The following is a 138,937-nucleotide window of genomic DNA, read 5'->3' on the forward strand; positions in this document are numbered from 1 at the left end:
TTTAATAACTCTTTCTTAAATAAAATTATGCATGCTAAGCAGAAATAAGAAATTACAGTGAGAATATTTTTAAAATAAAAATTGAAAATCATACTTTATCAGTTTCTTAATATATTAATATTTATTGGCATTACAAAACATATCTATTCAGTCAAGAATAGATAGTGAGTCAGAAAATTATATTCATGAGTTAGCGAACTATTATTAAATCAGAAACTGATAAGTTTTATGACGTCAATCAATTAATATATTAACATATTTATATAATTAAAAAATTTGTAAAATGAACCCTCTCATTCATTTAATGGTTCAACTCTAGCTACCGTTCTTAAAGAAAATCAATAAGAAATTAATCAAAAAATTGAAAAATAAAATAAAATACTCTCATTTTACGAAAATAGTTATATTTTTCATTTTAATCACCAAAATTAGTTCGTTTTTCAGCCTTTATTTTGGCTCTTTCATAATTTAATAATTATGTTGAAATTGATATTGTTCACATATGAAACTACTATAAAATATTTTTATGAAAAAGGTAGTGTATTTACGTTTTAGGGAAAATGTTTAGTTGCACAACAGCTATATATCCTTTGGGCTTGTTGACGGTGTTATGACTCATGTTTTAATCTTTTTTTTATTACTATTATTGGCGAGACAGGGAGTTCAATCATTACGGTGAGATGTTTTTTCCATTTACAATTAGCATAATCACTTTTTATAAGTTAGTACTAAAATAAGCATTGCATCCTCATAAATATATACCTCAAGTGTGTGTACATATACACATTACTAAAGAGTACTATTTTTCATAGACACATACTATGTTATTAGCTTTAGAAGATCTTACAAACAGAAAGTTACCATTATTATAAATGATTAATAAATATATACTCCATTTTTCATATTCTATACCTACTTACAATTTTTTTGTTTAATTAATTCAAAATTCGATTATATACTTAAATTTAAACTTCTGTAAAAAAAAATTCCACATATAATATACTGAATCCAAGTTATTCTAATGATCTCGATTTGATGAATCAAACTAGAAAGGAATTTCTTTTCCCTTTTCAGAATCCATAGAGAGGAAGAGAAAAAGGCGAAAACAAACGTGGAAAAGTTCAATGATTCGAAAGCAAGAAACAGAAGCTACATTCTAATAAATGCTTATTTCCTAAAGAGCATCTATGATCGAGGAATTGCAAAATATGGCTACAAAGGAGGTAACTGCTGAACTTAGTTTTACAACCTAACAAGAAAAAGAGAGAACCTAAAATATATAGATGAGACAAAGATTTGTTTTCAGCTTCTGTCTCATGAAATACAAATCTCTTAACCAACACAAAAGGCTACCACAAGCCTTACCGGTTAACGTTTGTTTCCTTGCAATAGCTGGCCCGTCAAAGTGTCCCCAGGCGAAGGCTTGATAAAAATATTCAATGCCTTCATCCTCTGCATCTCGTTGCCTGCAACAAATAGAATGTGCAGAGAGAGCCAATAAGTATCTGTAGACAACCCAAGAACTATTCACGAATCTTCAAAACGTAATAAACTAGAAAGCTAACAATGTGGGCAACACCAATAATGCATCCCAATTTCCGCGAGGGGGACTAAAAAGCAGATATATTTAGAGAGAGATTTGTCCATTAAAAATCATTCGAGCACCAATTCATAAAAATTCATTATCAGATGTAAGCCAATGTAGAGTATTTAGTATACCTTTGACTCGAGTACCAAAGTATATCGCCATCGGATATCATAATAAATTACAAAGTGACTACTTAGAGTAGCCCATAACAAGTGTATCAAGGTTATGAACTTATTTAAATGCCACTGCACAACATATTCTTGGACAAATACACCATATAGCTCGTGTTTCCATGTAAGCAACCAAAAAACACTCAAATAATTGTCTACCTTCCTCAATTGTCAACTGGATCGCTCGTTTCTCCAACTCCACAGCATGCTTACTCAACTCTGAAGGGGGCAGATGCATGAGCGCTGGGGGAAGTCACGCCAAACAAACAGTGTTTGTCAGATAATATAGCGCATAGATTAAACATCCACCAAACACACGGAAGACAAAGACTCACTCTGAGTGTAGTCTCTGTGTCTAGCTTCGTCACATTGTTTCAGAAACTTCTGCAGATGGATGAAGCGCTCAGTTTCAATTCTTAAGAGATCATTTGTGGTCTTGAGATCAATGGTATGAGGAAGCTCTTGAGAAACCTTAGCAACTGGAGTGCTATTGCGATGCTTCCCCAAAGAATTAGGCACCGATGGGCCACTACTTGAAAAGGCCATGATTGCTTTCAGGTTATTTGGTGTAACTACTGGACCTTGATGGAGATTACCATTCTTCATTGGCTTATGAGTAACATCGTGCCGCAACTGACCTGCTGCGTTTTTCGCTTCTGAATAACTTGTGATCTTTTTCTCGACACTGTTATGAAGTCTTCCAACTCCAAGTTCTAGCTCAAATCTCCTACGTGCGTTCATGACATTTTCATTTGTACCACTATAGGCTGAGTATGGGAGACCTTGGGAACTTGAGGGGCGCTCAGTTGTAAGCCTTTTATTTCCACAAACCTTAACTCTGTCACCACACGATTTCCCACCTCCAGGAAGTAAATTTTCTTGCTGCTTATGAATTGATCCCACATTTTCATTCTGCAAATCTCTGAGGGCCGTCTTTTTCACAGAACCAGGGAGCTGCTTATCGTGAGCAGGAGTGGGAATCCCACTACCAGCCTTTACATTTGCATTACGTTCGCTGTTGATCATCACAGAAGTCAATAGAAGAAAACCTGCTCCAAAGTAGTTCCCACAAAATACCCCGACCAAAGCAATGATCTGCACCAAAATGAAGTTATACCACATCAGCAAAAGCAACGATCTAATTCATATATTCGTATATTTCAATCCCCAAGTCCTCACATATAGTGATTCTACAAAACTCTCAAATGCTATTCATTTAGTGACTACGAAAACCAGAAACACTGGACGTACCACCATTACCAGTACCAGATTACAGGAATGAAACACGAATTAGAGAATTAGTACATCTATTTCGACCCAACAACTTAAAGAAATTCTCCCAACATCCCACCCCAAAAAAGCACTCACTCAACAATAATTAGATAACCTTCATACTTCCACTCTGTATTATAGAGATCGGAAATGCACAAAAAAATGCTAAATTGATAATCTAATGATTCCATTCCCCTTCAAAACCTAAAAAACTTACAACTTGACTCTGACTGCCCAATTAACTAATATGTGCTCAGATAAGAAAGCCACTTAAAGCTTTCTAAATTCTACAATTTATTTCGAAAATTTGCCCCCAAAAACATAGAATTAAAAACTTCAATACAAAATCAAAACATCCAAAATAGAATAGGCAAAGACAATGCGTAAAACATAACATCCTAGTAATTCAAAAGCTGAACCTCATCCAACTATGTTAAACCGCAATTGTCGCGGAGAAAATGAATACCCCCCCAAAATCCTACATGAATTGCAAAATTGAAATAATACATAAAGGAAAAGAGAAATATAATAATTTGAATTCTGGAGTTTTGTGGGTGAGCTAGAAAGAAAAACAGATGAAGGAAAAAGGCGGCGGTAGTGATAGTAGGGAACCGGAGGGAGACTCACCGGAGGTGTGGGTTTGCAGATCGGGAATTGCGGATGTAGGTGAGTGGGGGAGACGGCGCGAGAGGAGAGGAGGTTTTCAAAAAAGAGGGCGCTCACCTCATTTATATCACGTGTTTAATAATTTCTTATTTTTTCTATAGTTTAATTTACTTACTTATAAATTAAAATTGGAAGAAAATTTGAGATAGGCTAGTCGATTGTATTGTGAAACTCACACATCCATTGTTAATAAGTTCCTTTTTTTAATTTTTTCAAAATAAATAAAAGGGTTAGTTATGTAAGGTTTACTAATTATCAAGATTTTTTTTGTGCTAGTAATTATGAGATTTAAAAGACTCAACTATCGCGCACAAACAGAGACCTTTAGATACATATTTTTATCAAAAGTATCAAATGAGAACCATCTAAAACCAAAATCAAACCGAATCTTAGATCATAGATTTGGCAACGAACCAATAACCTTACCATGACACCACTCGAACCACAAAGGAACACAACAAGACTCATTCGATCTATCAAGATAAGAACTCAAAGAAGTTTAGATCACGGCCAATTTGCATGATTCAGGCAACCCAGAAGTTTAGATCGTGAACCAAAGATGATTGAAAAAGACAATTATAGGGAGAGTGTAAGAATGAAAAAGGCGTACTAAATGGTAATTAATGATCAGATACAAATGAGAGAGTTGGTGAAAGGGCAAGTATCCAGCTAATATGAAGGCTACTGTTTTTCTCAAAAGATGAAAATTGATGTTACAGAAAGTTGAGAGATAATCTGCTTGCCCCGTAACGAAATTTGATATTTTTCTTGATTTTTTGGATTTTTTATTCCATTACATTCTTCGAGGGTAGGGTGATTCATTATGCTACTATTGTTTGGATGTAAATATTTCAATCAAGGAATGTGATTGCTGCTTGTATATTGATTCATTGTTTTATTAATAATTAATGACTAATTTAGCTTAGTTGTTACTATTATCAAAACAAGATAAATATATTCATATTTTTTACAACAGAAAATGTCATTTTATATCTCATTTATCTAGTAAGATTATCTAAATTACTAAATTATTTTTACATTGTTTTTATTTTATCTACTCCATTTAACAACAAACATAAAAACCTAATACTATGATTTTAATCTTGATTCATAGTATTTCAATATGTCGTACCTTATACTGTCACACATATCAAAGCTGGCCTAAAACAACTTGCTTTAGAATTAGGAGACTTAAATCGCGCTTCACGTTCAAATTATGTTGCGCTTATGAGATAAAAATCTTATTTTACTCATAACAAAAGTCTTTCTTGAACAACTATTCATTGAAGATAAGAAAAAGTTAAAATGGACAAAGAGGGAAGAAAGTCGAACTCATCTCCCCCAGCCTTTTTATTTACGTGTATATATAAGACCATGTTTATCGGTAATTTATGGTCGACCTCCATGTCATCAAGCAATTAAAAAAAGAAAATTATATAAAAAAGTCTCTCTCTCTCTCCTTGGCCATGGTTGCACTCCAAGCAACCACAGACCGGTGGTCGCTCCATCTCATTTCACAATTCGTACAATCTCATTTGTTACTAAATATATTTTTTAAAATTTGTATATCTATAATATATTATATTAAAAAATTATAAAAATTATATCAAAATTCATAATTTTTAATTCTCTATAAATAGAGAGCACATTTGATATAGTTTTTCATACAAGAAAATCTCATCTTTTCTCCTTGTATAATTATTTTTAATGTCTAATTTTCCTCTTTGTTGGTTCACCAATTAGGTATTACAATTTTTATACTTTATATTTTGTATTTTTTTATTTTTATAATGTTTAGTTTTTTATTGTGTTTTTTATTAATAAATTTTACTCTGCAATGATAAATATTTCATCTAATAATAGTATTATTTAAAAATAATATAAAAATAAATATTATAATGGTATGGTTGAGTGGTCATTGATAAACCATGACAAAATGTATGGTTGGGTTGAATGAATATTGATGATATGGAAGAGATAGAAATGAATTAAATATTGAAAAAGTGGATGGTTGGGTTGGGTTTGATGATTGCTGATAATCATAGTCTAAAACCTTCTCCATATTGATATGCCATGTGCTCTATAAAATCCAAGTTAACAGAAAATTATGAATATTGGTCAAATGTTAGATTCGTCATGAAACTTAAAAATAGCCGAGAAAATCATGAATCACAGTAACTTTGTTTAGATTTTTTGCTGACAAAATTTTGTTATTTCCTATTTATTTTATGTTGTTGACGCATGTTTCAAATTATTGATGTCGTAATTGAGTTATTAGAAAAATGATAAAAAAAAAAATTATAGGCGCTCTTGTTCCCATAGAATTGTTAATGTCACAATAGAATAATTTCACCCAAAAGTAGATCTTATTAAAAAATTACGGTAATTTTTAAAGTTAAAAGATTCATGATTTCTTTTTTTTTTGCAATTTACCCTTCTCTAAAATAAACGATCCTGTTTTTTTACTATTACACGATCATATACTTTTTTACGGTTTTACTTTGCAATCCACTGGCCACATAGTTGAAAAAAAGCAATATGTAAAAATTTGAGTTGATTGCAATTTATCATCGTTCAATGATTATTAATTTAAATATTATATGGTAAGAAAAAAACTCATCCTAAAATCATGGATTCATGTATGCGTAATGTGTAAAATCTATTCTACACCCTCTTTCCAAAAATAAATCATGTTTAAATTTTAATTACTTTTATCATGTAATTGCATAATTAAGGTCAGATGGTCTAAGGTTGATGATGTGTCGAAATAATCTTGTTACTTGTTACTACATTCTACTTCAACTTGTAATTTTAATACTTAAGTAATTAATTAATTGAAAATAAATACAACTACTATTAAATAATTTGAATCACACATGACCTTAACAATTGCAAATTAAATAACTAAAAAAATCAATATCCAAATATTTGATGAACCATTTCATATACTCCACTTTACTATATAATCAAATACATTTCCATATGTAGAGAATTTAATTTAAATTTTCTATCCATATTTAGCATCAAAGAACTACAATTACAAGAAATAACCAGAAAGGAAAGTGGATTGAACAATCACAATGTAAGTAAGATAATTATTGTTTGACTGCGGAATTATTATTAGAAGAGTTGAAAATATAATAGGAAAATAAGGCAACTTGAGTAGAAAAAAAGAAAATTATTTTTGAATGCCATAATTTTGGGTTGGTTGCAATTAACCGTTTGCCCAAACAGGGAACAATTTCATCGTACAACCAATTTCGTTCACTAGCCGTTGTTTTCAAATAAATCTAGAGAGAGGAATCAGACACGCACCGCTGTTTACGTTCTCTTCAAAAACCCTTCTCGAATTTCGTCGAAACAACATTCAAGAAAGCAAAGATTCTCTCTTTTTGTCAGAGAAGGGAGATTTAAGTGTAATGCTCCATTGATTGATTTCTTTCGCTGGGATTTCTTGTGTTGAATGTTTGTTCTTGGATTTTCTTGAATTCGAAGGCTTCTTTTTTCTTCTGATTTTGTGATGTGGGGTTTCGCACTTGAGTTTGATTGGCTTTCATCACTCCCAATTTGTTGATTCATTTTGAGGTTTGATTCTTTTTTCGTCAGAATTTTAGTTGGCTGCGTTTGAAGAAGACAGAAGATGGAGGGCCAAAGTGAGAATTTCCGTGGCGTGATCAGACAATCAAACAACCATGGTAATTTTGAAATTCGAAAAGGGTTTTGATTCTTTCTTGGTTTTCTCTCGATTAGAACCCTCTAGCATTTCTTGATTATCGATTCAATGTATTATTGTTCAAAGGGGGGATGAAGGTTACTGCTCAGGCTGGGAATAGAAGGAAGGCGTTGAGCACAATCGACAGCAATGTGATTGGAATTAACAAAAGGGGCGTCTTGAAAGAGTATAGAATCATAAAGCCTCAACTTTTTCTTTACTTTCTTGTTGATATGTGAAGCCCCATTTGCTTATTTCTTCACATTTCTTGATCTTGTTTAGGAAAAATGGTATCTTTCAGAAGAATCCGGTGGCTCCGCTTCATCGTCCAGTGACTAGGTTTGCATACCATCTCTAGCTTTATTGTATTTCTCTGAAAAATCTTAATATTTATGTTGGTTTCTTGGTGCATTTTAGGAAGTTTGCTGCACAATTAGCTGTCAAAGAGAAGCAGGTATATGTCTTATAGGAGAAGATGCCACGTGTTCGACATAGTTTAGCGTTTATTTTGCCTAAGAAGTGGTTATCATGGTGCAGCAAGTGAAGCCGTCCATTCAACATGCTGCTGAGCATAAATCATCAGATTGCATTATCATCGATACAGAAACCTCCGAGGACAATGATATGCTGATGTATGTGCAACATACGGAAGCTATGCTGGTGGAAATTGATCGAATGGTATTCATTTCGTGTTGTTTTGCTATTTTCCTAAAGGGTTGCATAAATCTGTCTGTTGAGTGTGAATTTGTGCTTCTTAGGATGCTGAAGTTGAGATGGAAGACCTCGACTTGGATGAGCCGATTGTGGATATAGACGATTGTGATAAGAAGAATCCACTTGCAGTTACCGAGTATATTGATGACATATATGCATATTATAAAAAGACAGAGGTTAAAACCTTTCTTTACTTGTGTTGCTAATCTTGCTTCATGGGTTCAGTGTGAAAGAGGGCCTGATTCACCACGAGAGTCGATTTCTTCGTGTTCATATCAGTTTGTTTGAGCTTTATGTTTTGTTGCAGAGCTCAAGCTGTCTCCCATCAAACTACATGGCTCAACAGTTTGATATCAACGATAGAATGAGGGGAATTCTCATTGACTGGCTGATCGAGGTAAACTGAACGAATCCACCAGAATATCCAAAAACCTAGCAGCTGCTGACATTGTATATGTTATGCAGGTGCATTACAAGTTTGGGCTGATGGATGAGACGTTGTATCTAACTGTCAATCTCATTGATAGATTCTTGGCAATCCAGTCAGTGGAGAGGAAAAGATTGCAGCTTGTTGGAATAACCGCTTTGCTCCTAGCCTGCAAGTACGAGGAAGTCTCTGTTCCTGTTGTGGAAGACCTTGTTTTGATATCCGACAACGCTTACTCGAGAAAAGAAGTGCTCAACATGGTAATCCTTGAATTGTGTTTCTAATCCGCACGAGACAATGTGACAGTTCCTGATTTCAACTGTTTCTTTCCTCTGCAGGAGAAGTCGATAGTCAATACCTTACAGTTCAATATGTCGCTTCCAACTCCATACGTGTTCATGAGGCGCTTCCTCAAAGCTGCTCAGTCCGACAGGAAGGTTTGTCGATTATGCATTTTTAAGCAAACAGAACACACAAATGAAGGTAGTAGAATTGATGTTATTTGACTGAAGATGAGATTGTTTGTTTGCTTCCCTTAGTTGGAGCTTGTGTCCTTCTACATACTCGAGCTCTCCCTCGTTCAGTATGAGATGCTGCGTTTCCCACCATCCCTCCTCGCGTCTGCTGCGATTTTCACGGCCCAATGCACCCTTACTCAATGTGAAACGTGGAGCAGGACGTGTGGGAAGCATACTAGCTACAGCAAAGATGAACTCATGTTAGTAGGCAGTCGAAACTGAGCACATATGACGAGAGAGTCATTCATCAAACACATTGTTGATTAATCCAACTGTTTTTTTTTTTGCAGGGAATGTGCAAGATTGATGGTGACTCTCCATCAGAATGCAGGAAACGGGAAGCTTACCGGTGTCTACAAGAAGTACTCGACTTCCAAATACGGCTATGCTGCTAAAATCAAGGCTGCTGTTTTCCTCAAAGAAGCAAAATGATGATACAGAAAGGGAATATACACACAATAAGTTGGTTGAGTGATAAATCTGCTTGGCCTTCTACAAGATTTGCTATTTTTCTTGATTTTTATTTGCTATTTTTTCTTCCATCATGTTCTTTGTGATGGTGGGCTTTTCATTCATGATCCATTTGTGTTCTTTGTAATGTCTGAATTTATATAATATTTCATTGAAGGAATGTGATTGTTTGCTTATATATTGCTTCGTTGTGTCTTATGTTCATAAATCCCTCCAAAGTGAGTAACATTTTTATCTTAATATGAAATCACCAAATTTCACATCATGATATTTTGTGTATTTACAATTTTTGGTGATTCCAGTCACAAATTAGTTAAATTTTGTAGATATAATTGTGTAGTTTGATTTTGATATTATGAGACAGCACACTTCAATCTGATGTGGCGGATTGTGATGTCCAAATATAATCTTAACTACATAACAAACCAATCAAAATCACCAATTTTGTTTGATTCAAAGAGAAAGAAATCACCAAATGTTGTTGAATTACTCATTTTTTCTTCTATAATAATGTCACCTTTTATTGTTATGTAGTAGTATTCCTAATTATATTGTTCATAAATACACCTACAGACATATATTTGGTTTGCGTTTTTTATTTTATATTTTGTATTTTATACTATTATTTTTCTATAGGAATTCGCTCGGCTGATTTTGAAAAACAAAAATAACTTCAAAATCGATGAATAGTCACCTATAGTTCCCAAAAATAATTCGTAAAAGTAGTACTCCTACTAATTAATAGATTTAATTTATTTTGTTTCAGTTAATACTATTATAATATCGAATAAAACAAAAAAAATAGGATTGCTTTGTTTGGCGAAATGCCACGTATCATTTGTGCTTGCTTCCAGGATTCCAATTCCACATTTCTCCACGAAATTTTAATGGATATTACAGCATTACATCATCCTCCGAAAATATCCAATTCCATCTTAACGGATTTTTCTCTGCCAGCCTCTGCTATCCTTCATCAAGAAATTTCTTACACACAAAGTTGGATTCGGTGGTTGTTTTATTTGGAAAATCTTGAGTAGATGAGGTGCTCCCTCACTGAAAGAGACGTTGTTTTTAGGATTTGATTCCAGGTACCTGTAAAAAATCTTCTTTTTTTCCATTTGAATTATGTATCTAATATATCATGAGGTGTTTGTTTATCTCGAGAGAATCTTGCTAGATATTGTCGGTTTTCTTGCTACAGGGACGGATGGGAGCTTTATTAATTTTATCAAGTTTGGATTTTTAGATATTTTTTCGGTGTAATGAACATGTGGCCATTGTACTGTAGAATTTTTACAACTTGGTGGTGAATGGATATTTGCAATTTCTGAGGTGGGGTTTCAATATTTTGGCTTATCCCAAATTGTGACAAGGATTTGTTGTTATTTGAGGATTTTCAAGGCTGATTTTTCTTTTGGGATGATAGTGATTGTGGTTTATTGTGTGATGTTTTCAGCTACTTTTGCCAACTATTTAAATTCTAGTTCCCCTTATTCAATCTCCAAATAAACATCTATCAAAACCTGCTATTTGTGCATTTGGTGTGTGGTTCTTGAACTGTTAGCAGCTCGTGAGAAGGTACTTGCTGTGCTTTATTATATGTCGGTTCTTGTGATAGGTTCTATGCCAGTTGTTGACATATTGGTAAACAGCCAAAGGGTTTTCGAAACCTTAAAGGAAATGGCATAATGTGGTATAATTTACCGTTTATCAATGCTGAGATGCTAGCTAGTTTCTTGCCCTGTTTGGGAATTTTGTTCTCTTTTATTTCCTTCCTACCTGGGATCAAATTAATACTTGGATATTTAGATGGTTTTTGGCTCGGATAAGGCGTGGCTGCGAGTTTTATGTAACAGTGAATATGAAGGAATCATTGTGCTCAAGGCTTCCCTTTTTTCAATTGACATTGGCTTGGATTTTCAAGATTAGTTGGATCGGATCATTGATAAGTTTTACATGTCTATTTAAGTATGTGAATTCTTTCTAGTATGTCATTTCTTGGTGTATGTGATACTTTATTAAGTAAAAATTTGATAAATTTGCTAATCCATCTTGTAGAACTAGTACTTGAATAGAATCCTTTACTTGATGCATTTCGACGTGATTGATTTGCAGAGAAAACACAGAGTGAATTATGGAGAAGCAGAAGAAGTTCCTTACTGTAGCACCGTTTGAGTGTGCTTGGAATGACAACTTCAGGTTTAGAGAAGCCGGTAGAGGCTGTGTTGCTTTTGATGCCTTCGCGCACAATGATGTCACAGTCGTCTTCCGAGAAAAAACAGGCAGTCAGCATTACCATTACAAAAGGGATAATAGCCCACATTACACGGTGATTATAGGAAGCCACAGAAACAAAAGGTTGAACATCGAGGTTGATGGGAAGACGGTTGTGGATGTCGCTGGCGTCGATCTTTACTGTTCATCGGCATTTCAGAGTTACTGGATCAGTATTTATGATGGCCTCATAAGCATTGGGAAGGGCAGGTACCCTTTCCAAAATCTCGTCTTTCAGTGGCTGGACTCGAACCCCAATTGCAGCGTTCAGTATGTTGGGCTTAGCAGTTGGGACAGACACGTGGGGTACCGGAATATTAATGTTTTGCCTCTAAAGCAGAACCATATATCCTTATGGAAGCACGTGGATTGTGGCGAATATGATGGCATGGAAGATGCCGATGAGGAGTCGGAAGAGGAGATTGGCGATTATGAGAATTGGGGCCTTGAAAAATTTCTGGAGAGCTGGGAACTATCCGATGTTTTCTTCATAGTCGGGCAAGAGGAAAAGGCAGTTCCAGCTCATAAGGTCATATTGGCTGCATCTGGGAGTTTCGGTTTGAGTGCGACGGGAGAAGATATTATCCATCTTGAAGATGTTTGCTATCCTACACTCCGTGCACTTCTCGAGTACATCTACACGGGCAACACTGAAGTGAGTTGCATTTTTATAAGATATTCATTGTATGTTGTCATTAAATCTTTCAGAAAAAAATGAATAATAACATATTTTTGTCCTGATGTAGGTTCCGGAATCACGTCTCAGTTCTTTGAGAACTCTGAGCCTACGGTTTGAAGTAAGTGCATTGGCAAAGCAGTGCGATGAATTGATGGAGCGGTTCAAACTTAACAAGAAACTTTTTGACTCTGGAAAAAGTGTAGAGATATCGTACCCGAGCTCTCGGCTCAGTTGCCCCGCGGTGTTCCTGAACAAAATACCCATTGATATTAAACGTCTCAATAGCTTTCTTTCAACCAGTGAGTACAGCGATGTGGAAATCCATGTCGAAGGTCATGGTCTAGTCGCACGGTCGCATCGAATCATCCTAGGCTTGTGGAGTGCTCCTTTTACAAAGGTAGGACAATATCTGGATCCTGGAATGAGACGCAACACTTGTATTAATATTCATTTTATTGCACATGCAGATGTTCACAAATGGAATGAACGAGAGTGTTTCGTCGAAGATTTGCTTGAAGGACGTCTACTTTGATGCATTCATGACTCTGCTCCAATTCATGTACAGTGGAGAAATCAACGGGTATGACGCCATGGACACTGATGTGTTGCTACTACAGCTTCTTTTGTTAGCAGATCAGTTTGGGGTTTCTCTTCTTCACCAGGAATGTTGCAAAAGACTTCTAGAGCATCTTTCCGAGGTATAACAATTACCGTTGCCTTATTATGTTCTGCCTATCGTGTATTAATTTCTCACTGAAGTAAAGCCTGTTAATCGGGTGAGCAGATCTGAGAAAATGGCGGAGTATTGGGATTGTGAACACGAAAGCTGAGATGATGTGTCTCATCTATATATTACATGCAGGCATGGAATTCTAGTTGAAGAAGATCATTCTACGAGTTTTTGTATTATGCCAAGTTTAATGGATGAGGAAGCGGACAATTTTGGCATTGTTGTTTGTGTGGCTGACTTTCGAACTTTGTTGCAGGACTCAGTGTGCCATGTTCTGCTTGTCGTTTCATCTGTTCCTTCATGTAAAGTAATTGAAGAAACATGTCAGAGGACATTCGCGACGCATTTTGATTATTGTACTACCGCCAGCACCGACTTTGTCATGTTAGACGAAGCAACGTTTGGGAACATTCTTCAGGTGAATGTTATCTCGATTGCATCTATGATCATTGATGAATGATAATTTTTAATTCAGTATGGCATTTTAGTTAAATAATTTTTAATATTTGTGACACTATCTCATATCAAAGATTTTTTCTTGCAGCATCCGGATTTGACTGTAACTTCCGAAGAACGAGTGCTCAATGCAGTCTTGCTTTGGTGTTGCGAAGCAGAGGAGTTGTTCGGATGGGAGAGCGTAGAGGAGATGATGCTGAACTTATCACCTGAGCTTGTTTTTGGTGAAAGGCTCAACTTCCTACAAGAGTTTCTAGATTTCGTGCGGTTCCCTTTGCTTCCGTACTCGATCCTTCAAAAGGCACGTGCTAGATCTATATGTTTTTCGGAGTTATGGCAAACTTTACCAGAACAACTGGTTTCTAATTGGCAATTGGCAAACTTTTCGTTGATTTCAGCTGGAGAGAAGCAACATTAGTGAGCGAATTCCTAGATTCGGCGAATTGGTATGTTCCAATAGTCTCTCGTCTGAGTTTATTTTCGAGTAGCTGCTTTTATCTAACTCGGATCTTTCACAGGTGAAAGAAGCCATTACATTTTTGGAGTGTGGATCCACCGGGCACGACCAGATGTAAGTTCCCTTTCTCGTTTTCTGTGGTTCAATCTGTTTGGATAAACGATTTGTTTTTTTTGTCGCCGTTTAAGTCATAGTTTAGAAGCTATAAACCGATGCTGTCGCTGTTCCACATTTTACAGTAAATTTCAGCACAGGAGATCGAGTTTTAAGGAGCTACAATACATATGCAATGGCGATAGCAATGGGGTGCTGTATTTTTCTGGCACGTCGTATGGGGAGCATCGGTGGGTGAATCCCGTTTTATCAAAGGTGAAACACGTCATAGCCTTCTGCATTTTCTCCTTCTGAGAGGCATGTGTATTCATTACGGTGCAACTTTTATGCGACGCAGAGAGTAACTATCACCGCGAGCAGTCCACTCTCGAGATTCACCGATCCAAAGGTCTTGGTTTCGAGGAGTTACCAGGTGAGTGGATATTTTGTAGTCGTGGACCCTTGTGTTAGACAGTCTCGTGGATCGAGCTGTAACACAGTACCTATACCTGGATGGATACCGAGTATAGGTATTGTGTTACAGACTTGACTTGTGAGACGGTCTAACACAATCTTATGTGTTTCTTGGTTTAGAACCAAAGTTAAACGATCTTGACTCACGATAGGGAACATCGTTCGCTGGCCCCCGGATGGAGGACGGGAGAAACACTGCCTGGTGGATGGTCGACCTTGGTAACGGTCATCAGGTACGATTGCTATAGTCCACACGCACAATGTTGATTCTCACTCAACGGTCATCAGGGGGGCGGGAGGTTTGTGTTTACGTATAGTGAGAGTTTAGATTGACACATAATTCACTCATTTCCTCGGTTGATTTAAAACCATTACTCATGTTTGGTTTGATGGATTCGATAAAGATTGAGGCTCATGAATATTGCTCGATTGGGTAGATATGACCCAGAAATTCTCGGGACAATGCCACATAGGATTAGACTTGGCTTATGTGTCTTGGCCTTCCCCCGTGACAAAATTAACCTCGGAAAATCTTATAGTAATAGGTTAATCTTGAGCAAGTGAACACCCTTATGCATGATTTTCGTATTTGAATAAATACATGATCAAAAGTGGATTAGTCCATATTATTTATACGAGTCGAAGCTATCGCAAAAGTAATCGCATAATTCGCTCGTATCCTCAGTTGATGTGCAACCATTACACAATGAGGCAGGATGGTTCAAGGGCTTTCATCAGGAACTGGAGTTTTCAGGTACGGATTTCTTCGCGTAAACTGATTGATTGGGGTTGATCTTGCGCGACGAGACTTAAATGGAGATGAACGACGCGTTGCAGGGTTCCATGGACGGGAGTAGTTGGACGAACTTGCGAGTGCACGAGAAAGATGAAACCATATGCAAGCCCGGTCAGTTTGCATCGTGGCCCGTTGCCGGGCCGAATGCTCTTCTTCCCTTCCAGTACTTCCGAGTGGTGTTGACGGCTCCGACCACCGACGCGGCCAACCCTTGGATCCTCTGCATTTGCTTCTTGGAGCTTTACGGTTACTTCCGCTAAACTACTGTGTATAAAGGAATTTTGATAGGGCTTGTTTGGCTCTCTGCACTATGAAGCATATACTGGCAGACATTTTGAGTAATTTTTTTCTTGCGTCGTTGCACTTTTTCCCTTTTTCCTGAATTTTTTTTACTTTTTTTATATTGTTTTATCAGAATAAATAAACTTTTAACAATAATTATTGAGTATAAAAATATCACATTTTGCCATTTAAGTGTGTCTGTGATTTAAAGTTCTAATTTTTTCTATTTTCACATCTTCACTAATCATTTACTCATATTTCATCATTTAGGTAACGAAAATGCATGGAAGTAAAATGAAAAAGAAAGCAATGAATAAAAATACTTGGGAGTGAACGAAAAGGAAATGAAAAAAAAAGCAATAAACAAAAAACGAAAAACACAATCTATGAATTGTTTTAAGAATTGATACTGTTATATCATGTATGGAAAAGAATTGACAAAGAAAACTCGAATGGAGGCTGTAACTCAGACAAGATCCTTGATAGCCCTGGCCCTGGCCCTGGCCCTGGCCGTGAGCGCATACTTTTGTGTCTTCCCGGTCGAAGTCTTTGGCAGATCCTCGAAAACCACTGTCCGTGGAACCTTGTAGTGAGGCAACATCTCGCAGCAGTAGGTCATGATCTCCTCCTCGGTTGCAGCATGACCCTCCTTGAGTTTCAAAAACGCCCAAATCCTCATCCGGCCTTCCCACAACAGCAGCCTCATCAAACACGGCTGGATGGCTAAAGATTACCGCCTCCACCTCTATTGAGCTTTTATTCTCCCCTCCCGACACGATTATATCAATGGACCGATCTTTCACCTCTATGTACCCATCGGGATACATAACGCCCCAGTCTCCCGTACGAAACCTCTCGTGTGTCTGCTTCCAAGTGAAGTTGATATCTCCATAAACAAGAGAAATCCTGTCTTTGTAAACAATGGCTGATCTCTCCAAGAAACTAAGTGGAACATAATTTGCTGAACACTTCATTGTATAGAGTTATCGGCCCTCAATTCTCAAACAATAAACAGATTTCTCCAAGTGTTAGATATCAAATTTTACCAATCTATTTATATTTGTCATCTACGAGGGAAAATTCAACCTCACGATTCGATTTGAATTGCCTTGGTCATGAAATGAAATGGATTTTTGACTTAATATCTTTATACCGTAATACTCTTATTTTTTTCCATAAAATAGTTGTGACATCCCTAACCCGAAACATGCATTATTTTGCATATTATCATATTATATTGTCATTTCATATTAAATTGTAATTTTTAGTATAGGGATACTAAGTGTGTCATAGATGATATATTTTTTTTTGTTAAGATGACAGTTTAGGTGGTATCAGAGTGAAAATATGATCTTTTTAGATAGTCTCCATATACACATATTATATAGACATGTTGGTCATAATTTGCATTTGCCTTTAACATATGAAAAAAATGAATATTTCAGAGTATGTGCTACGGAGGACATATATGCGAGTGTTTATAGTTTAGTAATTTTATGAAAATCTAATGGGAACACGTAAATGGAAACTCGACAGATGCATCTCCCATATATTTTGATTTTTGTATAACTTTGGATGTAGCAATTTGTAGTAAATTGTAATATTTTTGGGTTTATTTACAAGTTGATACAACATTTAGAAAACAATTAAAAAAAAGGATAAAAATATAATTAAAATAAAAGTAATGCATAGTGTAATTATGTACACGTGTTGACCATTTAGCCATACCACTAATCTCATGCAAATTATTTTTGGGTACGTAATCACTAATATATATTACTATATTATTTGATATCATTTAGGGGAGAAAGTTTTAAAATTAATATTGTGGTAGCCGACTCAAAATTATGGATATATATGACTAGAGTTAGGAAGGGATTTTTTTAGAGGAAGTCTACGAGAAAGTGGTAGACTAAAAGCCTCAGCTCCTAATTACAGAATTGAAGAAACAATGTTCAGATAATGTTTTGAAAAGGCAGTTTAGCATACTAAATCAAGCCAATTTGGCGAAGAAGATGATACACAGTCCTAAGTAGAATCAAAGGCCCAATTAGAATATCTACAATAATCAGGTGTGTATAAATCACACTTTTAATTTTACATGTTTTATTTGCTTCCTTGTTAGGTGTTAAACAAAATGAATGATTTGATTATATGATGTGATCCAATATGATTATGTATTATTTGATATAATTTGATGGAATATGATATGGATATGTTATTGGTGCAAATGATATGTTTATGATACCAATTATGTGAATCATTGGATTAAAGAGGGTCTGTGACGGTTTTGCCCTGGATCTGAAATCACAGTGGGACCTTCGGGTCAATCATATTGGGACCTTCGGGTCAAATCACAGTGGGACCTTCGGGTCAATCATATTGGGACCTTTGGGTCAAACATATTGGGACCTTCGGGTCAAATCACAGTGGGACCTTCGGGTCAAATCATAATGGGACCTACGGGTCAATCATATTGGAAATCCCGGGCAGATTCCAGGCTTGACTGTTACAGAATAATAAACTGAATAGAGTGGCATATGCTTATGAATATGAAATGGTTTGTGTTTAACTTATGTTATATATTATTTCTGATTATATGTATTGACAAAGAATATGCTTGATGTTTGTATCATGTGAGATTAAAGGTGGAAATTTATATATACTGAGTTGTGGCTCATATAAACCACTAAATTTTTCAGGAATAAGATAGCAGTAAGGTTTTGACTAACGTGCGTCATAGGAACTCCACGTGTTATCAGGTTCGGCGGCTGACGCATATTAGCAACCTTCTCCTCCTCATCATTTTGCATGTAGATAAATGTATAGTATATAGAGTGGTGAGAGGGTTCCACTACTGTGTAAAATATTTTGAAATATGTACTTGATAAATATATAATTTTAAAATTATATAATATGTGTGTTCTATGAATTAGACACGTGTATTGATTGCTTTTATGATAAGGGATTTATTTATAGTAAGTGCATACGTCAGAGGGGTTGAGGTGTGACAATTATAGTATTAATCCCAACAACTATAAAGGTTTCCAGACATAATGTTTGTATGCCATAATATTATTTTTTACCCAAAGTTATATTCCAGTAGCTATTTTTGATAGAGATAAATCACTTACTACTATTGTTTACCAAGCATTTTCATTTATTGCTTTTATTCTCTTTTACTGCCACATGCATTGTTAAGGGTGTTCTCCCTTAACAAGATTTCAACGTCGACGAGAGATCGACGACTGAAGGATAAAGGTGGACGTCACGAGCTTTCCCCGGGATCAGCTCCAAAACTAGGGTTGCGAGAAAATAAAGAAGACTATAAAAAAAGGAAAATTATGATATTTCTTGATTGAATGAAATGAATAACAATGTCCACTATTTATAATAGTGGATACCTTAACTTAAGGAACAAGAAAATAATCCTAATAAATACGAAAATATATGGTAAATCAATAACTAACTAATTAATAAAGATATGGGGATATTATTGAAGATATGCTCGCATCAACTCCCCCACGGTTAAAATCCACCTTGTCCTCAAGGTGGGAACCATGAAGCAACGATGCGCGTCGAGGAATCCTCCTGGGTCAAACATACACCGAATAGTTGAGCGTCTCCCTGCATCATCTCTATCAAAAATCACAAAGGGATGACCCTTATGGACATGATAATTCAGTTCTAAAATCTTGTGAATGTGTCCATGAATGCTCAAGCATAAAGTGTCATTTTGCGGAAGAATCAACCGCGCATCGGCATCAAGTGATGTTAATCGATGATTCATATTTGCAACATTCTTAACAAGTGATGAATCACTCAATAATTCCATTGACGCGTTGTACCTCATGGAACTACCCAAATCAACCTTAGCTTGAAGAACCTTGATTGGAAAAGCATTTAGTTGCATCGAGCACTCAAACTGCCCTTGAACTTGTTCCTCCCCGCGCTTGTGATTGATACAGAGAAACCTGTATCAATGATAATTGACGAGAATTCGCCGGATATTGAAGGTCCGTTCGCGGAGGAGTCTCCGTCGAGCAACCGATGAACAAAGACGGAAAAGTAAATTGTAGAAAAATAAAAGACGGAACGATAAAGATGATTATATTTCTTTCATGATTCATTCAAAAGATAACAAAGACTCATATTTATAATACTCCATAATAACCTAACTCAGTGATCAAGAAATAGGAAAGATATGGAAATCAATAATATATGGAATAATAGAGATATGATGATATTCTGTAGATATACTCGTATTAACTCCCCCACGGTTAAAATTCACCTTGTCCTCAAGGTGGAAACCATGAAGCCACAACGAGAGTTAAAATCCGAAGCTTTGGCGAGGTATCTCCTCCCGGATCAAATGCACATCGAACAGTAGAGCATCTCCCTTCATCACCTCCATCGAAAATCATCGAAGGATGACTATTGTGGTTGCCAAAATTCATCGTTAAAATGGGAAGCTCGTCCACGCGTCCCAGAATGCTCAAACATGACGTGTCCTTGCGCAGAGGAATCCACCGTTTATCACCGTCAAGCGATGTTGGTCGATGATGCATTCTTGCAACATCACCATCAATTGGATTCACGCCATCATTAAAACCTATATCATCCAAATTGTGAAATTTCTCTGTAACTCTACTCTTGCCGAGAGAAGAACTAAAGCAGTCGCATTTCACACCCTCTGAAATCCCCAATTTTATAGAACCGGGGAAAACAACAAGTACAAAATGAGGGACCGATGTTGGAATGGTATTGGAGTCGCCCGACTGAGAGATCACGGCTAGTGGGAGTGGGTCATCGTCTAACAATTCACCCTCATCTCCATTGATATCGGGGCTGCACAGAGGAGCTGGCGGGGGCAGATTCATGGACGAGACAGCAGTTGTAGCGGCCAGTGGGGCGGCTGTGCGAAGATGGCTAGTCCTCATTGCGGCGTGTGGATCATCCAGGCAGCGTTTGTTTGCATCCATCTGAGACGCCAATTGCTTGACAGTTGCGGTTAAGTGCTCAAGTTGTGAAACCAAGGCAGCCAACTGTAGGTTCGATTCCAAATTCAGCGTCACCGGATCACGTGTCATGCCGAGAGGCTCCATAAGGCCTACACCGTTGTAAGGCGGCTGATATGGAGACAACGGCGGCTGGAAGAGCTGATAAGGCGGTTGTGCAGGGGTGTACAGCAGGTTCCCATCAGGAGGGTCAGGTTCGGGGCACGGATAGAACACCGAAGAGGGCCTTGGCGCGCTAAAGGATAGCGCTGGAATCGGGCACACCGGATCTGGATAAGGGTATCCAAATTGCACGTCTTGTCTCTGGGGGTACCAACACGATGTGAGGCTCGGCATGGACAGTGGCAAGGAGAACTGTCTGTCGAATTGGTGATGGACGTAGTCAGTGTAGGTGTATGACATGATGGCGGAAATACGGAGGATGAGATCACAATGAAAGCACCAGATGATACGGAGAAACCCGTATCAATGATAATTGGCGAGAATTCGCCGGATATTGAAGGTCCGTTCGCGGAGGAGTCTCCGTCGAGCAACCGATGAACAAAGACGGAAAAGTAAATTGCAGAAAAATAAAAGACGGGGCGATAAAGATGATTATATTTCTTTCATGATTTCTTCAAAAGATAACAAAGACTCATATTTATAATACTCCATAATAACCTAACTTAGTGATCAAGAAATAGGAAAGATATGGAAATCAATAATATATGGAATAATAGAGATATGAGGATATTCTGTAGATATACTCGTATTAGTGATCCTGACTGGGTTTCGTCTCATTCTCAGCCTTTTCAACTCCACAAAAACCAGCATAAGAATCAAGAATCTTCTCGGTGGAATAATCAAATCCATCCTCAATGGAGCCATCCTCCTCGTCTATCACTTCTGCTAGCAACACTGCTAACAAATTTGCTACAAGCGCTATAGCTAACAGAGTTAGTGCTCGAAATCTGCTAGCAAAACTAACTGTTGCGAGCACTTTAATATAGTTTTGCTAGCATCATTGTGCTCGCAAACGGCCGCTTTTTTTGTAGTGTTAATTACATATACTCCTATTCATTAAATTTAATTTTACTACTACATGTGCACAATTTTACAATATTAGAGCCCACGAACTCGAATTTTACGATATTAGAGCTAACAAAAGTGTTTTTCATGAACTAATGAACGAAAATTTTGATAAATAAGGCGAAACTCAAACAATGTTGGAGTAAGTAATAAAAGCATTTTTCATCAATTAATTGTGTTTCTTTTTTCTTATGAAAAAAATCATGTAGAGTACTGGTCTAGGCAATAGTTATTACAAATAAAAAAAATAAAGATATCAGAAGATAAAAGATAAATAGGCAAAAAAAGAGAGAAAAAACTGTAATTTAAATTACAAAATTTGGTTGCTTTTGATTAATCATATAATTTTCTAACTCTGACAAATTAAATTATACTCATTCCGTGCTAAATTGGTTGAGCTGTATTCTATTATGGTAAAATATAAAACATCTAATAATCTTTACTATATTGCCGGAGGGAGTAACTATAACATTCGCAATTGTATGATATGATTTATTTTACAACGATTATGTGGCACATTTAACTGGCTTGACATTGATTTATTTCAGATGCATTAAGTATTCATAGTTGCTGGTAATTGCATTGTCATTTTTCGCTTAGATTTATACAATGATGCTTCAGAATCTACAGTCGTCCCAATAAATTGGCGCAAAATAATTTATACGCCCTCGTCTTATTATATGTGAAACATTTTTTTAGGTATAGATTTTTAGATAGTGATATTTAGTGGTTAAATGAAAAGAGATAAATTAAGAGAGAGGTAGAGATAAGGAATACGCCTAACTTGAGGGAGTATGAGATAAGTGAAAATATTATAAAATACTATAGTTTAACTTGCCAAATTTAAAAATTACTATTAGATTAATTAAAAGTTAACAAAAATAATTTTAATAACAATCTCATCATTCATCAAATATATACAGTACTACTATATAAAAATATCTACACCAGAAGTTGTTAGATCTCGACATTTGTCAACATTTTATTGGATATGTGATTGGAATATTGATAAACACAGTTTTATCTTGTATGCGATCATTTATTAAGTTTCTAAGAAACTCATGATATTAACTATTTCCCTCCGTCTTTGACATATTTTTCCGCTTGGGATATCTTATCTTAAATGATACATTTTTTAAAATAAAAAGATATTAACTATTTCCCTCCGTCTTTGACATATTTTTCCGCTTGGGATATCTTATCTTAAATGATACATTTTTTAAAATAAAAATATCACATTCTATTTCATACTCTTACTTTATCTTTTTTCTTCACTAAACTTATAAAACAACAACATATAAAATCTCGTGCCAAAAAAGAAATGTTTCACTTATGATGAAACGGAGGGAGTAGTATATTAACCATAAGTTATTAAATTAGCAATAGTTCGATTTAATTTATATAAATTCTGTTAGCATTTTGTAACAATGATACTAATACTTTTATAAGTACTCCCTCCATTCCAACTAAGTTGAGTCATATTCTTTTTGGGATGTCCCAACTAAGTTGAGTCATTTCATTTTTAGATAAAAAAAAATGAAACATCCAATCACTTACCACTTTATTAATCACCTATTTTAATCTCTCTTTATCTTTCCTACTCTATTCATTTCTCCTACTTTTTCAACACAATTTCTTAATCTTCATGTTCAAAAGTTTTGACTTAACTTAGCTGCAACGAAGGGAGTAACATAGAGTTTTTGTAATTTGAGTTTTTACCAATTCAATCACTTACATAATTGTAAAAATGTTATATTATAAGTACGTTAGTAATTAATTAATCACCAACTAGGGCAATTTGAGCTTAGCCCAATTAAAAACAGTTATTCAATGATCATGTACTATTACTTACAAGTAAACTATTACTACCAATTTAATAAAATAAAATAATCTCGAAATGGTTTAACAATAAAAAAACTGAAAAAATGAGTTGGAATTTATGTGGAGTGACGAAGATAGTGATGTAAGCATACACAAACCTCCAAAATTGCCCAATCACGACGATTTGTGAGTAATTCTTTCCATTTTTAATCACGACAAAAGCCACGCGTCGGAATCTTAGTGGGGTCACTTAGCTGCGGGTCACGTGAGCTTGATTTTTCGCACGTGATCCGAAGACATAAATATCAAAATTAGAATATTTGAGAAATGAATTTGAGAAGCAATGGCCAAAGCTACACTGAAATGTTCAGCAAATTATGTTCCACTTTCTCCCATTAGTTTCTTGGAGAGATCAGCCATTGTTTACAGAGACAGAACTTCTATTGTTCATGGAGATATCAACTTCACTTGGAAGCAGACCCACGAGAGGTGTCGCCGCCTCGCCTCCGCCCTTTGCCGCCGCGGAATATCCCGCGGCGATGTTGTGAGTTTGATTCCCCACTTCAATTCAATTTTTGTTTATTTTGATTCCCAATTTAGATGAGTTTTATTAAGCTCTGGTTGTTATTATTTGATTTTGATTGTGGTTAGTCTTTCGGGATGAGTTATCTTGTTTGTCGATACGTGTTGGTTGACGTGCCATTTCAGCGCCGGAATCTTGATTGGTTGTAAAAATAGAATTACGGTGATTTACATGTAAAAAATCAGAATTTGACTAAAGTTCAACCGGAAATACCCCATGATTAATTATAGCTAATTTTTGGAGATTTTGTTACATATCCGTTGCCTTATATCTTGCTTCAAGTGGTAAACATTTATGTGTTGAACCTTGACTTATAACGACGTCGTTTTGGCTCACGTCTGCTAGTGCTACTTCAGAATCTTGATTGGTTGCAAAACTAGAACAAATCATGATTTGATAATTTACATGTAAACCTGGAATTTGACGAAAGTTCAATAGTTCAACAACTTTTTCTGTCTCTTATTTTACTAATTTTGCATTAAAGCTAGTGTAGTCAAAGGTTATTTTTTGTTGAATTTTCAACTGTGTTAATTTCTGGAGATTTTGTTAGCCTTTTTAGTTTGCTTGAAACTATATTGAATTTTCAACTATGTGTTAATTTCTGGAGATTTTCTTAGCCTTTTATTTTTCTTGAAGCTATATTGAATTTTCAACTATGTGTTAATTTCTGGAGATTTTGTTAGCCTTTTATTTTGCTTGAAGCTATATTGAATTTTTAATTATAACACATAGTATATGGTGTGGTAGGTTGCTTCCTTGGCTCCAAACATTCCAGAAACTTATGAGCTACATTTTGCTGTTCCAATGGCTGGAGCAATCCTCTCCACACTCAACATACGCCACGATTCCGCCATGGTGGCCGTGTTGCTCTCGCATTCACAAGCCAAGATCATATTCGTCGACTACCAGTTTCTCGACATTGCCAATGGCGCTCTCAAGGTCTTGTCCGAGAAGGGCTCCCCGTTGCCTTCTCTCATCTTGATTCCCGACCCTCATGATTCAGTTTCCCGGCCTAAGCTTGGGACGGAAATCACAGAATACGAGTTTTTACTGGCGGAGGGAGAGGCCGAGTTTGCAGTAGTAAGGCCGGATGATGAGTGTGACCCTATCTCCCTCAACTACACCTCTGGCACAACGTCGAGCCCCAAAGGCGTTGTTTATAGCCACAGAGGCGCGTATCTCAACTCCATGGCTGCGATTCTGCTTAACGAGATGCAGTCTATGCCCATGTATTTATGGACCGTGCCTATGTTCCATTGCAATGGATGGTGCCTGACTTGGGCTGTGGCGGCCCAAGGTGGCACCAACGTATGCATAAGGAATGTCACGGCGAAGGGGATATTCGATAGCATAGCCAAACATCGTGTCACACATATGGGAGGCGCTCCGACTGTCTTGAACATGATCATCAACGCGCTTCCTAGTGAGAGGAGGCCTCTCCCCGGGAGGGTGACCGTGATGACAGGTGCTGCACCACCGCCTCCTCGGGTGCTCTTTGAGATGGAGGAGCAAGGATTTAACATCACCCACGCATATGGTCTCACAGAAACGTATGGCCCGGGGACTATCTGCACTTGGCAGCCGGAGTGGGATTCCCTACCTCTTGAGGCTCGGGCGAAACTCAAGGCGCGCCAGGGAGTTCCGCATCTCGGGATGGAAGAGCTCGATATCAAGGACCCTGTTACTATGCAGAGTGTGGCTCGGGATGGGAACACGGTGGGTGAAGTCATGTTTAGAGGTAACACGGTGATGAATGGTTACTTGAACGACGCTAAGGCGACTGAAGAAGCGTTTCAAGGGGGGTGGTTTCATACTGGGGACTTGGGGGTGATTCATCCGGATGGATACATCGAGCTGAAGGATCGGTCGAAGGATATAATCATCTCCGGAGGGGAGAATATAAGCACGATAGAGGTGGAATCAGTGATCTTCAGCCATCCGGCCGTGCTTGAGGCTGCTGTCGTGGGGAGGCCGGATGAGCACTGGGGAGAGACGCCTTGCGCATTTTTGAAGCTCAAGGAGGGTCATGCTGCTACCGCGCAGGAGATCATCAGCTACTGCCGTGAGAGGCTGCCTCATTACATGGCTCCACGGACAGTGGTGTTCGAGGAATTGCCAAAGACTTCGACCGGGAAGACGCAGAAGTTTGTGCTCAGGGCCAAGGCCAAAGCTATGGGCAGCCTCTCTAAACAGAGCAAGCTGTAGTTATTTATCAATCATTGTTGTCTGGGATTTTAACCCTTTTGTTAATTGTCTGTAAACTTTGTTTTCCTTCTTCAAGAATGAATAACGAATGCCTAATGGCTTATTTACACATTTAAAAATAGGGTGTTTTCAAGAGGATATGGTGCAACAGCTTAATTCCTTTGCAATGGCTTGGACGAAGTTCACTGGCAAGCCTGCCTCGAGCCGCCTACGAGCTTCCAACTCCAAACACTTGTAGATTTTGTTCTTGATCCAGAGACCAGTAGCACACACAGCGAGAGTCGGGTTTTGGAGGATTATGCTGGATGCTACTTCGACAGCAAGCCTAGTCTTCAAGTCGTCGATTTTTTGCCCGCGACACAGTTGGAAATTTCTATACTGTTGTTTGTAATGTTAGGACTTCTTTGTTTCCTAATGCAGAGGAGAGCAAGAAGAAATCAAAAACAGATATGCATGCATCTCTGCCCAGAAGAGCAGCTGTTGTCTGAAATATTATTTTCTAATTTCTGTTTTTTTGTAACTTATTTTATATTTGCAGAGATTGGCAGATTGTAAAAAATATCTTATAGTAATTAATTTTCAAAATTTTTTACTGTACTACTTTTCTTTTGGATTTTGTAATAAAGTTTTACTTCAGATTTTATTTGAAATGTGTTGTGTTTTCTATTCGAAAGTTGTAATTATCTTAAAATCATTGGTCAACAAGATAAACGATGACAATATTTTTTTAATATACGACAGAAACAGATCGCTATCAGTGGCTGAGCCACAAATAGTGACACCTCATTTTTTTTAAATATACACTAAATATCTATATTAGTATTAATGTATGAAATTATTTAGCTCTTCTCCCATTTATTTTCACTTTTGTACTGTATATTCTAGAAGTTTGACAATTGGATTCATCACAACTCTATTGCCTTTGAATTTTGATCTGTATCGATTCTGTCTTTCATTAATCTTTTCATTTTTTTCGTGTTCAGTTCTGAAGTGAATTCCTTTCAAACTTTGATGAATAGCGACTTATGTTTCGGTTGAGATGAAATTGATGAATAGCGACTTATGTTTCGATTTCCATTCTGATAATAATTGGATAACTACTTCCATTTAACGAAAATACAAAATTAAATGGTCAGAATTAATTAAGCGTTCCACATGGTTATATTAATTTTGAAACATGATATGACATGAACATTGGGTGACACCACATTACAATATTCCATTAAATTTTGTATTAGATTCTAACCACTCTAAAAATGCTCTAAGAAAGCGACCCCACCAATCCCGTAACTATTTTGCAATTAGAAAAAATGCATTGGTGTCACGTAAAGATTGGATTATGCTGTTGACGTCCAATTTTGTGATATTTAATTATTTATTCGACAAATCTTGATAAAGAGTGATTTTGTTTTTGTTTTGTTTTGTTTTTTTCATTTAATTGCGGGTCAAACTTTAGTTTTTATTGCACAAAGCACCATGTTTACTGAATAGTGATTAGTTGGATAAATTTTTTATGATATAAATATTTTTGTTTCTGAAAATGTAGATATATTTTTACCATATTATATTAAAATAAGGAGGCAGAGTGCCGACTTATGAGTTGGGGTGGCCTACTAGCTTTTATTACTATCAATTTGCCAAGTTTCCACATGCCATCGAATTTCCTCCGTCCACTGTTCCAGCAAGATCTGCCCTTCCGTTGCCAACTATGCTACGCCCATGCTGGCTAAAAAATTATTATTAAAATTAATTATTATTAAAAAATTAATAACTACAATTAAATAATAGTAGTTATTAAGGACTTAGATTATTAGCTCTGAAATGTTAATACGATCAATAAAAAACGTCAATAAGGATATTAAGATCAATTTACAACAAATTAGTTGTAACTAACTTTTGAGAAATATTTCATAACTTTAAAACGCATATAACTTTCTTGATTTAAATTATTTTTTAGCACAACATATATCAAATTAAAGATAATTTCATAAGGATTCTAACGAGATCTCACTTGCATATGTTTCGATGTCAAAATTAGAAATTTTTTTCAAAAATTTCTAATTTTTTCGTACAGCAATAAATGTCAACATGATATATAAAATATGTCAATATAATACATGAACAATGTCAATATAAGCATATGTTAACATTATAAGTATATGTTAACATTCTCAAAGCAATTGTGTTGATATTCTCATCAAAAACCCTAATTTGGTAGTTTTTTTTATCTTTTTCAATTTAATTAATAAAAATAAAAATTACACGTGGCAAATTGTAGACCACAAGTTTTCTAAAATTCTATGATCTTAAATTAGCTGCAGTTGGCAATTAAATGATGAGTTATCAATTAATCACTCCCCTACTACGAAGTAACAACGTGTTTTTTTTCTTATCAAATTACGAAAATGGCATTGAATTCAACCTATATCTACATATACCTGATTACTAATTACATTATGTTATATTTTTAGCTTTCTTGATAGCTCTTCTTGATTCTCAATTAAAATTTGTGATAAGATAATTAGAATATTGTGGTTCTACACTCTTATAAAAAACAAATTAGTCAGATATATCATACAAGTGACTCCATCTATATAGGTGTATTATATCATGTATGAAATTAATTAGTGAAGTGATATATTTATGCCACGTTAAAATCAAATGAACCCTACCACAAGTGCAGGGATCGGACGTTGTATTTGCATCTACATCACATATTAACTTTTAGAAAAGATAAGATCTATATATGTTCTTATTCTTTTGAATCATTTCTACTGTTTAATATATTTGATTTGTGTCAAAGATAGCCAATTTGAAAACGATGTCGTTTGGTTGAAAAACATCATCAATAAACTACACAATGGACGGCCAAAAAATTTCACAATAAAATAATTGCGAATAAATCTAAAATTTATAATTTTCCCTCTAACTGGGACGAATCTTCACGATTTTTTTGGATAATTTGAAACTTTTATTGTTTATAAGCTTTTAGGGTGATTGGCTAAATAATTTTGAAGGAGATGATACACCATGTTTGTTTGTCATTTATTACAAATGATTATGTTTTAGAAGAAATGATTATGTTTTTGTTTGTCTTTTGTCAAACACGGTCTTCCGCATATCACTACAAGTCTACGACAAAATTATCTAATCTTAACTCTTTAAACAGCAATAAAAATTCATCGTTTTTTTTTTTATCTTTTTCATATATATAAATTTTTCAGACGTTCCACTCAAAGAAGGATTTTCTAAAAAAAAAACTATTTTCTCATAGTGAAGTAGTCAGCCCAAAAGAAAAGGGGCAAAGTTTTTTACGCAAGTAAATTTTATTGTTACACAGCAGTATTATGATTGCAAGTTCTTATATAACAAATTTAGATACAAACAATATGATGATTCAATCTTTCAGATGATCAATAAGAGTCGAAGATAATTTCTAACAATTTCGATAAAATTGTTAGTAATTACCAAAACAAAAGGTTCGACTCTCTTTCATGTGTGTAGAATTGTTTACCATGTGTATACTATTTAATGAATTATATATTAAAAAAATATACAGAATGTTCCAAAAATAGATCTCCCAGCGTAAATTAGATCCACTGAATATAGCACTATTGAGGTATGTTTATATCCTACAAACCTCTATTGCCATTAAATTAACACATTCTAAAAGATGCCCAACTTTTCTCTTTACTTTGACATGTTAAGATTAATTAACTAACTTAAATTGAATCCCATTAGGCATTAGCCTACTTTCCTCAATTTCATTAAATTATAGCCACCAATCTTAAATTTAGACCACTTCCCTCCAATTAGAGCCTAATCCCCCTAGAACCTAGACTATCACTTTTGGTTCATGAGCTGTGTAAGAAAATGAATTGTATGAAAAATGAATGAAAAATTAAAGGCTAAGATTCATGAGTTGTGTAAGAAAATGGAGGATGAGTTCAAGTTGTGACTTGTGAATGTTGTTTTGTAAGTAAAAGATGAAGTAAAAAATAAAGTAATAATAGAACCAACTAAAAGACAAATAATGGATGATACATTGTGAATGATATATTTGATAAATCGTTGATCATTATTAGAAACAACCAATAATACTCATCTTTGGAAGTTTGAATCCAAAATTATAGTTAACTTTCTCTCATTTAATTAAACAAATTAACGCATTGGTAGTTTATATGTTTATGTTCCCCGTTGGTACCCTTATTTTATGGCAGTCACATATTTAAATATAATACGATGTACATGAACAATAATTTACAATTGTTTGTTAATAATGACTCATCCCTCTCACCTTTAATATATCGCCACGTTGCTTATAAACTAACCACCAATTCGATTAAATTACTAATCCCTATAATGATTAAGTCAATGAAGGATCTGATGAAAAATGAAATATGGAAGTGAATTTTAATTTCAAAGGGGATTAGGGATGGAGCTTAAGCACCATGGGGTCAACACATACTCTAAAATTAATTTAATAAAATTTTTTCCAAACCTTTAGATGTTCGATCCCAATTTCACTTGAATTCGTTTAGACCATCACCATCATATACCAAATCTCATTTTTACTGTGAAAAACTTCTTCAATTATATTGCAAATCTAAATCCATTTTTGTGTTTTTCTACAAAACAACACCAACTATTGAGCCACTACAAATCTTTTTGTCAGATACATGCTAAAAAATGATGTATAATTTGAGTTTAGTATAAATGGTTGAAATAAAATTATTTATTAGGTTGACATATATTTAAAAATAGGTTTGATGTAAAATTTGAGTTTAGTATAAATGGTTGAAATAAAATTATTTATTAGGTTGACATATATTTAAAAATAGGTTTGAGTTTAATGTAAATAATTGAAGATGATGATCAACCCATGTCCTCTTAAAAAATTTGAGTAAAAATTTTCGGCTTACCGACATGGTCGACCCCGATTCCATCTGAATTCCCCGATAAAGAAAGTCAACCCTGGTCCCCTTAAAATCATAATCCAAGGGAAGATAAAACAAATATCTTGTCGGTGGGTCAGTTGCTAGGAATGCCTATGGCTACAAAGAGATTATGAGATCTTGAATTTCATGATATGCTTATAGCTTCTTAATGATAATGAGAAATCATTTTCTATAAAAAAATCTGAATAGTCGAAATAAAGCTAGTGAAGACGGTGGTCAGGATAAAGGTAGTAAGCACTTGTAAATTTGAATTATGTTGAAATGCTTGTTAGATAGATAATGAATTTTTATTTTAAATAACGACATAGGTATGTACTATTAAAATGAGACATTGTCGTTAGATATTAGTAGTAGATTTTTATTTAAAATTAATGAAATATTAAAATAAGAGTATATGCAATTACGGTTGATATAAACAGTGGAGGGAGAGTTCTGGAAGAAGACTACAAATACAGCGGCAGTTGACATCAATCCTCTCACCATTTTTTCTTCTGCATCGTTTTCAATCCATTTCCAAATTAGTATGAAGCTACAGAAAATGCGAAGCCACCGCCAGCAGCAGCAGGTAACCAACGCATTATCCTTTCTCTTCCTCAACAATTTTCCGTTTTTTTCTCCATCGTTTTGCTCGTTGTTTGTCTACGTTTGATACTGCACCGAGCAGCTAGATTCTACGTTATTTTCGCGCACACATGCGGTGCGTGTGTGGAAATGGACGATAAATAGCGAAATCCGCGCGGCGCGGTGTAGATCACTCGATTTTTTTGGTGATGTTGATTTTGCAGATATGAAACGTGTTTGGGGTTTTTTCAGGTGTCGTGGCGGCGCACGGTACTGCGCAAGTGGCTCAATAGATCGACCAGCAACTCCGATTACTCCGCTGACAGTGACTTCAGCTCAGACTCCGATTCTGATCAAGGTCATTTTCGTCATTTTGGATCATCCTGCTTTCATTTACAGTCCACTTCGTGCTTTTTTATCCACTTTTTTTCATGTTTTTTCTTCAGAATATTGTGAGAGACCAAAGGAATCCAGGTTCAAGCACGAAAAACATGATAATGTGAAGTTTGATACTAATACTAAAGGTGTATAATCTTTTCATACTGAATTTCAGTGAAATTTAAGTCAATTTTTAAAGTCAATGTCTGTTTTGATGAAATTTTCGTCAAGGATATTTATCTTTGTTTTTGGATTTTTCATTTTTTCCCTTCTCTCCATAGAATGTTGTGATGGGCCCAAAGAGTCCAGGTTCAAGAATGAAATAGCTAAAGAACAGAAGATTGATGCTAATGGTATGGCATTTTTTTCAAATTCTAAAAAATATGTATTTCCGAGTTAATGTTTGGAAGATGTCTGATGAAATTCGAGAATGAAAAAGCTGATTAACTGACTCTCTTCTGATGTTGGAATAAAATGTGTATTTGGATGAAATTTGGGGTAATTTTCTTGAAGCATAAGCATACTACTTTTTCTATTTATCAGCATATTTGTGTATCACATTGCACTTATATAAGCATAATAGGAAAATAAGCTTTATGGCATCCCAGTGAATGGGTATGTATACGTGTCTTGTTTCAAAATATCTGGCATCAAAGATTCAGCTGTTTATGCTACTATAGTGTGATCTAGTTTTTAGTGTGTTATGATATTATGTTTCCAAAACAAATATTTGAATTCATGATTTTGTATCTTTGTATGTGTCTGCTGCCAAACTCAGAGGCTCTTCCAAGGTTAAGACGGCGAAATTCAGAGACATTCAGAGCTCAGTACATTAAGCCCAAGGAAATCAGGTAAATTTTTCTTGGTAAAGTTAAGCACTAGGTTGGCTTAGAGATTAATGAGATCTTCATTTTGATGATATTGTCTTTGTTTTACAAGGATATGTGCAGCCACTTGGAATGTTGGAGGACTTACTCCTGATGATGACCTCGATCTTGATGGTTGGTTGGATATTGCTGAGCCTGCTGATATTTATGTGATCGGGTAAATTTAGTAACATTACTCGATCGAATGTTTGTTGTTTATAGTCTTATTATGCATATGTAAACAGATGTATATTAGATCCTTTCTCTTATTTGTAGCTGTCAAGTCAAGTATTGTGATTTTAGATTGTTACCGAATTTTTTTTAAAGAAAACTTGTGTCAACTTAAATCATTTTGATGTTTGAGTTCTGCATACGTCTACAGGTTTCAGGAGATCATACCATTGAATGCCGGTAACATATTTGGAGCTGAAGATACCCGTCCTGTCCAAAAATGGAAAAACATCATTCGTGAAACTCTCAACCGAGTTTCACCAATGACTAGGTTCAAGAGCTATAGTGATATTCCTTCTCCATCTAGATTTCAGCCAACCGAGGATGCCTTAGTTATAGATGAAGAAGTTGCGCTTGAATCAGACAGTGATATTGAGGAGGCAATCTACACCGTGAATGAGCATACATCTGGTTTTGATGATGGAGGAACTGATTTTGATTGTGATGATGCCTCTTTCCCCGAGGACCCTGTTCACTTTGACAGGGCAATGGAAAAGGAGTCTCTGCAGTCGTCTTCCTCCAAAAGATTGGACAGATTGCACTGCTTAAAGGTCAATGATTCTGAGGAAAATGTTGAAGAGTCTAATGCTCAGTACACTAAGATATTATCCAAGACACTTAGTGGTACAGAAAAGATAGGCTTAAGCTGGCCAGAGCCACCACTTCATCTTCTAGGTCAGCATATTTTGGAGAAGTCTAATTCCTTCGGTTCTTCTAAATCCTTCAAGACTCTCAAATCTTTCCGGACACACAGCTCTTTCAAATCTAGTACGATAAATGAAAGGTCAATGGAGTCTGAATTGAAAGCACTGGCGGAAATCGACCTTGACTCCCTAATAAGCCGGAAAAGGAGGCCCGCCTATGTTAGAATAGTGAGCAAGCAAATGGTAGGAGTTTTTATTACAGTATGGGTGCGGAGGAGCTTGCGAAGATATATACAAAACGTTAACGTGTCTGCTGTTGGTGTTGGTGTCATGGGCTATATTGGCAACAAGGTTCTATTTCTCTTCCAAACTTTTGAGTTTGATAAATTTTTTGTATTAAACTTCTTATCATTTAGGCTATGCTTGGATTCTTATGATACGAAGCTTATTTTGACTCTCCATCTATCTTTTAGGGAGCGGTATCAGTTAGTATGTCGGTGCATCAGACAGTCTTCTGTTTCGTTTGTACTCATCTAACAGCAGGAGAAAAAGAAGCAGATGCGGTCAAGAGAAATGCTGATGTGCATGAGATTCATAGACGAAGCCGCTTCAACTTTTGCTCTGCTATGGGACTTCCTAATAGGATATATGACCATGAGTAAGCATATGCTCCGACTCATCATGTTTTATTCTCGTCTTCACTAGTTTACACGGTGTGGTAATTTATACAGCTATCTAGTACAACATGAATTGCTTGGAGTTTCTTGTGTTTGTGTTTGTGTTTGTGTGTGTGCTTTCAAGCATGAAGACAACCGTCGTTACGTTGTTGCAGGAGAATTATTTGGCTTGGTGACCTTAACTATCGAATCAACTTACCTTATGAACGAACGAGAGAGCTAATATCCAAGAAGGACTGGTCCAAGTTACTTGAGCAGGATCAGGTCAGTAAACATTGAAATTTCATTAGAAATAAACCACGTGAAACGTCGTTTGGTTTTCTTTGCTCATCTAAGTTAGGCAAACATATTATAGCAACATTGAACAGGATTCAAGTTCATACATTGAGTTCTGCTGATACAACAAGTAAGCTGACTTATTCGTGTGCAGCTAGCGAGAGAGCTCAAGAAAGGCCGAGCATTTGATGGATGGTCGGAAGGTTCTCTGAGCTTCGCTCCAACTTACAAATACGAGTTAAATTCCGATACTTACATCGGTGAGGACCCAAAAGCTGCTAGAAGAACACCTGCCTGGTACACCTTTTTTTCTTTTTATTGTCTAACTGTTTTTCTATAAGCATGTATCATCTCATGAAATCTACAGAAGCTATAACAGTGTGAACTGTGCAGGTGTGACCGCGTCCTCTCCTTTGGGACGGGAATGAGGCTGGTGAACTACAGGAGATCCGAGATCAAACTGTCCGACCACCGCCCAGTGACTGCCTCGTACATGGTGGAAGTGGAAGTATTTTCTCAGAAGAAGTTGCAAAGAGCACTCACTTTCACTAACGCAGAAGTTGAAGAAGAGGATATTGTCATGGATGTGGGAGTTAACACTGGATTACATCTGCCAATACTAGAAGAGGTGAGTGGTTGGTTACTCGAGTAAAGTTCGGTCTATAATCTTGTATATTCAATTATTCATGTCGGGTTATATATGCAGGACGCGTCGTATTGGGAGCGTTGAAGCCATGATCGAAGAGGCAGCAAGTGATCCCTTGAACGGGCGATGTTCGTTTCTTGTTCCGATTTTTTGGAGGTTAGGATGCGGAGATGGCCACTGTATATTTATGGCTCAAGTCCCTTGTCATATGTTGTGTAGCAAAAAATGTACTAGTATCATTGCCTATGTATATCTTCTTTCTTTATTTATTGTTTTTCATTTTTAAGAAATCTACTATTTGTATATCTAAATAACGTGTTATAGTTGTCTAAATGATGGTAAAAAAAGAGTGAAGGTTTTGTTGCCAGCATATTACTAAAAATGGTATATACGTGAAGAGACTCCACTTTTTTTATGTAGTGGTGATAGATAGCAGTAGTACTAATTATTTACTCAGGGAAGGAGGTTTCGTGCCAGCATTTTACTAAAAATGTTATATACGAGAAGAGACTCCACTTTTATTTGTAGTGGTGATAAATAGCACTAATAATTATACTACTTAGGGACAAAAGGTGATTCGCTCACCCCAGGCGCCCCCATAACCCGGCCCGACATCGCTATGGAGGGGTTCAAACACGGTACCTCAGCGGCCCATTAGGTGGGAGGAACTTACACTGGTAACCAGCACACAAGGAGCCACCACAGTGGTGAAACTCCCACACTGCGGCTGCCAGCATTCGATCCTATCTGCTTAGGGACAATCTACCACTCAGGAACCAACTGAGTTAAGCCCGTGCGGGCACTAATAATTATACTACTCTTATAGAAGGAGGAGGTTTTGTTGCCAGCATTTTTAGGTATTTTTTTTATAAATTAAGATGTTATTAATTTTAATAGACGCATTGAAATGAGAATTGTTCTGTCACGACTTAAATGATATGGTCTATTAAAAACAAATTATAATCAAATAATGGAATCCAAATTTCATGATTAAAGATGAGTCTCTAAATGCTCCCTCTTTAGGAGTAAAAATTCCATGATCCTTTCATACTAAGTTGGCACAATAACTTGGTGTATCTCTCCAATAAGTCCTTGACAAATGGTAATAAAAAAAAAACTCACATGCCACATCAATTAAACACAAATTCAATAAAACTAATTGCACAAAACAGACATCCATTAATCATGGAAAGTGGCATTATATTACTACAATTAAATATGGAATACATTCATATAATAGGCTTGCAATATATATACTACTCTACTATTAAATATGGAATACATTCATATAATAGGCGTGCAACTTTCCAATCTAGTTAATATAATAGCCAACAACTTTCCATTTACTTATTCTAATTATCAAAACCATAGAAAACCTAACTTTACAGAATTAATTTCAAGCATGTATATGAATTAAAATATATACTCCTAATTCAATAATATATTATGTTTGATTATATATCACGAGAATAAATTTCATATATTTCCTTAAATTTCATATACTCCATTTCCTATATTGAAAATATCATAATAAGTAGTACTACTATTTATTACTAACTCATATGGTGCATGACCAACTCTCATAAACAGAAACACCTCTCTCTCTATCTCTCTCTCACTCACTCAACTACGGTGAAATACAGATTTTCATCAATCATATCTTCTGGAGCGGAGGTGAGCTAGTTGTCTTGAATTTCTGCTATTTATACGAACTAATTAGTACTACGTACACGTGATTGTTCATAATTGTTTGTGAAATTGATTTTTTCTCTGTATTTTTGGAATTTGTTGTTGAATTTGGTTTCAAACGGCTCTGCTTAGGGTTTAAAGCAAATATTTTAGTTCGCAGTGAGGAAGTGATCACTGATTGGGGTTTTGCAGGGATTTTGTTAATCGGAAGTACAACTTAAGTAATCTGATGGGGCGGAAGAAAATTAGTGTCGTGGTGAGGAGAGTGGTGAATCAAAGAAGAAGTGGTTAGTGGTTGTTAATGATGATGGATACATGGAGTTATATGAGAAAACCGTTAATCCGAAAGAGAAGGGGAAGAAAGCTGGGGGTTCAGGTTTTTGGGTTGCTAGAAAAAGATGATGAAGAAGAAGAATTAGGCTTGCCTGAAATTTCTTTTTCTGGGAAGAAGAAGCCTTCTAAAGAGTAAAAAGAGTGGCGGTAATTTCTCTTGTGTGTTTGAATTGCTTGACGGAGAGGAAGATGAGAGTTCCAAAGAGGAACAGGACGATGTTGGTGATACACCACCTGATATTGTTGAACAGGATCAACATGGTGGTGATTCTAGAGATAAAAAGCCAAACAGTGAAGATTTAGCTTCGAAAAACAAAAAGAAGAAAAAGAAAGGTAAGAGAAATCAGCAAGAGGAAGAAGAGGACCTGGACAAGATCCTGGCTGAGCTTGGTCTTGGACCTTCTGCTGCAGCCCCTCCAGAGGAGAAGTTACGGAACCAACCTGCCGAACAAGAGGATGCTGAAGAGGAGGGGCCTGTGGAGATTGTAACGACTAAGAAGAAGAAAAAGAAGAAGGGCAAAGAGAAAGAGAGAGCATCTTCTGCTCCTGCAATAGAAGAAAAACCAGAAGAAACAATAACCGAGACGACAAATCGTAGTAAGAGAGTGCCAAAGCATGTCAGGGAGATACAGGAGAGACTTGCTCAACTAAAGGAGGCTGAAGAGAGGAAAAAACGTGAAGAAGAAATGTTTAGAAAAGAAGAAGAGGAAAGGCTTAAACAAGAACTGGAAAGGTTGGCTGAAGAGAAAAAGGCGATTAAAGAGGGAGAGGAAGAAGGAGAAGCTCCTCCAGAAAAAAACAAGAAGGAAAGCTTCTTACGTGGAAGCAGAAAGAAGAGGCTAGAAGGATGGAGGCAATGAGGAAGCAATTACTAGCTAATGCAAAACTAGATCTACCCACTGGTGCACCTGCCAAGAGACCTCTGTACCAGAAGAAAAAATCGAAGCCCCAAAACCAATCTAATGGAGCAGCCATTTCAGAAAATGGGGAGATCACAGATGCATAAGTGATCCAACAAGATGTTGTTGAAGACAATGGAGCTGATGGTGATGATGAAGAGTGGGATGCCAAAAGTTGGGATGAAGTTGACTTGAAATTGCCAGGAGAAAGTGGATTTGCTGATGGAGAAGTTGATTCAGAACCCGAATCAATTTGGTTGGACGAGAAAGTAACTTCACTGATGCCATCAAAATTGGAGAATGTGGATGCTCAAAAGAACTCTGTGGCAGAAAAGAACAACAAAAAGAATTCTTCTACTCAAGACAAGAAGAACAAAAAAGAAGTTGCTGATGATCAGCCTGTTCAAAATGGACCAAATCTTCGGTCTCCTATATGTTGTATTATGGGTCATGTTGATGCTGGAAAAACAAAGTTGCTTGATTGTATCAGAGGTACACGCATCCAAGAAGGTGAGGCGGGTGGGATTACACAGCAAATTGGAGCAACCTATTTCCCTGCTTAGAATATACGTGAGAGAACAAAGGAGCTGAAAGCCGATGCAAAGCTCAGTATCCTGGTTTGTTAGTGATCGATACCCCTGGACACAAATCTTTCAACAATTTACGTTTTAGAGGATCCAGCTTATGTGATATTGCAGTTTTGGTTGTTGATATTATACATGGGTTGGAACCACAGACAATTGAGTCACTCAATCTTTTGAAAAAGGGAAATACAGACTTTGTAATTGCCTTGAACAAAGTAAGTCACCTTGTATCTTGGCGTTGTTGAGTTCTTCAAACCCACGGTGTTCAACTGTTTTCATTTGGTATTTTCTATAGGTGGACAGACTTTATGGGTGGAAGACTTGCCATAATGCACCAATAGGAAAGGCAATCAGGCAACAATCAAAAGATGTCATGCTCAAATTTAACATGAGGCTAACTCGGGTCATATTTATCTCTTACCTTATGTATTAGGCCTGATCACTGTCTCAGCACAAATTTTGGTCGTATCTAATGCGGATTTTCTGTTGCAGATTATCACTCAGTTTAAGGAGCAGGGTCTCAATACTGAGTTGTATTATAAGAACAAAGATATGGGGGATACGTATAACATTGTACCAACAAGTGCCATAAGGTTTTTCTAATAAGGGCTTTGTTAATTTGTGTTCTATCTGGTTTATGCAATTTCTGACTTGTTGGTGATTGGAAAACAGTGGCGAGGGCATCCCAGATTTACTGTTACTGCTGGTCCAATGGGCTCCGAAGAAAATGATTGAAAGGCTTACATACAGCCATAAACTGCAGGCTTGTTACCAGAGTTCCCTCATCTGGTGCTGCTTTAGAACGAGAAAGATACTGATACTCCAATGAAAATTCTCATCATTTGAACTCAAACTTTGCCACAGTGTACTCTTTTGGAGGTTAAAGTGATTGAAGGACATGGGACCACGATTGATGTGGTATTAGTAAATGGCACGCTTCATGAAGGAGATCAAATAGTTGTCTGTGGTATGCAGGTTCTATGATTCATTTCCATTTGGTTCTTTGGGTTCTTTGGGATAAGTTACTGACGAGCATTCAGTTGGATTATTTGGTGCAGGGACCAATTGTTACCTCAATTAGAGCATTGCTAACACCCCACCCCACGAGGGAGCTCAGAGTCAAGGTGAAACTTCTTACCCTGTATCCTCAAGATCATTCCGAAATGTGTTTTCCACACACAAGATCCAATTGTCTTGGGGGTTGATGTCGTTCAAGGCATTGCAAGGGTAATAGTATAATTTAAAATGTGTGTCAACAATATTTGAGCTTGGTTTTGGCAAACTCATATTTCTGCTTTCTTCCATCTTACAGATTGGAACACCTATATGTGTCCCCTCAAGAAAATTTGTCGAAATTGGTCGGATATCATCTATTGAAAATAATCATAAGCAGCATGTTGATTATGCAGAGAGCGATGAAAAGGTGATCATTACGGTATGGTATATTGAACTTGATAGCTTTTTGTCTTCTTTTTAGAGAAACCTTTGTTATTAATAGTGTCATTTTTTTCCTGGTCTTGTAATGAATGTATTAAGCAAGGTGATTCTTTGCAGATAATTGGTAGCAATGCCGGGGAGCGACAGAAAATGTTGGGGTGGCGGACGAGCTTGTAAGCAAGATCTCAGGAAACTCACTTTATACACTAAGAAAACACTACTTGGTTTGTACATCTCATCTCATCTCATCTCATCTCATATTATCGCACTCTCTCTGCTGCCTATATATATGAAGCACCCATCAACACTACTAATCCTCACTCCTTTCCACTGAATTGCAGGGCGTTATGTCTGCTGAAAAGAGATTACTTCTCAGATTGAGGAAACTGTTCAATATACAGTGATTTTAATCTAGTGTAATTCGATGACCAGACGCGAAAAGTGCACACTATTCCCAGCCCGAATCTTTTGAGAAAATCACGGTAGCTGATCACTCACTCTGTAAGCTTTGGATGCCGATAGCAAATACAGTTGGGGGAGAGTTTTTGTGACCAGTTTTCTGATGTTTTTGTGCACATGTTTTGGAAAGGATTCTAATGTTGAAATGAGTTCCATTGATTTCAACACACCATTGTTCTTTTAAATTATATACTCCATCATAAAGGATTTTCTCAAAAAAAATGTTACTAGTGAAGTTTCATATAGTATCTTATATTCAACCGTGATGAATTAAAAACATTTACTTGAAATGAAAGAAATCGATCGAAAAAAAGCATAAAATATGAAATGGCTTAATTTTTTGGAGAAAATAGAAATACTTCAATTCTGTTGTCCAAGTACTAATATTTCTTCAAATTAATTATAATCAATATCAACTTCAAAATATTACTGATTATTCACAATTTAACGATTTTTGAAATAATAATTATATATATAGATCTCCTATGGTCATAATTCACTGAATCCATAAGCAGGTGAAAAACTAAATCCATTAAACAAAACGAACCAAACCACAACAAATCCTCAAATCTCAACAACCCCATAATTCCTTGACCCCTCTCTATAAACACACTCCCCAATCCTAAATTCAGCACAAACTAACTCATCAGCATTCATGGCTAGACAACACATAACCTTCAGAAACCAGCAATTCAGCAATTCATACCTGGGATTTGGAGTTGGTAGTCTCATTCTGTGTGCATTGGCTCTGTTCATGTGTGCCAGCCACTCTCGTAGGCGATGGAGGCACTGGAAATCTTGCTACGGCTACGGGAAACAAGACCCCATCATCCAACTCAACCACGAAGAGATCATGGATTACCAGTTAGGAGATGTCGAGCCAAGCAGTGAAGGAACCCTGTGGAAGAAGAATATAATGATGGGAGGAAAGTGCCAGCTTCCCGACTTCTCCGGTGTCATTATATACGACTCCACAGGGACCGTTGTCACCCCTGCCACGAACCACAGAGCTCTTCCTGCACTTACATGGAAATGATGGAGATTCGTACTTCTTTTACTGCTGCTCTTTTCCAGAGGATTGAGACAAGCCGAGAGATTACTAGAAGCTTAAGCCTTGGTTCTTGTAAATCAAGATTTTTTTCCTGCAATTCTGTAAAATCTAATGTATATTGTGCACCACTGATATTTATATTGCCTTTCCACAGCAATTGAAAGCATAATGTTTGAGTGGAAATAGACCTAACACTCTAATTTTAGTAAGTTAAAAGAAAGCTTATAATACATAAAAAAAAAGGTACCATACTGCCTTTGATAAACCTCAATTTGATATCAAGCAGTTTTGACACTGTTCCGGCCCCTGAATCCAACAACGTTTAACTTTGAAGTAGATCCAGCGCCACCTTTGTTTCTTCCACCTGGATGGTTTCTCCCACCAGATGACGTACTTCTTGAGTTGCTAGATCCTGATGAATTTGAAGTTCTGACAACCTTAACCACCTTCTTCTTTGGCTTGGAAAAGACAGAAGCTTTTGTAGATTCAGAAAAAGAGCTTTTCTTGGAAAATGCTGTTTTGCCACGAGCTTCAGTTGGCTTTGTCGAGGCAGCTTGACCCTTTCTTTTCAAACTGGAGGTCATTTCCCTTTTCTCATTTTGTCCCTTCTGCTGACTTAGGTGTGTCCTGGCAAGATCCCTTTTAAGTCTATCAACAGAGAGGGATTCCAAGCTCTCGTTTTTCAATATTGCTTCCTCAATGCGGGTGGCCAAAATCATATTCTTTCTAGCGATCAAACTTGTCACCTTCCCTATCATCACAAGGATACCATTAAGGGTCCAGTTGAAGTTGCACGTAAAGGAATGCAAAAAAGAAGGCCAATTTTCATAAGGCTGAGTTTCAGAAGTGAGAAGAAGAATTCTATCACCGAATTGAAACAAGAGCTTTAGCACAGGAAAATTTTCAAAGTTTGTATACTGTAAAGCCTTAAAAAGTACCTTTTGCCCCCATACGAGCAGTTCTTCCAGTACGATGGAGATAATCGATCTAAAAGGTTAAAAAACAAGAAGAATCAGATGGGAAAGCAGTGCATGGAGGAGCGGCAGTAAGAGACTTTTGGCTTACAGAATTCGAGGGAAAGTCAAACATAATAACATGATCGACATCCAAGTCCAAACCCCTTGCTGCCAGATCTGTGCAGACTAAAGTGGGGCAATCTCCATCGTTGCTCTTAAACTTATCCAGATTCTCAATCCTGCATCAATTGCATACAATAACACAATCTTAGACAGTAGATAATGCGAAATCTAACAAAAAAGGGTTTCAATTTAAGTATTTAATATTCCAAAGGGAGAATCTGTAAATTTCCACATAAGCTTTGCATCTGTCAGTGTGATCATGAGCTGCCTAGACAGCTACAAAATAAGAATGATAATCACATCTCGTCTTACCTCTGTTCAGCTGGAACCTCTCCGTGGTAATTGACCGTAGAGATTTGGTTTTCAGATAAGAAGTGATCCACAGCTCGACTGGAATTCAATGTGTTGCAGAAGACCATTACTCTGTTTCCTTTTGCTAAACTTGGCTCAAGAACCTGTGATCCCATAACCACATTAACTAAGTTGAAATAGTTAAGAATTGTTGGTTATATCATCTTATTAAACTTTATCTACACCTGTAATAAGGCTTCCAGCTTATTTTCGGAACCTGAGAGTTTGACGAAATCATGACGAGCAGAAGCAATCTTCTTATGGAGTGAAGAAGTACGTAGATGAGCAATTCCTTGAAATTCCTCGTCAACCAGCTTTTGCACTGCCTTCATTAATGAAATGTTTTGTTAATTGTCCACGAGCACTGAAAAAGCTTCATGGGAAGTACAAGAAACAGCCGAAGGGCATGAAACATCTTTGATGCTATGGGAACACATGGTTTAAATTCTCTTTTTTTAAACAAACTAAAATTCTTTTAGAAGTGATAGTCTGCAGAATCATCAAAAAATGTCAAGGATGCTAAAAGATGTGGTGCAATAAAGGAAATCTACCAGTTCAATCACATTCAGAAGAAAGGCCAAAAATAAAAGAACTTTGAAAATTTGAAGAATTAAAGTTCAAATCTAAATTAGGTTATGCATATATGTGATCACGAGCCTAGTAAGCATACCGCTGTCATAGTTGCAGTTACCAATACTGTTTGAAATCCTAGACCATCAGGTTTAGACGCACGACTCCTCAGCGGAGCAAGAAATTTTCTGATGTCAGGCCCAAATCCATGATCAAACATGGTGTCAGCTTCATCCAACACCTATCAAGGGACTAAAACTTTCAACAGGGAAAGGAATAAAAAGATTTGGTAATACAAGTTGTTTATACGAAAACGAAAGCGAGAGAGGAGGTTGATTACCAAATATTTTATGTCCCCATAAACCAAATTGCCTTCTTCAATATGTTGCAGAACCCGGCCAGGGGTCCCCACAACCATGTCAATCGGGTTGTTTAAGGAATCTTCTTGAGGCTTTAAACGCCCGCCGCCACTTACCATGGTTGGTCTGAATCGTGCATGGTGGCTAATGGACTTGGAAACACGGAACACCTACACATGCACTTGAACTTCATTGATTGAATCAAGTGGTCAACTGGTCATATCTTTAAGCAAAAACAAGAGAAACATAAAAACTAACCTGCTCACACAGCTCCCTTGTTGGGCACAGTACAACAGCCCGCGGGCGCCTGGGCTTCATCAGCATACCGTGCAAATTCTCGTCCCGTCTCAGCAACTAGAATTCAACATGAAAACAATGTGTTTTAAGACTTTCAGCACTAAAATTCCAGAGTTTCACTAAGTGTATGATAAGAGCATTCTCATCAGTATACTTCAATCTCTCCACCCCGATGCCAAAGGCACCCCAAGAACTAGGCAAGAACATTGTTCGGCACTATTAACACATCCATCATGCACACAAAAACATCAGCATAACTAATCAAATGCTACCGTTTTCTTCAAAGAAAACATTTGGTACATAGTGATAGATTCATTTATCCCATTTCCATCAAATGCTAGTGGTAAAAGGTAAAAACAGAAAAAATGAGCAATTAGGATTTCTTAATCAGAATCATGATTCAGAAAAATGAGCAACAGATCGAATCAAATCAGATTACACAAGAAACAAGACCAACATTATGAATTCAAAAATCCCACGATGATTCAACCTGAACAAGGGGCAAAAGGTAAGCGAGAGTCTTGCCAGAGACAGTGTGGGACCCCAAAACCACGCTTTTCTCGTCAAGAACCGCCGGAATCCCAATACACTGAATCTCAGTCGGCTCCGTAATCCCCATTTCCTCCAACGCCCCCATCACTTCCTCGCTCAAGCCCAGCTCCCCAAAGCTCGACGCCATTTCCACCGCAGGGCCCTTCTTCCTCCTCGAGCCCTCGCTGTCATGTCTCACTTTCTGCTGCGGCGCCGGAGCTGTGGGCTTTGGAGGGTGGGGAGAGTCCTTGAGGTGGCGCTGCCTCAGTCTTTCGAGGAGAATCGAATGCTTCGCGGGCTGCAGCAATTCCGCCTCTTCAACAGCGGCGGTGCAAAGGGGGCGGAGGAGCCGGCGAGGAGGGAGGGAGAAGCAAATGGGGCGGTGGAAATGGAGGTATTTGGGGAGAGAGAGGAGAGAGGAGAGAGGTGGAGAGAGCTTTTGCTGTTGTGCCCATTTCTGGTTTGGGCGAATTCGATAGTAAAGGTCGGATCTTTTTGTAGAATGAGTTTCCTAGGAAGAAGATGAAGATGATAACTGCAGAAATTGATTTCTTTTTCTTTATTTTTAAGAAAATCCATATTAGTATTTCCTTTAAAATAAACAATATTAGACGTAAATAACATCTTTGGAAGTCCCAAAGCAAGTCTACATTAGATAAAAATTTCTATGACTTTAATTAATGTCAATTAAATAAGTTTCTATGATTAAAAAGGATGAAAAAGAATTAGATTGCGGTACTATATGATTTAAGGTTTGATTTCTACTGTAATCCCAAATTGAGGAGAATTGTTATGTGACAAAATATTGATCTAATTTGTTCTGAAAAGCGGGTTACTAGTGCCCTAATAGTGAAAATAAAAGGAATTACAACAATAACTTTTCAAATTTTTTGTTGCTTGATTTATATAGAGTTAATAAAAATAATTAATCATAGATGATCTAATCCTTCAAATATTTATATCTATAATTCTAGCATACAAAGTATACTCCTACATCTTAATTTATCGGCACCGTGACAATCTAATTAATAAAAATAGCTGGAATCAATAAAATCATATAGTACTAAAAAACATTTAAACTTGAGACTCTATTCAACAATACTGAGAAAAAGAAACAAAATTAATGTTGGTTTTTTTTACTGCATCGAGTTCCTGAAAGATATCCGAGCAATCAACTGTTGCAAAGCTTCTTCAAGCATTTGACTGAAAGCGCTTACACACTGCTGCACAGTGAAAATGATGTCTCACTTGTACATCTCTGGCTTTAAGACACCAACATATGGCAAGTTCCGGTACTGCTCGGCGAAGTCGAGTCCATAGCCCACAACAAACTCATCTGGGCACTGCCAATACATGAAAACATATGTTTAGTAAATCATGATTCCAGACAAGTTACTCCGTATGAGATTAGTAGCAACTGATTTGAGTTATCGAACACAAACCAATCCAATGCTGGTAAATGCATCACCCTTGCAAGAGTTAATACCTCAAACTGGATTGGGTGAACTTAATCATGAAGAGCTTATTTGAATATGAATTGCAGCAAATGAAGGCAGGGTGGTAGGCTAGCTTAACTGAGTCCTTGACTAATAAATTGCGATGTTTTGCTAAGTTGGATTGTAGCATGCTGCGAAATAAAAGACGTAGTAGCAAATGGCATCATAAACTACGAAACTACAAAGTCTGTTTGGCATTAGCTCCTATAGACCAAAAATAAGATCATGCATTTGTACATAATCACTGGTGTGGTATTGAGGGAGGAAGATAAGAGAGGGAGAGAGATCACCTCAAAGCCACGGTAAAACTTCCCTTCACCGACAACTTGAAAGTGAACCTTTCGCCTTGCTGGTTTATCAAGAAGAGTGCAAACAGACACGGAAGAGGCACCATTCGTTTTCATGTAATCGATGAGACATGACAACGTGTTCCCCGTATCCACAATATCCTCAACCTAAGCAGCACAGGAAACAATCGGAATAGACTTCCAAGTAAGCAGAGCATAAACCATACATACATCACAGAAGATTTACAAAACATCTCAGAAAGCAACAAACAGAGACAATGCTGCTAATCACCACCATTGGAGGAACCAGAATCCTACAAAATCTTAATCCGACACATACAATGATACAAACTCCGAATTCAGATGCAAGTAAAGCATTCAACGAAAATTGCACCATACATCATCAAAACCTCTTCAATTATAAACCATACAACGTGGAGGATTTATCTCAGAAACATTGAACAGAGATAATGCTGCTCATCACCACAATTGGAGGAACCAGAAATCCTACAAAATCATAAACCAACGCATACAAACTCCGAATCCAGATGATAGTAGCGAATTGAAAATTGGCCCAAACATCATCAAAACCTCCTCAAAAGCAAATCACGGAATGAACCAGAGCATATGAATTCAACGATAGCAGATACACATAAAACAGGCGTGCCTATACTCAGTCAGTAAAATCGTCGAACAGAATCGAGGCAACAAACAAAAAGCAGGGAAAACTTCACCACCGCGTACCAGAATAACGTGCTTCCCTCGAACATCGAGTTTCAAGCCGAATGAAACGGCGGGGTGGCCATTGGAGACGGTGCCGGAGCCGTACGATTCGGCGCGGATGAAATCGACGGTGATAGGGAGATGAATCTTCCGCACAAGGTCAGCCACGAAGAGAAAAGCTCCGGTGGCGACAGCGACAACCGCCGGAGCAGCGCCGCTGGCATTGAAATCGGCGGTGATTGTGGATGCCAGTTCGGAAATCCTATGCGAGATTTGCTGCTCCGTGAAGAGAATTTTCTGAATGTGGTCGTTCATTTCCACTCACCTAATGATTGCAATCAATCAATCAAAACTCGACGCAAGAACAATTGCTTATTATCAATATTTTAATAGCTGTCGCTGTAACTCACTGACTAACAAAGAAGAAGATAATTGAATGCTTAGGGTGTCCACTATAAGGTGGACACGCCCAATAGCCTCGCCCCAGTTTTTTGTCCATAGCCCCAGTTTTTTGTCCATAGCCCCAAAATTCTATTTCTGCCACTATAGTGGACACCTCCAATAGCCCCCAAATTCCAAATACAAAATGCTATTTTTCCATAGCCGCGTCCTCGCCCCGAACGCGGCTATCCCGTGTCCGCCGCCCCCATCGCCCCAAAAAGTTGTCCGCCCACCTTTCCCACTATAGCCGCCCGCCCACCGCCGCCCACCCGCCCCAGACGCGGCTATAGCCGCGTCCACCCCCATAGTGGACGCTCTTAAAGACTGAAAATGCTGATTTATAGAATTATACTAGTTGACTCTATAATGATGATTTATTTATTTTTTACATAAATGAATTTGTTATATCACTGACTAAATAGGATAGTTAGATACAGTTTGTTTTGAATTGCCTTGAATTTTAAAAATTGTGAAGGAATACAGATGTAAAAAGTTTATGGAAAATAGGTCATGTTTATGAGCGGAATATGAGCGGAATATGTGACTTACTAAATATAGTAAAAGCTAGAATATGTAATGACATACATACTAATTAAAGTCTCAAATTGTATAATTAGAAACTAATTAGATATATTACGTACATAAAATTAAAAAAATGAGAAACGCACACACAAACAAATTTTTAAAACAGTTTAAAAATCGGTAGGGTTAAAACCGTTTGAAAATTGACGGAATTGTTAGCGTAAGACCAATTGTGGTCCGAGTTGAAATGTTCAGGATGCAAAAATTCAAAAGTTCAAAAGATAAAGTATATGACCAAAATCGTAAAATTGACATATGTTAGGACCAGTTTTGGCTTTTACTCCACAAAATAAATAAGAGAAAAGATATAAAATGAAAAAACAACAATAAGAAAGACCCACAAAAAACAAAGTCGGGAATTAAAATGCCAACTCTCTGCTTGCCAGAAGCCCATCTCCCAAGGCCTTACACTTGTGTCTGAGAGGTGTTGCAACTACACGACAGTAGTGGGATTTGATCCTTGGCCAATCATACAAATCTGCCCCTCCGAAACCAACTGCGCTCTGCCCCTACGGACAACACTGTTACTATTAATTGTTCTTTGCAATTTACGGACAGCACTGTTACTATTAATTGTTCTTTGCAATTTGTAGGTTTTCCTGGGTTAACTTTCCTTTTAATAAAGAGGTGTTCTTTTTAGTTGTAAATTTTACTAAACAGAAGAGGGATAAAAACATATGAAATTTATTTATCACATTTTAGCAGACCTTTTTTTTATCTCATAGTAGTATATTTTGAAGGTGGCAAACATGAAAAATGAGATCATATTCTCTTTAAAATAAGTTACTATTTAAATATATTTTCCATAAGATAGTACTACTGTTATGCATGAATTAAAAAGCAGTAACAAAAATAGGTGAAACCACTAGAAATCTTGAATACTATTACTAAACTGAATATCACTGAATAAACATTTTGTACATATCAATCAAACAGTTATATTTAAAGCCACTACTTCCATTTTACAACCATGCACAAGTTTAAACATTTACATACAAAAACAGTCTCATCTTCCACTTTGCTCTAAACTCATCCTCAGTTGATCCATTCCCAGCATTTTCATGAGAAATGTACCCTCACTAGGAGGCTCATTATACCACAGACGACACCTGCACGCAGGTGTCGGACCGAGGAACACCCAACAAAAGTTCCTCATAGCTGCTAGTGGCAGGGAAGCCAGAGTAATCTTAGCTCACTCTCCGGTAGCGCCCTTCTCTCATGCTCGATACTCTCCTGTATTCAATCTCTGCATCGGAATTTGATGCGCCAAACTGATACTTGCGTCCGATTCTGGGAGCACCCATCTTAGAGAATATGCTGTTTCCGTGGCTTGAAGTGTGGTTACTGTGGAAGCTTCGTGCAGTATCTCCTAGTCGCCTCTGTGGAACTTCATCTGAGACATGAGCAAAGCAAAGCCATTTTCAGGGAAAGAGATACGAGGAAGATGGAGATGACAAGAATCTGTGAGCAGATTCAATCATTTGCAGAACTTTTAACAAGTTTAAATCACGGTAAGAAGTTTATGTAAATGAGAAACTCTAATTCACCTTCAACATGATTATACGAGCCTCCAGTATGCACGCTGCTAGAACGATTTAGTCGTACTTTACTGAGCTGTGGGCAAGGAAAATGTTCTTCCCTCTTCTTGGTTTCAAATACCTCTTTCCTGGGAGGAGTTGTAATACGTTCCTCCTCAGTAGGCTGATTGAAAGCAAAAGGTGTTATGCTAAAGGAGTCTTCTGACACATCAGAGATCTCAGCATAATTAGTTGTGGTGATGATTTCATCTGCACTGAACCCAAAAGATGCTCTATAAGCTTCGAGTTCCTCAGCATCTGGTTTGCAAATTTTGTTCTGACGGTTCTGGTATCCATTTCCACCATTTGAACAGGTATCAGATTCCTTGGAAATACTTAGCCTACCACCAGAATTAGAAAAGGATGAATGGTCAAGGTAGAACTGTGCAAACGTCTCGGGGCAGAAGAAATTGGAATCTTGACGTGACTTGGAGGCTCTAGGTGCCTGGGCACCAACAAACATGCCTGAGTCGGACTTTGCATACGGAGACCCTTCTGAAGGAATAGAGGGTTCCCACCGAGGAGGGAACTCCCTTTCATTAAAGGATGATGATAAGCAATCACCAGAGGCTCTTGAAACAGGGGATCTCAGCGTACTTGCAGGACTTCCTGGATAGAGTAAATATGTTGATTGAAGATCATTCGCAGTAGGGTAGCCGTTCTTATCAGTGGTTCTGAATTTCGCAGATGATGAAAGGAAATGCGCGTAAGGCACATCTGGTGAAGATGGAGTTGTCAAATGTGCCAGCTCTGGTGGAGGAGTTAAAGGAGCTGTTGATGGTTCAGTTGTAAAAGTCGAGAATACAGGAGGAGATACCAGTCGAGTGTCGTGAGCATATGGACCAGTGACGAACATATTAGATGAAGGAGCTCTGGGTGAATTAGCAGACAAGAAGCAGTTGGGCGACTGAGCTGTTGATGGGAGTCCAGAATTCGAGAATGAAGCCGGTGAGGATGGTGGAGCTAAAAGAGACAAAGCAACACCAGTAGCCTGATTGGCCAATCCACCACCTTGATGCCCATTCGGCTGATTTGATATAGAACTGGCATCAGGGATGCGTGATGCAGGAACAATACGCTTTCCACCTTTTTGTGTGCGGAAACAAGACAGTCCAACCAAACAACCTGCCCATCTTTTCCGCTGCCAATATAATAAATCAGTAACATCAAACGTCCATTCAAACAAGTGTTGTTGATGGACAATACATAAATCAGCTGAATATACTTCAAGAATAGCTGAGATTTATATAAAATAGAACTATTGTTTCACATAATCAACATACCCGAGGTGAGGGAGATTGTTGTGGATGCAGAAACCTGTTCTGCACTGATGCCATAACAAGCTATTCACTAGAGGACTGCACACCAAAATCTGTGTACTCTTCTTATCCAATGACAAGTCTGGCCCACTCGCAATTCAATCGAAGATTATAACTAACTAGCCACCTCTTAGTTGAACGAAAATTTCATTTGTAAGAACAAGTTCAAGAAACCAGATTTAGTGGAATTGATTATGTGCCAAGACACCTCAGACATTATAACAAGCATACCCAGAGAATCAGGGTTGAAGTGCCTATAATTCAGGTAAATCAGCTGCGATAAATGCCTTATGACAGGCTTAAGAAATTCTGTGAAATTACAAGCATCTTAAAAAACCTTCAAGCAAGGACCAGTTAAAAGAAGATAATTTTGCTTCCTTAATCCTATTCAATTGCATGCACTGGAAAAATCCATATACAATAGATAAGCATAATTAGGTATCATGTTCAAAATTGATTTTTTTTTCCACACAGGTCAAGCTTTTTTCTAGTTTGACAATTTTTCACACAAGTCATTGAGTTCTCTTCATCAAGATAATAATAATATTCCAATCCAGCTGATATTAAAAACAAAATCCTGTTGCTAACAAACAAGAAAACGACCCTAAAAAAAGAAAGGAAAGTGCTGACTGAAGCTACTGTGCTCTTATTCAACAACCCTTGGAAAACAAACATATCAAAACGCGGAGAATGAAACAAGGAGATTTAACAACATTAGCAAATCAACCAGCTCCACGCACACGAAATAATCTTAGAATACATAATAAACTACGAATTGCAATATTGCGAAAACCTAGCAAGCAAAACAGCTACAAAATTACAAATAACAGCAAAGGAAGAGGCAACACACGGCTTAAAAAGCAACTGCAAAAATGGCGTGCGTTTGTTACCTGAGAGAAGCAGCAGCCGCAGCTCTCTGAGTTCGGGTGCTAGGAGGGAAGAAAGAGCGCGAGGATCCACAGAAGTTAGTGATAAAGAAGAGAGAGATGGAGCAGAGGCCTAGATCTGATCACTTCTGTTTGGATCATTGATTGTTTATAGCATCCACGTGACATCCCCGCAGATATCTCAAAAACACTTCATGTTATGTCATAAGAACTTTCTATTGCACTACCACGTCATAAGGACATTATACTGGCAGACGTCCCAAGCACATCCGATAGACTTTCCACAACAATAAAAATTCACAAATTCACCAAATTAAACAATTTACGGAATTAAAATTTCGCAACAAATACGGAGAAAATGCAACAACTTTATTTTTAAAAAATAATAAAATAATCGGGACGTCCGCGCGGACGTCCGTGGAGTCAACGCAATGGCGGACGTCCGCAAGGACGTCGCGACGGAAGTCCCGGGAACACCGCAGAATTTCGGTGTCCGCAGCGGTCAGCGGCCGTCCATATCCGCATTACCGCTACACAATGGCGGACGTCCCGCGCGGAACTCCGGTATGCCGGCCTGACGTCGCCGGGACTGGCACCATTATGGATGCTCTTAAAGTGTTAATTTTTTTTAATAATTTTTTTTTATTATTTTCCTGTCACTGCCGAATTCGGAAACGGAACGGTGTCTCAATCTTATTTTTGTTCCATTTTATAGTAATTTTATAAAACAAAATATTAATTATTCTATTTTGTTCTCTCTACGTCATTATATAATTATCAAACAAAATTTAAAAAAAAAAGAATTATGCCAAATAAGAAATATGTCGTGTATTATTATTAATCATGAAAGAGATCGTTCATTTGTCCTACCAAAGGCCTCGTATTAAAATCAGATGGATTTTGATTGAAAGATTTTATGATGAATACTTATCAGATCCATAGATGCATTTATTACATGCATACACATTATCAAACGGAATCATTTAATTCAACTAGTGTATATGAATATATAGTTTTAATTATTCATATTTACACCTAAATGGAGATGTATTTCGTTAAGGCGTGACCTTAAAAATATGAATTACGATAATTTTACTATTGTCATATTTATGACTATCAGAATTGGGATCGTGAATTTTGATTCCTGATTAGAGTATTCCGTTGTAGAGGTTTTTATTCTATCATATAGTACTAGAAATAATTTTAGAGGGTGGAAAATAGTAGAATTAATATCACCTCATAATGAATAGTACATGTTCGATAACTCTGCCAATTGATTAATTTGATAACTACTCTCTGCGAATAAGAGTCCCGGTTCATAATACTTTAAATGGTAAAGAGACCCTACATTCTACTAACTCGCCCCACTCATATATTATTTAAAACTAATATATACAGGTAGGGATGTCAATCTGGCCGGCCCACCGGGTTTCGGGCCAACCCTACTCGGGTTGTGGGCCAATCGGGTGCGGGCTAATCGGGTTGAGATTTTTTCGGGTTATAAAAGTTCAACCCTAACCCTAAACGCTCGGGTTTCGGGCTGGCCAAGCGGGTTAATCGGGTTGCTACCGATAAAATTAACATGCGATTAATCCAATAAATAATGACGAAAATTAGTTATATTTATAAAATATAAATATTTAGTTATGATAAGTTTGAGATTTATACTTAAACTCAAACACAAACATGATCAAATACTAATATTTGAGATTTGTGTAAAATAAAACATAAATTTAAATATTTTAAAGCATGTTTTAAAACATGTTTATACATTTAAATATTTATTAATGAATAAGAAGTTTCTAATTTATTTATTTATTATTATATTAATAAAAATTTAATATATAATTTATATGTTTAATATAAAATTGAATGTTATTTTTTTAGTTATCTATATTATAAAAATAATCAATGAAATTGTCCAATTCGGAGTCAAACAAATAGAACAATATAAATTTTATCGGGTTTTCGGGCCAGCCCATCGGGTTTTCGGGTCTGACCCTAACGAGTTACGGGTTAATCGGGTGCGGGCTAATCGGGTTGTAATTTTATAGGGCTAGAAATTTTCAACCCTAACCCTATAAATTTGGCGGGTTATTCGGGTCAGCCCACGGGTTGCGGGCTGCATTGACATCCCTATATACAGGTAGGACCTATATTCCACTAACTTTCTTCCACTCACTTTTTTAATATTTCTTAAAACTCGTGCCGGATAGGAATGTGACTCCTATTAGCGAATGGAGAGAGTATTAAAGCTCAATACAGCACAACCACTGTTTGTTTCAAGACGAGATGAACTAAACAAAAACATGAGTATCGATAACACACTTTTTCAATGTATGTCTGAGAAAATTCCTGACATACTATATTATTAAACAAAGGCTGGACTTGTTATGTCTGTTCCTCTTCAATCAGACAGCAGAAAAATATCTCCCACATAGGAGATTGCCGAAGAGAGAATAATGCAAAAACGATAGGTGCGAATTTCAGTCTAGAGGAAGTTTCTGATGTCTAGTGACTTCACTTCGGGCATTTCTTCGTCCTTGAACTCTTCCCTGCAATAAGTTGGAAGGGAGAGAGATTTGCTCGAATTCAATTTCTCAACAGAAATATCATGTTGCATATGAGGAAAAGGCGTACCGTTTCTTCTGAGTTTCCATTGCTTCAAGAGCATCTTTCTTCAGCTCTTCAAGTTGGGCTTTCGCTAGTTTAAGTTCTAACTGCTCCTCAAGTTTGGGCAGATCTTCTTTGCGAATGCCAAGCCTACATGATCACAAGTTAATAAGTAAAACACCACCAGGAAAAGCCCGGAACTGATACTTGCAGCATCTATCATGCATTTGCAGGTTTCTTCATGAATGCTAATTTTATTCGGGGAGCTTACTTTTGGTTGACCTTGTCAAACTCTGCCTTCAGCAGGCCCATCCCCTTTTTGTCATTTCTCAGGAGAGGTTTCTTCAGTTCCTTCTCAACGTTGTTCAGTGCATCCATCATCATAGTCTCCGCGCCTAGATCATCAATAAGGCCTCTCCTGCCAAAAGTAACTTGAGAAAATGAGCAACCAGAGAGAGCAGCTGAGTTGAATGCTAAACAATTAACAATACATTCACACGACATTTTCCTTTAACAAAAATTAATATTGTAAGAAAAGCAAATCCTGATAAAACAATTCCATGATTCAACAAGATATATTATAGTTAATGAGCCCGTAATAGTCAAGGTTAAAAAAATCGAAGAAGTAAAAATCATATATAGCATGTATCGGGAGTAAGTTTCATATAAACAGCAACGCGGGGAGAAAATGAAACATAAAAGAATTGTAGACAAAATCATCCACAAACTCAGAAGAAAAGATAAATAATTGAAAGGATACATAGGCAGAAAATTAGCGTGTAAACGTACTTCACCCTTATATCCTTCACGGCTAGCAAGTAGGATCGAACATCAGAAATGTCTTGTGTTCGTGAATCAATTGTGTGCTTGATCCTCTGTGACTCAGAAAAAAGATCAGCCCTGCAGGTAGTATGCACATCAATAAACAAAAGTACAAAATCATATGATCAGAGAGAAATAGACACAAGATGTTTTACATTCTAAATGATTTTAGGAAACTTTAATGAAAAAAGTAAATGGAATAGGAAAAGAAAGGGAGGGCATGTGAAGTCTGTTATGCAATATAGTGTTGCAATTATATGGTGATTGGTGAAATATTAAATTATACTCCATAAGCTCCATATTTCTCTTTGATTCAAAATATATTTTCGATGCCTGGCTAGCTCAAACAATGGTTAGTAGAATTCCTAATATATATTCTTCAGTTTGTGCGAACAAAACATTCCAACCAAAAAGGGCTAATTACGAGGGATCACCACTAGAGACTAGCTACCAATTAAAACTTAAAAATTAAGAGTGAGATAAAAAAAAAAATACTACTCTTATAAAAAACACTGGGACTTCATCACAATCACATGGATTCCATGGTAAATGAATTATGAAAGTTATGTCCCACTTTAGGAAAAGCAATAATATATAGGGTAAAAAAATGCAAGGGCATTAAAGTAATTTGAGATTGGCCAAGAAAGCAAAGAGTCACTGTAAGAAGATCTCACTTTTCTCTTATAGTCTGCATGACTTTGGCATACTGGGCCACAGCAGCAGGATCTTCAGGAGCAATGGTGATCTTCTCTTTCCTTAAGATCCCTATGGCTGTCTCAAATTTCTTCTTAACGTCAAAAAATATACCCTTCAACATCTCTTTGCAGAAAAATACGCAACAGTCAGAAACTCATATATATGAGAGACAACAAGTATCCAGTAACCTGAGTCCTGACAACTATAAATATCATATGCACCTAAAAGTACATGCATAGAGAAAAGATAGTACTGCCTATCAACATTTAGTGACTAAAGTCTAAAACACAATAAAATAGGCAATCCGTCATCTTCCAGCAAACAAATAAATTTGTAGAAGCAAAATTGAAGAATCCCACAAGACAATAATTTGTAAAGTATATCTAAAAGTTCAGGATACTATGTTGAATCGAGAACTAAGAAATCCTAGAAAACTGGCACAAATAAAGTAAATTTGATAGCTAGAAATTTTCATTTGAAATATGTTTGGTAAATGGTAAAGAGATATAATCACAGATGATATACTATGTACAGTCATAATTCGAAACTGGAAACGCTGCCAGATGAATCTACAGTGAGATAGGAAACCTTTTGAAAATGTACTAATATCATAGATGTAACATGTGAGTATAAACATGAGACATTAAAATCTGTAAGGAAATCTGAGGTCATGAGACTATTCGAAGTTGCAATTTTTTATAAAGATAACCAAAAGAAGACAATATTTTGCTACAATGCACACAACTAGTAAGTGTATCAAAATTCATAACACACGATGAATTGGATGTTCCACAAAACAATTGATAAGCCCAACACAAGAACACCCATTTAATGGTCTCTTGGTCTGTCTACCTGGCGTCCCCAACAGTGATTTACTAAATATATTTTCATGCACCTTTGGATAGTAATGTTATCCAAAAAAATCAGCCCCATTTACTTTAATGAGGTCTCTTGGTGGCTTTCTGAGCCACAAGAACACCCATTTAACATCGCTATACGTCCCTTTGCAGAAACAAATTCGTCAAATTCAAATTAATAAAACCCCCGGATAGTTTGGTACCCTATTCCGAAACCCCATCCAGCAACGCTAACCACTAAAAATACGTGTTTTCCCATTTATCCTCTTGGCTGATCACCCCAATCATTTCAGAGTGTGATACATTTCTCTATCCCATCGTACTCTACCTCAATATCAGGAGACTTTTATCCATCATCAGCACCGAATCCACTAATTGACCCCCAAAATTAGAATAAAATAGCCAGCAATAGCGCGAGAGAGTGAAAGACACAAATTAGAAACCCACCATCGCCCTTCAATGAGGCAGGAGCGCCGCCAGCTCCTTTGGCAAAGGAACGGGACGGAATAGCATACTCCGATCGGAGAACACTTTGCCCCGCATACAACTACAGAAAACCAAAAACAAATTCAGCAAAAATAAATAAATAAAAGGACATCGAAAATCAATCATCCTATTTCACAGGAGGTGAAATCATTGATCATAACACCACAAAAAAAAATCAACGATTGGAGCTGCGATTGTACTCAAATGAGCTTGCACACAGATCCGGTCAATAGAACGAAATGTAGAGTGTATCAGAGAGGGATTACCTGGCGAGTGGATCTCGAGAGGGAACGAGCGGCGAGAGCCATTTTGGGATTGGAAGAAGCAGTTCACAACGGAGATGAGTTTGTTCGATTTTCGGAATCGGAGAGAGCTTAGCTTGGAAATTGACCTAGTTTATTCTGGTAGAGGGGCAGAAATGGAAATCTCGGAAGAAAGACAGTGATGAGAGGAAACGGTGTCGTTTAAGTTGCCTCTCCTGATCTGGGCTTCTCTTATGGGCCCGAATCTTCGTGGGCTATATCTAAAATTTAGGCCTATTTAAAAAATACACCTTGATGAAGATTGGGGTGAGTTGTATCAAAAATTTAATATCATTTCATAAATTACGTGCATTATATGAGAATGGCGCTCACAATTGAAGCTCAAGTAACTCATAGGGCATGTAACATATATATCATTTTTCCTATTATATCCCTGAACTAATACTGCATAATGTGTGAACTAATATTGAACACTGGGAAATCAACACCCTTTATATTGTGACCAAATGATTGAAAATGGTTCTTAGCTCTCAAATTAAGGGCTGATCTTAGAGGATCAAGATCCTATATATTACATGTATTTCTCCAAAAAAAATTGTAGTAGTGTACAACACAACACTAAATTGATCAAAATAAACCATCAACCATACTCCATATATATGCATATTGCACATTACTGAATGTGAAAAATACATGACACAAATGCAAGAAAAGCATTGCCCACATCATGTTTTATAGCATACTGAAAAATTGAAGAAGCAAATCACAAGCCTCTCAAAATCTCAAATGAGGATCAAACCAAAAGATTACAACATCCAGAATAAATAGTAGTAATGGAAAGGGACACTTCCCAAACTCAATCTTGTTAAACATAGTATACAGTGTTTGCAAAAGCAAGGCCACAAAGAACAGCCTCAAAGAAAAAGAATCACTAGGAACAGAGTCAACCCGTATCCGGTGCAAAGTTCCGATCAGCAAGCACAGCCACCTTGTTGATCAGCTTCTGGGAGAGTCTCCTGTATGCCTTGGAAGTATCTGAGGTACAAATTTCAAGAAAATTAGGAAAAACGAGATGCAGCGGGTTAAGGAACCCATCCAAATGAAACTGACAATAAGACGCCAGAAGTGTGAGGACGGGGAAGTTCAACCAGTTTTGAGCTATGCTGCATCATTAGTCTTTCGATTCAAAATAGCTTCTAGTGATCAACTATGACAAAGATAAAGCACTAAGACTTACAAGAAAGCATAGCTAAGATGTTCTAAATCCCATTCAAGCCTTTCAAATAATGGAAATGTAATCTGATTACGCTATTCCTATATCAATTAACATTTGTATTATGTAAATCCACACACGAACAAATTCAGGACTCTAGCCACTGAGATTGTAGAGTTGCCTAGCCAGTATTGAGTTCACAAGTTATGTTTTCTTGATCTATAAATTCCTATTTGGTTCTCGTTGGCGGGAATTATCCAGTATATAACACAAGTGAGTTGATCCAAATTCTGAAGTCATATATAGACAAATATGTAGCTCGTGCATATTTGTGCCTGACAATGCAATTGGAGAGACGGGATAACGTTGATCCTACAAGTAATAAATTGTGTCAATGATACTATTTAAATCCCACTTACATGTCCTGGTCATGCTCATTGGCTAAGGCAGCCTTTGCAATACAAAAGAATGCTGCATCGACATTGTAATCCTCTTTGGCTGATGTCTCAAAGTAAGGGATGTTCCCTTTTGATGCACACCATTCCCTTGCCTTTTTCTCAGAAACCTGACATCAACTCAATCAGAACAAAGTACGAAAAAGAAACTAGTATAATATTACCAGTTCGACTTATCAACTTACCACTCTGCTATTGCCACCGTCTATATCAATCTTGTTTCCTAGTAATATAAATGGGAATGACTTTGGATCAGGTGGATTTGCCTGCATCACAACCAAATACCAACAATTTCCAGTAAACAAATAGGGATACGTAAATGGGCCCATTGAATAAGCATAAGAGCTGTAGACTAATGATAATAATTCAGCCAGTGATAGCAACACATACTATCATTTGCATAAGCCTCGTTTAGTCCAGCAATCTACAGTTACTAGAATGTATTGTAGTATATATTTCATGCAGGATCCAACTGAAGTTAAACTTATCGCACACACTGAATCAGTTATTCCCCCCACCCCAATAACTGAAAAACGTGAGTATGGAAGGAACGACAATATTGCCCTATCTAACTACATCAATATTACCTTTTAGACATAACAGGCAAACATGTAACTTTTTTTATATATCCAAACATAGAAAGATATCTGAGGTGAGAATTGTAACCAAACATAAATTGCGCCCATTCCAAAAATCCTTATTCTCTTATTTTCAACTAAAATATGAGCCCTACATGACAATTGACAGATAATATGCAAAAAAATGTTCAGCAATTGATGAGCAAATCTTAAAGTAATAACCCGGGTCGAATACAGTAAAATATCACGAACAACAAAAAATTTCAAAGAAAAAATCATGTATATGGAAAATCCATGCCATTAAGACTCCACCCTCAATGCCATCATTAAAACAAGAAAGACTCATGTAAGCAATCATTTAATTTCCATTTCTCCTGAAACCACCATAGCCAGCAACCTTTGTTTCTGCAACTAACTAGCATAAGATATAAATTTGTAGCTTAATACTTCCATTATTAGATACTCAACATCCATTGCTCGTAGAAGTTTAGAAACTACCAACAAATGAAAAACAAGAAACCCCTCAAGCAACAAAACATGAAAAACAATACAGGGAAATACAAAATCAAGACAATTGAGCATATCAATAATCTGTGATTCTGTATAAACAGAAGACACAAACCTGCTTGAGAAACTCTTCATGCCAATTGTCAAGAGTATCGAAAGACCTCATTACGTTAACATCGTAGACCAAAACACAGCAATCCGCGCCTCTATAAAATGCAACTCCAAGACTTTGAAATCTCTCTTGGCCAGCAGTGTCCCAAATCTACCAAACACAAATACAAGTTCAAAAAGAGAAACAAAATCTAGAGAAAAAAGCAACTGAATACCCACTTGAAGAGTAACAAGACGATCATCTATTTGAAGCTCCTTCGTTACGAAATCCGCCCCAATAGTAGCTTTATACTGCTGACTGAATTTCTTATGCACATATCTATTCACTAGTTAAAGAAGCCTCACACATTGTAATCAAACAATCATCAAGCTTCACTAAAACTAAATAATTATACGAAAAAAAGGATACTGATTCATCAACGACGTTTTACCAACCCTGACAAAAAAAATCATAAAAATCAACAACGTCACACACGTCAATTCAAATAGTGTAACCCTAAACTCGACAACAATAAATCAAATCGCACAAAAAAACTGAGAAAAATGAAATAGTATCATCAGCATCAGAATACCCGCTGTCGCCGAGGACGATCACTTTGAGTAATGTTCGCCTACGCAATGACATTGGAAACTGATTTGAAATCCAAAATCAACAAAAATTTCCTTTTTTCAACAATCTCTATTCACCAATTTCAGAGGAAAGGCAGAATTTTGTGTGTGAGATGAACACGGACAGGAGAAAGGGGCGCCAATTTCGATCTGAATCACAAACACTATTGACTTTTTTGTTTGGTAATACGAATTTAGGCGGTACAAACATTCCAACAAAAACATTATATATATAATCAATCATATAAACTGGATATATATAATCGAATCATATAATACGTGTTTGCATATGATTTTAGCAACTTTCTTATTATTGCTAATTATTATACCGACCAAATACATTAATCTATATCCAGTTATTGTTGTCTTTCTATTTTTCTTTTTTGAATTTTATTTTATGTATATTCTTCATTCACATAATTTAATTCATACTCATTTAGTCATTTTAATTGTGTTTGATTTCACGAATGCTATTTTTAAGAATCGGATAGTTAATTTGAGTGATTAAATTAAAAAGATCTTTTGTTAGTATTTATTTTAGTCTTGATCATCTTATGCTAGGACTCTATCACGTTAGCTATTTTGTTGTAGTATTATCAAAATGAAATAGACTTTGTCTATTTTCACCATTTCTACATCATGGAATAAAGAATCAATAATTTTTCCCAACAATTTTATCGTAACGGTATAAAGAATCTAACTTTTTTTTGCTTTTGTTGTCTTCATAGAATCTTAATTTAAAAATTTGGAACACTTTTACTAAACAAAAAAACATGTTATTGCAAAATTCTAATATCTATGTACATTACTTCATCCCCTTTTTCAGGCACAGCAAGTAATCCAAGAAGAAACAGTAATTGGACCTTTTGATTTCAATAATAATATAATATGTATGTGTAACTATTAAATTTGGTGTATCATACAATGACAACATAATGAAACAGAGGATGCTCAACATAAGTTGAACCCTCTAACAAAATCCAAAAAAGGTAGTAAAATGTAGCAAACACCAAGAAAGAAGTAGAAAAACAATTATGAATGTGCAGCTACTTACTTAGTTCGTAGAAGCGGCAGAAATCAAATCTTATAGAAACCTTAAATACAGAAATCTATACAAACATATCTTACGGAAATATATACAAACCTTAAATACAGAAATCTATACAAATCCTATAAATGATAGGACAATGGAGGGTTGGAAGATTTTGTGAAGAGACAATCAAAGTCCAGAGTTTGTAATTTTTTATAGTACTACCATTTTTAATTTTTTATACTAGCAGATTTGGTCAGTAAATTATCATTAGAGTTGAGTAAATTTAATTAGTAGTAGTATATTTTATTAATTTAATGGAGTAGTCATTAACAACCGTTAAAATTTAGAGTGTGCAAAAACTAAAAAGCATTGGCTCCAAAATTCAAATGGGCATCAATGGCGTATGTGGAATCGATCTTGCAGAAATGCACCTCCTTCCCTCGAATCCGGCAACTCCACGCCCACCTCCTCGTCACCGGCCTCTTCCACCTCCCCTACTCCCGCTCCAAGCTCATCGACTTCTGCGCCACCACCTCCCTCACCTACGCCGCCGCAATCTTCCGCTCCCTCCCCGCCCCCTTCACCAATGACTGGAACGCCCTCATCCGCGGCCACGCGCAGAGCCACCACCCCATCAACGCCGCCGCGTGCTACCTCCTCATGTCGCGCGCTCCCTGCCGCCCCGACGCCCTCACCTGCTCCTTCTTCCTCAAGGCCTGCGCCCGCGCTTTGGCCCGAATCGAGTCTCTCCAGATCCACGCGCAGCTAGTGAAATCCGGCTTCGACGCCGATGTTCTCCTGCAGACGACGCTGCTCGACGCCTACGCGAAATGTGGGGATTTGGATGGTGCGCGGAAGGTGTTTGATAAAATGTCGAAAGAGATATTGCTTGCTGGAACGCTTTAATCTCTGGTTTGGCGCAGGGGAACCAGCCGTATGAGGCGCTGAAGCTGTTTGGTGAAATGATGGAATCGAGCATGATGCCGAATGAGGTCACTGTTCTCGGCGCGCTGGCTGCGTGCGCGCAGCTTGGCGCGATCGGAGAGGGTGAGAGAGTGATTGATTACATACGGAGTAACCGATTTGATGAGAATGTGATTGTGTGCAATGCTGTTATCGACATGTATGCGAAATGCGGGATGGTGGAGAAGGCGTTGATCGCGTTCAATGGGATGAGGTGCCGTAGGAGCATAATCACATGGAACACGATGATCATGGCGATTGCAATGGACGGAAACGGAGAGAAGGCAATGGAGCTCTTCGGTCATATGTGCAGAGACGGGACGACCCCAGACGACGTCACTTTCTTGGCAGCGCTTTGCGCCTGCAATCACGCGGGGATGGTGGATGAAGGTGTGCACCTCTTCGAATCCATGGAGAAGCATAACGTGAGGAGAAACATGAAGCATTACGGGAGCGTGGTGGATTTGCTGGGACGAGCGGGAAAATTAAACAAGGCGTTTGAGATCACAGAGTCCATGCCCATGCCACCGGACGCCGTGCTATGGCAAACTCTCTTAGGCGCCTCAAAGACACACGGGGACGTGGAGATGGCGGAGAGAGCATCAAGGAAGCTCGTGGAGATGGGGTCGAGTGCCTGTGGGGACTTCGTGCTGCTGTCGAACGTGTATGCCACACACGAGAGGTGGGGCGACGTGGGGAGGGTGAGGGACGCGATGAAGCAGAAGGACGTCAAGAAGGTGCCCGGGTTTAGCTACACGGAGATGAATGGGGCAATATTCCAGTTCTACAACGGCGACAAGAGCCATCCGAGATGGAGAGATATGTATAAGAAAATCGAGGAGATTACGTTTAGGATCAGAGAATTCGGGTACGAGGCAGAGACGAACTATGTGTTGCATGATATAGGGGATGAAGAGAAGGAGAATGCATTGTGTTATCACAGTGAGAAATTGGCTTTGGCTTTTGGGTTGATTAGTACAAAGGAGGGGAGTCCCATTAACATTAATAAGAATCTTAGGATATGTGGGGATTGCCATGTGGTGATGAAGCTTGTTTCCAAATTGTATGATAGAGTGATTATTGTGAGGGATCGCACAAGATTCCATAGATTCAAGGAGGGATCTTGTTCTTGTAAAGATTTTTGGTGAAATCATACATTTTTTCGGTGTTCGATGACTCTGATTCTCGTAATTTTTGGTTGACATCTGGTGAATTTTGTAACTTTCTAACCCTGTGAGTTAGGTTATAACTTTACTACAAGCTCACAATTGCCCTGTGATGCCAGTTCTTTAAAATTTAATCATCCAAGTATAAGTGAAACGATGTCATTTTCACCATTTTAATGAAGTTCATTAGTGTTGATATTACATGTGAATGGTATCACAATCTTTCTCAAGCCAGTGATGAAGGAAATGTGGCAAATAAATAAACATGGTGAAATAATAAAGAAAATAATAAGCTACAGTTTTTTCACTCACTTTGACATACAGAGCCTCCTACTGAAGATGTGGCACAACAACTAGTCTTTTTTCAGCCTCGCCTCGTAGCCCCCTTCGGGCCGCTTCACCAGTGTATATGCCGCGTACGTCCCAAGCAGTTTGTCCCACAAGGGGAAGAATGGTTGCGAATAGTTGAATTTCGTACCTTGGAGCTGATGGTGAATGTCGTGGTAAGCAGTGTTGTTCTGGAAAAGCAGATGGAAGATATTGCCAGGCAGCCGGAGCCCACAATGATCGTCGACGGTCTTGATCACGGCAAAACAGAAGAAGAAAACAGCAGTGCGTGCGGTCATTCCAGAAACGAGGAAGGATATGGCACCACCGAACGTGTCCAGCAGAAGGCCTTCCAGCGGATGGTTGTACAGTGCCCCAATAGCGTAGGGGACTACTAGTTTATGATGCTGAGAGTGGACGTGGCGGTAGAGGAACTTGTTTAGGTGCATATAACGATGCACAAAGTATTGCCATGTGTCCATCACCAGCATAGCAATCACAAATTGTACCGCTTGGACGGTAAGAGAGGGTTGGACAACTTCCCCGGAAGAACTTGTATTTGAAGTTACCTGCAACACTAAGCATAGAACGTTAAGTTTTATATGGCAGAAGAAGCACAGATAACATAACAAGCAAGGAAACAGAGTCGAATAACATCAACGTGCGTTTCGATCTCAATCACATTCATAACTTCGGCGTTTCCTCAATTAGTAAACATTCATTAAAACTGATCATTAACACAAAAGGGTCACTTACTATTCAAGATTGGCAATATGCAAAGATTTCTACATTCCTATGTCTTTCGACCAGATATAAACCAAACAAGTTATCTCAACTCGTAGAAACAATCAAGTGCTTTAGGAGATCAAAATTACCTAATCCATCTCAGTAAACAATCGATTGACGTATAGTCGTATACTATCTTTATCCATATACTACTACTACTAAGACCAGCAAGCTAGGTGAAGTAATTTAGAAGTCATGGATTTACCAAGAAGAGCAATTCAGCAACAACAGCCTGGACAAACTGCTGAAGAAGAACCCCCTTGATCACAGACCCTAACGGCACCAAATTCTTCTCGTTTTCTTCTGTTCTCGTGTGCAACCTATACTTATCTAATGGAGGGAGGAGCTGATAGAACCCGGCATACAGCCAGTACACCACAAGAGGAGCAAACGTCCCCATCGTTTCATCGCTTGCGTATCCTTCCCAAAACACCATTTTCGAATTGAAAACTTATCACCTCTAGCACCTATTCAACAGAAACATAGTACTATAAAACACATGCACCCTGAAAAAAAGGAACACAAACAAACATCAACACAAAATCCCATCAATATAAGTTCAATATGCAGTAAAGAACCTGAGCTAATTAGCCTAATTTACACACATGATTCAAGAATCATAACCAATCAAATCACATTATAAAGAAGAGTTGGGTATTCAATTTTTTTTTATTTGGTAACTGCTCCTAATGAACTAGACCCAATTTGCATAAACTGAGATTAAGCATAAATGCTGATTAAAAGCAAAACCTTCAACAGAAATCAAAATGGCAGAATCAAAAATGCCCAATTTGCATTAACTGAGATTAAGTTAAAGCTGCTACATTTGGCCATTGAAAAATTTACAAAGAAAGATTAAATTTTGAGATTTGTAGTGAACTCGAGAAGATGAAGTTGGGCGAGATACCTACAGAGAGGGATGGGGCGGATTACAGATCCAGTGGTGCAGAAAGAATTTACAAATGAATTCAAATGCGATTTGAAAGCAGAGTTTTGAGGGCAGTGAGAGCTGTCAGAGATTCTTTTGATAATATTAGCACGAGATTCGTTGGGGGAAAGGCAAACAGATGATCTAGATTTAATTTTTTATTATTGTTCACATTAATATACTTGTAAACGAAAATTATCAAGAAAATATTATACACGTATCGTAATTTACTACCTTATTTAAATGAGTAATTATGCCTAAATTTTATTATTATTATTATTATTATTATTGACTACGACGCATACTTTTTTTGTATTTATGATTACGAGTTAAAATAAAATTGAAAAAGTGCTATAAATTTAGATTGAAATTGAAAAAAAGTACTAGTACTAGCAATAATAACGATTAATTTTGCAAAAATAACTAATAATAAAATTATTTATTCTAATTTATTTATGGACATAAATGAAGGAGTATCTTTTTATTTAGGAAAAGGAAAAGTTTTTCATTTTTTTATGGAATTTCAATTGGAAATATTCTCTTTGTGAATAGCGTAAATATGTAAACAAAAAAAAATTAATATTTGTAATTTTGAATTTTCAAAAATTAATGAAAATAACAAAATCACACCTAAATTTATATCTCAAAAGTAAAATCAATTAAATGAAAAATATACGTACTTGTTTATAAATTATCAAAAAAGATTTGTTAGTTCAATATTCTAGACTCAGATTTTCTAGTTCGATTATTTCGTTTGAATAATTAGGAGATTTTGAGATCAGTTAAACACTTAAACCCTAAACCTCACCACCACTACGCATTTTGTCGAACACTTACTGTACAAAAATTGTTGCTGTCGATCGACATGGATTTGGACGATCTCGACGATGGCCCGAAGCAGGCCTCGACCCGGGTTTCTCGCTTCGCGCCTAAGGGCGCGAAATTCCAAGCCGAAAGCGGAACCTCCATCATCATCGGCATCTTTGTCACTGCCGCCGCCCAAGAAGGAAGAAGTCGACATCAAGCCCGATACCAAGCCCTATATAAAGCCCGAACACGATGAGTTATATGCAGCAAAAATGGAGGTGGCTGATGAACCAGAGGATACTGAATTCAGAGATGGAGATGAAGATGAAGTTGTTCGAGAAATCGATGTCTATATTTCTCCTTCGATTGATATCGAGACACAGCCATGATTGTTCTTCTTTTTGAGTGAATTTGATTACGAACTTTGCATTGACGATTGAATTCTAATGATTGTGCATTATCGATTTTTATTCCTTAGTTATATCTGCTTCAATATCCACTTAGGCAGCCATGGAGACCGTATGAATTGGATCTGGATGGTAGATGCCAAGAGGTTTGCACAACTTTCTATATGACTGTTTGAGAGATAAATGACTGAATTGGTAATGTTTGTAATATTGCCTAAATTTGTGAAAAATTTTAGGTGAGAGTGAAGCAAGCAAGCAGAGAAGTTGAAATTGATTTAGCCATTGATGTTGACTCCACGAATTATGATAATGATGCTGATTCCCAAATCCAGATGAAGAAACAGGTTTTCTAATTTTATGATATAAAAGTTTGTCATTGTTATTGCTTTCTTGAGGAAGTTACTGTTTACATCATATCCTTATATTTTCCTCTCTTGCTAGACTATTGCAACATCATGGATTCCACATAAAACTCAAACAAATGGATACACAATTGCTGATCTTACTGGAAATAAGGCACGCCCCGTTGATTTAATGTTTGTTAATCTGAGCTCCTTGGATGCTGGAGGAGTTGCTCATTTGGATTTTTCTTTGTGCAGTTACACTTATATCGTATTCATGCAGCTGTACAGCTTCGACCATCGATGCATTATATTAGTGTGGCAGAATCTAAGAAGAAGACTGCCGCGTCCAAGAATGTTGAGGATGTGGTGAAGTTAGAAAAACAGCAGGAAGCAAAACCTTATGGGACGTCAAGGAAACCGGTTACGTTTCTTTCTCTGATATGTACATAGTTTATAGATATTACTCATCTTTATCTGCATCTCTTCGTTTTGTCTCTTTTAAGTCATATGATTACAGCAATTGATGATAGGTTTTATACTCATCTTATATTCGGGTTCTTGTTAACATGACAAAATATAGTTGTATACTTGTATTGGTCCAAGCGGAGATCCTTGTTAGAACCTTCTCGTTTGTCTATTATTTGTATTCCTAGATTGCTTCTGTTACATGAACTTTTATTGATTTTAGTTACCCACTGAATTGCAGAAAGCTCCGGAGCAGACCAATGGCAGTGTAGAACAGGTATGCAATTGTTCACCTCCATTCTCTATAATGATATAAAGCCACCATCCTTACAGAAGGGTCTGAACATCTGTCCTCTTCCATTGATGCATTAATTCTATAGTTTGTGGCAAGGGCATGCTGAGGAAGTCAAATGGTTTGGAACTGTTTATGCCTACTTTAATAATTGTTCTTTGTTTCCTTGTCAGAGCTGGATTCGGCTCAAGTACCACAACACGATGAGTGACATAACAGCAGGATATCTTCGGAAAATGATGGAATGAAAAGGCTCAGAGATTTCATTATCCATGAGTTTGTATGTTTATGTACCCATTTTTGTTAATGTTTAGGTTAATATATTCACAATTTCACGGCTTCTGATTTCTTATCGTTGTTTGAAGGGATAATTATATGAATAGCCATTGCCCTGGCATTTCTGGTGGCGGTTTGAGTTCCAGAGTTCCTCAAAGAAGGTAACATGATTGTTTGAGGATTTTGTTTCTGTAATTCTTGTTCTCATTTATAAACAAGGTGGAAGCTATAATTTCCTAATGTTTAGCTATTGCCCTGACTCTTCTTCTTTTCAGCTATATTTTTGAACTCGATAGATTCCACTTTCATTGTAGAGCTTTTGTCGTCAAAAAATCTTTTTCTATCTATGGTCTTCTTACATCGACTTATTTCGCTTGATGAAGAGCTGTTTGTTTTGTTTGTCTCTCGCAATATATAAATAAGCTTCTGAGATTAAGTACGGATTTGAGATTAAATATTCTGATGAAGCCAATCTTAATTTGTTTATATCCTCTCTTTTGCTGCCTTGGATGACAGATGATCAATTATTGAACTTGTGAGAATGGAAGCTTAAACCATTTCATTGCTTCTCCTCATTACTTATTCATCGTGTTCTTGTCAAACACTCCTCCGACTACAACCTCATGGCAATATTCAATCTAGTGTTTCCGTATTTGGTGTTTCTATTGCTGACATACACTTGATCCAAGTTGTTAGCATGCAAGTCACATAAAATCAGCTTTATTTCACGTTGCTGAGTTGATTTAGTGAACATGCATACGTTATGCTCGTGTTCGTCTTACATTGTGACATTGTTGCAGGTCCTTGCTGGCTAAACCACTCAAAGAACGGTTTAAAACTTGGTTTCTTGAGGTCAGTGACCTCTTCTTCCGTTCCATCCATGCCTTCTTGGAAAACTAGTTTATCTTGGCATCAATTGATTTTGTGATGATTCTTGAACAGAACCCCCATCAGCTTCATAGATTCGACACTCTGAGGTACCTAGCTGCGGATGAGCCCATCGAAGAAGTGTTAGCAGTCTTGCAGGAAGTCGCTTTACTAGTCCAAGGACTTTGGATCATTAGAACCTCGTTGTGTACGGAGATAGGTAACAGTGACGTTAGGAAATACGTTCTTTTTCTATTTAGCAAGGACGTGATCGTTAGGTATGATCGAATATCGAAAGCAGTGGAACAATTCCTGCCTAACTTGGCAAGAAATAGACCTATCTTTAAAGACTGGAAACATAAAGAGCTTCCAGATTCTAAGTTCATGGAACTCTATCCTGCCATTGTAAAGAAACAGCAAGAACAGTGGGAAGGCATGGAGAAACTTTTTGATCGAGAAAACAAGAGGCATGCTGTGAAGACCCCAAAATCTGGCAGGTAGTTACTTGTTGAGAGTTGGTATATCATTTTTTTGTATTGGATTAATTGGTTAATAAGGTATTCCTACATTGATGTACTAATTACGTGCACGTTTTTACGGACAAATAAATTAAATTTTACTTGGCCAATTCACACGCATTGTTTTAGAAGCTCCATGGAACTTCAACTTACTATGAGGTTATATGTGAAGAAATGTTTTGTTCTTTTAAATGATGATTAATGTTTTTGTATTAGTAAATGAATATAAATTTTTAAGGTACTTGTGCTTCTTCACCAACTCACACATATTTTATTCTGTTTTATTGTAGCCACTGTTTTGTTTAGAATATAATTAAAGTCTCAAACTGTTACTCCCTCCTTCCCACAAAAATATGCACTCTTTTCTTTTTAGTCTGTCCCACAAGAATATGCACTTTCTAATTTTAAAACTCGAGTTGAGACTCATTCTCTACTAAGAATACTTTATTTACTTTTTCTCTATAGTTTCTCTCTTACTTTACTAATTTTGTATTAAAATCCGTGTCAAATTTTGCGACTACTAGTTTGATTGGTTAGTCAGCATGTATAACAAAGTAGTAAATTATCTAGAATTATATTTAGGGTAATTAATTGTTGGAGATTATTATATTTCTTTCCTTGTTAAATTATTATAAACTTTCAATTGATGTGAAATAAAATAAGAAATCAAGAACGCATATATAAATCATTTCCATAAATATAAAAAGAGGATTGTGGAGTATACTAGAGATGTCATGTAAATTATGCCTTTTTAACGTCAAGAAACTACATTACATAGTGTTCGATGACATCCTTCCAAACAACAATAGCGAGTTGACAGCGACTTTCTTCCGCGGACGAATTCCTACAGCACGAGTTATGTTATGTGTTCCTAAATTCATGTCACCTTACGAGCATAAAAATTCTCTTTATCAGTTGGCTTAACGCTCGAGTTGAGCGGAGCTGGGGTGTGCAATGCATTCGGGCTTTTGCTCAATCCGACCTTATCTGAAAACCCAAAATTTTATGAAAAATGAATCAAATTCGAAATCCGAATTATGAAATTTGATTTGATCCTTAAAATCCAAATTGCATAAAAATTAGAAAATTCAATATAAAAAATCCCAAATTTTAAAAATCCAATATCAAAAATAGTAGTAGCACCTAATGGGTAAATATTTATGGATTTCGACCTCCAATGCATGCAGTCAATGCTGCCAAGCATTCCGGGAAAGCCATGGACTGATTCGTGAAGACGAAGCAACCGTTGGCAATCATCGGTGGTGGGTGCTCGAAGGAATTCATCCCCAAAAGCAGAACGAACGCCCTCGCAAAAATTCTTTAAACAAAGGATTCCAGTGGACTCACCGATATGCAAATACTCGTCGAAGATGTCGGTCGTTTGCCCAGTAGCGAGTTGTCGGATGGCACACGTACACTTCTGCAACGCCGTGATACTTTGCCGGCCGGCTGCATCTACACCTGTTTGAAAGTATTCAACACGTGCGGACAATGTGTTGACATTCGCATGAACAAGCGCTTTGACATGCGAAAACGGTGCCTGAAGTAATCTGCCGGAAACCGCGGATGGTCGGCAAAGTAGTCGGCAACGAGCCTTTCGTGGGCTCCCTCCCGGTCACGATGGATGTAGCGACGATTTGATCTAGTGCGTTGAGGAGAATGAGTGGGGGTATTCGCCGCGATATATGCTTCGTAAGCGGCACGATGTTGTTCGTAGTATTCTTGTTCTTCGCGCTCCGCTTCCGCCATGAGATGAGTGAAATCCATTTGATGTTTTGAGTGAAGGTTGAATGTGTTGATAGTTTGTATAAGAATTATGAATGAGAGATGAATGAGAGATGAATTGATGTGATAAATGAGTGATGAATGTGTGTATTTATAGATGATTTTGGGGAAAAAAAATAAAAAATTAAAAAAATTAAAAAAAACGGGAAAAAACGGCCATATTTTTGGGATTTGGAAAATATTTTTTTTATTTTTTAGCATTATTTATAATTAAATACCGATTTTTTTTTAAAAAAAGTTTGAATGCAACGGCTACGCCATTGCCCAATCCCGTGCCGCCACGTGTGCGTCCGCTGGCACTGACGTGCTCGATACATCGAGCAGCGCCGTGCCAGCGGCACGAGCGCAGCGGCGGCGGATGGCGTCCGTGCCAGCGGCGCGGACGGCGGTGGCGACGAACGCGGCCGCTGCGCATGCTCTTAATAATAAAAAAACAAAATATTATTTAATCAAATTACATTATTTGACCAAATCCCTCTCTCTCTCTCTACATTCTTGTGCATCACGCATATTTGGCATTTTTCTCATATTTGGCATTTTTCTCTTATTAATTCTCACCCCTGTAACAGGGTTTAAGCTTTTTCACCCAAAACCACTCGGAAAACCTCCCAAAATCTCGTCAATTTCTCTCTCCGGCGGCAATCTGCATCCCTCCAGATGGCAATGGACGCGGATTTCCTCGTGAGCGGAAAGAGATTCCCTCCAGGGTTTAGATTCCACCCCACCGATGAGGAGCTCGTGCTTTACTATCTCAAGAGGAAGATTTGCTGTAAAAGACACCATCCCGACGTCGTCTCTGAGATCGATGTCTACAAGTGCGACCCCGAGGATTTGCCTGGTAGGGTTTTTATCCCTAATTTAGGTGTTTGCTGATTAGAAGCAGTTATTTTACTGTTTTTGGTTGTTGATCGATTATTAATCATCTTATCGAGTTGAAATTGATTACTAGGGTTTTGCCTGACTTTTTAAGGAATGCAGAGCTTGTGGATTATTGTCTTTGTTTTTTCGTTATTTGATTTTGTTTTGAATCTGTGATGATTGTGCTGAGGCTGAGCTATTGTGTCATTGTGTGTATACTAGTATTCATGTGAATGAGTTTTTGTAGTTTCACTACTAATCTTGATGGTATCATTGCTGACTTTCACTTTCTGATGCACAGTGATGTCGAAACTGCAAACTGGTGATAGACAATGGTTCTTCTTCAGTCCCAGAGACCGGAAATATTTAAAGGGAGCAAGGCCGAACAGGGTGACCGGGTGTGGTTACTGGAAGGTGACGGGGCAGGACCGTGCCATCTCATATGATTCTCGTCTTGTTGGGATAAAGAAGACTCTGGTGTTCTACAGAGGTCGTGCGCCTAAAGGAGAGCGCACGGATTGGGTGATGCACGAATATACCTTGGCTGAGGACGAGTTCAAACGATGCCAGGATGCTAAGGAATACTACGTGCTGAACAAAGTCTACAAGAAAAGTGGCCTCGGTCCGAAAAATGGTGAGCAGTATGGCGCACCGTTTAGGGAAGAGGAGTGGGATGATGATCTTGAAGTTCAGTGCTCCATTGAGCCAGAGAAACCAACAAAGAAAGCTCATGAAATTGTTGATTGTCAACATCAGTCCTCATTAGATGATCTTGAGGAAATAGTGGAACGAATAGCAAATGAGCCCGATTCCATTCAGCCACCGGTTGTTGATTGCGAGTATACTCTGGATCAGTTTCTCGGTGAGGAGGAAACCGAGAGTACATTAGTTCACCATTCTTCTGTTGATGTGTCTGCACCAGTGGTTTATCCAGCTCATTGTGACCTTACTGAGACAACTCGATTACAGTTGCAAGCAGCACCTGAGCTTTCCTATGACACATTCATTAATACGGAAGATCCTAATGTGACCGGGGAGGACTTCCTCAAAGATTATCTTGAAATGGATGATCTAGATTCAGACCCAACCACACAAAATCTTGATAACTGGGGGAATAATTTTGGGAGTCTGCAGTTTGAGGGTTTAGATGATGATTTGAGCATTCTGTATGAAGACGCTTCTTCTTTCCTTTATGAGCCTGTTGAGCCCTGGCATTTTCCCCAGCCATCTTCGAATAACTTTGAGAATGGAGCCATGGACCCGAGTGCAAGCTCATATCAAAGTTATGTGATGCAGCAACAAAATAGCAGTTTAGATGGAGCGAGCTCTCAACTGTGGAGGGGTGAGCCTACTTACAGTGTAGTGTCCACACCGGAAGTTAACCAGGACGCACCATCAACTTCAGGTAGGACTTTCCAGTGGAGCAACTCTTGAGCTGCTTCAACTGTATTTATGGTTTTGCGCAATTTTGTGATGATGTGCATGCCAGTTATTTTATTATCTGACCCAACCGGATAGAGCTCTTGTCATACTCAGGGCGGTGAAAAACTCTTGTTCCCCAACTGGAGATGGGGGAGTTTGAACCAGCTTCAAGAGCTCTTCTTATGACGTTGTAACAGCCTGTTTCACTAATGTTGGTGGGTTTTGGCGTGTTTAGGTGCAATGTATCAAAACCAAAACAACGGTTTTGTAAATCTTCCTACTGGGGGGAACGAGAAAGGGGAGGGCGAGCAGGGTGATGATATGGAGTCATGGTTCTCCTCTGCCGTTTGGTCTTTTGTGGAGTCTATACCGACATCCCCCGCCTCGGCTTCTGAAGGTTTTTTGGTAAATGGGGCGTGGGAGCGAATGTCTAGTTTAAGCCGGGTAAGAGTTGATGCCAGAAACACTGCAGTTCCAAGAAATTCTGGCAAATCCAGAATTGGTTTCTTATGTTTTTCTGTACTGGGAGTAATATGTGGTATTCTATGGCTGCTGACCGGAATCTCAAAGAGAGTTATTGGTTTGTGCTCACACTACTTGTAGCATACACATGTAATTATTTGCTCTGCCTCATTGAATTGCCGAAATTTTTGGTAAATCAAAAGCAGTTGGAAATACTGTATATATTATTAATTTCATGAGATGAGTTACAAGATCTTTTTTAACAGAAGCAAGCCAAGATCCTTCCCTAACTCAAAAAAATAAGTAATCTGGTCTGACACAAGTAAACAACACCTACAAAGCTACAAATAATTTGAAAGTAGACTGAGAAATATATTGAACTTAATTAATATTTTTAGTCTCATATTGGATTATAACCATTATACTACTCCAATATAGAAATAAAGTAGGTAATTAATCACTATTTATTGAGTACAGTATGTCATAAAATGAAAACAAAAGAAAAATCGGAAAATCTGCAAAAAGCGAAGCTCAGTCAAGAAACAAAGTCAACTGATCCCCACACAGAGCACGGTGCACCTGCCTCGCAGCATATCAAAACTCCATACCACAAGCTTCCAAGAAATTTCGACATCTCTCATTTGACTGATCGTTTTCCTTCTCCTCCGCTCCTCTTTCTCCCCCAATTCTCCCTCTCCTAGGTTTTTTCGCAATCTCAGAAACACAGAGAAACATTTTCCCCTCTTTTCCGGATTATTCGTTGGAAATATGATGGTGAAATCGGATACCTCCGGCGACCAGGACGTTTTCCCGCCGGGATTCCGATTCCACCCGACTGACGAGGAGCTCGTGCTTTACTATCTGAAGCGGAAGATCTGCTGCAAGCGCCACCTTCTCGACGTGATCGCTGAGACCGATGTTTACAAGTGGGATCCCGAGGAATTGCCTGGTAGGTTTTATCCTTCGAAAGTTTTTCTGTTTTAATTTATTGGATTTTAACGTTGACCGTTTGTTTGCGAGTATGCTGGGTTAGATTATTGTTTTAGACTGGCTTGGTATGTTCGATTTGGTCAGATATTTGATCAATTGTTGTTGTGGCTAGATTTGCTCTCGACTGTTTTGTTTGTTGCGGATTTAGATTTGGTGTTGATGCTACTCTAATTGAAGTCAACGATATGTGGATTAGCTTGTTTCTAGTTCCAATTGCATTGTTTTGGCCGGCAATTTGTGTATATCGGAAGTTGTAAATGTTGTGATATGTTCGAACGTGGATCTATCTATCTATTTGATTTTGTGAGATTGTAAGATTGTAATCTGTGGCATAGGGTTGCAAATTGCATGAACTGAGTTGGATAGTTGGTTTCTGTGATCTGATTTTAGTTCCGTTTTGGCAAAATTCAGTTCATTTATTGTGCTTCTTTACTGATTTGTCACATGTCTTAAATGCAGGGCTTTCGAAACTTAAAACTGGTGATCGACAATGGTTCTTCTTCAGTCCAAGAGATAGGAAATACCCTAATGGAGCTAGGTCCAATAGGGGGACAAAGCATGGGTATTGGAAAGCAACTGGGAAGGACCGTGTCATCTCATGTGGTGCTCGCTCTGTTGGTTTAAAGAAGACTCTGGTCTTCCATAAAGGTCGTGCACCTAAAGGAGAGCGCACGGACTGGGTGATGCATGAATACACCATGGATGAGGAAGAGCTGAAAAGATGCCAGGCTGCTAAGGAGTACTATGTGCTGTACAAGGTATACAAGAAAAGTGGGCCTGGTCCCAAAAATGGCGAGCAATATGGCGCACCATTTAGGGAGGAGGACTGGGCTGATGATGAAGTTCGAGAACCATCTCCAATTGTGAAGGGAATCCTACAAAAGCCTGTTAATGAAATCACACCTATCAATAGTAATAACTTAGTTGATTTTCAAGACCTTTCATCGTTTGATTATCTTGAGGAACTGAACAAAATTTTTAATGAGCCCCTTCCTGATCAGCCACCAGTCCTTGCTCTCGAGTATAACCAGGATCAGCTTGCAGTTGAGGAAACTCACAGTTCGTTGGTTGACAATTCCCTTAGGGAGGTTTCTTTGGCAGCTCCCCAACCATTTTTTCAGCAACCTATTGCAGAAAATAGTTTTGACTTCACCCAGTCGAGCGCATTTCAATTCCAGATTGCTGAGGCACCTGAGGTCTCTTCTGCTCCAGTTGCAAATGTGCCCAATTCTCGTGTCATTGATGAGTCCTTCCTCGAAGATTTTCTTGAATTGGATGATTTGGGCCCAGATCCAACTGCAGAAAACCCTGGTGAACTGGTTAATGATACGGATAAATTTTCAATTGATGATTTTGATTGTCTGCATGAACTCGAGCTGTTTCAAGATGCACCCCTGTTCCTTTGTGATGCGGGGCACATTGAGTCCAGACAGACATCTCAGCCATACATGAACAGCTTCACAAATGGAGTTATTGATCCAATCTCAAGCTCTTGTATGAACAATCTTGAGAACACTACAAGCTACATGCTGCAGCAACAGTTCAACAATATCAATGGGATCAGCTATCAGATGAGTGCCGATGGCCAAAGTTGCAGCGTTGTAACGGAGGCACACACGAATCAGGGATTCGTTCCTCCATCGACTTCAGGTACTGACATTAGTAGAATCCCTACTGATGCAATTTCTGAGCTGCTACAGAAGCATCAATGGCTTTATACATTTTGATCTGCTTAAGGAACGTATATGACTACACATTTTTATCTGCTTTTAAAGCATCTATGACTATTCATTATGTGCTACTACAAAAGAATATACATACCTTTTCATAAAGTTGCTGCAAAAGCATCTATGATTTTGTTTACCTTGTCATGACTGTTTATTACTATCTTGTTCTATTTAATCTAAGAGTGAGCTCTTGGTCAGATGGATGGTATGGGAAGACCATGTCATCTTCAAGATGGTGAAAACTCTTATGCCCAAGTGGAAAATGGGGGAGTTTGAGCCAGCTTCAAGAGCTCTTCTTGTGTTGAAGTTGCTTAGATTGTTTATTAATACTACCAGATTTTGTCATATGTTTAGGTGTTTTACATCAAAACCCAAATTATGGTTTTGTAAATCAAAACGAGAGCAGCAAACAGGACAATGGTGGTACAGACTCATGGTTCTCCTCTGCTCTCTGGTCCTTTGTGGAGACTATACCAACAACCCCTGCTTCAGCTTCTGAAAGTGCTTTGGTGAACAAGGCTTTCGAGCGAATGTCTAGCTTCGGCAGAGTGAGAATGAATGCCGGGAACTTAAATGTTTATGCAGGTAATGCCATGGCAACTTCAAGAAGCTCTGGCAAATCAAGAACTGGTCTTGTGTTTCTGTCTTTGGTAGGAGTTATGTGTGCTGTGTTATGGATGATGATTGGAACATGACTGATTGATGGATAACATTATTATGTGGTATTAATGTATGTATAGGGAGATTTTGGTCCGGTGCCTTGCCGGATCATCATTCGAAATATGAAGGCAGTTTTGAAATATTCAACATTTTGCAAAGCCTTTACCTTTTAGGAGTTCCAATAGCATTTACATTACATTACATGATTGGGAGCATTTAGTTATATTTTTCTAATTGCACACAATAATTTTAGTTATAATAGGACATTTTATTGTTCATTTTAATACACCCAAACTATGTAGGTGTTGTTCGATTTGTTATACAACATATTACTAAAATACGATAAGTTAAATGTATCGTAGTTATAATTAAATTAGTCGCATGAGATGAATAATAGTAAAAAATACTAATATCAGATCAAGTTTTTCAAAAGTAGGTAACCGAACGATATAGATTTTGATTTCATTTTATTTTACTTATTTACGATTGATCATTTGACTTCGGTGGTATAAACTTTTATTTATCCACTAAATAATTTGTTCAATCATAATAGTGGACAGTCAAAATTTCATATGCCCCATCATTTAATAAATTCTCAAATTTGTTGCCACAAAAATCGAATTCGCTTACTACACGTCTCCTTGGTTCAATAAAGCCAATCATTTTGACTTCGTTTCGTATTCATTTCACTCCAATTCTGATTCTGGTTCCTTCGAAATCGAAAATCATTACTAATAATGAGTTATGTTAATTGGGACACTGCCAATTTTTAATTTCGAAAGTCCTTGTGTTGATGGTTTGATTTACCCAATCTCTGCTCAATCATACTTTGAGGTGTCCACTTTCAAATTTTTTATCGACCAAAACAAAACAGTATAATGTATAAGCCCAAAACATAATCATTCCATAAATCATTAAGTTACGGTAGATTGGTAGTAGCATCTGTATTACTGGAAAAAATTAGAAAACAGATTAAATAGTAAATTTAAAATTTAAAGGTAGATAATTTTAAAACCAAAATTTAATTAAATTTAGAAATTAAGAAATTAACTTTATATAAATAAAACTATTAGCATCAATAAATATACTAGTATAAATTCTTGTAGGTTATCATTTTGCATTAGATAACTTTTTCCACTCTTCCCACTAATAAAGTCTTTTTCACTTATATAAATACAAACTACTATCTTTCATTAATTTCTTGTCACAAGCGAGCTTTGTGGAGTAATATTTTTACTTAGATTCATAAATCCTCGAATTCTTTGCACGTACTAGCTACATGTCTAGACAGCTTATGATAACATTAAACTATTTGATACAAAATTTTCTAGCGTTGCATAAAACAATAAACCAAAATTCAGATAATAACAGCAGCTATATAGTTTTAATTATACATTAGGATCATAAAGTAAAAAGAAAAGGAAAACACAGTTCAAGCAACATGTATATATCTAACATTTGTAGGGTGGTGGTGCACCTCCTTCTTCCCCATCTCCACCGTCAGCACTCCATCTTCCAACCCACACTTCATCCCATCCACCTCAGCATTCTCCGGCAGCCGGAATCTCCTTGAAAAGCTCCCGCTGCGTCGCTCCACCTTCACCACGCTTCCGCCGCCGCTTATATGCAGAAAATTGCCATCCTCCACCTCCACCTCCACCTTCACGTCTTCTTTCCTCACCCCTAATCACAAATTAAAGATCATACACATCAAAGACACAAGAAAGAAAGAGATCTATCTATCATTAATTAATTATAAACGATTAATAATAAAATTAAAGATGTTTGTTTGTGAATTGTGATTTGATAAGGCAAACGTCCTTATCGAAGTTCCGATGGCAAGATTCTGGCGTGAATGAACCGAGAGAATGTCGCAGATTCAATGTCTGTCGATCACCCTTGAATTTGAGAACTTTTCAAAGAGAGAGTGAGAGTAAGAATAACTAAAATAGAGCTTGTTATTTCCTAAAAAAAATAACACTAAGTCAAGTCTCTATTTATACTAAGGACCCTAGGGTGGCTCGACTCTCTTTTACGATCCGGAAAAGAACCACATAAAAAACCCGAAAAAGAGCTTATAACTATGCTCGACACTCTATCCTATTACAACTTTATATAATCAAAATAAAACAGAATACTTAGCTAGAAAATTACTAAAGAACAACTCTTGTTCCTATCATCGAACATAATCCTGATAGTGTTCGGGTGGCTTAGTTACACGATGAGGCCTCTGGTTCTTCCTGCTGGGCTCGGATTCTGCTTCCTCAGTTGATGGTTGTGCATCATCTTCCTGTATATCTTGAGTGATGGGTTGATCATCGGTTGCCGGCGTGGTGACAGTCGTATCATGATCACCAGGGAGATCAAGGCGGAAGATGTGGTCGTCCTCGGTTTCACGCCATTCCACGTCACCTTGTTTGGCTCCGCCGTAGTCCCAAGGATCGGAAGAGAAGCTTCCACCTATGTCGGAACTCATTTTTAAGGATTAATACTTATAGACTATATAGTGTAACATGCTTGAATATTCATAGGAAATGCATATGAAAGCTACATGTCACTTGACATCTTAGTTCTCTGCCACGTGAGATTCCTAGTCATTGCTTCACCCATTTGGTGATTTGTTGTTATTTATGTCTGTGATCTTATCCGTACGAGGCTATTTAGATCACTATGGTGTTTTTATGGATTGTGAATCTCTTGGCGTTTTATAATTAGATTCTTATTAAGATATTAGTCAACAAGAGTCAAATCACCAATATGATCAATAATCTCTACTACGACTCACCTATGTCTACGAAGAAATCTAAAGTTTTAGTCTAACATGTTGTGATTCACCTATATATCTTTATAAAGAAATACTATTATGAAGTTAGGATAGCCTAACCTAATTCAGCATGTTGTCACTCACTATCTCTACAAAGATTAGGATAATCTAGTTAGTCTATTCTACAATGTTAGTCTAGATAGTCCATTCCATTCTAACAAGCACCTTCAAAAACAAGAGGCTTAACAACATCAAAGAGAGAGGTTTTGTGTCTAGAAACACAACTTCCACATCTATATATTTTAGAAATAAACATACAACTATAAGAGCATGATGTAAATACAGACTATAAGACCATCTTATATCCGCTGACGTCTAGAAAAAAAAATAAGACGATTGTAACACTCACACACAAAGAGAACCAATAATTGTTTGGTTAAAGGATTAAACTCCCTATTCCTTTAACGATCACAAAATGACTCAAAGTGACGGAATAAAATGGCCGATTCAAGATAGCAAAATGGGTATCTTTTGTAGTGTATGGTTTGACTTCGTTTTTTACGTAAAATTCAAAATTCCCATTTTGTTAATAAGAAACAAAAACCCAATCCATCAACAATGATTGGCCATAAATCTCAGTCTTACTCTTCCACCACCAAAATCTCGACCATGTCATCACCGCCGATCAAATTCGGAATCCTGGGCTGCGCCGAGATCGCCCGCAAGGTCTCCCGCGCGATCTCCCTCTCCCCCAATTCCACCCCCCACGCCGTCGCCAGCCGCTCCCACCAAAAGGCCGCCAAATTCGCCGCCGACAACGCCTTCCCTGCCTCCGCCAAGGTCTACGCCTCCTACGAGGCCTTGCTCGACGACCCGGAGGTGGACGCCGTCTACGTCCCCCTCCCGACGAGCCTGCACATCAAGTGGGCCGTGCTCGCCGCCCAGAAGAAGAAGCACCTGCTATTGGAGAAGCCCGTCGCCCTCGATGCTAAGGAATTCGATCAGATTATTGCGGCGTGCGAATCCAGTGGGGTGCAGTTCATGGATGGTACCATGTGGATGCACCACCCCAGGACTGCGAAGATGAAGGAGTTCCTCTGCGATGGCTCCCGCTTCGGTGACCTCAGAGCGGTATGTTTTAAATTGTGTTTTATTTTTTCTAATTCGTGTCGATTTGATGGGTTTGGAGTTGAAAGAATCAATTTTTTTTGGTGTGGGATTTGTATAATTCAATTTTTTTTGGGGGGGAAGTTATTTATGTTGTGTTGGTTTCTATTTGGTTGTGTGAATTGTAGTGCAATTGTTGAATTCTTATGTGAAGCTATTCCAACAACATTGGTTCAATCTGAGGGAGAAGGGAGAAACAGTTTTGACAGAATAGTGGTATTGAATTGAAATGGTAAAGGACAGATTAGGAAGTTGATGAACTTGAGTCTTGAGTTTAGGCAAATTAGTGGTGGATTGTGTTAGATACTTAGATTGTAGTGAGATTGTTGAATTTCTATGCAAAGTACATTGGTTCAAGCTGAGGAAAGGAGAGAGGGAGAAGAGACAGACTGTTTTGGAAGAATAGGGATATTTAATTGGAATGGTAAAGAACAGATTAGGAAGTTGATGACCTATCATCATTGGGGAAAATTTGAGCCTTGTGGTGAGGTGAGGCAAGAATAGTGGTGGAGGAGGTTTTGGCTTGAGTGCTAAACTGTGGTAAGGTGAGTCTCATTCATGTTCAATGTCATATGCCTACTCTCAGTATTGTCTAGAATTTGGATGAATTCGTCCTTGTGAATCTTGTTTCTCTCAAATGGGAATGCTAAGAACAACGATAACGTTTAGGATTCTCAAAAAATGGCCAAAGGGTTACTTTGGTACCATAGATTGCTTAGTGATTCATTCAATCTGAATAAGCTGAGGTTAGAAGAAAGGAAGAAGGGACACAGTTTCGTAAGATTAGGAATATTGAATTCAACAGATTAGGAAGTTGGTGACCTATCAATTGCTATCATCATAAGCGAAAACTGAGCCTTGAGTTGAGGCAAAAATATTGTCTTGTGTGCTAAATTGTGGTAAGGTGGGTCTCATAAGGGGTGAAAATTCAGGTTTGATGTCAGAGACCTACTCTCTGTAATCAGTATTGACTAGAATTTCGATGAATTTATCCCGCTGTATCTTATGCTTATCAAATGTGCACACTATGAGCAACAATAAGATTTAGGATTCTCGAAAATTGCTAAAGGGCTAGTTTGATACCTATTTTGCTTAGTGGTTCAATCTGAGTAAGCTGAGGAATGAAGAGAGAGGTTTTAGCAGAACAAGTTGAACTGAAATGGTAAACTTAAAATCATGACCTATCATCATGGGGGAAAACTTAAGCCTTGAGTTGAGGCAAAAATAGTGGTGGACGAGGCTGTCTTGTGTGTCAACTTGTGGTAATTTGAGTCTCATTCAGGTTTGATGTCAAATACCTACTCTTAGTATTGTCTTGAATTTTGATGAATTCGTTCCGGTGTATCTTGTGTTTCTCAATTGTGCACACTAAGAACAACAATTGGACTTAGGATGCTCAAAAATGGCCAAAGTGAAAGACTTTTTGATTCATGGGAATCACTTTAGTGATGGAATATAGGAGAAGCAGTGTAGAAGTGGTAATGGAGAAATGTTACTTAAACAAAACATAAAGTTTGTAGAAATTTATTAAGCAAATAAGGGGAAGGATCCTCCATTTTAATTTATTTCTCATCTCCTGTTGATTTAAATTAGGCAATTAGGGAATGATGCCCTTAATCTGAAGGCTCTGCATCGTTCTCGGGTTTTTAATGGTTATATTGCAGGTACATTGCTGCTTCACCTTTGCTGCGGAGAAAGATTTCCTTGAGAACGACATCCGTGTGAAGCCGGATCTGGATGCTCTTGGTGCACTCGGTGATGTAGGCTGGTACTGCACCAGGTCGATATTATGGGCTGCTGATTTCGAGCTGCCTAAAACAGCACTCGCACTGCGTGGCACGGTCAAAAACAGTTCAGGAGTCATCCTTGCTTGTAGCGCTTTTCTGCAATGGGAAGACGGGAAAACGGCCACCTTCCACTGCTCTTTCTTGGCCAATTTGACAATGGATCTAACTATAGTCGGAACTAACGGAACTTTGAAGTTTCAAGACTTTGTGATCCCGTTTGAGGAGCACAAGGCCTCATTCTCCACAGCTGTGAAGTCCGGGTTCACCGAGCTCGTGACCGGATGGGATCCAAAGCCGAGCGAGCACACTGTTATGACGGACCTTCCGCAGGAAGTTCTCATGGTGAAGGAGTTCTCTAGATTGGTTGGAGGCATCAAATACGATGGTGCGAAACCCGAGAAGAAGTGGCCGACGCTTAGCAGGAAGACGCAGCTCGTTCTCGACGCTGTGAAGGCGTCGATCGACAAAGGTTATGAAACTGTTGAAATCATTAGTTAGCTGCATTTGATGCTTGTGTTTGTCCTTAATTTGATCTTGTGTTTGTCAAGTTAAAGACTTGTGTTACTCAGTTATTCATTTGAATGGTCTTCGGAATAAAACAACTACTTGATTGTAAACATATCCTCTTTTACATAGTTGTTTTTTTACTTTTAACTTCACAAATAGTTCCATACATTAAACTTATTATCCTTTCCAATTTTTCTCTCTCCTCCCTCATTTCCTTTTACTAACACTTTTCAAAACTTTGCTACATTTTTTTCAGCTTAAAGCATATACTCCCACTCATACAAGTAGATCATATTTCATTTTTCGTCCGTCTTATAGGATATAAATAGTCTATATACATTTATGACAATTTTTTCCCTTCTCTTTACCTTATCATTTATGGATTTGGATCCCCTGCGGTGCACAGCACTGCTGTGCACCTCACAAAACATTAAAAAAATATTTTTTTTTTATTATTAAAAAAATGTTTTGTGAGGTGCACAGCAGTGCTGTGCACCGCAGGGGATCCAAATCCTATCATTTATGGGTCACATCATCCGTTATGCAATTTCAGCTACTTTTTCTCATTCTCTCTTACTTTACTAGTTATGCATTAAAACTTGTATCAATCTTAAATGACCTATTTCTATAGGATGGAAGGAGTATGTTCTTCAAAATACAGAGTACATTAGATCAACTATCTAACAAAGTACCAAACTACAAAAACATGATGCATATTGTCACGACCGCACTTGCTAATGATAGCATAGTCGGGGAACCGTGACTAGGGATGGGGGTATAAGAAGCGGGGATAGAATTTAGGGAAAATAAAATCAAACATTGGTTGCGAGACATGACTAATCAAGTGCTGATACATAGAAGAAAAGATACTCGATCATGAGAACTCGAGTATTTGTTTGTAAAAATTTCAAAATATCAGAGTTTTGAACAAAATAGACTTGAGTCTTTTAACATGCACAACGGAAGCAAATGAACGCAGTTCCATGTATGAAGACATGAACATCCGAGAGTCAAAATCTGACTGAATTAAATGTCTTGTCTCAATAGCACTTCCTCCACCACTTCGCTGCCCAACCTGCACATTTAGAAATATATGCAGGGCTGAGCACAAAAAGTACTCAGTGAACACATTGCCGAAAATTACACATATACATTTGAAAATATTGTCAAGCCATCATCACAGTAACACTCGGGGGTGTTATTGAAAAGGACCCGAGCTTACTAAAAATATTCACATTGGACTGCAGTCCCTTTTTCCTGTACTTAGCCATATCTGATCACATTGTGCCGTTGAGATGGTGTTCTCATACGGTCACCTTCTCTGCCCAACATGTCAGAGGTTTCCATGTGACGGGAAGGTGGCCACCTTCTCTGCCCATCATGTCAGAGGTTTCCATCTGCCGAGAAGGTGGCCACCTTCCACGGTCACCTTCTCTGCCGTTCACGGTCAGAGGATCCAAATAGGGACATCACCCTACCATGACTCAAAATCGATTCACATATATCATCATTCATAATTCACTTGGCCGTAGCCAACAGATAGACATCATACACAAAACATTTATGGCAAGACAACATTTTTAAAATTCACAAACATGTGTTCGTGTTTTCATAAAATATGATTTGTATTCTTAGTATAGAAAAGCTCACTTTGATCGCTTAGTTTCCATAACTTGAATCTTTCGTTCCGACTTTACTTGCGAACGTACCCTTTTAGAAAATATCACAATAGGAAATTACTAATTTAGTTTAAAACTAATCTAATTAAATGAGAAAGAAAAAAAATCGCAAGGTTTAACCCTATTACTAACATTATTATTATTATTATTATTATTATTATTATTATTATTATTATTATTATTATTATTATTATAATTAACATTATTACTATTATTAGTATTATTATTATTAAGAAATTTCTAAAACTTACCTTATCTATTACTACTTTGTTTGCTACTTCGGGCTCCGACTAAATTGATACTCCACACACTACTACAAATTTTACGCAAAACTCTAAAATAAGTCCCAAGATCAATTATTTTAGCTTAATGACATTATTGGAAGAAATCATAAAAATAATAATTAATATAATCATTAATTAAATTTTATTCTAAAACTTAGGCTAAAATTTAATATTAGATTTGCTCCCAAAAGATACCATTTTTGCAACTGGGCCGAGTCCTCTCTCCCATTTTTAGCCCACAATAACTACTTCCAAAAATTGGGCTCCCTCCAATTAAAACAGCCATTATAATTTTAAAAGAACTGGGCTCATATTAATTTCCTCACTTCTTTTGCCCAAGTAAATAAAATGCTAGCCCAATCAATTAAAACAAAACCCACTATATCTATTCATCATCTTCCTCACTCTACAGTAAGTCTACAGCAAGCCTAAAATGAGAGAATCCCCCTTTTCACTTGCTGCTATCGCCGCCGCCATCCTCAGCGCCACCCCCGCCATCGACTTTTCCTCTCTCTTCTCTCTTCTCTCTTCTCTCTTCTCTCTTCTCTTCTCCCCCTCTTCACCGCCGGCATACAGAGGCAGCGGCTTCGCCGCCCTCCTCCCGGCAGTCCGGCCGTCCCCGGACAGCAGCAGATCTATACCCTCTCTCTCTCGGTCGGTTTCTCTCCCTCTCTCCTGTACCGCCGCCGCCGCGGATCTGCCGCTCCGCTTCCTCTCTATCTCTTTCCTCTCCCACTCCTTTCTCACCCTCGGCTACCCCTCTCCTCTCTTCTTCTCTTTCGGCTCTGCCGCCGCCGCCACTGTGCATGCACAGGCGGCGGCTTCGACCTCCTCGTCTCGCCATTGCTGCACGCGGCGGCAGCCCACCGCTGCTGTCCCCCTCTCCGTCGGTTCTCACCGTCGCCGTATCGACAAGTATGGTTAAGTTTTAACTTTCTTTCTCTTTTGTTTAATTTCTATAAAGATTTAATTTTTCATTTATATGTTTTGTGCTCTCAAATTTTATCTTCAAATCTAATAGCTTTGGTGTTGAATTCAAAATTTTCAGATTCAAAAGAATGAAAACAGACCGACGGTTTTGGAGCGTGGGCTGTCACCGTCGGCGACGGAGTGCCGAGCTCGCTGCCGGAAAAAAAGTAAGGTGTTGATGGTACTCACCTCTGTGAGGTGAAGAAGAAAATGACTTGTTGTTTTTGAACTTTGCTCTGTGATGTGGACGCCCTTTTTCCTGTTATGGTGGAAGGATTCTTGGTGCCTTTTTTGGAGGTTTGAGTAAATTTTGGTAAGGGAGGTGAAGAAGGTGAAAGTGACGGAAAAGCAAGTGGCCGACACAATCCTATCTAAAAAATTCTCCTTTGTCAGGACATAAGATTCGCATGCTATTATTAAATGCAACATTTAATGCTGCTGTCAATTTATCCTAGAAGATCTGCCTCAATTTATTTTATATTTGTCTCATTATTTAACTTGCATTACTTTAACTATTTAGAGTATTTATTTATTAGTTTGATTTGGCCGTAGGAAAAACCAATTATATTTGTCTCATTATTTAACTTGCATTACTTTAACTATTTAGAGTATTTATTTATTAGTTTGATTTGGCCGTAGGAAAAACCAATTCCAGTTTGGGCAGCTCTTGTTGATGTACCCGCATTCTTCAAACGTACGATGTAGAATTTAAATCTTGTTGGACTTTTGTTGAATGTATCGGGCATTAAGATTTCGATTTTGGGATCTGATTCTTTTATTATACATATATATATTTTATATACTTGGCTAACATCACAAATAACAACGGCACTCCATCGTAAACGGCTCTCCATCGTAAACAACACTATATCGTAGTTCAAAATTAATTACGCAAAAAGTCAAATATTTATATAATCACGTCAACCTTGTTATTTCTAATAATATCGTCTTAGCGGGTCGTTATATATGTGTATATATTATAAATGCAAACAAAACATGACCCACATGATGAATTAAATTTCTAACGAACTCGTGTACTACTCTTTGAAAAGTCTTTTGAAAAAAGTGTAGATGAAATTAAAAGAGAAATTCAACAGAAATGAATTGTTCGTTTTTTAGTCAAAATCTAGAAAACGTATTGAGGGCAAAAGAAATGCTTATTGGTGACATAATGGAGAAAATTAGGGTACATGAAATAGCAGCTTTAAGCCTGTACAATATGCAACGCATCTTTTTAAGTGATAACCCTCCACCCATAATAATAGTCATGTTTTTCTATTCCAGTTCGTCTCACAAGTCATATTTCACTTTTACCATAAATTGTAAGTAAGTCTCACATTTTACCAACTTATTTCTACTCACATTTTGTTATAAAACTAATTTATATAAGTTGACTCATATTCCACAAACTTATTCAACACATTTTTCTTTACATTTCTTAAAACTCGTGTCATAACTAAATAAGATTACTATTCCAGGATGAAAGGGAGTAATTTGTCTAGAGTATATAAGTTATAGTGGATGTGAGTCATACTTTTTGTAAGTTTATCCTTTTTATGAGATGAGTCATATTTTTTATTAATAATTATATTTTTTTTCATTCTATATCTATTTTATTAATTTTAAATCAAAACTTAATTCTTTCTCAAATATTCACTAAAATACATTGGGTGGATCCACCACTCAAGTCAAGCCTTATTTATGATTGGTCGAGTTGTAGAGTCTTTAAAAGACGAAGAGTGATTAGAAACATTTTTTCAAAAACTTTGTGGATTGGTATTAGATGCACACTCAACTTTTAAAAATATCACCACATGTTTGTAGATTTTAATTTAACACTGTTGAAGGGACTTATATTTTTAGGACATTTTTTAATAAAAAAAGTATTTAATATTGTCCCACATTAATTATCCTATTTTATTTTTATAACTTTTGATAGTAAACCACACATTTCACTAACTTATTCACACTCATATAAAACTAATATCGTATAAAGTGTCCACTAATTTTTTCATACCACTTTCAATTACAATACATTTGTTAACATTCGCGTCGGATCAAAGTTAGACACATATTAGATGATGGAAGGAGTAACCATAGAGAAAAGCACGTCGTGAATAGTGAATTAATTTAATTTGGTCCATATTTATGGGCATTCACAATGACTATTGAATACTCTCTAGATATATCCAAGGTTTTCATTCATTCAACCATGATTACTAGGAGTAGTATTTTTTTACTCTCTCCGTCTCTGAAAATTATAAATTATTATTTTTAGTCTATTCATGAAAAGTATATAATTTTTAAGAGTGAACTACATAAATCATCCCTGACGTTTCCATTTGTTTCACTCCAGGCCCTAACGTTTAAAAATATCGCCACAAGTCTCTGGCCTTTAACATAATCACATATCAGGTTTTTTCGGACTAAAAGACCCTTCAGCCCTAAAAGGGCATTATGGTCATACCACATGGATTGTGCAGTGGCAGCCTGTGCTCTGCATTGGCTGACTTAATTAATGCCAATAACCTAATCTAAGATTGCTGCAACTCAGAAAAGTTACCACAAATTAATACTAGAGATCTTGGATTTTTTCCCTAAAAATGTCAATATTAGTTTATAAAGTAAACTTCAATTTTAGTCAGTGAGAAATGGAGATTGCATCTTGTAAGTTTCTGAAATTTGAAAAATATTACAAATCTTTGAAGATGAAAAATGTTACATGCCCTTCCCCCTCACATTTAACCCCGAACTCAATATTTTTACTCTATAATTATTTTAGATTAAAGTTGTAATAAGATTTTTTTAATTATGAAGAAATAAATTTCCTCATTCAATAATTAATTATTGTACAGTTGTAGTTTTTGAAGTATGGGATGGTTTTAATATCACCAATTAATTTGGATATATTCTTCAATATTTAAAAAGAGTAGTGATATATTAACAAAGATAGTTTATACAAAATTGGACATTTTAGGTATTTTACATTTAAAATAACTTTATGATTATTAATTAATGTAATGTATTACATATGTACCCTTTTATTGATCATTTAGGTAATCAATATTTAACATTTAATGAATTATTTACTAAATTAACCGTTACATAATCTCTTGATTCTCTTCTTCTATTAACCAGAATGAGAATAATATTTCTTCTTCATTTTATCAAAATTTAACTATCCCCTACAAATTAGATTCATATGGTTCGTGATTTCATAATTTTTGAATGAATACCATGAATAGGAATAAACTATAATAAAATTACAATACTTTAGTAAAATATTATGGATTGTCATTCTTCAAATTTGCAAAATGCGTACTATAAAAGGATTTAAATTAACTTACCTTCAAAAATGGAGAATTTTATTTATTATTCAAACACTAATATAAAATTTTATTTATCGTTTGTGCATGCTTAAAAATTGATAAAATGTTGATTTTTAAATTTACTCATCTAATAGTAGTTGAAACCAAATTATGTTATTCTGAAATAAATTTTAAATTTTTTTATAATTTTATTACGAATATAGCGTATATACTTAATTTCTTAATATTATCAACCTACAAAATAATAATAACCATTGGCATCCAATTATGTTGTTATTAAATAATATTCAAAATTCTAAGTTATGAAAAAAATACATGTATATATACTTAATTTCTTAATGCTATCATCCAACGATGTAATCATAGTAATTCTCATCCAATTGTTTATAATTCTTAAAATTCTATATTATAAAAACTGTTGCATGTATATATATTTGTGTTATCATTTAACGAAATAATTATATTCATATCCTTTGAATGATTTATTGTTAAATAACTTTAAAATTTTGAAGTTATAAAAATGAGTATGTATATATACTTAATTTCTTAGTGTTACAATACAATGAAATAATCTTAGTCATTCACATCAAATTATTTTATTCTAAATAATCTATTAAAATTTTGAGTTATAAAAATGTCTACATGTACATATACTTAATTTCTCATTGTTATCATCCAACGAAATAATAATTGTCATTCACATTCATTTATTTTATTATTAAATAATTCTTAAAATTTCAAGGTATAAAAAAGGATTACATGTATATATATTTAATTTCTTAGTGAAATCATCCAACGAAATAATCATAGTTATTCTTAGTGTTATCATAGTCATTCACATATATGTATATATGCTTAATTTCTTAGTGTTATGATCATCGAATGAAAATTCTTTGTGATTTGCATCTAATTATTTAATTATTAAGAAAATTTTAATTTTAAATTATAAAAAATGACTACATGGATATATACTCAATTTCCTAAAGTTATCATCCAAAGAAATAATAATAGTAGTATTACATTTAATTATTTTATTATTAAATAATTTCTAAAAAATTTAACTATTAAAATGACTACATGCATTGATGCATGTATACTCAATTTAATAATGTTATCATCCAAAGAAATAATAATAGTGATCTGTTTATTTTATTATTAAATAATTTTAAAATTTATAACTTATAAAAAATGACTACATATATACTTAATTTCTTAGTATTATCACCCAAAGAATTAATAATAGTATTTCACATTCAATTAATTTATTTTTAAATAATTCTTCAATTCTAAGTTATAAAAATGACTACGTGCATATATTTTTAATTTATTGGTGTTATCATCAAATAAAATCATCATAGTCATTCACATCCAATTTTATTATTATCAAATAATTTTTAAAATTCCAAGATATAAAAATGACATGCATACATACTTAAATAATTACGGAGTTTCTAATTATTTTGTTATTAAATAATTCATCAAATTCTAAGTTATACAAATGACAATATGCATATACACTTAATGTCTTAGTATTATCATCCAACAATTTAATCATAGTCGTCACATCGAATTATTTTATTTTTAAATTATATTTTTATAATCTAAAATTATAAAAATGACTATATGCGTATATACTTAATTGCTTAGTGTTACCATCAAACGAAATAATCATAATCATTCACAACCAATTATTTATTACTCCCTCCGTCCCTCTGTAGTAGAGGCGTTTCATTTTCAGCACTTGTTTTGGAAAAATAATAATAAATAATTAAATTAGAAAAAATGTAAAATAAGTGAAAGAAATAATATAGAGAAGACTCTTAACTATATTATTCTCTTTTTTACTTTACTTTTTTTACACTTTAGCTATTTATTAAAAAAAGTTCAAAACGAGTGCTGAAAATGAAACGCATCTACTATAGAGGGACAGAGGGAGTATTAAATAGTAATTTTTAAAATTCAAAGTTATAAAAATGACTACATGCATATATACTACGAAAGTTATCATCAAACTAAATAATATTAGTATTTCACATCTAATTATTTTATTAATAAATAATTCTTAAAATTCTATGTTGTAAAAGCAACTTCATGCGTATATACTTAATTTCTTAGTAATTTTACCCAATGAAATCATAATAGTATTTCACATCCAATTATTTTTTTAATTTCTTAAGTTATAAAATCGGATGTATGCATATATACTCAATTTATTAGTGTTACCTTCAAGCAAAATAATCATAGTCATATACATCCAATTATTTTATTATTAAATAATTTTTAAAATTTTAAATAATGGTAGTCATTCACATCTAATTATTTTATTATGAATTTCTAATTTCTAAACTAAATAATTTCTAAAAATCTAAATAATGATAATTATTCACATCAAATTTTAATTTGTGTTTTAATCATAAATTTATATAATAAAATAACCTAAGATTATAAAATAGTAGTTATATTTGCAATCTATTTTAGAGCTGTATGAGTGCAAAGAATCAGAAATAATTGCACCCTAAATAAGATATAGTAATTGCATGCTAAATAAGAACACCAAGCAGATGGAATAAAATGAGTAGGCAAACAATATAATGCAGCACTATCAAAGATTCAAAATCGGCGACTAAATTTTATATTACCTCAATATATGATATTTACCAGAATAAATGGGTGTATTTTTTGCAGTGATCATATACATTTCCATAAATAATTCATGTAATTTGATAGTAATTTAACTTTACAAATATAACAAAAGGGTAATTAAGTAAAGGAATGATAGTTAATAAGAAAACCGATTTAAATAAAAACCGGTTTAAAGTTTAAGGGCATTTTGTGTATACAATTTTTGTTAATTTATCTTTATTCATTTAAAAAAGGACATGGGTATGGTATTTATAGTCCAGGTACGTAACAATCCATTTCTAGTGATTTTTAATGTTTTCCCCACAAATGAATGAACATTTACTTACTGTTTAAATGACCGATCAATTTGGTGCAGGCAGTCACATTTAATATCGTTTGCCTTTTATATTTTCTTTATCCCATTTAATTAATAAAGTGCTTAGTCACCTATAATCAATGAGATAATATGGGATAAAAACTGTCTGAAAATATAAACCGTAAATTTGTAATTTTGTAAAATTGAATGATAACAATAATAATAATGCAAAATTAATGGAATTATTTTATATTCAAAGTATTTAGGTGTGACCGTGTGGATAAATTATCTCACGCTGCATGCCCATAAATATATATATGAGTCCATAATTATTTTATATTCGAGAAGCTTCTGCCTAAATGATTTTATATTCAAAGTATTTAAAATGAGTAGAGGTAATTGGCTAATGTCTGTCCTTTCTGCATTTTTGGACTTGCAAATAATAACAAACAATTTCTATTGCATTTTTGGACTTGCAAATAATAACAAACAATTTCCATAAAATCAAAAAGCTAGGGTCTCTAGGTCTCTATTTAGGAGAACAAATTCCAACCATATTTAATAATGAATATCATATAGTCTCTTAGCCTATAGATCTCAACAATTTGGTGTACTATCTCTTTCAATTATTAAATAACAACTACTAATTTCACAAAAGATGTATGCAAAATTACAGAGTAGGCCTGCAAGTGTTGGTAATATGACCGAAATGCCTTCAAGGCATTTGGGCATTTTGGTCCGAAAAATGGCTACAAATATACGATATGTGATTATGTTAAAGGCCAGAGACTTGTGGCGATATTTTTAAACGTCAGGGGCCTGGAGTGAAACAAATGGAAACGTCAGGGATGGTTTATGTAGTTCACTCAATTTTTAATTTTAAAAATCCAACTACACTACCAATAAGGTGACTCCACTCTCCACTAACACTACTTCTAATTATCTTTCTCTATTTCTCTATCACTTTACCGGGTACAAACTTTAGTTGATTGGTAGGTATACAAATTGAACCACGTGATTCCATTATCAACTACTGTCAAGAGATGTTGCTGCATGCAATAACCTTATAAATATTGGACAAATTTTCAATATCAATAGCACCGAAAAAAGGAATATTAGTTTACAAAACTATTCAAAATAAACAAGAAAATGTTTTCAAATATCAAGCTAGTTTTCACTCTATGCTTCTTAGGTTTTTTTCTTGGATGCCTAACGAAAGTTAATGCTGCAGTTCATTTTTATAGGTTTGAAGTAAGTATATATTGTGGTATTTTCCCCCCTCTTTTAGCTATATTCATTAATTTAAAAAAAATTGGTCTAAATTTGAACTTATTTTAGGTGGTAAATTCTGCACACACAAGGCTATGCACCAAAAAGACGATGCTCACCGTAAATGGACAATTCCCAGGGCCAACCATATATGCTAGGAGGGGAGATCTTGTCACAATTGATGTTGTTAATCGTGCTGACCAAAATATAAGTATTCACTGGTAATTACTAGTACTATATCTTAATTACAGTATAATTTATATGCATGTGGCAATATGAAATTATGTATAGTGATTAATATATAGGCACGGAGTAAAAATGCCGAGGTATCCATGGACGGATGGTACTGATTACGTGACACAATGCCCAATTCAACCCAGGAAAAGCTTTAGACAACAAATGATCCTCTCCGATGAGGAAGGCACGTTGTGGTGGCACGCTCATAGCGCTTGGTCGAGAAATTCCGTGCATGGCGCCATTGTGATCCTACCTCCGACAAGGGAGACCTATCCTTTTCCCAAGCCTCATGCTCATGTTCCCGTCATCATTGGTACGGTATCTCAAAATATTTAATTAATCTGTTGAGATATTCATATATGAGCTGTTGTCTCATGTTGCAGGAGAGTGGTGGAATTCTAAGGTTGAAAAAGTCTACGAGAAATTCCTCGCCAGTGGAGACGATCCGGAGCCTTCTGATGCTTTCCTCATCAACGGCCAACCAGGCGACCTCTATCCCTGCTCAAAACAAGGTAAATTTACCCCAAAATCGTCTGGCAAAAATGTGAACATCATTCTTTCTACTTTATTCTCTAGACACATACAAGTTGCAAGTGGAATATGGGAAAAGATACCTAATCAAATTGATTAACGCTGCAATGAACAACATCATGTTCTTCAAAATCAGCAACCACAACTTCACCGTGGTTGGGGCGGATGGCGCCTACACGAAACCGGTGTGGACCGACTACGCCGTGCTATCCCCGGGCCAAACCCTAGATTTGCTCGTAGAAGCAAACCAGCCGGTGAGCCATTACTACATGGCCGCCAAAATCTACGCCAGCGGCTACAAACCCTTCAACACGGTCATCCCCGCCACCGCGGTAATTGAGTACGCAGGCAAGTACATGTCACCGCCGCTGCTCCCATCCTTCCCGGAATACAACGACGCGACCGCGACAATCGACTTCACCAGCAAACTGAGAAGCCTAGGAAACGAGGTGGACGTTCCCAAGGAAGTGGAGGAAACCCTGTTCTACACTCTTGCAGTGAACCAATTGGAATGCACGAAACCCTCGTGTGAGAAGTCGTTTAAGCTGCTCTCGAGCATCAACAACGTCTCGATGCTGCTCCCCACAAGCATCGACATTCTCCAAGCTTACTACAGAGGAATCAGTGGGGTGTTCACCGCTGATTTCCCCGACTTCCCGCCTTCTTCGTTCGACTACACGCAAGGCGTGACACTGCCGGAGGAGAGCGCGCCGAGATTCGGAACAGCTGCTCGTGTGTTGGAGTATAACACAAGCTTGGAAATAGTGTTTCAAGGAACCAACAACGGCGGGGGCGAGGAGCATCCCATGCATTTACACGGCCACAGCTTCTACGTCGTTGGGTCCGGGTTAGGGAACTACGACCGCATCCGGGACCCGCCCAACTATAATCTTGTCGACCCGCCGTTGATGGAAAACATTGCCGTTCCCAAGAACGGATGGACCGCTATAAGATTTAAGGCTAACAATCCAGGTATGTAGTAGCAGATGTGGGGTTTATAGACCAAATGCTTTTTATTTTTATTTTTTTTAATGTTGATTAATTGACTGGTCTTTTGAGATGAGTTCTGATGTTTAAGATTTAAGGTTAACAATCCAGGTTAAAGATAGTATGCTTGATTGGTCTTTCGAGACGAGTTCTTATGTTTGGTCTGTGTGGTGCAGGAGTATGGTACATGCATTGCCACATCGAGCGGCACCTGACATGGGGAATGGGAATGGTGTTCATTGTGAGGGACGGGAAGCGCCCCGATGAGAAGATGCTGCCGCCTCCTCCGAATATGCCAAGCTGCGGCCGCGAACCGTCATCCCCTCCTCTTGCATTTGGTGCTCCACTGGGGAAGAGAGAAGACGAAGCTCAATAATTTTATCTAACTTCATTAATTACAACGTCGTTTGCTAATTCTGTATGTGCTGCTATTACGTTGAAAACTTTCTTTATCACTTGTTGCATGGCTATCTCTTTTGTGAAAACACACACAAGATATTCGTCAGCAAATGTATCAGTTAGGGAGATGTGTGGATCAAGCTATATGGAAGATAACTGAACCGGATGGATCAGTTAGCAAATGTCGTTGCCACTTGATCAAGGCGATCTCGCTCTCGCCAGCCAACCAATGTAATTTATATAACTCCCAATTTACACTACTTTAACAGTAAAGCGGCAAGTTCGGGGTCGATCCCACAGAGAAGCGAGTGTATCGAGTGTGTGCGTAGTGAATAGGGTTCGGTTGTTGCCACGCTTTAATTTTGGGAGTTTTAACTACTAAGTTTACACTAGGCACAAAGTAAACTATCTACTGGATCAAGTCACTGATTACTACTGGATCAAGTAAACGTTAGGCTGAAAATAAGAACTCAACTAACTAAGCATGCTACGGAAAACATGAAACACCTTGCCACTCAACATGATTAAACACTTGGTCAAAGACTAAAAAGCTAAACTGAACTTGAAAACAACGAAAACAAAACAACTCGATTTTATACTAAAAACTTAGAACAGTACAGCGAACATGCGGAATGTAGAAAGATCGAAACTTTAGCTACAATGCGAGATTTAAACAAAGCTAACTATTTGGAGAATAAAGCAAGCATAATTGAGAGGTCCTCGGCGGGAAACTTGAGATAACGCCGACAGATATCGAGAATTCTGTAGCGCTTCCTTCGGTCGCCCTTTCTAACTAAACATTTCTCTATCTAAACTATCTCTCGAACTGATCTAAACTAAAATTAAACTAAGAAGATAAAAGATGAAAACGGAGGAAGATGGTAAAAGCTCTAAACTCCCCTCCTCCGAGCGCTTCCGATTGTGGTGGCACATCCTCACAATCTCGCACAATCTCCAGCTGGATAACGATCTTGGCAGAGGATATTCGCTCACGCTGTGAGCGAACGACTCATCGATTGCTACGTGTCTTCCTTTTAGAATGACGTCGCTTTTTTCAATATCAGATTCATGACTCAGCTCCGTCCTTGCGTCTCATGCATCAGCACGTGTCCTCTTCTAGAACGTCGTCCTTGCTAACAGAATGATACGCACCATCCAGCTCATTAGCCTCACGTGTCCTTCTTCTGGAAGCCAGTGGTCCCCTCCTTAACTGCTTGATTACTTCCCTTGATCAACTCCCCGATTTTTAGCCTTTTTCGCTTGTTGTACTTGCTTGATCAGTTTGGCCTTGTTGCCTTGGTCAAGCGACATTCCTGCATAATTAACATTTGCTTTTGCGCGATAAACCGATCAAGTAGCGTTCTTTTTACCCCTAAACCGATGCATGAAATATGTCTTATCAAACTGCTCACACTTAAAACATACTTGTCCCCAAGTATAAAGAAAAAGAAAAGAAAAAGATAAGGCAAATATCAGGCATTGTTTACTCATTTCAAGAAAGTAAAAGAAAACGAAAAGGGAAAACTGACTTAAAACAAAAACACATATTCACATAGATGCATTAGACCAAATAAACTTCCAACAAACATACCCGAGGTCGAGGTTAATTCATTTGCCAACAGCTTATGTTTCTTCTCTTTCCGGTATACTTGATCAATGTGTCAGTTTGTCAAGATTGCTCAATTTAAAACAACTGTTGGATTCACTCAGTCACTCATTTCTCACAAGGGATGTTAGGACTGTTCAATCGGTATTGCCACAAGTTTAATACCTCGAATCGGACTGCACAAGATTGTTCCTTAAGGTCTTTGTTTCAGGTGTAATGGGGTTTAAGGGAATAATGTATTAGGGTAGGGTCCTAGGGGTTCTAAGTTAAAAATATAAACTGTAAAAGGAAAAACACATGAGTCAAGAAACCAAAGATTTTGAACAAACTTTGATGGATCAGACGGAATTATTAATTCTGCCTCTAGATATTTCACTGGGTCAAGTCGCGACCTTTTATGGCTTATTCTTTCGACTTACTGGGTCAGGTTACAACTTTAACAACACACACCTGGTTGTTCCCGAGCAAGACTAACCCTTATGCCTCAGTGAGGTCCTCAAACCAGTTCTTATGGCTACAAATATGGAAGGAGCACCCGGAGTCCACAATCCAAGAGTATGTAATATGCTTCTCAGTCACATTCATAATCTGAGCCAGCTCCAATTCTGCTACACAGTCAGCAGTATTCTGATTAGAGTTGCCTTCAGCTTGGTTCTTCTTCCTAGAGAACCAATTCTTCTTGATGTGTCCAGGCTTCTTGCAGTAATGGCAAGTTCTGGATTCCTTTTGATCTGAATCCTTCTGGCCCTTTCCCTTCCATTTCTTAGAACCTTGTTTCTTCCTCTTATCAGGCTTCTTGGCATTAGCCTTCACAGTAGACTCTCCCCAGCCTGATCAAGGGACTTCCCTGAAGAATTCTGAAAATCCTTCAATTTCAAGGCCGAATATACCTCCTCATAGGTGATCTTGGAGTCCCGTCCAAGGAGTATAGCATCCCTGAATTGCTCGAAGCTCTTTGGCAGTGAACTCAGAAGCATAAGTGCTTTATCTTTATCCTTGATATGCTCATCAATGCTCTCCAGATCATCCACACATTTACCAAAGTCTTCGTGCTGCTCCAAGATGGTCTACGCCTCTGATATCTTGAAAGTGAAGAGCCTTTGTTTAAGATGAAGGCGATTAGCAAGAGACTTCGTCATATAGATGGACTCAAGTTTTCCCCAGATTGCCGCGGCGGTCTCCTCCTTCGAAACCTCCCTTAGGACTCGATCGCTGAAGCTCAAAATCAAAGTGTTGTAAGCCTTTTGTTGAAGTTCTTGAGCCTTTGGATCGACCTTCTTATCCGCATCATCGGCGGTATCAGCCTTCCCATCCTTCACGATTTCCCAAAGCCCTTGTTGCATCATTACGGCCTTCATCTTCAACCTCCATAAGCCGAAGTCATTCTTGCCGGTAAAATTCTCCAATTCGAATTTCGCCAAAGACATTGCGCCGATCAAACCTTCCCACAGACAGCGCCAATTTGATGAAAACAAATGCAAAGATCGACACGATATTTATGTGGTTCGATCCACAATTGGATCTACATCCACGGACGAAGGTGAGACAATCTTTATTGCGAACACAAACGGTATAAACCGATTACAATACACTCGATCAATCTAGGTCGCTACTCAACCGGAGAAGACAACTCGGTTGTGAAACACTCAACTAGCTAGCCAAGAATTACAGTGTATACTCACTAGCCCAACAACATTGTTATACAATTAAATTTGGTAGATGTATTTTCTTTGAAGTAATTGCTGGCATATATGTGTGTCAATTAAATTCGAATTTAACGTATTAGTATCTCAGTTATTTATTAGGTTTCATTATCAAAATACTAGTATTATTTATAATAATTTGACACACGGGACAAATTTGACAATTCTATTTTTTGGCTTAAATCATGGACCCACCCAATTAGAGTATATATATTGTCGAGAAGTCAATATATTCGATTTGGAGTGTAGTTATATTGATTAGGTTTCTTGAATTCTATTTTTTGGCTTAAACCCACATGAAGAAAATATCTGAAATAGAAAACAAGGAGGTTCCTTTCAAAGTTATTTTTATACCACGAGGATCACCTATAACATTTCCTACTACATTATCTTCCTTTATCTGTAATGTTATTTTGTGAGATAAGTGCAGAGAATAAAATATATGATTTTCAAATAACTCCAATGACAAATATATTTTAAAAAGAATACATGGGGCTGACTATTTAAGTACCAAGGGACCTATTTATAGTGGATAAGGGAATTATTTTTGAATGAGTTGATTTCTGGCCCAAAATGTTATCTCTAGCCCAATTGTGGATAGTCCGTTTTTGCTTTTCGATCAACAGGACAGTGATCAATGGCTAAATAATTAGCAATCACAAATTAAGATTAAATCTTAGCTTGGTGGTTAAAATAATGCCATATGGATTATATTTTAAATTACAAAAATTATTAAATAAACTTAAAGGCTATTAATATCAATTCTCTCTAATCAAAATTATCTTAAAATTTTAAATTTACGTAACTCTCTCAATTTAAATTATTTTTTCACAAAAAATATATCAAATTAAAGATAATTTTATAAGGATTCCAACGAGATCTCAATTGCATATGTTCTGACCCAGTTCGGGTGATGAAATTTGATAAATTATATTTCAATTTTCGTATATGTTGATAAGCAGATTTTTTTGCAAAAAAAAATCTTAATATAATGTATGCAAAATCTGAATATAATGTAAGTAAAATATCAATAAAATTGTGTTGATATTTTCTTGTACTTGTGTTGATATTCTCATGTCATATTGTTGATATTTGTAATACACCATGTTGATATAAAAAACACTCACGAAAATTATCATATGATAACATAATGACGATATTACCCTTTTGTTGATATTTTGTCTACTATTTATTGAAATTTGTGAGCTTTAATCTCATCCACTCATTTTAAAATCTAAGAGTGTAGATTTAGTCTTAATTTTAGATTATGGTATTATAAGCATCAGAAGAGAAGTCATACTCTAATTAATTAATAAAAACTGGAGTAATAGAATTGAAACTTTTCGTTTTCTCTATTTTTTGCTTAACACAGTTAAGCCAACTTATTTTTCTGGGTTGGGACTATATTTAAGTTAACTTCTTCAAATCAATAAAAAGAGTAATCGTCTTGTATAGGCGGTATTCAATCATTCGGAATACTTTAATTATTTAGATAAAATTTTATTATTTGAAGGTGATCTTGCTATTGTACTATCACGTTCTACGTATATGTGTATTTCACCGGTTTAAAATATAAATAAAAGTAGTGGTTTAATATTTTGGATTATGAAACCTAGTTCCCTTCCTCTTAGATTTTTCAGGGGTTGAATATGGCCAAACATTCGGATAAGTTCGGGGAAACTTAATCTTGGGAGTCAATTTCATTTTTTAATAAGTTTCAAATTTTTAATAAATTGAGCTTCATTCCACATTCATAATATTCTAACTATTTTTTTTCTCTAGTTTCTAACTTTCTACTATATGGAGTGTTAATTATTGCACTAAAATTGTCGATTCTCTCTCTTAATATTACAAGTACTAATAAATACAATACACATTTCAATATCATGACTTTTGGCTAATGATGACACATGACTTAAAGTTAAAACTTTTGATTAGATTTTGAAAGGTACTCCCCTAAATTCGACCACTATAATTAATCTTTGAAAGGTACTACAGTCGAGAAAGCCAATATATAAGAAAATATTATATGACAAAAGGTTTAATTAATTGTAAGTGGAATGATTAAATTAATTAATGTGAAATATAACAAAATTTAGATGACATCATCAAATAAATATATAGGTGAAAAAATTTGAGAGGACCGAGAGAGTTAAATTCATTAACCTAAATATTCTGGCCATATAAGTCCTAAAAAACAGATAAATTAAGAGAAAATAGACAAGTAAACAACATAAATTAGTAAATAAATAAAGATCATAGATAAGCTATCATACAGCCATTTCTCCCCCCAAGATTACCAAATACAAGATGAATGAAATGAGAAGAATTGTTGTTGAACTAAATCATTAGATCATATATAACAATTTAAAATTAATATTGAATTATTTTATGAATTAAATTCAAAAAAATACTATAACTCATGTCATTTACTATCAATTTTTTAGTAATATAGTATGAGATTGTGATCGTCATATCTTTCTAATTCTTTATAAAATCAAATCAATTGTATTTATAATACTCTCTCTATTCCATAAAAATATGCATTTTGAGAATGACACAATTTGAATGCCTAATTGATAAAATATAAACAGAATAAAAATAATAAATTATTTTTAGTGAAGAATGAGACTCATAAATTATTTACTAAAAAATAGAAGTGGACTATTTTTTAAAAAAATTCAAAATAAAAAGAGTGTTTAATTTTATGAGATTTATGGAGTATTTGGCTAGTTGTATGCGACGAGCACTTGCCTATATTACGTGTTCCCTGTCAAATTGAAATGCTACTCTTTCATTTTTTTTCCCTCTTATTTTAGGCCTTGCTTATTTTTAAATTATCTTTTTTCTTTCTTTTGGAATATAATTACTTTATTAAAGCAGGTTCATTTCATAATAATTAAATTGGTGTTGTAGTAACTTTTTTTCTTTTTCGAAGGTACTGTAGGCCTTTATTTTAGATAGTACTAATTACTTTATTAAAGTGGGGTAATTTCATAAATATTTGTTCTTCAACTGTTAATTTGTCCAACGATTGTTTTTTCTGCATCACAGAGGGATTAGCTATAAAATCTTCTCATCGGGGCATTCTCCGTCCTTAATAATGAACACCATCATCATTCCCCGGCTCAAATGACAGCTCGAAATTGAAGTGCATGAACCAAACTCCTGAAATATCCAATGCAAAATTATAACCTTTGTCCATGATTAGATGATGACCCACTCTGACTCGGCATGGGTTTTTAAATTTTTTTTTAATTTGTTGCATAAAAGTGTAGAGAAAAAGTAGTGGAATGTGAGACCCGTTTTTATATATAGTTTTATATTAGAATGTGAGAGTAACGAGGAGTGGGGCCGGTAAATTATTCAGGAAGAGAAATGAAGAAAAAGTTTTCGTAAATAGATATGGACTATATTTATAGGACGAACAAAAAATGAAAATGAGTCTATTTCTATTGGACGAGGGAGTAAGAAATAAGAACCGGAAGAGAGAGAGAGGGGTATCGTGTAGAAGAACTTGTGGTGAATAGTGATACTCAAAGTAATGGGCAAATTGTCAATAAAAACTATAGATGATTTAAAAATACGAAATAAAGTACTCCCTCCGTCCCCGATTAATTGTCACTCTTTGACCGGACACGAGTTTTTAGAAATGTAAAGAAAAGTTGGTTGAAAAAGTTAGTGGAATGTGAAACCCACTTTTTTATATTGTTATATAATAAAATGTGAGTAAAGTGAGTTAGTAGAATATGAGACTTACTTACCATATATGGAAAAAATGAAGTGTGATAATTATTGAGGAACGGACCGAAATAGAAAATAGTGATACTTAATCGGGAACGGAGAGAGTAGTAAAATTTAAAGCAAAAGAGCTGTAAAGAAAAAAAATTAATAATAAATTGGGAACCCAACGCTCACAATAAGTAGGTGAACCAACCTCATGGAGTAGCTATAGATCTGAAATGGGAAAATAATGATAGAAAATGAAATATAGCACTCTTTTCGTTGAAATATAGCACTCTTTTAGTTCCAATCAAGTTGAATCGTACTCCCTCCGTCCCGCACTACTTGCACTTATTTCCTTTCTGGACGTCCCAAGTTATTTGCACTCTTTCCATTTTTAGTAACAATTTATACCTACAGCCGTAATTGTTGACTTTGTCTATCACTCATTCCTTAATCTCCGTGCCCAAAAGGAAATGTGCGAGTAGTGCGGGACGGAGAGAGTATTTTTTTGGGGGGGCGTTCGAACTAAATTGTGTCATTTTCTTTTTAAAGAAAGAATAAAATATTCAATCACTCTTACTTTATTTAATTATTTATTTTACTCTCTCATTATCTATCTTAATTTATGCATCTCTATTTTTAACACAATTACTTAATCTTCGTGCCCTAAAGTTTTGCTTCAACTTAGTTAGCAATGATGAAGTAGCTTTTTTTAATAAGTAGTGTTTTGAAAAAATGGGCCCACGAAATTATTGATAAAAAATTGATACCATCTCCGTCCCACTCAAGATATCCACAATCTAGAGTGGCACGGAGTTTTAGGAAAGGTAGTCAAGTGTTTTAATTATGAGAGATGAGAGATGAATTTGTTTTCAAATATGAAAAGTGGACATCTTAACTCTTAAGTGAGACAAACTAAAAAGATAAAGGTAGGCATGTTGAATGAGACGGGGGATTATACTCCCTCCATCCCAACTAAGTTGGGGGATGGATTGGATCCCCTACTGTGTAGTGAAAACACAGCATTGTGCTGTGCCTCAGAAACTACGCCGTTTTATGATTAGTTGCTTTTTTTTTCTTACTTCAACGATTCTTTACGAGTATATTTAAAGGACGCCGCATTAATCTTACATTTTGATGTTTCTTTCTTCTTTACTACTGTAGTGTTGTTTCAATGATAATATAATTAGTAATGAATGCTGATCATTTATTTTTAATTAGTCATTTAACTACATGTTTATAACAATGAAAAAAACTAATTTAATAATTTCCTAATAACTATTTTTTTAAATATATCTAAAAACTAAACTAAACTAAAAGTAATTAGAGATTTAAAAATTAGTAATTAAATTTGTCAAACAATACAAGTCAACTAATGTATTTTTAATAATCTTTTGCATTTTTTTTGTTTAAGATTAAATTTGATGATAGTACTTTGGAGAATAATTAAATTTATCAAACAATAGAAGTCCATATGTTAGAATAGTGTATTTTTTAAAAATCTATTGCAATTATTTTTTATTTATATAGTAAAATATTAGTCCTAAGATTAAATTTGGTACTTCCTCCTTCTCCTAAAAATTTGTCACTCATTTCTATTTCCGTTCGTCCCTAAAAATTTATCATTTTTCACTTAGAATAATTATTACATGTCACTAATATAATAAAAGTAGGATTCATATGTCACTAACTTTTTCAACTTTATTATATTTTTTAAAACCTGTGTCGAGTCAAATAGTGATAAATTATTAGGGACGGAGGAAGTAATGCTTCGGAAAGTAACTAAAATTTGTCAAAAAAAGAAGTCCATATCGGTTCCCTTATTACTGTAATATAATCAGTCCTAATTCCACAATTTTTTAATCTCAAATTATAGTTTAGTTTAGTTTAGTTTAGTGGTATATTTAAAAATACACTCCCTACGTCCCATAGAAATAGACCCTTTAGAGTTGTCACGGATTTTAATGCGTAATTTAGTAAAGTAAGAGATAAAGAAAAAAAGTTTATTAAATAAAACACACATAGATAAGAAAAGAGAAAAGAGGCACTAAACATGAAACGTGCGTCGTTTCTGAGGCACAACATGGTGTTGTGTTTTCACTACACAGTAGGGGATCCATCCCCCACAAAACGCAAATTTTAAAGCACCAAACGCAGGCCATTTTGTTAATTTTATAAATTAAAAAAACTTATAAATTCTAATTTACAGTAATCCCTAAAATAAAACAATTATCTAAACGAAATAAAAAAATGTCAAATAAACATATAAATGGTATAGTGGAGTATATAAAAAAGAATCTGACTTAAAAATATAAATCAAGTAATCAACTAACGGTATGTGTTTAATGCTTTAAAACCTGCGTTTTGAATTAACTAATAAAATGGCCAGCGTTTAATGCTTTAAAATTTGCGTTTTGACCACAGCATTGTATGCTGTGGAATCCTCCACTACAGACGATCCATTTCCACTAAGTTTAGTCAAAACTTTTGGGCACGAAGATTAAAAAAATGTGTTGAAAAGGATGAGATAGGAATAAAGTAAGAAAGATAAAAAGAGAGTAAAATAAGTGATGATGGAATAAAAAAAAGATATTAAATGTTTTATTTTTTGTCAAAAAAAGAAGAAATGATTCACTTAGTAAGTTTGGACGTCCCAAAAAAAAATACAACTCAAACTTAGTTGGGAGGGAGTAATATATTTTTAAAAATTGAATTATGAAGGGGACATAAGGACCAAATCACATTATTGTGACTCCAAATTAAATTAAATTAAATTAAAGTGCACAAGTAGGCAATTGTGATTGTGATTGTGATTGTGATTGTGAATGTGAAACGTGGTTATATAGTACTCCCTCCGTTCCACACTAATAAATGCATTTCATATTCTGTATTAGTTTTGAAAAAATTATATTAAATAATTAAAGTGGGAAGAGAGTAAAGTAAGAGAGAGAATAATGTAGAGAAGATTCTTATCTACGATATTCTTTCTATTACTTTATTTTTCTCCACTTTAACTATTTATAATTATTTTTTTCAAAATGAGTGCGCAAAATGAAATGTCTCTATTACTATGGAACGAAGGGAGTAATTAATTATCCGACATGTAATAATTCATGCATAACACACCATAATAATGTCAACGAAATGAAGTAGCAAGAAATAAAATTTTAACAGCTCGCAGAGGCAGTGCAGTTGGTTCTAGGGGAACAGATTTGCAAAAATGGTCAAGGATCGATTTCCACTAATGTCGTGTAGTTGCAACACCTCTTAGGCACAAGTGTGAGACCTTGACAAGACAGTGGATTACGGCTCTCCCTCTTAGCGGACCACTGCGTACCCTGAACACTCCTCACAAGACTGTTGGATCACAACCTTTTGCGAGAAAAATAAAATGTTAACAGATTTCTACTTACTAGCACAAGAATCACGACTTATCAATTAATCATGAATCATGAATAATGATTATACACCTGATCATATTGTTAGATCTAGAAAAGGAAAGTATTTTTATTAATTGAATGAATACTGCGCAATTTAAATAAAAGGGCATACACTTGAAGGAAAGTCATTTTAAAATAGAAGGGTGAACTGTAGTATAATGGAGTATATTGCAAAAAGTACCAATTTTCGTATCTATAGTTATCATGTGATAGCATCTCTTCACGCATGATACGCATGTTTCTTTATTTTATTCATTAATTTTGTTTGTCAAATGTAATATGCCAATGTTTAATCAACAAACTAATTCATCATTAACATATATATCTAATTTTTTCCAAAATAGATAATAAATTTAGAACGTCTAAAAGGTAATACGACGATCAATTAACGCACGGAGGTAATAAGGGAGTAATTTTGGCATAACTTTGTTAAGCCAAGTTATATAGGTGGAATTCAATCATTTGGAATACTTTAATTATTTATATAAAATTTTATTATTTGAAGGTGATCTTGCTATAGTACTATCACCTTGTATGTATATGTGTATTTCGCCAGTTTTAAATATAAATAAAAGTAGTGGTTAATATTTTGGATTGTGATTTGCGAAACCAAGTTCCCTTCCTCGTAGATTAATTGGGGGTTGAATCGATCATCAGAAGAGGAATTGAGCCAAAAATTAGGATACATTCAAGGAAACTTAATTTTGGAAGTGAATTTTTGGTAGTAGTGTATGTAAATAAGATTTAACAGAAATGCCTTAGAGGGATTATTGAACGTAACTTCGGAATATATATTTATTATCTAATGATTAAACACTCTAGTAGGACGTCCGCATCAGACATCCATGTAGCATATTTTTTATTCAAATTATTGCATGCAGCTAGAAATATTATTAAACTATTGGGGCGACGAAGAAATTTATTAGGAGTATTAATTGTCAGCATATCAATTTAATAAATTAGTATATAAAATATAGATAATTTAAAAATATGAGATAAAAAAATTTAAAAAGGAACTGTAAAGCAAAAATAATTAAATAATTTATTGGGGATCCCATCGCTCACAATTAGACAATTAGTAGATGCGTGCACCAACCTCATAGAGTAGCTATAGATCTGAAATGGGCGCAAAATAATTATATAAATTGAAATACTATTTTGAAACAATGGGCCCACGAAATTATTGTTAAAAAAATAAAATATAATGTTTTGATAATAGAATTATGTTTTTAATAAAAGTGCTCAAGCAATATGAAACGTGATTATAGTAATTAGCCGCAATGTAGTACTCCCTCCGTCCCGCACTACTCGCACTTATTTCCTTTTTGGGCGTCCCAAGTTACTTGCACTCTTTCCATTTCTAGTAAAAAATTTCACCTACAGCCGTCATTTTTGACTTTCCTATACACTCATTCCTTAATATCCGAGCCGAAAAGGAAATGAGCGAGTAGCCCGGGACGGAGGGAGTATTAAAAGTCAACGAAATGATGTAGCGAGAATAAATATGAACAGATTTCAACTGACTAGCACAAGAATCACGACTTATTAGTATTCATTATGTTTATTACAATCCACAGCTTCTATTAGATCTCTGAGTCTACAAATCTCAAACACGTAGTGTTTTTCATCAATAGATGACATAAAAGATAACATAAACAAAACTTGTTTGTACACCTAATTTTATGTACGTTTAGTCAGCTGGATTAATTATTACTACTAAAAAATGAGTGCCCTTGATAACGAGCGCAGGTTAGCGTGCACATTCCGTGCTCACTAACATTCGTGTCATGGCTTAGTGCCATCTTCTACGAGCAAAGCGGTGCTCGCTAAATCCCATGTTTCGTTGAACAAAGTTTGCCAATAATAGTGTTTGCTAATGTGCTCGCCATACTCCTGGCAGAGTATTTGCAAAACTGCGAGCACATGTAGTACTCGCAGATTGATGCTCAAAAAGCTAAATACCGATTTTCAAATATATATATCAATCAATCATATAATATAGCCTTCATCACCTCTCTCTTAATCAATCAATGTAATTACTAATAAATACTCACATTTCAATATTAAATCCTTTCACATATCTCAAATTAAAGAAAGTACATGAATTACAAGTTTGATTAATTTGGACTTGAAATGAACCTTATTTTCATGAATATAATAATTTATCAATATAGCACAATTGAGAAACCATGGAACCTCATCCTCAAACCAGACAAAAACCCAATTATTCTAAAGTATAGTAATAAATCTAGATAAAATTGACAAGTAAAACAAATAAACATATAGTACTATATTAGTATCATAAATAAAGAATCATTGAGCCTCTTCTCTCTTCCCCATTGTGGGATGAGGATCACCAAATACAAGAGGAGGAGATGAGTCTTCTCCGCCGCAACGTGGCATATCCGGCGGCGGCGGCAGCATCTTCTCATGGGGGAGCTTTCCATCCTTGACAATGAACACCATTTCCATTCCCCAACTCACATGCCGCTCGAAATGACAATGCATGTACCACACTCCTGCAAGCGCATTACTGACCAAACATCAGAACTCATCTTAAAAGACCAGTCAATTAGTCAACGGAAAAAAATGCATTTAGTCTATAAACCCCACATCGGTTGCTACACTACATACCTGGATTGTTGGCCTTAAATCTTATAGCGGTCCATCCGTTTCTTGCAACCGCGATGTTTTCCATCAACGGAGGGTCGACGAGGTTATAGTTGGCCGGATCCCGGAACTTGTTGAAGTTCCCTAACCCGGAACCGACAACGTAGAAGCTGTATCCGTGTAAATGCATGGGATGCTCAACGCCACCGCCGAAGTTGGTGCCTTGGAAAATCACTTCCACCGTCGTGTTATACTCCAACATACGAACCGCTGTTCCGAACCCGGACGCTCTCTCGTTCTTCTCCGGCGTGCCTTGCGCGTAGTTGAAAGATGACGGTGGGAAGTCAGGGAAATCAGTAGTGTAAACTCCATTAATCTGTTTGTAATAAGCTGTGAGAATGTCGATGTTTCTCGGAAGCAAAAATGTCATGTTGTTGACGCTTGCGAGCAGCCTTGTGGATGTTAAGCAAGAAGGTTTGTTACATGGCGATTGGTTCACTGTGAGAGTGTAGAAGAAAGTTTCGTCGACTTCTTTAGGAACGTCGACGTTGTTGCCTAGGCTTTTTAGTTGGTCTGTGAAGCCGATCGATGCAGCCGAGTCGTTGACTTCAGGCAAGGATGGAAGCAGCGGTGACTGAGGCGGAGTGTAGTTTCCGACATACTCGATTATTCCAGTGGCGGGGATGGTCACAAATTCCCCGCCACTGGCGTAGACTCTGGCCGCCATGTAGTAATGGCTCGGCGGCTGGTTGGCTTCTAGAAGCAAATCTAGGGTTTGGCCAGGCGAAATCGCTACATAATCGGTGAGCAGCGGTTTCGTGTAGGCGCCGTCGGTGCCGACGACGGTGAAGTTGTGGTTGCCGATTTTGAAGAACATGATGGTGTCCATCACACCATTAATTAATTTGATTAGGTAACTTTTTCCATATTCCACTTGCAATTTGTATGTATCTGCACCAAAATAAATAAATTAATATTATAATGTATATTATTGATCAATTTGGATTGATCTTGTGACATTAAATTTAACCTTGTTTAGAGCAAGGATAAAAGTCGCCTGGTTGGCCGTTGATGAGGAAAGCATTGGATTCTTGGGGATCAGCTCCACCGGTGATGAATTCCTTGAACACTCTTTCAACCTTTGAATTCCACCACTCTCCTGTAGCATGAGACACCTCACCTATGAATATGTCAACAGATTGAATCCGTATAAAGATATTGAGACATTGTACCAATGATGATGGGAACATGAGCATGAGGCTTGGGGAAAGGATAGTTCTCCCTCACCGGAGGTAGGATGACTATGGCGCCATGCACAGAATTTCTCGACCAATCGCTATGAGCGTGCCACCACAATGTGCCTTCTTCGTCGGAGAGAATCATCCGTTGAGTAAAGTTTTTTCCGGGTTGAATTGGGCATTGGGTCACATAATCGGTTCCATCCGACCATGGATATCTTGGCATTTTTACTCCATGCCTATATAATCATACAATGTTTATATAATCATACAATGTTTATATAATTTCACTAATGCTCCATTACCGCATATATAAGATTTTGAGATATAGTATTTACCAGTGAATTGTTATATTTTGATCAGAATGATTAATAATATCGACTGTGACAAGATCTCCCCTCCGGGCATAGATGGTTGGCCCCGGGAATTGTCCGTTTACCGTGAGCAATGGCTTTTTGGTGCATAGCCTTGTGTGATCAGAATTTACCAGCTGAAACAAGTTCAAATTTAGACCAATTTTTCTCTAATGAAAAGCTAAAAAAATAAGAAAATCAATTCATTTATATACTTACTTCAAATCTTAAGCTTCGAACTGAAGCATTAGCTTGCATTATGCAGCATCCAAGCACAACACCTAAGAAGCACAGAATGAAAACCTTCATATCTACAAAATTTATTTTGAGCTTTTAGTAGCTGTAAGTTGATATTGGATCCATCATTTTATATAAGTTTGATTGCATCAAATAAAGAGCGTAACTTGACTTTTTCTCAGTTGCTCATATAGAAACACGCGACTCACGCTAGCTGTTTCCATATGTACTCTAATCATTACCAAAGTTAATAATATAATAAAGCCAACCATTAAGATCGTGCGAGACACGATTTTCCTAATAATATTACTACAACATTCTAGTTGATCTAATTTAAGTTAAAAAATACAATAGTATTTATTTGAATATTTATAGTTGGCCTCACTACTTAATTTGTGGTAGAATGATTGATTTCGTAATCTGACATAGTTGCAAAAACAACAGGGGGAAAAGAACAAGAAGAAAAAGAATTTGATAATAGATAGGAAAAATGTTTATGTGCTAGGTCGGTCTAATATAATTGACGAAGCTGAAAAAGTCAGAGTCGCACAATGACCTAGTTTAGCACGAGACCTGCAAAGCAAGAGGAGTCTTGATGCATAAAGGATTTTAATAGATTGAGTAGCGAAAACATCATTTTATTGCTTTTTAGATTTTATGTTAATTTCCCTCGTATAAATAGTGGGGATAATTGTATTGCAGTTAATTTTGTGATTTTGATAATAATTTTCGTTCTAATATTGAGAAATTAGGGTTTCTTAGAACTTCTATTAGTTCGGTCATTTTTGTATTATAGGGTTTATGTTAATGTATTCGTGATATGTTAAACTACAATTAGTCATCATACAAATAATTTCATCTCTAGTTCTTAAATTAAATTTAGAAAACAAAAAATTGTATTCTATATATGTACGGATATGATCATTGTTGGGTACCGGTTGGACATGGATGAAGAATTCTAGGGAGCATTACTATTACTATTACTATTGGTAATAAACTAATTAAGTAATGCAATCTTAAAGAATTGCAAAATATAATAATTAGGTAGCAATTAGCATGATAGGGCCTGGGAGAGTTGGAGTAATTATGTGATTAACGTGGATCATATCAGTGGACCAATTATTCACAGATATGGATACTTTTTCCTTTATTTTAATGCAGAATGAAAAGGACTCAACTTAATTTAACCTCCTACCAGTAATCATTACTTTAAATTAATTAATTAGTAATTATTGTCTTAATGCGATCAACGTGGAATCTATATTAAAAGAAATCAGTCAGAAAATTGAGCTAATTTTTTTATGTACATGGATGCAGCTGAGCTGTTTCATACCTTTACTTTATAATAATCTGCCACTCAAACATCATTATATTAAAAAAAACTAGAACTCTAAGATTTGCACATGGAAGAAACATTATTTTAATGAAATATTTCTACCCATTTCGACGTGAAATCTTTGACGAATCTCATTACAAAGACTACTTTACAACAAAAACAATAAACAATAGACGTGCACAGTGCACTTATGTTTACATATATAATATATTGGCCTACATAGAGCATCCATCTACAGTGGTGCGGATATCCCGGCGGACATCCCCGCGCACATCCCAAAAACACCTTCTGCCACGTCATAAGGACTTTTCACTGCACTGCCACGTCATAAGGACTTCCCACTGTACAGTGACGGACATCCAGACGGACTTCCCACAATAATAAAAATTCACAAATTCACTAAATTAAACAATCTAAGGAATTAAAATTTTGCCACGATTACAGAATAAAAATTTCATTAAATAAAAAAAAGAAAGGTACATTTCAACAAAAAAATTAAAATAATCGGGACGTCCGTGCGGTCAACGCAATGGCGGACGTCCGCAAGGACGTCGCGACGGACGTCCCGGGAACGCAGCGGAACTCCATTGTCTGCAGCAGACGTTCGTATCCGCGTCATTGCTGCGCAATGGCGGACGTCCGGGCGGAACTACGGCACGCCGGCCGGAGTGGCGCCATCGTGGATGGTCTAACAATATTGTGATTAATGCGATCCAAGAATTTAAGATACGCGCTTTAAATTTATATTTATTTAAAAAAAGATAGAGGTGCACTCGTTGCAAACGCTTATGACACTAAAAATACGGAGTTTAATTACAGATAAATACAAATTCGTAAATCGTAGATAATAACCGAAGCTTCAGTGAGAAAAGTACAATGTGAAATCACCAGCAAATTTGCAACGTCATTTGGCATGAATACTACGCACAAATAATACAGTTGAATTTGGTTACCAACAGATTACTAACGACCCAAATTTATTTTAATTTAATAAAACAATAAATTCACTTCCATATGTAAATTCATGTATATTTATTTTAATAAAAAAATCATGTATTTACCGACCGATGCTTTTTAAGGAATTAATAAAGTTGCTTCCTTATCAGGCAAATTTGGGCTTGGGGTACAAGACTGTAGAATTAATACAATCATTTTATGCAGTATCATTGGGCCCATTTACCATATTTGGGTTGCTGACTTAGGCCCATTTCAGAATTGGGCTCTCAAAAAAAAGGGTAATAACAAGTTGAAGGGGAATGGTCTGCTGCGTGTAGTTGAAGGGGAAAGCCAACTTATTTTCTGGGTTGAGGCTATATTTAACTTCTTCACATCAATCAAAAGAGTAAACGTCTTATATAGGTGGTATTAATCATTTGGAATACTTTAATTATTTATACAAAAATTATTTATTTGAAAGTAATCTTGCTATGATACAATCACCTTCTATATATATATATATATATATATATATATATATATATATATATATATATATATATGTGTGTGTGTGTGTGTGTTTATTTCGCTGGTTTAATTATAAATAAAAGTAGTGGTTTAATATTTTGGATTACGAAAATTCCCTTTCTCATATATTGCTCCGATCATCAGAAGAAGAATTTGCCAAAAATTAGGATACATTATGGGAAAGTGAATCTTAGATCTGGCTGTAAGGCATCCTTGTAGGAGAATTTGTGTTAAAATTATTGCATGCAGCTAATAATACTATTAAACTATTGGGGCGACAAAGAAATTTATAGAAAAAAATATTTTTTTTATGTCTGTATATCAATTTAATAAATTATACAGATAATTTAGAAATATGAAATAAACAAAATTTAAAAACAAAACAGCAGTAGAGAAAATTGGTAGCTGCACCGACCTCATGGAGTAGGTGCACCAACCTCATGGAGTAGCTATAGATATGAAATGGGCGCAATATAATGATAAAAATTGAAATATAGTACTCCCTCCTTTCCTTTTTAACCGTCCATTTTTTCCATTTTCATTCCCATTCATTAATTGTTCGCTTTCACTTTTATAATCAATGACAAGTAAGTCTCACATTTCACAAACTCATTTCATTCACATTTTCAACCCACTTCTCTTTATATTTCTTAAAACCTGTTACGAAATCAAAGTGGACAATTATTGGAGGACGCAGAGAGTAATATTATGTTAAATATAATCTCGTAACATGTAATCTCAAACTCAATTCTATTACCTTCAAATATCTTAATTATATTCTCTTGTGAACAGGTTAACGAAGGTGGACCTAATCTTACAATCCATAGCTTTATTGAAAATGCAAACACATCTTTTACAAATCTCTAACACGTAGTTTTATTGATCAATAGATGAGATAAAAGATACTCTCTTCGTTCGCTACTAAGAGTCTCATTTCTTGGCGGCACGAATTTTAAAAAATGTTAAGAAAAGTTGTTGGAAAAAAGTTAGTGGAATAGGGTCCCCACTTGTATATATTAGGATTAAATAAAATATGATTTGAATGACTTAGTGGAATGTGAGACTCTATTATCATTTATGGTAAAAGTGAACCGGGATATTCTTATTAGCGGACGAGTAACATAAAAAAACACTTGTTTGTACACCAAATTTTATGCACATAAAGTCAACTGAATCATTAGTTCAAGAGCGCTATCTGTCATCCTTGACAACGAGCACAAGTTAGCGTGCACATTCCGTGCGCACCAACTCTTGTGTCATGGCTCGGCAGCATCTTCTACGAGCAAGGTGGTGCCTGCTAAATTCGGTGCTAATGTACTCGCCATATTCTTAGCAAAATAATTGCATAATTGTGTGGTACTCACATATTGGTTCTCGATAAATACCGATTCCCAAATACTCCCTCCGTCCCCGAATAAGAGTCGCTAATTTCCATTTTGGGCCGTCCCCCATTAAGAGTCACTCTTCATTTTTACTATAAATGGTAGTAGGCCCCACATTACACTAACTCACTCCACTCACATTTTATTATAAAACCAATATAAAAAAGTGGGTCTCACATTCCACTAACTTTTTCAACCAATTTTTCTCTACATTTCTTAAAACTCGTGCCCGGTCAAACAACGACTCCTATTAGGGGACGGAGGGAGTATCTCATTTAATCAACTACTACTAATATAGCCTTGATCACCTCTCTCTTAATCAATGGATTTAATAAATACTCCCTATCCCTATGTCCGCGAATATGAGTTTCGTTTTTCCATTTTAGTCCGTCCGCGAATATGAGTCACGATTCACTTTTACCATAAATGGTAATAGGGTCTCACCTTCAACTAATTCATTACACTAACATTTTATTTAAAACTAATATATACAAGTGGGACCTATATTCTACTAACTTTTTTTCACTCACTTTTCTTAACATTTCTTAAAATTCGTGCCGCCCATAAATGAGACTTCTAATGGCGGACGGAGGGAGTATGCGCATTTCAATATCAAATCTTTGAGGTATGAGGTATCCCAAATCATTGAAGAGTACTACATGAATTAGAAGTTTGATTAAATAATTTTCATGAATGTAACAATTTATCACTATAGCACAATCGAGAGTGCCATAGAACCTCATCCGCAAACAAGAAAAAAACCCAATTATTCTAGATTCTAGTAGATATCATAAATAAAGAATCATTGATCCTCTTCTCTCTTCCCCATTGTGGAATGAGGATCACCAAATACAATAGGAGGAGATGAGTCTTCTCCGCCGCAACGTGGCATATCCGGCGGCGGCGGCAGCATCTTCTCATGGGGGAGTTTCCCATCCTTGACAATGAACACCATTTCCATCCCCCAGCTCAAGTGCCGCTCGAAATGACAATGCATGTACCACACTCCTGCAACATATTACACGCGAACTCATCTCAAAAGACCAGTCACTTATTAAAAAAAATAAAAATATTTAGTCTATAAACCCCATGTCTGCTGCTGCATACCTGGATTGTTCGCCTTAAATCTTATAGCGGCCCATCCATTTCTTGCCACAGCGATGTTTTCCATCAATGGCGGATCAACAAGATTATAGTTGGGCGGATCACGGAATTTGTCGAAGTTCCCTAACCCGGAACCGACAACGTAGAAGCTGTATCCGTGTAAATGCATGGGATGCTCAATGCCATCGCCGATGTTGGTGCCTTGGAAAATCACTTCCACCGTCGTGTTATACTCCAACATACGAACGGCTGTTCCGAACGCGGACGCTCTCTCATTCTTCTCCGGCTTGTCCACTGTGTAGTTGAAAGCTGTCGGCGGGAAGTCGGGGAAATCAGTAGTGTAAACTCCATTTATCTGTTTGTAATAAGCTGTGAGAATGTCGACGTTTGTCGGAAGCACAAATGTCAAGTTGTTGACGCTCGCGAGCAGCCTCATGGGTGCGTAGCAAGAAGGTTCGTCACAGGAAAACCGGTTCACTGAGAGAGTGTAGAAGAAGGTTTCGTCGACTTCCTTAGGAACGTCCACGTTGTTGCCTAGGCTTTTAAGGTGGTCTGTGAAGCCCATCGATGCAGCCACGTCGTTGTAGTCAGGGAAGGATGGAAGCAGCGGTGATGGAGGCGGAGTGTAGTTTCCGACATACTCAATTATTCCAGTGGTGGGGATTTTCACGAAATTCCCGTTACTAGCGAAGACTATGGCCGCCATGTAGTAATGGCTCGGCGGCTGGTTGGCTTCTAGAAGCAAATCGAGGGTCTGGCCAGGCGAAATCGATACGTAATCTGTTAGTAGCGGTTTCGTGTAGGCGCCGTCAGTGCCGACGACGGTGAAGTTGTGGTTGCCGATTTTGAAGAACATTTGGGTATCCATCACACCGTTAATTAATCTGATTAGGTACCTTTTCCCATATTCAACTTGCAACTTGTATGTATCTGCACCAAAAAATAAATAAATTAGTAATTGTTTAAATTTTTACTATTACAGATCAACTTGGTTTGAGCTTGTGACAATAAATTTAACCTTGTTTGGAGCATGGATACAAGTCGCCGGGTTGGCCGTTGATGAGGAAAGCATTGGATACTTGGGGATCTATTCCATTGGTCAAGAATTCCTTGTACACTGTTTCAACCTTAGCATTCCACCACTCTCCTGCAATATATAAGCGTGAATATATCCACAGATTGAATTCGTATGCATATATATACTGATATATTATACCAATGATGATGGGAACATGAGCATGAGGCTTGGGGAAAGGATAGGTCTCCCTCGCCGGAGGTAGGATGACAATCGCGCCATGAACGGAATTTCTCGACCAATCGCTATGAGCGTGCCACCACAATGTGCCTTCTTCGTCAGAGAGGATCATCCGTTGGGTAAAGTTTTTGCCTGGTTGAATTGGGCACTGGGTCACATAATCGGTTCCATCCGACCATGGATATCTCGGCATTTTAACTCCATGCCTACATATAATCAATTACCATTCATATATAATTTCACTAATGCTCTTTACCGTATTTATGAACATTATGAGATACATTTACCAGTGGATGGTTATATTTTGATCGGAATGGTTAACAATATCGACTGTGACAAGTTCTCCCCTCCGGGCATATATGGTTGGCCCCGGGAATTGTCCGTTCACGGTGAGCAATGGCTTTTTGGTGCATAGCCTTGTATGATTAGAATTTACCACCTAAAACAAGTTCAGATTTAAACCAATCTTTTTCTAATGTAATAACAAAAATAAAAATACAGCCATTATATTTATATACTTACTTCAAATCTTACGCTTCGAGTTGAAGCATTAACTAGCACTATGCATCCAAGCACAACACCAAAGAAGCACAGAATGAAAGCCTTCATATCTAAATATTTCTTTTGCGCTTTTAGAGTAAGTTTATATTGGATCCATCATTTTATATAGGAAAGAAGAGAGAGATTTTTTTTAAAAAAAAATTCGCTGGTTTTTTTTTTTGAGAAAGAGACAGAAAAACGAGAGGAAGCAGAAGTTTCCTTAATTAATGGTTTTTAAAATCAATTCCTTAATCAATGATTTTCTTAATTAATGTTTTTTAATTAACCCGTTAATTAATGAAAATTAGTGAAGTTCGTTAAATAATAAATATTCTATGCATAAATATACTTTTAAATTTTAATATACAATAATTTATAATTTTCAATATTTTAAAATAATGAATAATAAAAGCTAAATGTTCTGACATGAGAGTTAAATGTAGCCAAAAAAAGAAAATATTCCATTTAAGCTCTAATCTAAATCGATAATACGTTAAATTTAAATTGAAGCAGAACCAGAATTAGTACAAAGTTACTATTCAAGTTATAACGTGGATTGCATGTGCGACCATGACAAGAGCAGAGTAATTTTTGGTGTCGACAAGCATTAAAGGAAATTGACTGTATTCTTTTGGAATTATGCAATGGGATGGTATTAGTTGTCAAATTCTTTACTTGGAACAATTTTTTTTGTTTGACCACAAGTGTGCCGAATCCGCTTTCAGTGGAATTGGATTAATCCTATTCGATCGGGCTTGCGGATTAAAGACGAAAATCTCACATGAAAGCGGAATCGGATTAATCCTATTCGATTAAGGACGAATGGAATTGGATTAATCCTATTCGATCGGGCTTGCGGATTAAAGACGAAAATCTCACATGAAAGCGGAATCGGATTAATCCTATTCGATTAAGGACGAAAGTCTCACATGTAAGCGGAATCGGATTAATCCTATTAGACCGGGCTTGCGGATTAAGGACGAAAGTCTCACAACGGGTGGTGGGGTTTGAACTCGTGACCTCAAGGTCACCACAACTCCTCGCTGCCTACTACGCTACACTCCGTTGATTTACTAGGACTATTTTTACTTGTTACTATGCTAGATATTTTTGAACTTGAAAGTTGTGCGTGTGGATATGTCCAAACAAAGACAAATATGGATCACTCATTCTAAAACCATAATTATCATTCTCCTTTTTCCATGTGCTAAATTAAAACCCTCGCAATGGAGAAATTGCATTCTTCTTTTTTCTCGTTTTTAATTTATTCTTGTTTTTTTATTTTTTTTCTCTTATTTTATTCTATTTTATTTCTTCTTCTATTTTATTATTTACATTTAATTTACTAAATACCACTAACAGTACTTTAAAAAAATTCTATCGGTCTCTCTTACTTTACCAATTATGCATTAAACCTCGTGCCTAATCAAATGTTCATACTTTTCATAGACGGGGGAGTATGATTTTGTGAAGAAAAATAAGGAAATAAATTAATGAAATATGAGCTCCCCTTTATACATTAGTTTTATAAATGTAAGTGCAATGATATAGTTGAATGGTGGATCCACTTATCTAAAGCAAATGTGATTTTAAATCATGAACATCCTAAAATGACAAAATAAGACATTTTTTCACTGAGGGGTACTATTGTCTCCATCCCACGATTTAAAATCCCTCTTTGATTCGGTGCAATTTTCAAGAAATGTGAAGAAAAATGAATGAAAAAAGTTAGTAAAATGCAGATCCCAATTTTTATATACTACTAATTTTAACATAACACACGACATTGACATGATCAATAACAAAAATTCTACTGGAACAGGAGCAATCGAAGTAGAATACTGAACTAAGAATACACATGAAGAAAATGGAAGGAAAACAATATGATCAGGGAAAAATAAATAAATAAAATAAAACACAAATACAGTTCCTAAAATTAAGAGGCCATTATCTAAAAAGGCAACAACAATATGCTGAAGTGCTGAACTACTGAAACTAACGAAGACTCTTACCTTGAATTAAGTTCTAAAAATTTAATCTATCTCTATGACTTTACTACACTACAACAAAATAACTATTAAGGACAATTTTAGTGCAATTAAGTACGTTAGTTTGCCCTTAATTTAAGTATGCTTTCTTTTGCGTCCTAAATTATTATTATTTAAAAAAAAACCAACGTAAGTAATTACGTCTCAGTTTTTGTATCCTTAAAAAATAGTATTAAGTTTTTTTGTAGTGTAATAACAAGCTATGGATGACAACAAATAAATTAACACAGTTTATAAACTAAATAAATATGGGGCTGCAGATTGATATAATAGAGAACCCACCAAAACAGCTCATAGAATTAGTTTTCGAAATAAAAAAGAAGCAAAAGAGTCATTAATTGACCCTTTCAATATTTAAAGTAACCATCTTTCAAAAAAATATATAAATATAAAAATAATAAGAGGGCCAAAATAAAAAAAAAGAAAGAAAAAAGAGTGGCATTTCAAAAATAGGGTATTTCATGTAAATTAAACTTTTCATATGGAGTAACTCTTTTAATGTGTTCAAATTTTGTAATCATTCAAGAATATGGTGCTAATATAATTAAATATTAATTATATTTCAATAAATGAAATTATTTAATTTAATAAAATAATACGATGTAATTTTGTTGACGTCTTGATAATATCATGTAAATAAGCAGTTACGTTAAATTCATTCAATCCTAAAATCATGTGTGGTATGCAAAGTCCATATTTGGCAATTTTAAAACTGATACCCTTGGCGGGTTTAAAAAAGAAAGTCCATCTGCTGATGGTCAAATAATCATATTACATTAATGACTTCGTTAATTAGATTTTAACAATAATTGAAACGGTCTACTCCAATTAATGATGATTGGACATCAAGTTGAAAAACTGAAATTTCCTAGTATTTGATTTTAATGATGACAGAAATTTTTATTTCGTTCACAATATATGTAATCGCATCGGCACCATTTTAAGCTCAGTTTCAAACAAAACAAAAAATATTTAAAAAAAGCTAAAATTTGAACGATGAATGCCCTAAAACAAGCTTGAAATGGGAAAATGATGAATCATTTTCTTATCTTCGACAATTTTAGAGAAATGGGGAGATACAGACAGGGAAGGCGAAGAAGGGTGAAACAAGGGAGGAGATAGAGGAAATTGGCAGTAGATAGTAGTAACTGAAATTGTAGATGTATCATATATATAGGTAAATCTATTTAGACAAGTAAATTTTTATGTGTAATTCTGCTATAGGTGCATTTGGTTATACTATTAAATTCATGTGTGTTTTTTTGTTGAAGTAATTGTTGACATATATGTATCTCAATTAAATTCGAATTTAACGTATTAGAATCATTTCTTTTATTAGGTTTCATTTTATCAAAATATTATTTATAATAATTTGACACACATGACAAATTGATATTTAATCAGGACAAATTTGACAATTCCATTTTTTGTCGTTAAGTCATGGACCCACCCAATTAATTAGTGGAGTATATTATCGAGAATATTCAACATGCATTTTCGATTTGGAGTGTAGTTATATTGATTAGATTTTTTGGAACCTAATTTTTGCCTTAAACCCACACACAGAAAATATCTGAAATATTCCCTATGTCTTCTAAAAATACTCCATCCGTTCCATATTAAGAGTTTTGTTTTGCTATTTCGATTCGTCCACAATAAGAGTCATATTTCACTTTTATCATGAATGTTAAGTAGGCCACACATTTCACGAATTTATTTTACTCATATTTTATTATTATAAAACTAATATATATAAGTATGACTCATAATGCACTAATTTATTCAATTCATTTTTCTTTATATTTTTAAATACTCGTTTATAATTAAATAAGACTCTTATTGCAAAATAGGGAGAGTGATAACTTTTAAAATGACCTGAGTTTTAATATAAAATTAATAAAATAAGAAAAATGGAAAGAAAAGTGTTAATGTGACTGAGGTAGTAGTAGAAATAATGAGCTTCCTTTCAAAGCTATTTTTATGACACGTCGTACGAATTTTACTATGTTGAGAGTGTTTCTGTAAAGCAATTTGATAAGGCTAAATATGCAGCCTTAACGATACGTCAAAATCCAGAATAATATACTCAAAAGTTTCTTCAATGCAATCAACAATTCAACTTTACTTTTTTTAATTTTTAGTATTACATTAAGTCCGAGGTCTCTGTGTTGTTTGAGAAATAAGAAAGAAATGGAAGAGAGATAAAAGTGCCGTGGAGAAAAAAACTCGGGGTGAATAGTGAATAACTTTATCTGTATGCTATTTATAGTCTCATTTTGAACCTCATGTGTTTTAATAAATTATTTAACTTTATGAATAAAAATGAGGAAATAAGTTAATAGAATGTAGACCTCACTTTTCTTTATTGATTTTATAGTAGAATGTGAGTGTAATGATTTAATTGAGTGGTGTGACTCACCTACCTTTAATGAAGAAAAAGCAAATGGGACTTTAAATCGCAGATACCCAGACACAGCAAAATGCGACATTTTTTTCATGAATGGGGGGAGTACGTGAAATAAAGGTAAAATGCCAAAAAAACTAGTACTTCGGTCCTCTATCTAGCATTAGGAGTCCCGGTCGAGTTCGACATAAGTTTTAAAAAATATTCAATTCATCTCATAAAAAATGAAACGTTTATCTTTTCAAATTGTCCCCTTAAAATGACACATTCTCTACCATGGAAATAATATTATATATACTTTATTCTCTTAGCTTATCTCACAAATACAAATGTTTTATACAGTATTTAATAAAATGGAGAGGATATAATAAAAAGTGGGCGGAAAAGGAGAAGGATCCTGTGGTTAAAAACCACAGCAGCCAATGCTGTGCCACAAAACGCAGAAGTTTTCTAATGAAACGGCAGCAAACATTTAATATTCAAATAATTCAATTCATCCCTCCACCCCTACCCCCTACCCCTACCCCTACCCCTACCCCCTACCCTTAATCCTACCCCTACCCATACCCCTACCCACTACCCCACGTTTTCTATTAATCCAATAGGTATTTGTTTGGATGCAGCAAATATTTGATATATTCATTTCATCTCCCACAATAAGTTGATAAACGATTCATTTAATCTCCACTTAACTTTATTTTTTTAATCATTGGTAGGAAACTTGGCTTGAACTATTTCTTTTAATTTATTTACTTTTTTTGTAACAAATTCTATTGAATTCTTTTCATAATTATACTAGTATTTTTAGTTATATTTCTTATTGAATTCATTCGCATTAATATAATTTTTTGTTACACTCGCCATTGAACCCTTTGTAATCATTTTCTTAATATTTCGTATTCATTAATTATTTTTGTAAATTGAGTATACTATGATTGAGTTTCAATAACATGCATTTGATTTACAAGTAAATAACTTTTTGGCTAGTCATTTTAATTTTCTTATTTTGATAATTAAATTTAAGGTGTTTTTTACTAAATAAATAAATAAAAGTATACCATAAAAAAAGAATAAAAATATTAAGTAAAAGAAGTAAATTTATGTTAAACCATAACATACACTTTTTTCTTTTAATATTTTTTTATGGAACATCTTTAATATTTTTAATAATAAAGTATAAGTTAAATATTAAAATGAATTATAACTTAAAAAATTAGAAAAACAAACATTTATACCTAAACTACTGTATAACTAAGAAAACCTAATAAAGAATTAAAGAATTTAGTGTTTAAGTATATATTCAAACAAAATGTACATGAATTCATAGAATTAAATGAATTAGAAAAACAAACATTTATACCTAAACTACTGTGACAAGTTCTCCCCTCCGGGCATATATGGTTGGCCCCGGGAATTGTCCGTTCACGGTGAGCAATGACTTTTTGGTGCATAGCCTTGTATGATTAGAATTTACCACCTAAAACAAGTTCAGATTTAAACCAACTTTGGTGCATAGCCTTGTATGATTAGAATTTACTCCATCCGTCCCATGCTATTTGCACTTTTGATTTTATGCCGTAAATTTGGGATTGATTTTTTAGCGTAATTAAATTATAATTTTAAGTGTAATAAGATATCAATTAATAAAGAAACTCTTAACTTAATCTAACGTATTAATTAAATACATCAATTATAACTTAAACTATAAATAATGTAAGTAGTTTATGACGAGCTGAAATGGAAGAGTGGGCGTCGTCACGGTGACGCAAAAATTCATTTTTTTTAAAAAAAATTCGAATTTAATAAAAAAAATTTTTTTGCAACGGTATTGTTACCGTTTTTTTTTGCCATTATTTATTTATTTTTTTATTTTTTTAAATTTATTTACTCTATAAATACTCCTATTTCATACTCATTTCACTCACAAACACACATCTATTCCTCTCAAATCCTCTCTATTTCCACCCCAATTTTCATCTCAAATCAACTCTGTTTTTCTTTTCCCAAAGGACACGCGACTCTAGCGCACACACCCAACTCCAACAGGATCTAATTGAGCACATTTGGGCAAACTTTGGCGGATGAAATTATTAAAATTGTGTACTTTTATTTTTTTTAGGATTTTAATTGTGTGCTTTTTATTTTTTAAAGTTTAAGTTGTAACTTTGTTTTAATGTTGTGTGTTTTTTAATAAAGTGTGTTTGTTTTTTATTAAAGTGTGTTTGTTTTAATTGAATTGAGTTGGAAATAAAAATAAAAAATGAAATTGAATGAATAGTAATTTAAGGAACGGTTAAAGAACGGAGGATTACAGGTTCCGTTCCTTAGTTAAGGAATGGAGTAAAAAAGTACAGTGGGACCCGCAAATAGTAGTTTAAGGAACGGTATAAGAACAGCGTTGTGGATGGCCTTATACTCCACTGTCTTATGATGATTATCTTATTTTCACTCCTGTGATAATTTCATCGTGTTTAACGAATTGAACGTCTACCTACAAAGATGTGCTAGGCTGCTAGCAATACATCATAGACATGCTATTTCATGTAATCTAATTTTCTTAATCTCCCTTATTTTTGTGACCAACTACAGAGACATTTTTTTTACTAAAAGCAACACGATTCATTTATGTTATTTTTCTCTTTTAATTTCATCTACATTTTTTCAAATGACTTGTAATACACAAGTTTAATTTCATTGATAATATATGTTACTTTAACTTGTCAATATGTGCAGGTTTCATAACCCAATAATTATATCATCTTAGATAGCTGTAGAGAAGTTTAAATATATGCTACTTTGACTTGTCAAATATGTGCAGATTTCATAACCTAATAATTATATCATCTTAGATAGCGATGAACAGCACTAAAAAAGGGTCGATATGGTTACTTTATATAACTGTGTCTTTTAATACAGTAGATGTTTAGAGCAAGGTTTTATTCCAAATGGTTTTCCAAAACTCTTAGCTATCTTAGGTAAAAGAAATTAATTATGTTAAGCTAGTTAATAAACTTATTAATAATTAATAAATATAGAATATTTTAAGTACGAATAATAAAATTAAAAAATTAGTCTGAATTACGGTTATCCGGATTTGAAATTAAATGTGTACAGTTATAAAAACGAATTTAAAATAAAAATAATTATTCGCAAAAATTATTTTCAATCAATCGATAGCTGAAACTATTTGTGAAGTTGAAAGTGATGAAACAACAACTGTGGAAAAGAGGATAAGATTACAATCAATATACTTAATTATTTCATTCCAATTACCATTCAAATGCATAATTAACACAAAGTCTTAACTTAACAAACACAAACACAAACACAAGCATAAAAATGCAGCTAACTAATGATTTCAACAGTTTCATAACCTTTGTCAATCGACGCCTTCACTGCATCGAGAACGAGTTGCGTCTTCCTGCTAAGCGTCGGCCACTTCTTCTCGGGTTTCACACCATCGTATTTGATGCTTCCCACCAATCTAGAGAACTCCTTCAAAAGAAAGTTTCGTATCCCACGTTGGAAAAAGATGAATGAATGCTCTAAACATGTATTTATAAAAGAAAATACTTCAACATATTTTGTCCCACATCGAAAGTGAAACATAAAACATTCAAGGATGTCTCTATAAAAGAGAAACAACCAAGAATGTTTTTGTCCCACATCGAAAGTGATACATAAAACATTCAAGGATGTCTCTATAAAAGAGAAACAACCAAGAATGTTTTTGTCCCACATCGAAAGTGAAACATAAAACATTCAAGGATGTCTCTATAAAAGAGAAACAACCAAGAATGGTTTCACAAATTCGCAAGCTCATCAAATATATATGGGCTATTGTGAATTTCTTGTATTCATTTATTAGTAAAAATTGTTTTTTAATATAAAAATCAATTTTCATAAATAAAAAATATTTTGTTTAAAGTTCATGAACCGGCACCGCCGGTTCATGAACCGGAACCGGAACCGGCGGTTCAAACCAAAAACCGGTGGTTTTGAACCGCCTCTTGAACCGGCGGTTTTTTTAACCGGAACCGCCGGGACCCTTGGCGGGCCGGTTCCGGTTCATACATATGGTGAACCGTGAACCGCCGGTTAATGAACCGGAACCGGCGGTTCCGAACCGTTGTGCATGCCTAGTTAGAAGATATTGGAGCGCCGTAAATTGGTTGTCATGTTGAACAATCAGTCGTGTTTGTCGAGCAATAGTATGATGTTAAAAATTAGACTTTGTTCGTAAATTATGGGAACACACTTGAGGACAATTTTTTGTTCCGATTTGAACGTTAAGCAGATAATACTATAAATGTAAATATACTAACTCCGTATACTAGACATACTAAATTCAGATATAAAATTAGAGAATGGGGATCTAGCTTTGATGTTGTTTTCTTCCTTTGTTGATGAAGTAGTAATATTCAAAAAAACACAAAGTAATGAATAATGATGGGTTTTGAGGAACACTGAAGAAAATTTAGGGTGTAGTAGTACTATTTGGATTTTGACGTATCGATATTAAAGAATGATGGCCTCTTGCAAAATGCTTCATCCGTTCCATAATAATAGAGTTATTTTGCCATTTTTGTATGTTCCATAGTAATAGAGTTATTTCCATTTTTAATAAAAGTCAACATATTTTTCCACACCTACTTTACTCCCTCATACTTTTTTCTCTCTTCATCTCTCTACCTTTTTCATTTTCCACTTTATTCTCCATTTACTTAACTCACTTAACACAATTTTTTTTAATTTCCGTTCCGAAAAGAAACGTCTTCATTACCATAGAACGGAGGGAGTACTATATTGGATCCTTTAATATGGAAGTTGGAACCACTATTATTCCACTTATCGGATTGTAACAAATATTGTTTGGTCAAATTTGGTGCATCCCACGACATAAATTATGATCCTCGGTCTCTAAAAATTTATCATTTATTTTCATTTTCGTCTATTCCTAAAAATATGTCACTTTTTCAATTTTACCATTTTTAGCAGTGAACCTCATATTCCACTAACTTATTTCACTCACATTTTATTACTCCCTCCGTCTCATAAAAGATGTCTCACATTCCTTTTTAGTTTGACCCATTAAAAGATGTCACATTTCCATTTTTGGAAAAATGTTCTCTCTCACACTAATATAAATATTATAGTTTCTCTCTACACTTAACCCACCAACAAAACCTCCTGAAATCTCGTGCGGTCCTACAAGTGTGACATTTTTTATGAGACGGAAGGAGTATAAAACTAATAATATAAAAGTAGGATCTACATGTCACTAACTTTTTCAATTCACTTTCTAATGTATTTCTTAAAAGTCGTGTCAGATCAAATGGCGACAAATTCTAAGGAACCGAGAGAGTAATAGTTCAATTTGTTTTCAATTGTCCACGAAAAATCATGTGAAATTGTATCTGATACGAAAGCCAAAAAAAAATCATACATGGACGTCATCACAAGTAAGTTAAATGATCAATGTCGTCTAATCATAAAAAATTATTTTGATTGTTTGGTCGAAAAATTATTAATATAGTAACATAGACATATTTTTTTGCAGAATAATTGATAATAAATTTAAATTTCTATGTTTTTCTGTCTGATTATAAAGTTTTAGTGCAGACCATAATTTGACCTAAAATCATGAACTTTTTGCAAATTTATCCTAAAAAATGAATGGACTAAATCGTTTAGACTAGAACGAATTTCCACCAAGTAGTGTGTCGGTAGTTCCAAACTTCCGATCACCACCGACAACAAGAAGGAAAGTAGGAAACCATCATTTTTCCCTTTTTAAATAAACAAAAAAAAACTAGACCACATGTTTAAGAAAAATCAGCGTTATAAATTGTGAACATATTTAGAAACAGCAAGTAAAAAGGGAAAATGTTTTCAGCTGCCAATGTTTTCATGCTTTGCTTCTTAGGTCCAATAATTATGCTCAAAGAAGTAACATTGGTCCATGCTATAGTTCGTAGCTACAAGTTTGAGGTATACTTCTTTTGCTTTCATACTTCACTATTTTGTTTTCTTTGAAATGCTAACAATATAGTAACTTGTAAATTGTAATTACATTTCTGCAGTTGGTAAATTCGTTACACACTAAACTATGCAGCAGCAAGACCATGCTTACGATAAACGGACAGTCCCCGGGGCCGACCATATATGCGAGAAGGGGTGATTTGGTCGTAGTCGATATTGTCAATCGTGCCGACCAAAATATAACCATCCACTGGTATAAATATTTGCAACACTAATTCACACATAAAATGTAATACTATCATTATTGATCTATGGTGATTATATATAGGCATGGGGTAAAAATGCCGAGATATCCGTGGTCGGATGGGACAAACTATGTGACACAGTGCCCAATTCAACCCGGCAAAAGGTTTAGGCAACGGATGATCCTCTCCGACGAGGAGGGCACTCTGTGGTGGCACGCTCACAGCGACTGGTCTCGCAATTCTGTGTATGGCGCTATCGTAATTCTACCGCCGAAGAGGGAGTCGTATCCTTTCCCTAAGCCCCATGCTCATGTTCCCATATTAATTGGTATAGTGGTTTCCGTTCTCTTTTTTATTGTCACATGTCATTTGTAAACACTTTCACTAAAACTATTGCAGGAGAGTGGTGGAAAGGTGATGTGCAAAAAATGATGAAGGATTTTCTAAGTGGTGGAGGAAATCCTCTAGTTTATGATGCTTTCCTCATCAATGGCCAACCCGGAGACTTGTACCCATGCTCAACACAAGGTGGATTTTTCAATAGTATTATTATTTAATGAAATCAACATTAAAAAAAAATTATAACGTGGGCAGATACATACAAATTGAGTGTGGAGTTTGGAAAGACGTACTTGCTCCGATTAATTAACGCGGTGATGGACTACATCATGTTCTTCAAAATCACCAACCACAGCTTCATCGTCGTCGGCACCGACGGTGCCTACACAAAGCCGCTGCGGACGGATTACGTGGCGATATCCCCGGGCCAAACCATTGATTTGCTTCTAGAAGCCAACCAGCCGCCCGGCCATTACTACATGGCCGCGCAGATATACTTGACCACCCCGACCATGGACGGGGGCAGATACGTGAGCACCCCGACCACTGGGATCATCCAGTACGTCGGGAACTACACCCTGTCTCCGCCTCTGCTTCCGTCTTTTCCCGAGTACAACGACACCGCGGCGTCCTTTCATTTCACTAACATGCTCAGAAGTAGTACTGTTGCTACAAGTGTTCCTGACAGGGTGGAGAAGAGACTGTTCTTCACCCTGTCAATCAATCTGTCCCCATGCACGAAAAGGTCATGCGTGGGGACGACTAGGCTGATGTCGAGCATGAACAATATAACGACGCTGCTGCCCATGGACATGAACGTGCTGGAGGCGTACTACAGAGGGATCCCGGGGGTTTACGAGACTGGCTTCCCGGAGTATCCGGCTCGAGCTTTCAACTACACTGAAGTTAGCGTGCCAAAGAATGAGTCCGCGTCCGAGCTCGGAAGAGCTGTTATTGTTGTGGAGTATGGCACCGCGGTGGAAGTGGTGTTTCAGGCGACCAACCTCGCCCAAAGCGTTGATCATCCCATGCATTTGCACGGATACAGCTTCTACGTTGTTGGGTCCGGGTTAGGGGATTTCGACCCGATAAAGGATCCGCCCAAGTATAATCTCGTTGACCCGCCGTTGATGCAAAACATCGCCGTGCCCAGGAGCGGATGGACCGCTATCAGATTTAAGGCCAACAATCCAGGTAGATATATTTTACTAGTGTAATTAATTAATTAATTAATTAATACTAATATTTTGTTGGATATATGTTTAAGGAGTTTGGTTCATGCACTGCCATTTCGAGCTGCATTTGAGCTGGGGAATGAAGGTGGTGTTCATCGTTAAGGATGGGGAACGAGCCGATGAGAAGATGTTGCCGCCGCCGCCGGATATGCCAAGTTGCGGTGGACAAGTCTCATCTCCTACTCCTCTTGTATTTGGTGCCATACTAGGGAAGAAGAGAGATGAGGTTGAATGAATTTTTCATTTACTATGATATTATGTTATGTACACTATTTTAATTAATAAGGACTACTCCACTACTTTACTTGTCTGTAGTAACTGAATGCATTCAATTATAGCACCTGATGATGTACTTATCACTACCTTTCATTATTGAATGCATTATTGAATTTTTCATTTTTGGAGTGCATAACATAGGGACTACTGTTAGAGCATCCACTACGCGTCGCGCCGGCGTCCCGCGACGCGTTGCAGCTCGCAGTCCCGTCTCGCGCCCCGTCCCGCGTCCCGTGTCCCCGAGACAAGCGACGGGCCGTCTCGCCACGCGCCTAGGCGACGTGACGCGACCCAGCGTCGTGCGTGACGCCCAATCGCCGGCCCGCGAGTAGGCGTCGTCACGTGCTGACGCAATAAATCAATTTTTTTTAAAAAAAATCGAATTTTTAAAAAATACTTTTTATTTATAAAAATTGTTTTTATATTTAAAAACAATTTTTACAAATAAATAAATACAAGAAATTCGTAATAGCCCACATATATTTGATGGGCTTGCGAATTTATGAAACTCATTCTTGGTTGCTTCTCTTTTATAGAGACAACCTTGAATGTTTTATGTTCCACTTTCGATGTGGGACAAAGTCATTCTTGGTTGTTTCTCTTTTATAGAGACAACCTTGAATGTTTTATGCTCCACTTTCGATGTGGGATAAAGTCATTATTGGTTGCTTCTCTTTTATAGAGACAACTTTGAATGTTTTATGTTCCACTTTCGATGTGGGACAAAATAATTCATGGTTGCTTCTCTTTTATAGAGACAACCTTGAATGTTTTATGTTCCACTTTCGATGTGGGACAATGTCATTCTTGGTTTCTTCTCTTTTATAGAGACAACCTTGAATGTTTTATGTTTCACTTTCGATGTGGGACAAAGTCATTCTTTGTTACTTCTCTTTTATAGAGACAAACCTTGAATGTTTTACGTTTCACTTTTAATGTGGGACAAAGTCATTCTTGGTTACTTCTCTTTTATAGAGACAACCTTGAATGTTTTACGTTTCACTTTCGATGTGGGACAAAGTCATTCTTGGTTACTTCTCTTTTATAGAGACAACCTTGAATGTTTTATGTTTCACTTTCGATGTGTGATAAAATCATTCTTGGTTGTTCTTCTTTTATAGAGACATCCTTGAATGTTTTATGTTTCACTTTCGATGTGGGACAAAATCATTCTTGGTTGTTTATCTTTTATGGAGACATCCAAGAATGATTTTGTCCCACATCGAAAGTGAAACATAACACATTCAAGGATGTCCATATAAAATTGTATTTAAATTATGTCATTTTTATTTTTTTAAGATTTTAATTATGTTTTTTTAAAATTTTAAGTTGTATTTTTATTTTATGTTGTAATGTTATTTTAATTTTAATGAAGTGTGTTTGTTTTAATTGAATTGGGTTGGAAAAAAAATTAAAAAATGAAATTGAATGAATAGTAATTAAGGGACGGAATAAGGGACGGTTAAGGGACGGAGCTTTGCAGGTTCAGTCCCTTAGTTAAGGGATGGAGGAATAAAGTACAGTGGGGCCCTCAAATAGTGATCAAATAGTAGTTAAGGGACGGTATAGAGACAGCGTAGTGGATGATATTATGATATTATGCACACTCTCCCAATCAGGTACTCCAAAAGAGAACTGAAACCTGCATACCAATTATGATATTATGCACTCTCTCTCAGTTCTCTTTTCATTTACTATGATATTAACATGTACACTGTTTTAATTAATAGGGACTACTATGATATTAACATGTATTTGGTACTACTATCATACTAGGGTAGAAGAGAGATGTGGTTGAATGAGTTTTTCATTTACTATCATATTTTTCAATAATGCACTCTCTCTCATTGGGATGCGATGCGATGTGATGTGATGTGATGTGATGTGATGCGATAATTGACGTCTAGTGACTTAATGCATTCTAGTATCTGATGCCTTTCATTATTAGAGAGTGCATTCAATTCTACTCACAACAATTGAAACTATCTTTCATTATTAGAGAGTGCATTCAATTCTACTCACAACAATTGAAACTATCTTTTTATTTTATACAAATAACGGAAGCAGTCAACACATGGACAAAATTGAAACGATATTTTCTAGTCCCTCTGTGAGGAAGAGATAGGACACGAGGTGGGAGATGAAAAGTGGGGTGTAAACAAAAAACAAAGGTTGGTAAAAAGTTGAATAACAAAAAATTACTAGTATTTACAATTTTATACTATAGTATAAATTTATTTCTAAATTGTATTATCCTAATTAAATCCTTAAATTATGACAATCTTCTAATGAAATAAAAGAAACTTAAGCCGCCTGCAGTCTCCATCTTCTCTTTATACACTCTTCCAATGAAATGTCCCTCTTCTCTTTATACAATCTTCCAATGAAATAAAAGATACATAAGCAGCCTACAATATCCCTCTTCTCATATTTTACTCACCATTCAAATCTTCTGGAGGAGTGTTTGTCGTTGTTCTCTATCGATTTCTTTTTTTCCCTTACCTTTTTCTCTTTCCTCATCTTCTTCTATACGATTTTATGAGGGAACAAATAAATTGACATTGGAATGCGATGTCATGAAAAAAATTACGTTAGTAAACAGTGTAACTCCAAATATGGAGTTGCATTGCTCAAAAACCCATCGGCTACAGGATTAATCATTTTTGTTGTTGAAGTTTTGATTGAAAGAAGTTGTTTTTCGAATGAGTATTTATAGAGATTTGCTTTGTTTCTATTGACTCGACGTATTTCAGTATTAATTAAGTAATATGAAAAGATGAGTCTCTTCGCTTCAACAAATGACCCTTCTTATTTCTATGTTAATTAGCATTTACAGCATAATGAAGATTGTAGAATGAAAACCGTCTACTCTCTTCTATTGTTACAATATTTATAATAATAATTATAATAGCATTGATTGTAGAATGAAGATTGCAAAATTAAAACCGTTTGATTCCTTCAATAGTTAATTTTTTTTTATGTTTTTTAATTGTAATATTCATAATGACATTTTTGTTATTTTCTCCAAAACTCCCCTTTTATATATGTATAGATAAATGGCATAGATATTTTCTCCTTTTTGGTGATCCTACCGCAAAAATTGTGTTTTGAGCATTGAGGGAGCATATGAGGCTTTCATCTATCTACATTTGCATTTATTGCCCACTTGGTTGAAATCCTCCAAAAATTTGGACTTTGGGAATGAATCTCATCCGTTGGTGAATATTTGAGCATCTTACTAAATCTCTATTGACGGAGTTGATATAATTTGTAGTTTATCATAATTCCTCCAATTTTCTTCCCTATGTAGGTAATATCTATTTGAAGATCGTGGCGATTTTACCTTGACGTATCGGACTTTCTTGGATTACGAGCACAACCGTTGAAAGAGCTGCCCGGACTTGCACGTCTCTCTCTTATCCTAATAGATTAGGGTTCGATTATTTGTATAATAAAACTTTTTCGGACCTCAAAAAGGATGTGCCGGATATTTTAAACTTTTATTTGGTGTTACTTTTTTTTAGTTGTACTTGAAGTGTTCGTTTGAGAACGAAACAATTATTATTTATAATTCTAAGATTGATTATTATAAAAGTAAAGAGCAGGTTTCGAATACTACAATTATCACTTTTTTTTATCTTTAGGCTAATAATAATAATAAGGTATGAAAGTTTGGGTTGTTACAACATATTCTTATAGGACGGAGGGAGTATTTATTATTGTCACGAGCCAATTCCCGTTAAGGATAACAAGAATGAGTAATTCGCGACTAATGGGTGATTAAAGAAGCGGGAATAGAAAAGGGGTAGAATCTGAAGAACTTGTCGAAGGCCAATCGATTGATATCACAAAATAACAGTCTAGGTATTTGATTACAAATTCTCAGAATAGGATAATTCAACATGTCAACTGAATCAGAATTCGATGATGAGACATTACTATTCTCATTTAGCAAAACACAGCGGAATAGGTTTCTACTGAACGACTTCGTGTATGAAGACACGAATCGTCGAGAAATCCACACTATTATTTAATAGCATCGACTCCGATCAATTCTCCTCTCTCTGGGCGTTCAACCTACACATTTATAAATACATGCAGGGCTGAGTACAGGAGTACTCAGTGGACACGTGCCGAAAACAAAACATACAAATATAAGTTGTCATTCATCCACAGTATCACACGGGGGTTTTCTTAAAAGGCCCGAGCATACTAAATTCTTGTGTGATCTTAAAAGTCCGAGTGATCAGTCTAAGTTCTTGGTGTATTCTACCATGTCTGCTAATCTAGTGTTCCGTGAAGGTGGCCACCTTCAACAAGCACCCTCGCCGGCCAACCTCTCTAGGATGGCTCACGACGCTTCAACGTGTACACAAGTCTGTGTTGGGATTTTACCCACTCTCAGACCCGAATTCAATTTACGTTTTGGGGTTACCAAAACAAAAGAGGCACTTAGCCCCACAGACAGGCATCATCAAAACAAACATTTATCGCATGACAACATCTTGAAAATAATCACAGTTTCATTTTGAGAAAATTTGATATTTCATAATTTTACAAGTGTTTGAGTTATATCCACACTAATGTGCTGGATATTGAAAGAAAGCCCACCTGGTATGCTTTTTTCCAATTAAAATCCTCGTTTGGCCTCACTTGCCCTTGAATAATCTCTCCTCTAGAAATAAATAGCGTAATACGCTAATTAGTACTTGAACTATTTTTCTGAGAAAAGAATGCATGCACCCTATAGGATAGCATCTATCTCTTAGTCTCGGCTTATAGGATTTTTCTTAAATCCTAACTCGGCTTCACTGCTCTGCAGCATCTAATTATTCTCTTCACTAATTTTGGAGAAATTCTATTTTCTCTTGAATAATTAATTGGGCATTTATTTAGTAGTGTATGGATTCTTAAAATCCATTCTTAAATCCTTCCCGTCGGATTTTCTTAAGATTTCTTAAGGCCACCCATGGCGTCGCGGGGCGACGCCGGTCGGCCCTTCGCGTCTCCTGCCTCTACATTTTTTTTTTGTCTCCAAACCTGATTGATTATGCGATAATTAATTCGTCAACTTCCGAGCTTCAAGCTCATCTCCGTAATTAATTAATTAATTAATTCTACTCCAGCAATGTTTAGTTCCAAGTCCAAATAAATTAGGTAGTTCAACCTTGAGTCCTTAACATCTCTAGGCCCAAATTTCATTAAGTGGCCCAGTAGACCCAAATGTACTCCCCTCCATCCTGACTCTCTCTCTTTTCTTCCATTTTCATTCCCAAAATCTGAAAATTGAATCCTTAGCTTCTGAAGAATCAGCGGCGCCGCTTCCTCACGGCTTCTCCGGAGAAGTCGCCGCCCTCACTCCCCCTTCTTCCAATTTCTTGAGTTTTCCGGCGAATTCACGCCAGGGGTGGCTTCGATCTCTTTCCCAATCGGTTTTCCTCTCGATTCTCTAACGTTTCGTCCTAATTTGCGAACCCCCAACTTGGAGAAACGCAGCGGCGTCTTCCCCCGCTGCCTCTGACTCCTCACCGCCGGTTCTCCTTCCTTCACGGCGGACTTACCGATTGGGGAAAAAGGAGGCGTCGCCTCTCCCCTCTCTCGCTCCGACGAAACGCTGCCTCGACGGTCTCCGGGGCTCCCTCCGTCGAGCTCTCTGTTCCAGCGGCGATGCCTCACCGGTTCCATAGCCATCGTTTCTCCCCCTCCGCCGAGCGCCATACCGAGCCCGGATGGTCCAGCTGCCGCTGCCCAGCAGCGCCTCCGTCGCCAGCTCTCCGGGGTTCCGTCGTCTAAGCTAAGTCCCTTCCCCATTTCCCCTAAATTTTCCGTTAATTATTCCGAAATTTCGATCGACGATTTGGTTCGGTCTTTGGGTTTTGTTCGTCGCTGGAAAGAGCTTGCTAGTGATGTTCGGCTAATTCTTGAGTTGTCTAAAGATGCTTGTTCATTGTGGTGGGTATCCTATTTGAGCTTCTATGTTTTGGACTATCTGTTGTCCTAGCATGATGCAAGAGTGTGTTGAGGTTGAGGGAATTACCTTGCTCGGTGCACCCTTTCGGCTTGTGATTGCCTCTGCGTTGCCACTCTCCTCTTATGCTGCCCGTTCCTCCCTCCGTCGCCTATGTTATCCGAGAGCCTTGGGGCCGAATAATGGAATTCCATTTTAATGAAGGAGATTAGATTTATTCCGGAAGAGGGAGTGACGCATAAGAGTTATGCGTCGTTATTAATGAAACGCACAACCCTTATGCGTCTTTGGTTAATGACTCACAAGGGTTATGCGTCGTTTAACGACGCATAAGGGTTATGTGTCTTACCTTAATGACGCATAACCCTTGTGCGTCACACTGGTTAGTATTCTTGCCTGTCACGCAGGTGACCCGGGTTCGATCCCCGGCAATGACGCATTTTTTTAATTGATTAGTATTTGATAAAAATGAGTTATTCTAAACATTTGTTTTTGGCAAATACATATTACTTTTATAAAAGAAGTTAATTGGAATTATTTTACGAATTTGATAGACACTTCGCATAAGCTTCTTTTGTTACAAACATGTCTCAAATAATTTCATTTGAATAATGGCTTTGACTTGGCCAAGCTCCATTTAAAAT

At 36.3% G+C, this 138,937-nt stretch overlaps 19 protein-coding genes, 2 long non-coding RNA genes and 3 pseudogenes across 33 annotated transcripts; 15 read left to right on the forward strand and 9 right to left on the reverse strand.

Moving 5' to 3' along the window:
- Positions 1-1,112: 1,112 nt before the first annotated feature.
- LOC121802160 lies at positions 1,113-3,811 on the reverse strand. The gene is made up of 4 exons (XM_042201746.1): positions 3,658-3,811; positions 2,094-2,853; positions 1,918-2,001; positions 1,113-1,466 (listed from the first exon to the last, which is right to left on the reverse strand). Exons 2-4 carry the CDS (start codon positions 2,782-2,784, stop codon positions 1,369-1,371), a joined length of 873 nt encoding a protein of 290 aa, XP_042057680.1. The 5' UTR covers positions 2,785-2,853; positions 3,658-3,811; the 3' UTR covers positions 1,113-1,368.
- A 3,176-nt stretch (positions 3,812-6,987) lies between these two features.
- On the forward strand, positions 6,988-9,761 carry LOC121803641 (G2/mitotic-specific cyclin-2-like). Its single transcript, XM_042203275.1, has 12 exons — positions 6,988-7,112; positions 7,303-7,391; positions 7,496-7,595; positions 7,691-7,747; positions 7,826-7,862; positions 7,946-8,086; positions 8,167-8,298; positions 8,430-8,519; positions 8,588-8,809; positions 8,888-8,986; positions 9,089-9,267; positions 9,358-9,761. The coding sequence occupies exons 2-12, from the start codon at positions 7,337-7,339 to the stop codon at positions 9,497-9,499; spliced, it is 1,254 nt and encodes a 417-aa protein (XP_042059209.1). The 5' UTR covers positions 6,988-7,112; positions 7,303-7,336; the 3' UTR covers positions 9,500-9,761.
- A 675-nt stretch (positions 9,762-10,436) lies between these two features.
- Positions 10,437-15,839, forward strand: LOC121803639 (BTB/POZ domain-containing protein At2g30600-like). 5 transcript variants are annotated; one of them, XM_042203271.1, is made up of 13 exons: positions 10,437-10,626; positions 11,654-12,467; positions 12,559-12,888; positions 12,959-13,189; positions 13,478-13,639; positions 13,766-13,978; positions 14,076-14,123; positions 14,196-14,248; positions 14,374-14,503; positions 14,586-14,660; positions 14,854-14,934; positions 15,387-15,455; positions 15,539-15,839. In XM_042203271.1, the coding sequence occupies exons 2-13, from the start codon at positions 11,673-11,675 to the stop codon at positions 15,755-15,757; spliced, it is 2,406 nt and encodes an 801-aa protein (XP_042059205.1). In that variant the 5' UTR covers positions 10,437-10,626; positions 11,654-11,672; the 3' UTR covers positions 15,758-15,839. The 5 variants fall into 5 exon arrangements, with proteins under 5 accessions (XP_042059205.1, XP_042059208.1, XP_042059207.1 ...); XM_042203273.1 differs by lacking the exon at positions 10,437-10,626 and adding an exon at positions 10,785-11,116 and having other exon boundaries at positions 14,389-14,503; XM_042203270.1 differs by lacking the exon at positions 10,437-10,626 and adding an exon at positions 10,796-11,116.
- An 8,190-nt stretch (positions 15,840-24,029) lies between these two features.
- LOC121802378 (butanoate--CoA ligase AAE1-like) lies at positions 24,030-26,593 on the forward strand. Its single transcript, XM_042202043.1, has 2 exons — positions 24,030-24,230; positions 25,017-26,593. The coding sequence occupies exons 1-2, from the start codon at positions 24,030-24,032 to the stop codon at positions 26,472-26,474; spliced, it is 1,659 nt and encodes a 552-aa protein (XP_042057977.1). The 3' UTR covers positions 26,475-26,593.
- A 5,253-nt stretch (positions 26,594-31,846) lies between these two features.
- On the forward strand, positions 31,847-36,078 carry LOC121802112 (type IV inositol polyphosphate 5-phosphatase 3-like). 3 transcript variants are annotated; one of them, XM_042201687.1, is made up of 12 exons: positions 31,847-31,997; positions 32,246-32,351; positions 32,440-32,517; positions 32,653-32,724; positions 33,150-33,222; positions 33,311-33,415; positions 33,620-34,463; positions 34,586-34,770; positions 34,945-35,053; positions 35,220-35,362; positions 35,459-35,693; positions 35,772-36,078. In XM_042201687.1, exons 1-12 carry the CDS (start codon positions 31,956-31,958, stop codon positions 35,793-35,795), a joined length of 2,016 nt encoding a protein of 671 aa, XP_042057621.1. In that variant the 5' UTR covers positions 31,847-31,955; the 3' UTR covers positions 35,796-36,078. The 3 variants fall into 3 exon arrangements, with proteins under 3 accessions (XP_042057621.1, XP_042057622.1, XP_042057623.1); XM_042201688.1 differs by lacking the exon at positions 32,653-32,724; XM_042201689.1 differs by lacking the exons at positions 32,440-32,517; positions 32,653-32,724.
- A 1,626-nt stretch (positions 36,079-37,704) lies between these two features.
- Positions 37,705-41,347, forward strand: LOC121802710 (annotated as a pseudogene).
- A 227-nt stretch (positions 41,348-41,574) lies between these two features.
- On the forward strand, positions 41,575-42,164 carry LOC121803643. Its single transcript, XM_042203277.1, has one exon. The coding sequence runs from the start codon at positions 41,768-41,770 to the stop codon at positions 42,146-42,148; it is 381 nt and encodes a 126-aa protein (XP_042059211.1). The 5' UTR covers positions 41,575-41,767; the 3' UTR covers positions 42,149-42,164.
- Positions 42,165-42,297: 133 nt separating this feature from the next.
- LOC121803642 lies at positions 42,298-45,820 on the reverse strand (annotated as a pseudogene).
- A 555-nt stretch (positions 45,821-46,375) lies between these two features.
- On the reverse strand, positions 46,376-48,260 carry LOC121802186 (hypoxanthine-guanine phosphoribosyltransferase-like). The gene is made up of 3 exons (XM_042201779.1): positions 47,878-48,260; positions 47,137-47,301; positions 46,376-46,693 (listed from the first exon to the last, which is right to left on the reverse strand). The coding sequence occupies exons 1-3, from the start codon at positions 48,169-48,171 to the stop codon at positions 46,595-46,597; spliced, it is 558 nt and encodes a 185-aa protein (XP_042057713.1). The 5' UTR covers positions 48,172-48,260; the 3' UTR covers positions 46,376-46,594.
- Positions 48,261-49,736: 1,476 nt separating this feature from the next.
- Positions 49,737-52,800, reverse strand: LOC121805620 (uncharacterized protein At1g76660-like). 3 transcript variants are annotated; one of them, XM_042205547.1, is made up of 4 exons: positions 52,666-52,800; positions 51,740-51,857; positions 50,427-51,597; positions 49,737-50,272 (listed from the first exon to the last, which is right to left on the reverse strand). In XM_042205547.1, the coding sequence occupies exons 2-4, from the start codon at positions 51,791-51,793 to the stop codon at positions 50,067-50,069; spliced, it is 1,431 nt and encodes a 476-aa protein (XP_042061481.1). In that variant the 5' UTR covers positions 51,794-51,857; positions 52,666-52,800; the 3' UTR covers positions 49,737-50,066. The 3 variants fall into 3 exon arrangements, with proteins under 3 accessions (XP_042061481.1, XP_042061482.1, XP_042061480.1); XM_042205548.1 differs by having other exon boundaries at positions 51,740-51,902; positions 52,666-52,789; XM_042205546.1 differs by having other exon boundaries at positions 51,740-52,782.
- A 2,138-nt stretch (positions 52,801-54,938) lies between these two features.
- LOC121802909 (probable ATP synthase 24 kDa subunit, mitochondrial) lies at positions 54,939-58,558 on the reverse strand. The gene is made up of 7 exons (XM_042202601.1): positions 58,403-58,558; positions 58,098-58,197; positions 56,772-56,916; positions 56,065-56,175; positions 55,547-55,693; positions 55,303-55,425; positions 54,939-55,217 (listed from the first exon to the last, which is right to left on the reverse strand). The coding sequence occupies exons 1-7, from the start codon at positions 58,442-58,444 to the stop codon at positions 55,154-55,156; spliced, it is 732 nt and encodes a 243-aa protein (XP_042058535.1). The 5' UTR covers positions 58,445-58,558; the 3' UTR covers positions 54,939-55,153.
- A 544-nt stretch (positions 58,559-59,102) lies between these two features.
- On the reverse strand, positions 59,103-62,098 carry LOC121803109 (ras-related protein Rab7-like). The gene is made up of 7 exons (XM_042202813.1): positions 61,836-62,098; positions 61,673-61,699; positions 61,483-61,582; positions 61,268-61,414; positions 60,253-60,333; positions 60,032-60,177; positions 59,103-59,434 (listed from the first exon to the last, which is right to left on the reverse strand). Exons 1-7 carry the CDS (start codon positions 61,886-61,888, stop codon positions 59,371-59,373), a joined length of 618 nt encoding a protein of 205 aa, XP_042058747.1. The 5' UTR covers positions 61,889-62,098; the 3' UTR covers positions 59,103-59,370.
- A 1,126-nt stretch (positions 62,099-63,224) lies between these two features.
- On the forward strand, positions 63,225-65,044 carry LOC121803108 (annotated as a pseudogene).
- A 135-nt stretch (positions 65,045-65,179) lies between these two features.
- On the reverse strand, positions 65,180-67,224 carry LOC121802247 (very-long-chain aldehyde decarbonylase GL1-9-like). 4 transcript variants are annotated; one of them, XM_042201872.1, is made up of 3 exons: positions 67,059-67,224; positions 66,353-66,614; positions 65,180-65,930 (listed from the first exon to the last, which is right to left on the reverse strand). In XM_042201872.1, exons 2-3 carry the CDS (start codon positions 66,581-66,583, stop codon positions 65,388-65,390), a joined length of 774 nt encoding a protein of 257 aa, XP_042057806.1. In that variant the 5' UTR covers positions 66,584-66,614; positions 67,059-67,224; the 3' UTR covers positions 65,180-65,387. The 4 variants fall into 4 exon arrangements, with proteins under 4 accessions (XP_042057806.1, XP_042057804.1, XP_042057805.1 ...); XM_042201870.1 differs by having other exon boundaries at positions 66,353-66,653; XM_042201871.1 differs by having other exon boundaries at positions 67,055-67,224.
- Positions 67,225-67,821: 597 nt separating this feature from the next.
- Positions 67,822-68,805, forward strand: LOC121805052. Its single transcript, XR_006051250.1, has 3 exons — positions 67,822-68,435; positions 68,526-68,633; positions 68,731-68,805. It is a non-coding gene; the product is annotated as an uncharacterized LOC121805052 (long non-coding RNA).
- Positions 68,806-68,892: 87 nt separating this feature from the next.
- LOC121805051 lies at positions 68,893-71,161 on the forward strand. The gene is made up of 6 exons (XM_042204799.1): positions 68,893-69,053; positions 69,340-69,375; positions 69,564-69,670; positions 69,756-69,827; positions 70,467-70,518; positions 70,609-71,161. The coding sequence occupies exons 3-6, from the start codon at positions 69,663-69,665 to the stop codon at positions 71,032-71,034; spliced, it is 558 nt and encodes a 185-aa protein (XP_042060733.1). The 5' UTR covers positions 68,893-69,053; positions 69,340-69,375; positions 69,564-69,662; the 3' UTR covers positions 71,035-71,161.
- A 2,188-nt stretch (positions 71,162-73,349) lies between these two features.
- On the forward strand, positions 73,350-75,831 carry LOC121805050 (NAC domain-containing protein 17-like). The gene is made up of 3 exons (XM_042204798.1): positions 73,350-73,674; positions 73,996-75,099; positions 75,352-75,831. The coding sequence occupies exons 1-3, from the start codon at positions 73,494-73,496 to the stop codon at positions 75,717-75,719; spliced, it is 1,653 nt and encodes a 550-aa protein (XP_042060732.1). The 5' UTR covers positions 73,350-73,493; the 3' UTR covers positions 75,720-75,831.
- Positions 75,832-76,207: 376 nt separating this feature from the next.
- Positions 76,208-79,097, forward strand: LOC121803644 (NAC domain-containing protein 17-like). The gene is made up of 3 exons (XM_042203278.1): positions 76,208-76,527; positions 77,028-78,218; positions 78,650-79,097. Exons 1-3 carry the CDS (start codon positions 76,347-76,349, stop codon positions 78,988-78,990), a joined length of 1,713 nt encoding a protein of 570 aa, XP_042059212.1. The 5' UTR covers positions 76,208-76,346; the 3' UTR covers positions 78,991-79,097.
- Positions 79,098-82,282: 3,185 nt separating this feature from the next.
- Positions 82,283-85,290, forward strand: LOC121803645 (uncharacterized oxidoreductase At4g09670-like). Its single transcript, XM_042203279.1, has 2 exons — positions 82,283-82,850; positions 84,551-85,290. Exons 1-2 carry the CDS (start codon positions 82,338-82,340, stop codon positions 85,169-85,171), a joined length of 1,134 nt encoding a protein of 377 aa, XP_042059213.1. The 5' UTR covers positions 82,283-82,337; the 3' UTR covers positions 85,172-85,290.
- A 1,607-nt stretch (positions 85,291-86,897) lies between these two features.
- LOC121803647 lies at positions 86,898-88,601 on the forward strand. Its single transcript, XR_006051089.1, has 2 exons — positions 86,898-88,058; positions 88,192-88,601. It is a non-coding gene; the product is annotated as an uncharacterized LOC121803647 (long non-coding RNA).
- A 6,887-nt stretch (positions 88,602-95,488) lies between these two features.
- On the forward strand, positions 95,489-97,858 carry LOC121805768 (laccase-14-like). 2 transcript variants are annotated; one of them, XM_042205758.1, is made up of 6 exons: positions 95,489-95,630; positions 95,718-95,869; positions 95,954-96,198; positions 96,269-96,397; positions 96,462-97,388; positions 97,580-97,858. In XM_042205758.1, exons 1-6 carry the CDS (start codon positions 95,529-95,531, stop codon positions 97,777-97,779), a joined length of 1,755 nt encoding a protein of 584 aa, XP_042061692.1. In that variant the 5' UTR covers positions 95,489-95,528; the 3' UTR covers positions 97,780-97,858. The 2 variants fall into 2 exon arrangements, with proteins under 2 accessions (XP_042061692.1, XP_042061693.1); XM_042205759.1 differs by having other exon boundaries at positions 96,029-96,198.
- Positions 97,859-110,405: 12,547 nt separating this feature from the next.
- On the reverse strand, positions 110,406-112,915 carry LOC121801870 (laccase-14-like). Its single transcript, XM_042201314.1, has 6 exons — positions 112,698-112,915; positions 112,464-112,615; positions 112,120-112,364; positions 111,918-112,046; positions 110,912-111,838; positions 110,406-110,796 (listed from the first exon to the last, which is right to left on the reverse strand). The coding sequence occupies exons 1-6, from the start codon at positions 112,785-112,787 to the stop codon at positions 110,591-110,593; spliced, it is 1,749 nt and encodes a 582-aa protein (XP_042057248.1). The 5' UTR covers positions 112,788-112,915; the 3' UTR covers positions 110,406-110,590.
- Positions 112,916-117,542: 4,627 nt separating this feature from the next.
- Positions 117,543-119,937, reverse strand: LOC121805087 (laccase-14-like). Its single transcript, XM_042204864.1, has 6 exons — positions 119,779-119,937; positions 119,544-119,695; positions 119,218-119,462; positions 119,020-119,148; positions 118,005-118,931; positions 117,543-117,905 (listed from the first exon to the last, which is right to left on the reverse strand). The coding sequence occupies exons 1-6, from the start codon at positions 119,863-119,865 to the stop codon at positions 117,700-117,702; spliced, it is 1,746 nt and encodes a 581-aa protein (XP_042060798.1). The 5' UTR covers positions 119,866-119,937; the 3' UTR covers positions 117,543-117,699.
- A 10,141-nt stretch (positions 119,938-130,078) lies between these two features.
- On the forward strand, positions 130,079-132,445 carry LOC121805856 (laccase-14-like). The gene is made up of 6 exons (XM_042205881.1): positions 130,079-130,239; positions 130,332-130,483; positions 130,559-130,803; positions 130,875-131,003; positions 131,070-132,008; positions 132,082-132,445. Exons 1-6 carry the CDS (start codon positions 130,135-130,137, stop codon positions 132,282-132,284), a joined length of 1,773 nt encoding a protein of 590 aa, XP_042061815.1. The 5' UTR covers positions 130,079-130,134; the 3' UTR covers positions 132,285-132,445.
- The last annotated feature ends 6,492 nt before the right edge of the window (positions 132,446-138,937 follow it).

The sequence above is a fragment of the Salvia splendens genome, chromosome 5 (genome assembly GCF_004379255.2).
Source record: "Salvia splendens isolate huo1 chromosome 5, SspV2, whole genome shotgun sequence".
Lineage (NCBI taxonomy): Eukaryota > Viridiplantae > Streptophyta > Magnoliopsida > Lamiales > Lamiaceae > Salvia > Salvia splendens.

Excerpts from the sequence above, each read along its gene's own strand:
- LOC121802160 (XM_042201746.1), bottom strand. The coding sequence starts at position 2,784 with ATGATCAACAGCGAACGTAATGCAAATGTAAAGGCTGGTAGTGGGATT. Across the intron at positions 2,002-2,093 it reads ACACAGAGACTACACTCAGA|CGCTCATGCATCTGCCCCCT; the intron begins GTGAGTCTTTGT and ends GACTTCCCCCAG. Across the intron at positions 1,467-1,917 it reads CCAGTTGACAATTGAGGAAG|GCAACGAGATGCAGAGGATG; the intron begins GTAGACAATTAT and ends TATTTGTTGCAG.
- LOC121803641 (XM_042203275.1), top strand. The coding sequence starts at position 7,337 with ATGGAGGGCCAAAGTGAGAATTTCCGTGGCGTGATCAGACAATCAAAC. Across the intron at positions 7,596-7,690 it reads AAAAGGGGCGTCTTGAAAGA|GAAAAATGGTATCTTTCAGA; the intron begins GTATAGAATCAT and ends GATCTTGTTTAG. Across the intron at positions 7,748-7,825 it reads CTTCATCGTCCAGTGACTAG|GAAGTTTGCTGCACAATTAG; the intron begins GTTTGCATACCA and ends GGTGCATTTTAG.
- LOC121803639 (XM_042203271.1), top strand. The coding sequence starts at position 11,673 with ATGGAGAAGCAGAAGAAGTTCCTTACTGTAGCACCGTTTGAGTGTGCT. Across the intron at positions 13,190-13,477 it reads TTCTAGAGCATCTTTCCGAG|GACTCAGTGTGCCATGTTCT; the intron begins GTATAACAATTA and ends ACTTTGTTGCAG. Across the intron at positions 14,124-14,195 it reads TTCCTAGATTCGGCGAATTG|GTGAAAGAAGCCATTACATT; the intron begins GTATGTTCCAAT and ends GATCTTTCACAG.
- LOC121802378 (XM_042202043.1), top strand. The coding sequence starts at position 24,030 with ATGGCCAAAGCTACACTGAAATGTTCAGCAAATTATGTTCCACTTTCT. Across the intron at positions 24,231-25,016 it reads GAATATCCCGCGGCGATGTT|GTTGCTTCCTTGGCTCCAAA; the intron begins GTGAGTTTGATT and ends ATGGTGTGGTAG.
- LOC121802112 (XM_042201687.1), top strand. The coding sequence starts at position 31,956 with ATGAAGCTACAGAAAATGCGAAGCCACCGCCAGCAGCAGCAG. Across the intron at positions 34,771-34,944 it reads AATAGGATATATGACCATGA|GAGAATTATTTGGCTTGGTG; the intron begins GTAAGCATATGC and ends ACGTTGTTGCAG. Across the intron at positions 35,054-35,219 it reads AGTTACTTGAGCAGGATCAG|CTAGCGAGAGAGCTCAAGAA; the intron begins GTCAGTAAACAT and ends ATTCGTGTGCAG.
- LOC121803643 (XM_042203277.1), top strand. The coding sequence starts at position 41,768 with ATGGCTAGACAACACATAACCTTCAGAAACCAGCAATTCAGCAATTCA.
- LOC121802186 (XM_042201779.1), bottom strand. The coding sequence starts at position 48,171 with ATGAACGACCACATTCAGAAAATTCTCTTCACGGAGCAGCAAATCTCG. Across the intron at positions 47,302-47,877 it reads GAGGGAAGCACGTTATTCTG|GTTGAGGATATTGTGGATAC; the intron begins GTACGCGGTGGT and ends TGTGCTGCTTAG. Across the intron at positions 46,694-47,136 it reads AGTTTTACCGTGGCTTTGAG|TGCCCAGATGAGTTTGTTGT; the intron begins GTGATCTCTCTC and ends ATGTATTGGCAG.
- LOC121805620 (XM_042205547.1), bottom strand. The coding sequence starts at position 51,793 with ATGGCATCAGTGCAGAACAGGTTTCTGCATCCACAACAATCTCCCTCA. Across the intron at positions 51,598-51,739 it reads AACAATCTCCCTCACCTCGG|CGGAAAAGATGGGCAGGTTG; the intron begins GTATGTTGATTA and ends TTATATTGGCAG. Across the intron at positions 50,273-50,426 it reads CTCGTATAATCATGTTGAAG|ATGAAGTTCCACAGAGGCGA; the intron begins GTGAATTAGAGT and ends CTCATGTCTCAG.
- LOC121802909 (XM_042202601.1), bottom strand. The coding sequence starts at position 58,444 with ATGGCTCTCGCCGCTCGTTCCCTCTCGAGATCCACTCGCCAG. Across the intron at positions 56,917-58,097 it reads TGCCTCATTGAAGGGCGATG|AGATGTTGAAGGGTATATTT; the intron begins GTGGGTTTCTAA and ends TTTTCTGCAAAG. Across the intron at positions 55,426-55,546 it reads TTTGACAAGGTCAACCAAAA|GCTTGGCATTCGCAAAGAAG; the intron begins GTAAGCTCCCCG and ends GTGATCATGTAG.
- LOC121803109 (XM_042202813.1), bottom strand. The coding sequence starts at position 61,888 with ATGTCATTGCGTAGGCGAACATTACTCAAAGTGATCGTCCTCGGCGAC. Across the intron at positions 61,583-61,672 it reads AAAACGTCGTTGATGAATCA|ATATGTGCATAAGAAATTCA; the intron begins GTATCCTTTTTT and ends ACTAGTGAATAG. Across the intron at positions 60,178-60,252 it reads ACGGTGGCAATAGCAGAGTG|GTTTCTGAGAAAAAGGCAAG; the intron begins GTAAGTTGATAA and ends AGTTGATGTCAG.
- LOC121802247 (XM_042201872.1), bottom strand. The coding sequence starts at position 66,583 with ATGGTGTTTTGGGAAGGATACGCAAGCGATGAAACGATGGGGACGTTT. Across the intron at positions 65,931-66,352 it reads TTGCTGAATTGCTCTTCTTG|GTAACTTCAAATACAAGTTC; the intron begins GTAAATCCATGA and ends TTAGTGTTGCAG.
- LOC121805051 (XM_042204799.1), top strand. Across the intron at positions 69,828-70,466 it reads TCCAGAGTTCCTCAAAGAAG|GTCCTTGCTGGCTAAACCAC; the intron begins GTAACATGATTG and ends ACATTGTTGCAG. Across the intron at positions 70,519-70,608 it reads TTAAAACTTGGTTTCTTGAG|AACCCCCATCAGCTTCATAG; the intron begins GTCAGTGACCTC and ends ATTCTTGAACAG.
- LOC121805050 (XM_042204798.1), top strand. The coding sequence starts at position 73,494 with ATGGCAATGGACGCGGATTTCCTCGTGAGCGGAAAGAGATTCCCTCCA. Across the intron at positions 73,675-73,995 it reads CGACCCCGAGGATTTGCCTG|TGATGTCGAAACTGCAAACT; the intron begins GTAGGGTTTTTA and ends TCTGATGCACAG. Across the intron at positions 75,100-75,351 it reads GGACGCACCATCAACTTCAG|GTGCAATGTATCAAAACCAA; the intron begins GTAGGACTTTCC and ends TGGCGTGTTTAG.
- LOC121803644 (XM_042203278.1), top strand. The coding sequence starts at position 76,347 with ATGATGGTGAAATCGGATACCTCCGGCGACCAGGACGTTTTCCCGCCG. Across the intron at positions 76,528-77,027 it reads GGATCCCGAGGAATTGCCTG|GGCTTTCGAAACTTAAAACT; the intron begins GTAGGTTTTATC and ends TCTTAAATGCAG. Across the intron at positions 78,219-78,649 it reads CGTTCCTCCATCGACTTCAG|GTGTTTTACATCAAAACCCA; the intron begins GTACTGACATTA and ends TCATATGTTTAG.
- LOC121803645 (XM_042203279.1), top strand. The coding sequence starts at position 82,338 with ATGATTGGCCATAAATCTCAGTCTTACTCTTCCACCACCAAAATCTCG. Across the intron at positions 82,851-84,550 it reads GCTTCGGTGACCTCAGAGCG|GTACATTGCTGCTTCACCTT; the intron begins GTATGTTTTAAA and ends GTTATATTGCAG.
- LOC121805768 (XM_042205758.1), top strand. The coding sequence starts at position 95,529 with ATGTTTTCAAATATCAAGCTAGTTTTCACTCTATGCTTCTTAGGTTTT. Across the intron at positions 96,398-96,461 it reads CTATCCCTGCTCAAAACAAG|ACACATACAAGTTGCAAGTG; the intron begins GTAAATTTACCC and ends TTTATTCTCTAG. Across the intron at positions 97,389-97,579 it reads ATTTAAGGCTAACAATCCAG|GAGTATGGTACATGCATTGC; the intron begins GTATGTAGTAGC and ends TGTGTGGTGCAG.
- LOC121801870 (XM_042201314.1), bottom strand. The coding sequence starts at position 112,787 with ATGAAGGTTTTCATTCTGTGCTTCTTAGGTGTTGTGCTTGGATGCTGC. Across the intron at positions 112,047-112,119 it reads TCATGTTCCCATCATCATTG|GAGAGTGGTGGAATTCAAAG; the intron begins GTACAATGTCTC and ends CTCATGCTACAG. Across the intron at positions 111,839-111,917 it reads TTATCCTTGCTCTAAACAAG|ATACATACAAATTGCAAGTG; the intron begins GTTAAATTTAAT and ends ATTTTGGTGCAG.
- LOC121805087 (XM_042204864.1), bottom strand. The coding sequence starts at position 119,865 with ATGAAGGCTTTCATTCTGTGCTTCTTTGGTGTTGTGCTTGGATGCATA. Across the intron at positions 119,696-119,778 it reads CTCGAAGCGTAAGATTTGAA|GTGGTAAATTCTAATCATAC; the intron begins GTAAGTATATAA and ends AACTTGTTTTAG. Across the intron at positions 119,463-119,543 it reads CAAAATATAACCATCCACTG|GCATGGAGTTAAAATGCCGA; the intron begins GTAAATGTATCT and ends GATTATATGTAG.
- LOC121805856 (XM_042205881.1), top strand. The coding sequence starts at position 130,135 with ATGTTTTCAGCTGCCAATGTTTTCATGCTTTGCTTCTTAGGTCCAATA. Across the intron at positions 130,240-130,331 it reads TTCGTAGCTACAAGTTTGAG|TTGGTAAATTCGTTACACAC; the intron begins GTATACTTCTTT and ends ACATTTCTGCAG. Across the intron at positions 130,484-130,558 it reads CAAAATATAACCATCCACTG|GCATGGGGTAAAAATGCCGA; the intron begins GTATAAATATTT and ends GATTATATATAG.